The 144,179-nt window shown below is 40.0% G+C and overlaps 7 protein-coding genes and 6 long non-coding RNA genes across 28 annotated transcripts; 7 read left to right on the top strand and 6 right to left on the bottom strand.

Moving 5' to 3' along the window:
• Nucleotides 1-31,986: 31,986 nt before the first annotated feature.
• On the bottom strand, nt 31,987-43,577 carry LOC124215663 (Vacuolar protein sorting 35). Of its 8 annotated transcripts, none has more exons than XM_046619331.2 (12): nt 43,467-43,577; nt 41,247-41,445; nt 40,949-41,072; nt 40,611-40,848; nt 40,232-40,426; nt 40,045-40,128; nt 39,570-39,806; nt 35,790-35,938; nt 35,170-35,656; nt 34,645-35,064; nt 34,431-34,574; nt 31,987-34,353 (listed from the first exon to the last, which is right to left on the bottom strand). In XM_046619331.2, the coding sequence occupies exons 1-12, from the start codon at nt 43,473-43,475 to the stop codon at nt 34,174-34,176; spliced, it is 2,466 nt and encodes an 821-aa protein (XP_046475287.1). In that variant the 5' UTR covers nt 43,476-43,577; the 3' UTR covers nt 31,987-34,173. The 8 variants fall into 8 exon arrangements, with proteins under 8 accessions (XP_046475287.1, XP_046475283.1, XP_046475284.1 ...); XM_046619327.1 differs by having other exon boundaries at nt 41,247-41,466; nt 43,467-43,490; XM_046619328.2 differs by lacking the exon at nt 43,467-43,577 and adding an exon at nt 42,975-43,360 and having other exon boundaries at nt 41,247-41,466.
• On the top strand, nt 36,242-37,766 carry LOC138190691 (uncharacterized). The gene is made up of 2 exons (XR_011176738.1): nt 36,242-36,372; nt 37,163-37,766. It is a non-coding gene; the product is annotated as an uncharacterized lncRNA (long non-coding RNA).
• LOC124215669 (uncharacterized) lies at nt 41,382-43,113 on the top strand. The gene is made up of 2 exons (XR_006882420.2): nt 41,382-41,494; nt 41,620-43,113. It is a non-coding gene; the product is annotated as an uncharacterized lncRNA (long non-coding RNA).
• An 88-nt stretch (nt 43,578-43,665) lies between the features above and the next one.
• LOC124215665 (extracellular signal-regulated kinase 2) lies at nt 43,666-50,468 on the bottom strand. Of its 3 annotated transcripts, XM_046619335.2 has the most exons (12): nt 50,208-50,468; nt 49,854-50,073; nt 49,627-49,757; nt 49,372-49,547; nt 49,143-49,282; nt 48,831-49,023; nt 48,616-48,756; nt 48,355-48,524; nt 48,153-48,275; nt 47,873-48,024; nt 47,520-47,546; nt 46,744-46,921 (listed from the first exon to the last, which is right to left on the bottom strand). In XM_046619335.2, exons 1-11 carry the CDS (start codon nt 50,295-50,297, stop codon nt 47,520-47,522), a joined length of 1,563 nt encoding a protein of 520 aa, XP_046475291.1. In that variant the 5' UTR covers nt 50,298-50,468; the 3' UTR covers nt 46,744-46,921. The 3 variants fall into 3 exon arrangements, with proteins under 3 accessions (XP_046475289.1, XP_046475290.1, XP_046475291.1); XM_046619333.2 differs by lacking the exon at nt 47,520-47,546 and having other exon boundaries at nt 43,666-46,921; XM_046619334.2 differs by lacking the exons at nt 47,520-47,546; nt 49,854-50,073; nt 50,208-50,468 and having other exon boundaries at nt 43,666-46,921; nt 49,143-49,292; nt 49,627-49,708.
• LOC138190692 (uncharacterized) lies at nt 49,482-51,244 on the top strand. Its single transcript, XR_011176739.1, has 2 exons — nt 49,482-49,969; nt 50,060-51,244. It is a non-coding gene; the product is annotated as an uncharacterized lncRNA (long non-coding RNA).
• Nucleotides 50,610-52,914, bottom strand: LOC124215667 (death-associated protein 1). The gene is made up of 3 exons (XM_046619338.2): nt 52,780-52,914; nt 52,390-52,489; nt 50,610-51,888 (listed from the first exon to the last, which is right to left on the bottom strand). Exons 1-3 carry the CDS (start codon nt 52,829-52,831, stop codon nt 51,732-51,734), a joined length of 309 nt encoding a protein of 102 aa, XP_046475294.1. The 5' UTR covers nt 52,832-52,914; the 3' UTR covers nt 50,610-51,731.
• Nucleotides 52,915-53,118: 204 nt separating this feature from the next.
• On the top strand, nt 53,119-53,432 carry LOC124215668 (uncharacterized). Its single transcript, XR_006882419.2, has 2 exons — nt 53,119-53,216; nt 53,367-53,432. It is a non-coding gene; the product is annotated as an uncharacterized lncRNA (long non-coding RNA).
• A 597-nt stretch (nt 53,433-54,029) lies between these two features.
• On the bottom strand, nt 54,030-56,320 carry Prosbeta5 (Proteasome beta5 subunit). The gene is made up of 5 exons (XM_046619337.2): nt 56,116-56,320; nt 55,684-55,834; nt 55,217-55,429; nt 54,358-54,591; nt 54,030-54,233 (listed from the first exon to the last, which is right to left on the bottom strand). The coding sequence occupies exons 1-5, from the start codon at nt 56,257-56,259 to the stop codon at nt 54,124-54,126; spliced, it is 852 nt and encodes a 283-aa protein (XP_046475293.1). The 5' UTR covers nt 56,260-56,320; the 3' UTR covers nt 54,030-54,123.
• Nucleotides 56,321-57,315: 995 nt separating this feature from the next.
• On the bottom strand, nt 57,316-96,761 carry LOC124215686 (uncharacterized). Of its 4 annotated transcripts, none has more exons than XM_046619371.2 (9): nt 96,643-96,749; nt 91,540-94,097; nt 90,415-90,558; nt 85,887-86,064; nt 69,662-69,873; nt 66,549-66,640; nt 62,979-63,171; nt 62,367-62,665; nt 57,316-62,169 (listed from the first exon to the last, which is right to left on the bottom strand). In XM_046619371.2, exons 2-8 carry the CDS (start codon nt 92,579-92,581, stop codon nt 62,385-62,387), a joined length of 2,142 nt encoding a protein of 713 aa, XP_046475327.1. In that variant the 5' UTR covers nt 92,582-94,097; nt 96,643-96,749; the 3' UTR covers nt 57,316-62,169; nt 62,367-62,384. The 4 variants fall into 4 exon arrangements, with proteins under 4 accessions (XP_046475327.1, XP_068990188.1, XP_068990187.1 ...); XM_069134087.1 differs by having other exon boundaries at nt 57,316-61,983; XM_069134086.1 differs by having other exon boundaries at nt 57,316-62,665; nt 96,647-96,761.
• LOC138190534 (uncharacterized) lies at nt 77,124-79,843 on the top strand. Of its 4 annotated transcripts, none has more exons than XR_011176544.1 (3): nt 77,321-77,335; nt 77,438-78,066; nt 79,158-79,843. It is a non-coding gene; the product is annotated as an uncharacterized lncRNA (long non-coding RNA). The 4 variants fall into 4 exon arrangements; XR_011176543.1 differs by having other exon boundaries at nt 77,424-78,066; XR_011176542.1 differs by having other exon boundaries at nt 77,325-77,339; nt 77,424-78,066.
• Nucleotides 77,939-79,162, bottom strand: LOC124215689 (uncharacterized). Its single transcript, XR_006882427.2, has 2 exons — nt 78,881-79,162; nt 77,939-78,796 (listed from the first exon to the last, which is right to left on the bottom strand). It is a non-coding gene; the product is annotated as an uncharacterized lncRNA (long non-coding RNA).
• On the top strand, nt 96,188-101,918 carry LOC124215687 (arrestin domain-containing protein 17). The gene is made up of 8 exons (XM_046619373.2): nt 96,188-96,453; nt 96,656-97,027; nt 98,236-98,364; nt 98,436-98,647; nt 98,969-99,151; nt 99,287-99,501; nt 99,944-100,164; nt 100,272-101,918. The coding sequence occupies exons 2-8, from the start codon at nt 96,913-96,915 to the stop codon at nt 100,430-100,432; spliced, it is 1,236 nt and encodes a 411-aa protein (XP_046475329.1). The 5' UTR covers nt 96,188-96,453; nt 96,656-96,912; the 3' UTR covers nt 100,433-101,918.
• A 6,701-nt stretch (nt 101,919-108,619) lies between these two features.
• Nucleotides 108,620-113,303, top strand: LOC124215688 (CCAAT/enhancer-binding protein). Its single transcript, XM_046619374.2, has one exon. The coding sequence runs from the start codon at nt 109,542-109,544 to the stop codon at nt 110,673-110,675; it is 1,134 nt and encodes a 377-aa protein (XP_046475330.1). The 5' UTR covers nt 108,620-109,541; the 3' UTR covers nt 110,676-113,303.
• Nucleotides 113,304-144,179: the final 30,876 nt, after the last annotated feature.

Below are 144,179 nucleotides of genomic sequence, written 5' to 3'. Positions count from 1 at the left end.
GAATGTTTCCGGTGTCTAACATCTGGAGATTTCCACTAGGTACCGTTCCGACGTCACATATAAAAAATTTTCTGGTGCATCGGCCGGGAAACCAAACGTTATAATCGCGAAAAACTTTTTGTGACGCGAGTAGCGACCGACGGACGGCGGAGTTTTTGCGCGCTACCAACACGAACTGAAAATCACCCTAATCTCGCTCGATTTAATAAAATGACTAAACGAACTCGAATTTTAATACCCGTTAACTCGCCAAAATCCTAAAAATCAATGAGTCAATCAAGAATTTTTCCATCCGCTCTGGAAATTTCCCATTCAAATATTTCTTCAATATCGCAACTACTGGGATCTTGTATCGCCGAGATCCCTCGTTTTCATCGAAATACTCTGTCGAACCAGGATTTCAACCTTTAATCGAAACCTCTGACAAATACCCTTTGTTCTCATAACGAATGCTCCCAAAATCGAACGAAATAAACGGAGGAAAACGCGGAACCATAGCGAAGCTTTGGGAACAATATACTCAGCCGATTATATTAAGCGATCCGCACGAAATCCCGGACTCTGTAAAGGAGCCTTATCTCAATAAACCGCAGAATTCTAACCACACCATCAGAACTTCTGAAGATATTTGCTATTGCAAGGGAAATACAGAAGAACGAATAAAAGAAAGAAATAAGCTGTTCGAGCCCCCAACGCGACCCAGAACGATTAGCGAAGAAGACGCAAGGATTAGGAAAAAGGCGAAAATTATTTCTAAATACCTCCCGTTCAAACTTCCAACGATTCCTACCTCCTTTTCTCCGACACGGGATCTAAAATTCAAAATAAACCTTATTAACAAAAGATTGTGCAATCCCAACATTAAATGGGAAAGGAAGACCCTCCTGCCGATAAAAAACGCACAGCCGTAGTACATAGTCCGCCTTCAGACCGACGACTCAGATCACAAGTTAGTACGCAGGGCACCCAATTATTCGAAGGAGAATTAGAAAAATTAGAGGAGACGAACGCGTCGGGAACCTCAGGTCTAAATCCTGAACAGTCGCAAATCTCCAGCCAAAACTCTAATTCAACGAATAAAAATTCTCCGGAGAACTCGAGAAAAACAGAAAAACCCACTCAAATACTTATTCAAACGCCTGATTCGGAAAACCAATCCCAAACACATATTAAGATTCCTCAGGAATTTAAAATGGTGAGCGAACCCGTTGCAAGTACAGGCGCAACCGCCTTACCCGCACCGACTTATCATTATATCTCAATTAAGGATGCCTTAGAGGCAGTCCCGGTGTTTGACGGCAATCCGTCCCAGGTTAGAAGTTTTGTGCAGGGATGCAAGGATGCACGCGAAATGGTCCCGCCTCAAGTCGAATTAAGCCTCGCGCGAATAATACGTAATAAAATCAAGGGAGTAGCTCGACGTGTGATCGAGAACGAACGGTTCGATACCGTAGACGAATTAACCGCGCGAATAAATGAGCTTTATGGACCAGCGAAATCCGTTAATCTGTGTCAGGGTGAACTAGGGAAAATTTTCCAAAGACAGAATGAAGACGTCGTGACGTACGCCTCAAGGGTACGCGAAGCGATGGAAAATATAAGACAGGCATTCTTGCAAGAACAACGTAAAGATGATTTCGAAATTTTTACGCGAAATACCGAAGCGGACGGCAAAGCCGCTTTTCTGCGCGGATTAAGACCTGAAATCGACGGAAAAATCCCCACAATACCCGGTACTCTGAAAGAACTGGTCGACGCGGCGATGAAAATAGAAAAACAGGAGAAAATTAAAATCCAACTCAGACGAGGAGATCAACCTAACACAATTCAGGACGCTACGATAAATTACGCGATGTTTCAACCATATAATTGCGTTGTGTGTGGAGCAAACGACCACGATAAATACGATTGCCAATATAATTCAGATAAAAGCTATTACGACCACCGTAAACCTCGGAATCAGACTTATGTTATCCAAGGTAATCGAGCAGACTATCGGAATAATTATAACACAAGAGACACTTATTCGGATCCCCGACGTAACTCGAACACCTACCAACTTCAAAATAATACTAACTCGAGAAATCAATTTCCGAAGCATCAAATAAATTACCAACCGCAGCCCGGTTACGATCCAAGAGAAAATCGTCCCAATCGGCAACAGGGACTTCCGAATTTTAGTAACCAGGACAATTACAGTAATCGAAGGTCGAATTCCCCTAATCAACAAGGTTATCCTAGAAATAATCAATATCGCGAAAATCGCTATCAAGGGAACAATCAATACCGCGGAAACATTTATCCCAGCAATAACTCGTACCGTGAAAGAACTTATTCAAGGGACCCTAGCCCGCAGAGGTCACAACCAAATTTCAGACAGGGAAACCAGCGTCCAAATCAGTACGACGATAACCAAATAATTAGACAAACGCGTTATACTCCGCAAACGAATTATCAGCCCTACAATTCGAACCGACCTGACGAATACCAGACAGAACAACCACGCGAACACTGTCGATATTGCAGAAACTACGGTCACTTAATCAGCGAATGCCCAACTAAACAGCGAAATGATAGATCAAATCAAATACCGCGAGAAAATCGAGTCTCATTTTCGGGAAACGGGGAGAGCCTGCCGAACGACGGTGCGACCTCGGAGGCTCTCAAAATACCCAACCGCACCTTATCTATTATACAGGGCGTACCGATAGAAAACTAGTGACGTTGGCTAAAAGCGATATGGAACAAATAATTATAGATCCGCCTCAAAATTCCGATGACAAATCAATCAATACGATCATAAATCCAGAGAGTATAATCCCCACGATCAAATTAGAAGCGAGCGAATTACAAAATCCGAGTACTTTCATGTTGGATACAGGCTCCGACTTGAACATTATAAAAAATAACTGTGTAAGGTCAGAAATTGAAATAAACGAACAAAAGAAATTTAATCTTAGCGGAATAGTCCCCGCGTGCGTAGAAACTATGGGAGAAGTTCCCATAAACGTAATAGGAACCGAAGCTCAATTCCATATAGTTCCGGAAAATTTACCAGTCCCACAGGACGGAATAATAGGATCCCAGTTCTTCAACGAAAATCGAGCTCAGATAAATTTTGATAAAGGCACATTAGAATTCGGTAACGTACAAATCCCATTTCTAAACCGGCAGGAAAAAACGACTCCGTATAGAGCGCAGACTGGCAACTGCGACAAACTCGCGGAGACCGAACTAGGCACCGAGGTTTTACCGCTCCTGGATGTAGAATCTAACGGGTGTCTCGGTTATACAAAATCCGAATTAACGACGGAAATTTCCGAACCTCTTAAAGGAAAGGAAAAGGTCGAAAATCCGGAAGATGTTATCGTAATTCCATCCAGGACACGGCTTGGCATCCGTATCAATCTCGAAAAAACTGAGTTGACCGAAGGGTACGTACCTCTGATAGACGCAGGTGACAACGTCTACATAGGGAACGCGTTAGTGACAAACCGAGATGATAAAGCGTACCTTTATGCAATTAATACGTCAGACTCGGAAGTAAGACTGAGGATTCCACCGCAAATCCTGGAAGAAATAAGTGAAACAGAGAACTCCTTAGAATCAGATACCCAAAACTTTAAAATCAAAAGTGAGAATGCAAAAGAAACCGTTAATTATAAGAATATACCCACAAAATATCAAATATATCCCGACGAATGCATGAAATACGACAATGAATCCGATGAATCTACGAAATATTCCAATAAATCCATGAAAAATGATGACGAATCTGCGATAAACCAAGGTGAATCCAATGAATCTGTGAAAAACGATAATGAATCTACGAAATATTCCAATGAATCGATGAAAAATAATGACGAAAATGCGATAAATCCAAATGAATCCAATGAATCTGCGAAAAACGATAATGAATCCACGAAATATTCCTATAAATCTATGAAAATTAATGATGAATATACAATAAATCCAAGTGAATCCAATGAGTCTATGAAAGATAATGATAAATCCATGAAAAATAATAATGAAACTGCGATAATACCAAGTGAATCCAATGAATCCGCGAAGGACGAAAATAAAACTACGAACAATAAGTGTAAAAGTAACTCCGACGAGTCCGAGAAAAATAAGAATAAATATTCCGACGAATCCATAAGAAATGATAATTCTATAGTAAACCAGAGTGAATCCAATAAACCCACAACGAGTGAATTAAATAAAATCAAACTAATGGGACCGTATATTACTGACAACGCAAACAAGGCTGTAATAAATGAACACACCTCGGTATTTAAAGAAGAAATAGATCGATGCAATAAAAACCAAGAGACAAATAAATATAAAAGAAGACAAGAAATAAAGAAGTCTACGCGAATCCGAATTTAAATCCTATACGAAAACAGCCGAAGACGAGTATAAAAGGAAGATAACATGCGCAATCCCACGGAATATCTCTACGCAAAACACAAACCGATCTAATAAAATAAATATCCCGAAAATAAAACGATTATTTATGGTTCAAAATTCCCACAACCTAGTCAAAGCCAGGGTCGAGCCTTTAGAATCCTTATTGAGATTAGAACACTTAAATGCCGAGGAGAAAGAGAATGTCTATAACCTAATCCGAGCGAATGCAGATATATTTCGCCTACCAGGAGATAGTCTAGGATGCACTAAGCATGCATACCCTGTACTCAGCAGCAACGCACAAGTTGCGGCAGAACTTCGTAATGCGCAGGCACACAACACACGTACAAACATACGCACACATTCAACTCTCAGCCCAGAGGTAGTGAACTATGCAGTGAGACTACGAAGCACCGCACAAAGAGGAGACCCCGAGTATAGGATACGCTTTGTAATATATCCCATCTCATTCTTTTGCACGTTCAATCTTACAGATACATATATATTTGTCTCTTTCTACTTAACGCCTCAAGCTTCCGAAGGTTACGCTTGAAATTTCCGTACCAGGCCTTATAACTCAAATAGTTTCTTAAGGAATAAACTCCAAAAATTTTAAAACTCACGCTTCCCCTACTCCAAGAAGACATACCCAACCACACAAATCCCGTTAAAAACCAACCGCTCGCAATTAATAATCCTCATCAACACTATGATTTCAACTACTATATCAACATTTCGATTTTGCAGATGAAGCTCTTGGCAAACCAGGAAAATTTTGTCATAATATTCGCCGATAGATTTCAGCCAGATATGCGAACCTTAGAAATAAGGCGAGCTGGTAATATTATTGCCGTAATATGCAATAGAATCATGCCAAATTGGGTAAAGAGCTAACTCGCCAGTTGTTATGGAACGATGACCTGCCACCAAGAACCTATAACTATAGCATATATACCGACCACATCGTTAGCGATATATACACCACCGTCAATCTTTTCGATTACGGGAATTATCCGAATAGCATAGTAATGATCAAAGACGTAGATGGCGATATATTTTTAATAGTTTTTATGATCAAAATTACAAGGTCAAGCAACACTTTATGATCGACGATTCGGCAATCGAAATTCCTAACAACAGGCGACGATGAATTAACAAACTAAAACCATAACAAGACCCACTGTCGGGTACATCAACTAATTCCATTATCATAACTAATCATGCCGCGCATAGATACCTTTAGTTAAGTACATCGGATATATATATATATATATATATAAATATATCATACATCTAACAATAAGATAGGAATAAAGAAACACCCAACCCTTATGCGGAGTGACAGCCAATGTACGACGAGAAAGTACATCGAACAAGTCCCTTAAAAGAAATGATGCCATACGAGAACGACGCTTTAACCTGTGTGCGAACTGATGCGAAACCATGGTGATTGAAGTACATCATAGACCTTCAAGGATTTCACGGGGAAAATCATATCTTCATGATAAAGGAAATCGCAGTGATGAGTTGCTGCGAAAGCATACAATACTCCGACGAATACGGAACATGGAGCGACGTAATAGTCCAAGGATATGTAAAGATCAGTCTAGCCGAATATACTGCAAAAATAAATCTAAATTCAAATAAAATCATATTTCGATCCGGAACAACGTGTGAATTCAGCAACGGTAATTGCGTAGATAATGAAGGAGGAAACACGTTCTGGGAAACCTTGCCAAAGGATTCCTGTCAACTGGACCGATACGACGTCTTATACGACGGCAGAGCCACAAAAATCAAAAACAGCGACGAAACCTATGACGAAGTGTATACAGTTACCACCCAAGACATAACCTTCGCCTTTTCGAAAAGGGGACGTCAACAAGTATGCGGATACGAATTGATTCGGACCGAACACCCGAAGCTACTTATCATCGAAGAACCAACTAAAAACGCGTTCACTCACAAAAAACCCATAGCAACCAGCAACTTGGACATTTTTACCTATGTAAATTCAAAATTCGTATACGTGGAAAGACATATGAGAATGCAGATGTCAGCATTATACCGAGACGTACTCTTGCAGAAATGCAAATTGGAACAACAAGTTTTACGGAACTTATTGACATCCGCAGCCGTAACGCCCGACGACTTCGCGCACCAATTAATGAAAGGACCAGGCTACATGGCAACAATAGCAGGAGAAGTAATCCACATAATCAAATGCATACCAGTTGACGTAAAAATTAGAAAGACGAAGAACTGTTACCAAGAATTACCGGTATTCAGAGGAAACGCCAGCATGTTTGTATCACCGGAGAGCCGCATGTTGTTAAAAACCGGAGTCCAGATAGAATGTAACCCTTTCATCCCAGTAATGTTCAATCTCGATAAGAAATGGTATAAACTACTACCAGAATTGACCGAATCAGTGAAACCAGGCACAATAGAACCTTTAACCACACCAACATGGAAATACATTAACCCCAATAACCTAGCAACCAGTGGAATCTACTCCTCTGAAGATCTGGAACGACTGAGAGATCATATCATGTTCCCAGCAGAGAGATCTGGAATACTAAACGACATGGCAAGGGGAATGTCAGGACAAACCATAGCAAATCAACAATTATCTATCATGCAATTCCTAACCGAAGAGGCAATGCAAAAAATAGCCAAGAACACATGGACAAAGATGTGGGGTTGGTTCGTAAGCTTTGGCACCCTCACCGCAGGAGGAATCGGAATTTGGGTAACCATCCAAATAACCAAATTCATCCTCGACACAATAATCCACGGATATGCTCTAAGAAAGGCCTACGGGTGCAGCTTTCACATGCTCGGAGCCATATGGAATTCCCTGACTAACCTACTCTTACATCTAGCCAGGCAAAAACAAGAGGATGATACGGAATCCAAAGGACCATCTAACAATCAAAATAAACCGCCGCCACAACCAAAACCTTTAGACATATCCTGGAACCAAGAACAACCAAAACCAAAACACTGCTCCGGAATCCCCGAGATACACATGGACATGTCAATCAAACACGAATACGCAATACCCGGATCCTTCAAGCAAGAAGCACCAGCGCCAAAACCTACGGTCAGGCGATATTACGAATCAATGGGAAACAACACGAGAAACATTAACCAGACTGAACCAACAACAAAAGAGGACGGAGAATACAAAGCACCCCAAGGAATGCCGATACCCATATACCCCAATTTAAACATGAAGCCAGCAACCCAATCACCAATTGCAAAAAACGTCTCAACATCGACCATGGACCCCAAGGACAACCAAAGTACCGTATGGATTGAAAAACCTACAGCACCCAACGACCGTCAGGAAGAATGATCGAGCAGAGGCTCGCCATTCTTGCATAAGGGGGGAGGTGTAACGTCCGACCGGAACGTCCGTATGTTTTATCGATTATTATTACTGCATGTTACTTTTATCAACTAACCAAACTCGAAGTACGAGAATCTTGTAACCATAAGAAATTAAAACAACTGTCTAACTATTTGGAATATCCCTAGATGGAAATAACTATGAAATTCACTAGCCAAGGCTTAAAAACCATGTTACGAGATCTTCGTACCACAGAGAACTATGATACTATTATGCGTTATTATATATCACTATCACATTAACACTATAATTAACTAACACAATTATACCCAATTATTATATAGCACTCAGCAATGCCATTTGTGCATTCGGAGCTGAGAGCTATACTATAAGCAACATACGCTTTACTATATAGCCTGGAGTATAGAAGACTGTGAAACCATAGATAAATGCATAACCAATATAACGTAAAGATAGCACTGCTGCAACCCATAAAACCAGAGGCTGCAAAACCATCAAACCGTGAATGCTAATTACCCAGCATGAACTATACCTTCTTCCGCAACGCCGTATTGTAGGCAACACGCGCAACGTTTTGAAGGCAATGCAGATCTCCAATGTGGAGCCATACAGGGCCTTACCTAGAGAATACATTAGGAAACTTACCGACGAAACGAAAACGTTCTAGAAGCTTCCAAGCCGATTTATATCAATATAAGAATTAACAACTACAGAAGGGAATCATATACAAAAGCACACATGTAAACCTGCTCTAAAGCTATGAATCATCAAATTACTAAGTATTCTAAATCTGTTAAGATAGTTATAACACAAACAACTAAAGATATTCGCAGCAGCGTGATTCTAATAATGTTAAACAAATAACAAACTATGTTCATAAACAATTGCTATTGCACTCCAGGTTAACAACGACAGTAGTCGACTTTAATACATATGCAATTCTATATAGATACAACTATAAAACTAACAACGACAGTAGTCGACTATAATACATATACAATTCTATATAGATATAACTATAAAACTAACAAACGACAGGTAACCAAAATGAAATATGGGCTTTGTAACGAGCAAGATAGCAAAAACAGTAAGAGATAGACAGGTAGTTAAGTGGCTGAGGGGCGCCAGAAAGGGGGCTGGCGCCACAAAGGGGGCTGGCGCCACAAAGGGGGCTGGCGACACAACGAAAAGCTCACGCAGTTCGGAGAATTACGGAACCAAGTCCACGCACCTACACCACCGCACCAAGCAGCGATATACCATACGTAAAAACCTACAATATAGTAATAGCTAAAGAAATAAGATCACAGGCGTGCATGCGGCGAAGATGTCGTGCCCTAATTAGAATTCCTAGAAAAGAGGGGAGGTGCGCAAAGGCGACCAAAAAACTAGAGAGGGGGATCGTTCTGCGCAACGATCGACCCCTATAAAAACGGCGACCGATCACTCGATCGCTCTCTTGTGTTTCTACCTCCAGATTCGTCATCTAGTTCCGGTACAGTCTCGCGGTAAAATCCTTTAGCCTTTTGCATTAAAACTTTCATACAACGTTACTCTGCCCAAAAGTTCAGCGAGCTTCAACTCCATTTTTACTAAGTCTAAGATCTTACACTGTGTAACTCTGCGTTTGTGACTTTTAAATATCAAACTTATAAAATAAACCAAGTTAGTCAAAATATCCAAATATTAAAGTCAGTTATTCCACTAAAACCTCTCACCAATCTACAAGTCATCGCATCCAGAATACTCTCAAAAAGGTAAGCCAAATTAAATCTTTTATCCAACAATTTCTCCCTCTTCGGTTCGTTCGACTAGAGCGACAGAATGCCCGTTGTCCGGTGTATTTCAATACTTAATCGGTAATTGGTGACCCAAACTACTGATGTGAGTCTGGCTGTAGCTGCGTGTGAATGTTTCCGGTGTCTAACATCTGGAGATTTCCACTAGGTACCGTTCCGACGTCACACTTTTATCAACTAACCAAACTCGAAGTACGAGAATCTTGTAACCATAAGAAATTAAAACAACTGTCTAACTATTTGGAATATCCCTAGATGGAAATAACTATGAAATTCACTAGCCAAGGCTTAAAAACCATGTTACGAGATCTTCGTACCACAGAGAACTATGATACTATTATGCGTTATTATATATCACTATCACATTAACACTATAATTAACTAACACAATTATACCCAATTATTATATAGCACTCAGCAATGCCATTTGTGCATTCGGAGCTGAGAGCTATACTTAAGCAACATGCGCTTTACTATATAGCCTGGAGTATAGAAGACTGTAAAACCATAGATAAATGCATAACCAATATAATGTAAAATAGCACTGCTGCAACCCATAAAACCAGAGGCTGCAAAACCATCAAACCGTGAATGCTAATTACCCAGCATGAACTATACCTTCTTCCGCAACGCCGTATTGTAGGCAACACGCGCAACGTTTTGAAGGCAATGCAGATCTCCAATGTGGAGCCATACAGGGCCTTACCTAGAGAATACATTAGGAAACTTACCGACGAAACGAAAACGTTCTAGAAGCTTCCAAGCCGATTTATATCAATATAAGAATTAACAACTACAGAAGGGAATCATATACAAAAGCACACATGTAAACCTGCTCTAAAGCTATGAATCATCAAATTACTAAGTATTCTAAATCTGTTAAGATAGTTATAACACAAGCAACTAAAGATATTCGCAGCAGCGTGATTCTAATAATGTTAAACAAATAACAAACTATGTTCATAAACAATTGCTATTGCACTCCAGGTTAACAACGACAGTAGTCGACTTTAATACATATGCAATTCTATATAGATACAACTATAAAACTAACAACGACAGTAGTCGACTTTAATACATATGCAATTCTATATAGATACAACTATAAAACTAACAACGACAGTAGTCGACTATAATACATATACAATTCTATATAGATATAACTATAAAACTAACAAACGACAGGTAACCAAAATGAAATATGGGCTTTGTAACGAGCAAGATAGCAAAAACAGTAAGAGATAGACAGGTAGTTAAGTGGCTGAGGGGCGCCAGAAAGGGGGCTGGCGCCACAAAGGGGGCTGGCGCCACAAAGGGGGACTGGCGACACAACGAAAAGCTCACGCAGTTCGGAGAACTACGGAACCAAGTCCACGCACCTACACCACCGCACCAAGCAGCGATATACCATACGTAAAAACCTACAATATAGTAATAGCTAAAGAAATAAGATCACAGGCGTGCATGCGGCGAAGATGTCGTGCCCTAATTAGAATTCCTAGAAAAGAGGGGAGGTGCGCAGAGGCGACCAAAAAACTAGAGAGGGGGATCGTTCTGCGCAACGATCGACCCCTATAAAAACGGCGACCGATCACTCGATCGCTCTCTTGTGTTTCTACCTCCAGATTCGTCATCTAGTTCCGGTACAGTCTCGCGGTAAAATCCTTTAGCCTTTTGCATTAAAACTTTCATACAACGTTACTCTGCCCAAAAGTTCAGCGAGCTTCAACTCCATTTTTACTAAGTCTAAGATCTTACACTGTGTAACTCTGCGTTTGTGACTTTTAAATATCAAACTTATAAAATAAACCAAGTTAGTCAAAATATCCAAATATTAAAGTCAGTTATTCCACTAAAACCTCTCACCAATCTACAAGTCATCGCATCCAGAATACTCTCAAAAAGGTAAGCCAAATTAAATCTTTTATCCAACAATTTCTCCCTCTTCGGTTCGTTCGACTAGAGCGACAGAATGCCCGTTGTCCGGTGTATTTCAATACTTAATCGGTAATTGGTGACCCAAACTACTGATGTGAGTCTGGCTGTAGCTGCGTGTGAATGTTTCCGGTGTCTAACATCTGGAGATTTCCACTAGGTACCGTTCCGACGTCACATATAAAAAATTTTCTGGTGCATCGGCCGGGAAACCAAACGTTATAATCGCGAAAAACTTTTTGTGACGCGAGTAGCGACCGACGGACGGCGGAGTTTTTGCGCGCTACCAACACGAACTGAAAATCACCCTAATCTCGCTCGATTTAATAAAATGACTAAACGAACTCGAATTTTAATACCCGTTAACTCGCCAAAATCCTAAAAATCAATGAGTCAATCAAGAATTTTTCCATCCGCTCTGGAAATTTCCCATTCAAATATTTCTTCAATATCGCAACTACTGGGATCTTGTATCGCCGAGATCCCTCGTTTTCATCGAAATACTCTGTCGAACCAGGATTTCAACCTTTAATCGAAACCTCTGACAAATACCCTTTGTTCTCATAACGAATGCTCCCAAAATCGAACGAAATAAACGGAGGAAAACGCGGAACCATAGCGAAGCTTTGGGAACAATATACTCAGCCGATTATATTAAGCGATCCGCACGAAATCCCGGACTCTGTAAAGGAGCCTTATCTCAATAAACCGCAGAATTCTAACCACACCATCAGAACTTCTGAAGATATTTGCTATTGCAAGGGAAATACAGAAGAACGAATAAAAGAAAGAAATAAGCTGTTCGAGCCCCCAACGCGACCCAGAACGATTAGCGAAGAAGACGCAAGGATTAGGAAAAAGGCGAAAATTATTTCTAAATACCTCCCGTTCAAACTTCCAACGATTCCTACCTCCTTTTCTCCGACACGGGATCTAAAATTCAAAATAAACCTTATTAACAAAAGATTGTGCAATCCCAACATTAAATGGGAAAGGAAGACCCTCCTGCCGATAAAAAACGCACAGCCGTAGTACATAGTCCGCCTTCAGACCGACGACTCAGATCACAAGTTAGTACGCAGGGCACCCAATTATTCGAAGGAGAATTAGAAAAATTAGAGGAGACGAACGCGTCGGGAACCTCAGGTCTAAATCCTGAACAGTCGCAAATCTCCAGCCAAAACTCTAATTCAACGAATAAAAATTCTCCGGAGAACTCGAGAAAAACAGAAAAACCCACTCAAATACTTATTCAAACGCCTGATTCGGAAAACCAATCCCAAACACATATTAAGATTCCTCAGGAATTTAAAATGGTGAGCGAACCCGTTGCAAGTACAGGCGCAACCGCCTTACCCGCACCGACTTATCATTATATCTCAATTAAGGATGCCTTAGAGGCAGTCCCGGTGTTTGACGGCAATCCGTCCCAGGTTAGAAGTTTTGTGCAGGGATGCAAGGATGCACGCGAAATGGTCCCGCCTCAAGTCGAATTAAGCCTCGCGCGAATAATACGTAATAAAATCAAGGGAGTAGCTCGACGTGTGATCGAGAACGAACGGTTCGATACCGTAGACGAATTAACCGCGCGAATAAATGAGCTTTATGGACCAGCGAAATCCGTTAATCTGTGTCAGGGTGAACTAGGGAAAATTTTCCAAAGACAGAATGAAGACGTCGTGACGTACGCCTCAAGGGTACGCGAAGCGATGGAAAATATAAGACAGGCATTCTTGCAAGAACAACGTAAAGATGATTTCGAAATTTTTACGCGAAATACCGAAGCGGACGGCAAAGCCGCTTTTCTGCGCGGATTAAGACCTGAAATCGACGGAAAAATCCCCACAATACCCGGTACTCTGAAAGAACTGGTCGACGCGGCGATGAAAATAGAAAAACAGGAGAAAATTAAAATCCAACTCAGACGAGGAGATCAACCTAACACAATTCAGGACGCTACGATAAATTACGCGATGTTTCAACCATATAATTGCGTTGTGTGTGGAGCAAACGACCACGATAAATACGATTGCCAATATAATTCAGATAAAAGCTATTACGACCACCGTAAACCTCGGAATCAGACTTATGTTATCCAAGGTAATCGAGCAGACTATCGGAATAATTATAACACAAGAGACACTTATTCGGATCCCCGACGTAACTCGAACACCTACCAACTTCAAAATAATACTAACTCGAGAAATCAATTTCCGAAGCATCAAATAAATTACCAACCGCAGCCCGGTTACGATCCAAGAGAAAATCGTCCCAATCGGCAACAGGGACTTCCGAATTTTAGTAACCAGGACAATTACAGTAATCGAAGGTCGAATTCCCCTAATCAACAAGGTTATCCTAGAAATAATCAATATCGCGAAAATCGCTATCAAGGGAACAATCAATACCGCGGAAACATTTATCCCAGCAATAACTCGTACCGTGAAAGAACTTATTCAAGGGACCCTAGCCCGCAGAGGTCACAACCAAATTTCAGACAGGGAAACCAGCGTCCAAATCAGTACGACGATAACCAAATAATTAGACAAACGCGTTATACTCCGCAAACGAATTATCAGCCCTACAATTCGAACCGACCTGACGAATACCAGACAGAACAACCACGCGAACACTGTCGATATTGCAGAAACTACGGTCACTTAATCAGCGAATGCCCAACTAAACAGCGAAATGATAGATCAAATCAAATACCGCGAGAAAATCGAGTCTCATTTTCGGGAAACGGGGAGAGCCTGCCGAACGACGGTGCGACCTCGGAGGCTCTCAAAATACCCAACCGCACCTTATCTATTATACAGGGCGTACCGATAGAAAACTAGTGACGTTGGCTAAAAGCGATATGGAACAAATAATTATAGATCCGCCTCAAAATTCCGATGACAAATCAATCAATACGATCATAAATCCAGAGAGTATAATCCCCACGATCAAATTAGAAGCGAGCGAATTACAAAATCCGAGTACTTTCATGTTGGATACAGGCTCCGACTTGAACATTATAAAAAATAACTGTGTAAGGTCAGAAATTGAAATAAACGAACAAAAGAAATTTAATCTTAGCGGAATAGTCCCCGCGTGCGTAGAAACTATGGGAGAAGTTCCCATAAACGTAATAGGAACCGAAGCTCAATTCCATATAGTTCCGGAAAATTTACCAGTCCCACAGGACGGAATAATAGGATCCCAGTTCTTCAACGAAAATCGAGCTCAGATAAATTTTGATAAAGGCACATTAGAATTCGGTAACGTACAAATCCCATTTCTAAACCGGCAGGAAAAAACGACTCCGTATAGAGCGCAGACTGGCAACTGCGACAAACTCGCGGAGACCGAACTAGGCACCGAGGTTTTACCGCTCCTGGATGTAGAATCTAACGGGTGTCTCGGTTATACAAAATCCGAATTAACGACGGAAATTTCCGAACCTCTTAAAGGAAAGGAAAAGGTCGAAAATCCGGAAGATGTTATCGTAATTCCATCCAGGACACGGCTTGGCATCCGTATCAATCTCGAAAAAACTGAGTTGACCGAAGGGTACGTACCTCTGATAGACGCAGGTGACAACGTCTACATAGGGAACGCGTTAGTGACAAACCGAGATGATAAAGCGTACCTTTATGCAATTAATACGTCAGACTCGGAAGTAAGACTGAGGATTCCACCGCAAATCCTGGAAGAAATAAGTGAAACAGAGAACTCCTTAGAATCAGATACCCAAAACTTTAAAATCAAAAGTGAGAATGCAAAAGAAACCGTTAATTATAAGAATATACCCACAAAATATCAAATATATCCCGACGAATGCATGAAATACGACAATGAATCCGATGAATCTACGAAATATTCCAATAAATCCATGAAAAATGATGACGAATCTGCGATAAACCAAGGTGAATCCAATGAATCTGTGAAAAACGATAATGAATCTACGAAATATTCCAATGAATCGATGAAAAATAATGACGAAAATGCGATAAATCCAAATGAATCCAATGAATCTGCGAAAAACGATAATGAATCCACGAAATATTCCTATAAATCTATGAAAATTAATGATGAATATACAATAAATCCAAGTGAATCCAATGAGTCTATGAAAGATAATGATAAATCCATGAAAAATAATAATGAAACTGCGATAATACCAAGTGAATCCAATGAATCCGCGAAGGACGAAAATAAAACTACGAACAATAAGTGTAAAAGTAACTCCGACGAGTCCGAGAAAAATAAGAATAAATATTCCGACGAATCCATAAGAAATGATAATTCTATAGTAAACCAGAGTGAATCCAATAAACCCACAACGAGTGAATTAAATAAAATCAAACTAATGGGACCGTATATTACTGACAACGCAAACAAGGCTGTAATAAATGAACACACCTCGGTATTTAAAGAAGAAATAGATCGATGCAATAAAAACCAAGAGACAAATAAATATAAAAGAAGACAAGAAATAAAGAAGTCTACGCGAATCCGAATTTAAATCCTATACGAAAACAGCCGAAGACGAGTATAAAAGGAAGATAACATGCGCAATCCCACGGAATATCTCTACGCAAAACACAAACCGATCTAATAAAATAAATATCCCGAAAATAAAACGATTATTTATGGTTCAAAATTCCCACAACCTAGTCAAAGCCAGGGTCGAGCCTTTAGAATCCTTATTGAGATTAGAACACTTAAATGCCGAGGAGAAAGAGAATGTCTATAACCTAATCCGAGCGAATGCAGATATATTTCGCCTACCAGGAGATAGTCTAGGATGCACTAAGCATGCATACCCTGTACTCAGCAGCAACGCACAAGTTGCGGCAGAACTTCGTAATGCGCAGGCACACAACACACGTACAAACATACGCACACATTCAACTCTCAGCCCAGAGGTAGTGAACTATGCAGTGAGACTACGAAGCACCGCACAAAGAGGAGACCCCGAGTATAGGATACGCTTTGTAATATATCCCATCTCATTCTTTTGCACGTTCAATCTTACAGATACATATATATTTGTCTCTTTCTACTTAACGCCTCAAGCTTCCGAAGGTTACGCTTGAAATTTCCGTACCAGGCCTTATAACTCAAATAGTTTCTTAAGGAATAAACTCCAAAAATTTTAAAACTCACGCTTCCCCTACTCCAAGAAGACATACCCAACCACACAAATCCCGTTAAAAACCAACCGCTCGCAATTAATAATCCTCATCAACACTATGATTTCAACTACTATATCAACATTTCGATTTTGCAGATGAAGCTCTTGGCAAACCAGGAAAATTTTGTCATAATATTCGCCGATAGATTTCAGCCAGATATGCGAACCTTAGAAATAAGGCGAGCTGGTAATATTATTGCCGTAATATGCAATAGAATCATGCCAAATTGGGTAAAGAGCTAACTCGCCAGTTGTTATGGAACGATGACCTGCCACCAAGAACCTATAACTATAGCATATATACCGACCACATCGTTAGCGATATATACACCACCGTCAATCTTTTCGATTACGGGAATTATCCGAATAGCATAGTAATGATCAAAGACGTAGATGGCGATATATTTTTAATAGTTTTTATGATCAAAATTACAAGGTCAAGCAACACTTTATGATCGACGATTCGGCAATCGAAATTCCTAACAACAGGCGACGATGAATTAACAAACTAAAACCATAACAAGACCCACTGTCGGGTACATCAACTAATTCCATTATCATAACTAATCATGCCGCGCATAGATACCTTTAGTTAAGTACATCGGATATATATATATATATATATATAAATATATCATACATCTAACAATAAGATAGGAATAAAGAAACACCCAACCCTTATGCGGAGTGACAGCCAATGTACGACGAGAAAGTACATCGAACAAGTCCCTTAAAAGAAATGATGCCATACGAGAACGACGCTTTAACCTGTGTGCGAACTGATGCGAAACCATGGTGATTGAAGTACATCATAGACCTTCAAGGATTTCACGGGGAAAATCATATCTTCATGATAAAGGAAATCGCAGTGATGAGTTGCTGCGAAAGCATACAATACTCCGACGAATACGGAACATGGAGCGACGTAATAGTCCAAGGATATGTAAAGATCAGTCTAGCCGAATATACTGCAAAAATAAATCTAAATTCAAATAAAATCATATTTCGATCCGGAACAACGTGTGAATTCAGCAACGGTAATTGCGTAGATAATGAAGGAGGAAACACGTTCTGGGAAACCTTGCCAAAGGATTCCTGTCAACTGGACCGATACGACGTCTTATACGACGGCAGAGCCACAAAAATCAAAAACAGCGACGAAACCTATGACGAAGTGTATACAGTTACCACCCAAGACATAACCTTCGCCTTTTCGAAAAGGGGACGTCAACAAGTATGCGGATACGAATTGATTCGGACCGAACACCCGAAGCTACTTATCATCGAAGAACCAACTAAAAACGCGTTCACTCACAAAAAACCCATAGCAACCAGCAACTTGGACATTTTTACCTATGTAAATTCAAAATTCGTATACGTGGAAAGACATATGAGAATGCAGATGTCAGCATTATACCGAGACGTACTCTTGCAGAAATGCAAATTGGAACAACAAGTTTTACGGAACTTATTGACATCCGCAGCCGTAACGCCCGACGACTTCGCGCACCAATTAATGAAAGGACCAGGCTACATGGCAACAATAGCAGGAGAAGTAATCCACATAATCAAATGCATACCAGTTGACGTAAAAATTAGAAAGACGAAGAACTGTTACCAAGAATTACCGGTATTCAGAGGAAACGCCAGCATGTTTGTATCACCGGAGAGCCGCATGTTGTTAAAAACCGGAGTCCAGATAGAATGTAACCCTTTCATCCCAGTAATGTTCAATCTCGATAAGAAATGGTATAAACTACTACCAGAATTGACCGAATCAGTGAAACCAGGCACAATAGAACCTTTAACCACACCAACATGGAAATACATTAACCCCAATAACCTAGCAACCAGTGGAATCTACTCCTCTGAAGATCTGGAACGACTGAGAGATCATATCATGTTCCCAGCAGAGAGATCTGGAATACTAAACGACATGGCAAGGGGAATGTCAGGACAAACCATAGCAAATCAACAATTATCTATCATGCAATTCCTAACCGAAGAGGCAATGCAAAAAATAGCCAAGAACACATGGACAAAGATGTGGGGTTGGTTCGTAAGCTTTGGCACCCTCACCGCAGGAGGAATCGGAATTTGGGTAACCATCCAAATAACCAAATTCATCCTCGACACAATAATCCACGGATATGCTCTAAGAAAGGCCTACGGGTGCAGCTTTCACATGCTCGGAGCCATATGGAATTCCCTGACTAACCTACTCTTACATCTAGCCAGGCAAAAACAAGAGGATGATACGGAATCCAAAGGACCATCTAACAATCAAAATAAACCGCCGCCACAACCAAAACCTTTAGACATATCCTGGAACCAAGAACAACCAAAACCAAAACACTGCTCCGGAATCCCCGAGATACACATGGACATGTCAATCAAACACGAATACGCAATACCCGGATCCTTCAAGCAAGAAGCACCAGCGCCAAAACCTACGGTCAGGCGATATTACGAATCAATGGGAAACAACACGAGAAACATTAACCAGACTGAACCAACAACAAAAGAGGACGGAGAATACAAAGCACCCCAAGGAATGCCGATACCCATATACCCCAATTTAAACATGAAGCCAGCAACCCAATCACCAATTGCAAAAAACGTCTCAACATCGACCATGGACCCCAAGGACAACCAAAGTACCGTATGGATTGAAAAACCTACAGCACCCAACGACCGTCAGGAAGAATGATCGAGCAGAGGCACGCCATTCTTGCATAAGGGGGGAGGTGTAACGTCCGACCGGAACGTCCGTATGTTTTATCGATTATTATTACTGCATGTTACTTTTATCAACTAACCAAACTCGAAGTACGAGAATCTTGTAACCATAAGAAATTAAAACAACTGTCTAACTATTTGGAATATCCCTAGATGGAAATAACTATGAAATTCACTAGCCAAGGCTTAAAAACCATGTTACGAGATCTTCGTACCACAGAGAACTATGATACTATTATGCGTTATTATATATCACTATCACATTAACACTATAATTAACTAACACAATTATACCCAATTATTATATAGCACTCAGCAATGCCATTTGTGCATTCGGAGCTGAGAGCTATACTATAAGCAACATACGCTTTACTATATAGCCTGGAGTATAGAAGACTGTGAAACCATAGATAAATGCATAACCAATATAACGTAAAGATAGCACTGCTGCAACCCATAAAACCAGAGGCTGCAAAACCATCAAACCGTGAATGCTAATTACCCAGCATGAACTATACCTTCTTCCGCAACGCCGTATTGTAGGCAACACGCGCAACGTTTTGAAGGCAATGCAGATCTCCAATGTGGAGCCATACAGGGCCTTACCTAGAGAATACATTAGGAAACTTACCGACGAAACGAAAACGTTCTAGAAGCTTCCAAGCCGATTTATATCAATATAAGAATTAACAACTACAGAAGGGAATCATATACAAAAGCACACATGTAAACCTGCTCTAAAGCTATGAATCATCAAATTACTAAGTATTCTAAATCTGTTAAGATAGTTATAACACAAACAACTAAAGATATTCGCAGCAGCGTGATTCTAATAATGTTAAACAAATAACAAACTATGTTCATAAACAATTGCTATTGCACTCCAGGTTAACAACGACAGTAGTCGACTTTAATACATATGCAATTCTATATAGATACAACTATAAAACTAACAACGACAGTAGTCGACTATAATACATATACAATTCTATATAGATATAACTATAAAACTAACAAACGACAGGTAACCAAAATGAAATATGGGCTTTGTAACGAGCAAGATAGCAAAAACAGTAAGAGATAGACAGGTAGTTAAGTGGCTGAGGGGCGCCAGAAAGGGGGCTGGCGCCACAAAGGGGGCTGGCGCCACAAAGGGGGCTGGCGACACAACGAAAAGCTCACGCAGTTCGGAGAATTACGGAACCAAGTCCACGCACCTACACCACCGCACCAAGCAGCGATATACCATACGTAAAAACCTACAATATAGTAATAGCTAAAGAAATAAGATCACAGGCGTGCATGCGGCGAAGATGTCGTGCCCTAATTAGAATTCCTAGAAAAGAGGGGAGGTGCGCAAAGGCGACCAAAAAACTAGAGAGGGGGATCGTTCTGCGCAACGATCGACCCCTATAAAAACGGCGACCGATCACTCGATCGCTCTCTTGTGTTTCTACCTCCAGATTCGTCATCTAGTTCCGGTACAGTCTCGCGGTAAAATCCTTTAGCCTTTTGCATTAAAACTTTCATACAACGTTACTCTGCCCAAAAGTTCAGCGAGCTTCAACTCCATTTTTACTAAGTCTAAGATCTTACACTGTGTAACTCTGCGTTTGTGACTTTTAAATATCAAACTTATAAAATAAACCAAGTTAGTCAAAATATCCAAATATTAAAGTCAGTTATTCCACTAAAACCTCTCACCAATCTACAAGTCATCGCATCCAGAATACTCTCAAAAAGGTAAGCCAAATTAAATCTTTTATCCAACAATTTCTCCCTCTTCGGTTCGTTCGACTAGAGCGACAGAATGCCCGTTGTCCGGTGTATTTCAATACTTAATCGGTAATTGGTGACCCAAACTACTGATGTGAGTCTGGCTGTAGCTGCGTGTGAATGTTTCCGGTGTCTAACATCTGGAGATTTCCACTAGGTACCGTTCCGACGTCACACTTTTATCAACTAACCAAACTCGAAGTACGAGAATCTTGTAACCATAAGAAATTAAAACAACTGTCTAACTATTTGGAATATCCCTAGATGGAAATAACTATGAAATTCACTAGCCAAGGCTTAAAAACCATGTTACGAGATCTTCGTACCACAGAGAACTATGATACTATTATGCGTTATTATATATCACTATCACATTAACACTATAATTAACTAACACAATTATACCCAATTATTATATAGCACTCAGCAATGCCATTTGTGCATTCGGAGCTGAGAGCTATACTTAAGCAACATGCGCTTTACTATATAGCCTGGAGTATAGAAGACTGTAAAACCATAGATAAATGCATAACCAATATAATGTAAAATAGCACTGCTGCAACCCATAAAACCAGAGGCTGCAAAACCATCAAACCGTGAATGCTAATTACCCAGCATGAACTATACCTTCTTCCGCAACGCCGTATTGTAGGCAACACGCGCAACGTTTTGAAGGCAATGCAGATCTCCAATGTGGAGCCATACAGGGCCTTACCTAGAGAATACATTAGGAAACTTACCGACGAAACGAAAACGTTCTAGAAGCTTCCAAGCCGATTTACATCAATATAAGAATTAACAACTACAGAAGGGAATCATATACAAAAGCACACATGTAAACCTGCTCTAAAGCTATGAATCATCAAATTACTAAGTATTCTAAATCTGTTAAGATAGTTATAACACAAACAACTAAAGATATTCGCAGCAGCGTGATTCTAATAATGTTAAACAAATAACAAACTATGTTCATAAACAATTGCTATTGCACTCCAGGTTAACAACGACAGTAGTCGACTTTAATACATATGCAATTCTATATAGATACAACTATAAAACTAACAACGACAGTAGTCGACTTTAATACATATGCAATTCTATATAGATACAACTATAAAACTAACAACGACAGTAGTCGACTATAATACATATACAATTCTATATAGATATAACTATAAAACTAACAAACGACAGGTAACCAAAATGAAATATGGGCTTTGTAACGAGCAAGATAGCAAAAACAGTAAGAGATAGACAGGTAGTTAAGTGGCTGAGGGGCGCCAGAAAGGGGGCTGGCGCCACAAAGGGGGCTGGCGCCACAAAGGGGGACTGGCGACACAACGAAAAGCTCACGCAGTTCGGAGAACTACGGAACCAAGTCCACGCACCTACACCACCGCACCAAGCAGCGATATACCATACGTAAAAACCTACAATATAGTAATAGCTAAAGAAATAAGATCACAGGCGTGCATGCGGCGAAGATGTCGTGCCCTAATTAGAATTCCTAGAAAAGAGGGGAGGTGCGCAGAGGCGACCAAAAAACTAGAGAGGGGGATCGTTCTGCGCAACGATCGACCCCTATAAAAACGGCGACCGATCACTCGATCGCTCTCTTGTGTTTCTACCTCCAGATTCGTCATCTAGTTCCGGTACAGTCTCGCGGTAAAATCCTTTAGCCTTTTGCATTAAAACTTTCATACAACGTTACTCTGCCCAAAAGTTCAGCGAGCTTCAACTCCATTTTTACTAAGTCTAAGATCTTACACTGTGTAACTCTGCGTTTGTGACTTTTAAATATCAAACTTATAAAATAAACCAAGTTAGTCAAAATATCCAAATATTAAAGTCAGTTATTCCACTAAAACCTCTCACCAATCTACAAGTCATCGCATCCAGAATACTCTCAAAAAGGTAAGCCAAATTAAATCTTTTATCCAACAATTTCTCCCTCTTCGGTTCGTTCGACTAGAGCGACAGAATGCCCGTTGTCCGGTGTATTTCAATACTTAATCGGTAATTGGTGACCCAAACTACTGATGTGAGTCTGGCTGTAGCTGCGTGTGAATGTTTCCGGTGTCTAACATCTGGAGATTTCCACTAGGTACCGTTCCGACGTCACATATAAAAAATTTTCTGGTGCATCGGCCGGGAAACCAAACGTTATAATCGCGAAAAACTTTTTGTGACGCGAGTAGCGACCGACGGACGGCGGAGTTTTTGCGCGCTACCAACACGAACTGAAAATCACCCTAATCTCGCTCGATTTAATAAAATGACTAAACGAACTCGAATTTTAATACCCGTTAACTCGCCAAAATCCTAAAAATCAATGAGTCAATCAAGAATTTTTCCATCCGCTCTGGAAATTTCCCATTCAAATATTTCTTCAATATCGCAACTACTGGGATCTTGTATCGCCGAGATCCCTCGTTTTCATCGAAATACTCTGTCGAACCAGGATTTCAACCTTTAATCGAAACCTCTGACAAATACCCTTTGTTCTCATAACGAATGCTCCCAAAATCGAACGAAATAAACGGAGGAAAACGCGGAACCATAGCGAAGCTTTGGGAACAATATACTCAGCCGATTATATTAAGCGATCCGCACGAAATCCCGGACTCTGTAAAGGAGCCTTATCTCAATAAACCGCAGAATTCTAACCACACCATCAGAACTTCTGAAGATATTTGCTATTGCAAGGGAAATACAGAAGAACGAATAAAAGAAAGAAATAAGCTGTTCGAGCCCCCAACGCGACCCAGAACGATTAGCGAAGAAGACGCAAGGATTAGGAAAAAGGCGAAAATTATTTCTAAATACCTCCCGTTCAAACTTCCAACGATTCCTACCTCCTTTTCTCCGACACGGGATCTAAAATTCAAAATAAACCTTATTAACAAAAGATTGTGCAATCCCAACATTAAATGGGAAAGGAAGACCCTCCTGCCGATAAAAAACGCACAGCCGTAGTACATAGTCCGCCTTCAGACCGACGACTCAGATCACAAGTTAGTACGCAGGGCACCCAATTATTCGAAGGAGAATTAGAAAAATTAGAGGAGACGAACGCGTCGGGAACCTCAGGTCTAAATCCTGAACAGTCGCAAATCTCCAGCCAAAACTCTAATTCAACGAATAAAAATTCTCCGGAGAACTCGAGAAAAACAGAAAAACCCACTCAAATACTTATTCAAACGCCTGATTCGGAAAACCAATCCCAAACACATATTAAGATTCCTCAGGAATTTAAAATGGTGAGCGAACCCGTTGCAAGTACAGGCGCAACCGCCTTACCCGCACCGACTTATCATTATATCTCAATTAAGGATGCCTTAGAGGCAGTCCCGGTGTTTGACGGCAATCCGTCCCAGGTTAGAAGTTTTGTGCAGGGATGCAAGGATGCACGCGAAATGGTCCCGCCTCAAGTCGAATTAAGCCTCGCGCGAATAATACGTAATAAAATCAAGGGAGTAGCTCGACGTGTGATCGAGAACGAACGGTTCGATACCGTAGACGAATTAACCGCGCGAATAAATGAGCTTTATGGACCAGCGAAATCCGTTAATCTGTGTCAGGGTGAACTAGGGAAAATTTTCCAAAGACAGAATGAAGACGTCGTGACGTACGCCTCAAGGGTACGCGAAGCGATGGAAAATATAAGACAGGCATTCTTGCAAGAACAACGTAAAGATGATTTCGAAATTTTTACGCGAAATACCGAAGCGGACGGCAAAGCCGCTTTTCTGCGCGGATTAAGACCTGAAATCGACGGAAAAATCCCCACAATACCCGGTACTCTGAAAGAACTGGTCGACGCGGCGATGAAAATAGAAAAACAGGAGAAAATTAAAATCCAACTCAGACGAGGAGATCAACCTAACACAATTCAGGACGCTACGATAAATTACGCGATGTTTCAACCATATAATTGCGTTGTGTGTGGAGCAAACGACCACGATAAATACGATTGCCAATATAATTCAGATAAAAGCTATTACGACCACCGTAAACCTCGGAATCAGACTTATGTTATCCAAGGTAATCGAGCAGACTATCGGAATAATTATAACACAAGAGACACTTATTCGGATCCCCGACGTAACTCGAACACCTACCAACTTCAAAATAATACTAACTCGAGAAATCAATTTCCGAAGCATCAAATAAATTACCAACCGCAGCCCGGTTACGATCCAAGAGAAAATCGTCCCAATCGGCAACAGGGACTTCCGAATTTTAGTAACCAGGACAATTACAGTAATCGAAGGTCGAATTCCCCTAATCAACAAGGTTATCCTAGAAATAATCAATATCGCGAAAATCGCTATCAAGGGAACAATCAATACCGCGGAAACATTTATCCCAGCAATAACTCGTACCGTGAAAGAACTTATTCAAGGGACCCTAGCCCGCAGAGGTCACAACCAAATTTCAGACAGGGAAACCAGCGTCCAAATCAGTACGACGATAACCAAATAATTAGACAAACGCGTTATACTCCGCAAACGAATTATCAGCCCTACAATTCGAACCGACCTGACGAATACCAGACAGAACAACCACGCGAACACTGTCGATATTGCAGAAACTACGGTCACTTAATCAGCGAATGCCCAACTAAACAGCGAAATGATAGATCAAATCAAATACCGCGAGAAAATCGAGTCTCATTTTCGGGAAACGGGGAGAGCCTGCCGAACGACGGTGCGACCTCGGAGGCTCTCAAAATACCCAACCGCACCTTATCTATTATACAGGGCGTACCGATAGAAAACTAGTGACGTTGGCTAAAAGCGATATGGAACAAATAATTATAGATCCGCCTCAAAATTCCGATGACAAATCAATCAATACGATCATAAATCCAGAGAGTATAATCCCCACGATCAAATTAGAAGCGAGCGAATTACAAAATCCGAGTACTTTCATGTTGGATACAGGCTCCGACTTGAACATTATAAAAAATAACTGTGTAAGGTCAGAAATTGAAATAAACGAACAAAAGAAATTTAATCTTAGCGGAATAGTCCCCGCGTGCGTAGAAACTATGGGAGAAGTTCCCATAAACGTAATAGGAACCGAAGCTCAATTCCATATAGTTCCGGAAAATTTACCAGTCCCACAGGACGGAATAATAGGATCCCAGTTCTTCAACGAAAATCGAGCTCAGATAAATTTTGATAAAGGCACATTAGAATTCGGTAACGTACAAATCCCATTTCTAAACCGGCAGGAAAAAACGACTCCGTATAGAGCGCAGACTGGCAACTGCGACAAACTCGCGGAGACCGAACTAGGCACCGAGGTTTTACCGCTCCTGGATGTAGAATCTAACGGGTGTCTCGGTTATACAAAATCCGAATTAACGACGGAAATTTCCGAACCTCTTAAAGGAAAGGAAAAGGTCGAAAATCCGGAAGATGTTATCGTAATTCCATCCAGGACACGGCTTGGCATCCGTATCAATCTCGAAAAAACTGAGTTGACCGAAGGGTACGTACCTCTGATAGACGCAGGTGACAACGTCTACATAGGGAACGCGTTAGTGACAAACCGAGATGATAAAGCGTACCTTTATGCAATTAATACGTCAGACTCGGAAGTAAGACTGAGGATTCCACCGCAAATCCTGGAAGAAATAAGTGAAACAGAGAACTCCTTAGAATCAGATACCCAAAACTTTAAAATCAAAAGTGAGAATGCAAAAGAAACCGTTAATTATAAGAATATACCCACAAAATATCAAATATATCCCGACGAATGCATGAAATACGACAATGAATCCGATGAATCTACGAAATATTCCAATAAATCCATGAAAAATGATGACGAATCTGCGATAAACCAAGGTGAATCCAATGAATCTGTGAAAAACGATAATGAATCTACGAAATATTCCAATGAATCGATGAAAAATAATGACGAAAATGCGATAAATCCAAATGAATCCAATGAATCTGCGAAAAACGATAATGAATCCACGAAATATTCCTATAAATCTATGAAAATTAATGATGAATATACAATAAATCCAAGTGAATCCAATGAGTCTATGAAAGATAATGATAAATCCATGAAAAATAATAATGAAACTGCGATAATACCAAGTGAATCCAATGAATCCGCGAAGGACGAAAATAAAACTACGAACAATAAGTGTAAAAGTAACTCCGACGAGTCCGAGAAAAATAAGAATAAATATTCCGACGAATCCATAAGAAATGATAATTCTATAGTAAACCAGAGTGAATCCAATAAACCCACAACGAGTGAATTAAATAAAATCAAACTAATGGGACCGTATATTACTGACAACGCAAACAAGGCTGTAATAAATGAACACACCTCGGTATTTAAAGAAGAAATAGATCGATGCAATAAAAACCAAGAGACAAATAAATATAAAAGAAGACAAGAAATAAAGAAGTCTACGCGAATCCGAATTTAAATCCTATACGAAAACAGCCGAAGACGAGTATAAAAGGAAGATAACATGCGCAATCCCACGGAATATCTCTACGCAAAACACAAACCGATCTAATAAAATAAATATCCCGAAAATAAAACGATTATTTATGGTTCAAAATTCCCACAACCTAGTCAAAGCCAGGGTCGAGCCTTTGGAATCCTTATTGAGATTAGAACACTTAAATGCCGAGGAGAAAGAGAATGTCTATAACCTAATCCGAGCGAATGCAGATATATTTCGCCTACCAGGAGATAGTCTAGGATGCACTAAGCATGCATACCCTGTACTCAGCAGCAACGCACAAGTTGCGGCAGAACTTCGTAATGCGCAGGCACACAACACACGTACAAACATACGCACACATTCAACTCTCAGCCCAGAGGTAGTGAACTATGCAGTGAGACTACGAAGCACCGCACAAAGAGGAGACCCCGAGTATAGGATACGCTTTGTAATATATCCCATCTCATTCTTTTGCACGTTCAATCTTACAGATACATATATATTTGTCTCTTTCTACTTAACGCCTCAAGCTTCCGAAGGTTACGCTTGAAATTTCCGTACCAGGCCTTATAACTCAAATAGTTTCTTAAGGAATAAACTCCAAAAATTTTAAAACTCACGCTTCCCCTACTCCAAGAAGACATACCCAACCACACAAATCCCGTTAAAAACCAACCGCTCGCAATTAATAATCCTCATCAACACTATGATTTCAACTACTATATCAACATTTCGATTTTGCAGATGAAGCTCTTGGCAAACCAGGAAAATTTTGTCATAATATTCGCCGATAGATTTCAGCCAGATATGCGAACCTTAGAAATAAGGCGAGCTGGTAATATTATTGCCGTAATATGCAATAGAATCATGCCAAATTGGGTAAAGAGCGTGACCCGCCAGTTGTTATGGAACGATGACCTGCCACCAAGAATCTATAACTATAGCATATATACCGACTACATCGTTAGCGATATATACACCACCGTCAATCTTTTCGATTACGGGAATTATCCGAATAGCATAGTAATGATCAAAGACGTAGATGGCGATATATTTTCAATAGTTTTTGATGATCAAAATTACAAGGTCAAGCAACACTTTATGATCGACGATTCGGCAATCGAAATTCCTAACAACGGCGACGATGAATTAATAAACTAAAACCATAACAAGACCCACTGTCGGGTACACTATTAACTAATTCCATTATCATAATTAACCATGCCGCGCATAGATACCTTTAGTTAGGCACATCTGATACTTATATATACATATACATATATATATATAAATTAGTATACCTCTAACAATAAGATAAGAATAAAGAAACACCCAACCCTTATGCGGGAGTGACAGCTAACGTACGACGAGAAAGTACATCGAACAAGTCCCTTAAAAGAAATGATGCCATACGAGAACGACGCTTTAACCTGTGTGCAAGGGAACTACCACAATGCGAAATGAACGATAATCGAACTGATGCGAAACTATGGTGATTGAAGCACATCATAGACCTTCAAGGATTTCACGGGGAAAATCATATCTTCATGATAAAGGAAATCGCAGTGATGAGTGGCTGCGAAGGCATACAATACTCCGACGAATACGGAACATGGAGCGACGTAATAGTCCAAGGATACGTAAAGATCAGCCTAGCCGAATATACTGCAAAAATAAATCTAAATTCAAATAAAATCATATTTCGATCCGGAACAACGTGTGAATTCAGCAACGGTAATTGCGTAGATAATGAAGGAGGAAACACGTTCTGGGAAACCTTGCCAAAGGATTCCTGTCAACTGGACCGATACGACGTCTTATACGACGGCAGAGCCACCAAAATCAAAAACAGCGACGAAACTTATGACAAAGTGTATACAGTTACCACCCAAGACATAACCTTCGCCTTTTCGAAAAGGGGACGTCAACAAGTATGCGGGTACGAATTGATTCGGACCGAACACCCGAAGCTACTTATCATCGAAGAACCAACTAAAAACGCGTTCACTCACAAAAAACCCATAGCAACCAGCAACTTGGACATTTTTACCGATGTAAATTCAAAATTCGTATACGTGGAAAGACATATGAGAATGCAGATGTCAGCATTATACCGAGACGTACTCTTGCAGAAATGCAAATTGGAACAACAAGTTTTACGGAACTTATTGACATCCGCAGCCGTAACGCCCGACGACTTCGCGCACCAATTAATGAAAGGACCAGGCTACATGGCAACAATAGCAGGAGAAGTAATCCACATAATCAAATGCATACCAGTTGACGTAAAAATTAGAAAGACGAAGAACTGTTACCAAGAATTACCGGTATTCAGAGGAAACGCCAGCATGTTTGTATCACCGAAGAGCCGCATGTTGTTAAAAACCGGAGTCCAGATAGAATGTAACCCTTTCATCACAGTAATGTTCAATCTCGATAAGAAATGGTATAAATTACTACCAGAATTGACCGAATCAGTAAAACCAGGCACAATAGAACCTTTAACCACACCAACATGGAAATACATCAACCCCAATAACCTAGCAACCAGTGGAATCTACTCCTCTGAAGATCCGGAACGACTGAGAGATCATATCATGTTCCCAGCAGAGAGATCTGGAATACTAAACGACATGGCAAGGGGAATGTCAGGACAAACCATAGCAAATCAACAATTATCTATCATGCAATTCCTAACCGAAGAGGCAATGCAAAAAATAGCCAAGAACACATGGACAAAGATGTGGGGTTGGTTCGTAAGCTTTGGCACCCTCACCGCAGGAGGAATCGGAATTTGGGTAACCATCCAAATAACCAAATTCATCCTCGACACAATAATCCACGGATATGCTCTAAGAAAGGCCTACGGGTGCAGCTTTCACATGCTCGGAGCCATATGGAATTCCCTGACTAACCTACTCTTACATCTAGCCAGGCAAAAACAAGAAGATGATACGGAATCCAAAGGACCATCTAACAATCAAAATAAACCGCCGCCACAACCAAAACCTTTAGACATATCCTGGAACCAAGAACAACCAAAACCAAAACACTGCTCCGGAATCCCCGAGATACACATGGACATGTCAATCAAACACGAATACGCAATACCCGGATCCTTCAAGCAAGAAGCACCAGCGCCAAAACCTACGGTCAGGCGGTATTACGAATCAATGGGAAACAACACGAGAAACATTAACCAGACTGAACCAACAACAAAAGAGGACGGAGAATACAAAGCACCCCAAGGAATGCCGATACCCATATACCCCAATTTAAACATGAAGCCAGCAACCCAATCACCAATTGCAAAAAACGTCTCAACATCGACCATGGACCCCAAGGACAACCAAAGTACCGTATGGATTGAAAAACCTACAGCACCCAACGACCGTCAGGAAGAATGATCGAGCAGAGGCTCGCCATTCTTGCATAAGGGGGGAGGTGTAACGTCCGACCGGAACGTCCGTATGTTTTATCGATTATTATTACTGCATGTTACTTTTATCAACTAACCAAACTCGAAGTACGAGAATCTTGTAACCATAAGAAATTAAAACAACTGTCTAACTATTTGGAATATCCCTAGATGGAAATAACTATGAAATTCACTAGCCAAGGCTTAAAAACCATGTTACGAGATCTTCGTACCACAGAGAACTATGATACTATTATGCGTTATTATATATCACTATCACATTAACACTATAATTAACTAACACAATTATACCCAATTATTATATAGCACTCAGCAATGCCATTTGTGCATTCGGAGCTGAGAGCTATACTATAAGCAACATACGCTTTACTATATAGCCTGGAGTATAGAAGACTGTAAAACCATAGATAAATGCATAACCAATATAATGTAAAGATAGCACTGCTGCAACCCATAAAACCAGAGGCTGCAAAACCATCAAACCGTGAATGCTAATTACCCAGCATGAACTATACCTTCTTCCGCAACGCCGTATTGTAGGCAACACGCGCAACGTTTTGAAGGCAATGCAGATCTCCAATGTGGAGCCATACAGGGCCTTACCTAGAGAATACATTAGGAAACTTACCGACGAAACGAAAACGTTCTAGAAGCTTCCAAGCCGATTTATATCAATATAAGAATTAACAACTACAGAAGGGAATCATATACAAAAGCACACATGTAAACCTGCTCTAAAGCTATGAATCATCAAATTACTAAGTATTCTAAATCTGTTAAGATAGTTATAACACAAACAACTAAAGATATTCGCAGCAGCGTGATTCTAATAATGTTAAACAAATAACAAACTATGTTCATAAACAATTGCTATTGCACTCCAGGTTAACAACGACAGTAGTCGACTTCAATACATATGCAATTCTATATAGATACAACTATAAAACTAACAACGACAGTAGTCGACTATAATACATATACAATTCTATATAGATATAACTATAAAACTAACAAACGACAGGTAACCAAAATGAAATATGGGCTTTGTAACGAGCAAGATAGCAAAAACAGTAAGAGATAGACAGGTAGTTAAGTGGCTGAGGGGCGCCAGAAAGGGTGCTGGCGCCACAAAGGGGGCTGGCGCCACAAAGGGGGCTGGCGACACAACGAAAAGCTCACGCAGTTCGGAGAATTACGGAACCAAGTCCACGCACCTACACCACCGCACCAAGCAGCGATATACCATACGTAAAAACCTACAATATAGTAATAGCTAAAGAAATAAGATCACAGGCGTGCATGCGGCGAAGATGTCGTGCCCTAATTAGAATTCCTAGAAAAGAGGGGAGGTGCGCAAAGGCGACCAAAAAACTAGAGAGGGGGATCGTTCTGCGCAACGATCGACCCCTATAAAAACGGCGACCGATCACTCGATCGCTCTCTTGTGTTTCTACCTCCAGATTCGTCATCTAGTTCCGGTACAGTCTCGCGGTAAAATCCTTTAGCCTTTTGCATTAAAACTTTCATACAACGTTACTCTGCCCAAAAGTTCAGCGAGCTTCAACTCCATTTTTACTAAGTCTAAGATCTTACACTGTGTAACTCTGCGTTTGTGACTTTTAAATATCAAACTTATAAAATAAACCAAGTTAGTCAAAATATCCAAATATTAAAGTCAGTTATTCCACTAAAACCTCTCACCAATCTACAAGTCATCGCATCCAGAATACTCTCAAAAAGGTAAGCCAAATTAAATCTTTTATCCAACAATTTCTCCCTCTTCGGTTCGTTCGACTAGAGCGACAGAATGCCCGTTGTCCGGTGTATTTCAATACTTAATCGGTAATTGGTGACCCAAACTACTGATGTGAGTCTGGCTGTAGCTGCGTGTGAATGTTTCCGGTGTCTAACATCTGGAGATTTCCACTAGGTACCGTTCCGACGTCACAACAATTGTCGTTGTGATATGTAAAGACCACCAGTCTGGTTAAATTTTTCGCCACTGGTGCGTCCGAAAACGAAACAGCTATCTGCAGTTATTTTTCTTGTGAAACTGCATATCGCGGTCGATAAAGGATGAAACTGATATGCCCATGGACGCGCCATATACTGTGTTAAACTGGTGTACGGAACCCACAAGCTTCGTATATCTTTTGTCATCGGAGCCGTAGTGCATTCCGTACAATTCCGCAGAGAAAGCCACAGTGTGATGAAATGGAAAATGAAATAGTGAGCTACCTATGTTTAAGGGAAAAAAATGCACGTCAGCTTGCAGGCATTTTCTACCAAGGGCGGGCAACCTCCGGTCAATACTTCAGCCAACGTCCAGGTAAAGGATACGGTAGCTAACGGCCGATTAAATTTTTCTTGCCAGATGAATGCGTGCGCATTGATCCACAGATGACATCATTTTGGAAGTTGGAAAAACGATAGTTACGCGCTTACCCGCCGAGTATATTACCCGACACTTTACCTGGAAGTCGGAATATCTCGCCCTAAAAAGAACCAGCCTAATGGGAGTTGGCGTATAAAAGCAGAATTGAATGGTAAGCTATCGACAATTCAAGTAGCCAGAAAGTATGCATAGCACAATACCGACATGATTAAGTGATGTACCGACGTTATTGTCTTATTCGCTTGCACATCGCTCTTTAGACGGAGATAGAAAAGCCACCGCTACAGGCGTGTTACTTCATCCACCTATGCAATACTCTCGAATTGCAAATATTACCAACTTCGCCTACTCCGGCCCCCGAATCTAACAGAACATTATCTAGGGCTAGCTCGCGCTTGGTTAAGGTATGGTTAATCAATGGATACATTTTCCATTGCCGGCATGATCACAATATAAGATGATATATTATTGCAGCATTTTATACATAATTCGGAATGCTATAGCTGAGATAGGTTTAATTATCGGTTAGTTTATCATTTGATTATTTCAATTCATTTTATACAGACTCATTTCAGGATCATTATCACAATGAAAAACTATTTACAATGATTTCATCATAAACGGGAAAAAATCTTAAATTTCGATTACAGTACGAGACCTTGATACGATGGACCTTCCGATTCGGGAGACTCCATCCGGTTCCGAAGGTGCTCTAGAGTATTTGCTAAATGTTTTTGAATCTGTTCCGTTTCTTCGCTAACCTCGAGGTTTGGCAATTCCTCCCTTATCTTGGCAATCACTTGGTTCAAAATTTGTACGCTCAACTGAAATAATGTTGGTTTTCAAAATGATTCATTTGGCAAGTACCTAACTATTGTAAGTAATATTCGCATCATCTTACCGCTGCATTTCCTTTTTCGTAAAAGTAAATATAATGATTAAGCAATTCAACAAAAAGTTGAACTTGGACAGACGTATCCATGCACTGGCTCGCTATTCTAATTCCCTTTTTCAAGCAATCCAGTACTTTGTTCCCGTCTTGCATCTGGAAGAATGCGAAAGATCTATGATATATTTGTATCTAATTAAAAAACAGCGTAAATGGGAGAAAATACCTCTTTACCACCAGTGGCAATTGACTTTCCAGACCAGAATATGTGGGAACAAGTAGAAACCCCTCTGCATTGATCTGGCTTCTTCAGTAACTTGCTAGCGTAAAGTGCACACTGGTTTCTAACTGGTTCAGCATTCTCTTCGGAAAAGCAACTCATTTGTTCGAAAGTTGCGATTATAAGTGTAATGGCAGCTAACTGGGCTTTCGAATCGCTAATCTCATCTTCGTAAATGGAGAAAGCTTGACTCATAAATTCATAGGCGACTGTTTCGAAGTTATCAAAGCGAATTTCACCAATAGCAATGGCTCCTTGGAGAAAAAGCCGAAGTGGAAGTTCGGCAAGCTCGGCTTTCATCAATGCGGTGATTGTCACGTGACAGAATTGAAAGATTTTCTGACACTTTTTCTGCCACATGTCATCCTGGAATGAATAATAAAAAAACTAGAACTATTTTCTTTCAGTTAGTCGGACTAAAATATCAAGCCTTCAAGAACAATTAGATGGAACAAACGAATAACGGCTCACTTGATCTTTCAGGCTCTTGTAGGTAAAGGCCAACTGATAAGCTTGAAACACGATGGGTGGGAGAGTGTACTTGATTCTCTTATTTCCACCAGTGCTGAAATGTTTTCTTGCTGCACTCAAAATCATGTATTGCTGGTCAGCAGTTTCCGATTTAAAGTGATGAATCAGTCTACCAAGAAGGCCCTGTTCTTCGGCAAAATCTTCGGGATCTTCTTCAATAGTTGGTTGGTCTGGTTGGTCTTGAACCAGAGGAGAAACCATTGACAGGACAGCGTCGACTTGTTCTTGCGCAGGTATCAGGGTTTCATTATCCAAGATATTCGTGATTATGTAAACAGCCAATGATTTCCTTCCTTCATAATCGAAGTATTCCAAAAGTGGTGCGAAATGTTCGAGTTTCAAAACGGTCAGTATGTTCTTATAGTTATCGACAGGTATTTTCACCAGCCTGGATAATTCCCTCGAAACTGCACTGTTGTATTCTAATCTGTGGGAAACAAAACGTGAATCATTAAATCCGTCAACTTTGTAATCAGACATTCGAATCCATGTACGCGCACTGTTACAGTAAACTCGAAATAACGCTCGGAAAAACAAACGTGATAAGACTTCTTACTGACCTTTCAATATTGAGCTTCTGGAATATTTGCACCGTGGTTGACAAAACCTTGTCGATGTAATCAACTCTGTCTGGATAACACTTGTGCGCTAAATTGATGAGCGCTACTTGGAGCGACACAATGTCTTCGGGTGGCATGTCTTGCCTGGTCTGTGAGAATATGATAAATGAAGAGATGTGCATTGAAGTACACATGACCCGTGTCTGGTACAAGTATATATGTGTATGAAATTGACAATACTATCTGCTGTTTACTTAATTGTGAGATAATGGGACCTATTATTTTTCTTTCTCATATTAAGACAGAGAGACAAACGAAAAAAACATCCAATAATTTGTAGAATTTTTTTTTTGAAGGGTAAGAATTCTTGACCTCGTGTATAATCTATTATTGAATCTTGGTGAGCGGTCAATTATATATAAACGTATTTTTTGTTAACGTTTCGGCCCGGATATGGGCCCTCCTCAATACGATTTATTCATTTAACTGTCAAGAACAAAATAAATTTTTTATAAGAAAAGTACAATCAGACATTAAATACTGTAGATGTAATACTCTTAAGGCTATTGTATATTATGGGTTGGTGAGTACAATTTTGATTAATTGAAAATAAAGATAGGTTTAGAGAGTAATTTACCTTTTTATAGTTAGGGGACTAAGATACAGTCGAATTCATAAAATACATTTTGTCGAGACAACGTTCTTCGAGTAACGGTAGTCATTGTCGGCTCCTCCGGTTTTTTAAAGTGTAGGAGTTACAAATTGGAGGTAATTAATTAGAAAGATTAAAAAACTATGTATCATCACTGTCTATAGGTCAATGTAATAAAAAGGTTTTAAAGAAGGTTTTTATAGCAGTTAAATTAGTTTACGCAATGTCCAAGAAAGTGGTACTGGGATCTTTATGACTTTGTTCTCCATGTCTAACAATAATTTTGTTGAACCGGTTGGTTCAACTGGTGAATAACGACTGATGGGAGAAACAAACATGACACAGAGTGAAGGTGAACCAGATATAAACATATATACAAAAAAACAGAAAAAAATTATGTAAATAAAACTGTGCCATGGGGACAATAATTTTATGTGTATAGTTAAGGTTAAACAATATGTGAAATGTGGGCGGAGATTAGCGGTTTGTAAATATTACTAAGATGTTCAACATCTTGTCTAAGGTTAACGGAATTAGTGTGTCCTACAATATTGCACATTTCTAGTAATAACCTTTTATAATAATTAGGTTCTTCACAAAGGATGTTTGTATTGTCGTAGCTAAAAGTATGTTGTTTATTGGTCACATGTTTTGTTAGAGCAGTGTGACATTCTTCATTCTCATGTACATTGCGTTGATGTTCTTTGATTCTGGTGTTTAGGTGGCGGCCAGTTTGTCCGATTAAACTTGATTGCAATCATTGCAAGGTATTTTGTACACAACATTGGATCGTTTGCCCATGGGGATCCTATCTTTTCCCGAAAAAGACTATTTGTAAGTCTTTTGAATTTTTTCCCACGAACTTGACATTGTGTTTGGTAAATAGCCGGTTCAGTGACTCAAAGAAACCAGATACATATGGGATGGGAATAAATGTAGTGGCAGGTCTATTGTTGTCGCCTGCGGGAGCAGAGTCAATATTATTGTCAAGTAAGTTGTTGATATGGGAGCGGCTCTTACTTATATGTTTGTGTAATAGGCCGTGAGGATAATCATTCCATCTTAATATATTATATATGAGTGACAGATTTTTTTCATGGAATTGTGTACTTGAAAGTTTGATGGCTCGGTCAACAAGATTAAAGATGGTGCCTATTTTGTAGGACATCGGGTGGTGGGAATTAAAATTCAAATATCTTTGAGACCAGGTTTTTTTGTGGAACCAATCTGTTTTGATTTTAGTGTTGTTGTGTATCAGCAATAAATCTAGGAAATTGATGGCGTTATTATCTTCTATTTCAATGGTGAATTGTAGTCGTGGATGATATTGGTTGAAAATATTCAGTGTGTAATCTATTTTTTTTTTAGGGACTGCAGTTAGAATATCATCGACATATCGGAAGTAGAAAGGTAAATCAAAATCTAGATTGCTGATGCATGACCTTTCTAGGTCTTCCATTACAAGATCTGACAGAATTGGAGAGAGAGGGGATCCCATGGCAACCCGGATTGTTGTGCATATGTGTCATTGTCAAATTTAAAGATTGCCGAATCGAAACAAATGTTTAACGCTTTAACTAGTTCACTAAGTGGAATTGGGATCTTTTTATCTAGAGAGGCCCAACGGTTTTTTACTGCGTGGATAGCAAGGTCTGTCGGAACATTGGTGAAAAGAAATATTACATCTAGCGATATTAGAATGTAGTTGTCTGGAATAATCAATTTTTTTATTGTTTCAACTAAAGTAAAGCTATCTTTGACTCTGAAGGTGGGGGGGGTGATATTTGTGGTGAGCCATGAATTGATTAACTTGGATAAGGCGTAAGTCGAGCTATTGACAAAAGAGACTATAATTCGTAATGGGACTTCTTCTTTATGGATTTTAGGTAGCCCATATGCGCGTGGGGGGACACTATTGTAGGTAGAGATGCTTCTGTGTATGTTTTTGTTTATTAATCTGGAATTGAACCAATTGAAAGTGAGTTTGTTCACCCTAGTTTGTAGGGAGTTGCAAAGGTCGTATCTAGCAATTCTGTAGGTGTTAGTGTCCGAAAGCTGTTGTCGCATTTTGTTATTGTAAGAGTTCTATGCATGGCTACTGACGTATTGCCTTTATCCGCTTTTAAAAACATGATGTTCGGGTTGTTTTTTTTAAATAACATGGTATCACGAATTTTTTTGTCTGTGACTAAATTATTGTTGTTATTTCTGGGGTACTTTGGGAAATTAAGAACTCTGTTAATGAAATCTAATCTTACTTGGTTTCTTGAGTCGGTTGGAAAACTCGTTATTTTTGCTTCAAAGTTGGAGATGAGATTGAAACCCATAATATACAATAGCCTTAAGAGTATTACATCTACAGTATTTAATGTCTGATTGTACTTTTCTTATAAAAAATTTATTTTGTTCTTGACAGTTAAATAAATAAATCGTTCTGAGGAGGGCCCATATCCGGGCCGAAACGTTAACAAAAAATACGTTTATATATAATTGACCGCTCACCAAGATTCAATAATAGAATTTTTTTTTTTTTGCTTTCCACCGTTTACCCACTCAATCAAACTATAATTGAACCAATACACATTTAGACTATGTGCGCAAGCCTCGGTTAACTGGCAATGATCGCTAGTGAGAACCTCACACATGCGGTGGTCTCACTATGATTTCTTTGAGCTTTCAGTGCTGTATCTCCACAATTTCTGAAGGTATGAGTAAACAGAGTTCAATGCACAAATTTTTCATCGTTCTCAGACTTAAACTAGATGAGTAAGTATTGTTTAGGATATAAAATCATGGTACTTTTCAGTAACGAGTACATGTAGTATCTGGTCATCACAGAACGACTTGAGAATTTTATAGGTTCAAAAAATCGGGGAATCATTTCAATCTTACCAATTCCATAAATTGCATTTACCAATTAGAATTATATCACAAATTAAAATATAACAGTTCTCTTCTTCATCAAGTATATATGTTACAAAGTTCCACTTTCTTTCACATCTCAAATAAAACCTACATTTATTTCATATATGCCATTGATGATGTTTATGTTGGCAAGTAGTAAAAAATTTCAAGACTTTTGGTTCAGTTTGACATTGTAAGAAGTTACGATTTATTTTGGTTATTACCTGAATGATCGTCGCCACTTGGTCACTAAATACATCGAACAATTTCACATCTGTTGGAATTCCTTGAAGTTGACTTGGGCTTCCTGGTCCACCGACTCCATCTGATCGCTGACTGAAAGCGGCCAGTCTGTCAATCAATGAAATAATGATGTTCTTTACATTTACACCATTTTGCAGCTCGGCACATGATTTCAGAAACGCATTCAGCGTTTGTAAGTGAAATTCATCAGGAAACACCTGGAATAAAAGGAGAATCAATTCCATTATTTTGTAGAAAAAGAGATTCTCGATGGGAAATATAAAAAAACTGGACTCATTTGCGCACACTTTTTTTTTTTAACTCACAATCAATTCAATTCTGATCATTTCCAAGTAATTCAAAGATTGGACGAATTAATTTTTATGTTTACAAGGATCACAGCATATTCAAACGGCCACTTTTGAGAATTCGGAATTAATTTTCTATCTCATTCACCTGGATTATGCATTCCATGAGGTATTCCTGCGCGATTGCATCCCTGCAGCTAACAACCTGTTCTAATATTCCTGGTAAAACCAACTGTAAGAAAATTAATGATGAGTTTAAGAAAAGAGTGTAAGAAAAATTCTGTTATGAAATACAACACAGATTGAGAATGGATAGATGCAAAATATATGAAAACCTTCTTGTATTTGTCAAGGGTAACCGTCTCTAACTGGCTGAGTCTGACTAAATTTGTTCCGACCAGGATCCGTAGCTCTTCGCGTTCCCTTTCTCTTCTTTCCCTGTCTCTGCTGTGACCCTGATGCTGCATTCTGACCCACAGCTTATTCATTTCAGCAAAGTTCATCAACACAAAGTCAATACTGTCTCGTACCTGATGCAACATGAATAATGATATGAACATGTGAGAAATTCATAGTACAAGGAGCGAAAAACGGGTTAGATATGACAAAGCAGCTGAAGCAGGTTTTAGCGATTATAGCTCAGTTTAAAAGCTTCAAAAGTATGAATAGAATGGTAGCTTTGAAGATAATGACTCTTAACAAACAACACACTACCTGCAACAGCAACATTCCTGGGAAACGCTCTCGCGTACTCACCGTGCCCTCTTGTTCAACTCCCTCAGCTACGTCAGGCAACACGTTTCGTGTGCATTGTAGTAAATAATTTCTTAAAAACAACCCTCTCAATGGATGCTGAACTCCACGGCACATTTCTACTAAATCACGCAGTAGATCTCTCTTCAAGCAGGGATTTGTCTTAATATAAACTAGACCGACCGTTATGAGTAGATACCTGTAAGAGCAAACTATCAGTTACCAAACTAAGCCAAATATTCTATTGCATGCTTAACTTTCAAATTTTCAATTTGACCTCAAAATTTCTCTCCACTCACAATCTAGGTACAATATTTCCAGCATATTGAACAAGCTCATAGAGATCTGCAACTTTTCTCCCTTTCTGAAACTCATCTAGTAAGTAAAGTTCCAGATGTCGAAGCTCGTCAGTTATCGCCATGTCTGTTGACGTGCGGCATCAGGAAAAACACAAGGAACTTTGGACAGTTAATATTTGTTCCAAATGAACAAAAGTAGATGTAACGCATAGTTGAAATTTATTTAGAATATTTCAAGGCATCTTTAGGAAATAGAAGTTAATGTGAAAATGTATGCGGCATGGTATAAAAAGGATACACAGTTCATAGTAACTCTTGGGACTCAGCAGCGAGGTGCGGAGCTCTCCCAGCATGGTCGAAGCATGTTTTAGTGCATCCATGAGCCTGGATTTATCTAGGCAGTGCTTCATCTGAAAGGCCTGAACCTTAACAACACCGACGGCATCCTCCAATAGTTTTTCTTGCTCCTCAACGCCAGTCATGGTTGGTGTCATTGGCTGCGAAAAAAACAGAGATACCTACCGATGCCAAGTAGCACCATGCAAGGTCAGCCAGTCAAATCAAACGTGCTGTTATTCTACATGGAATCTACTCTATTTATGTCTCTATTTAAGCATTACTCATGGACTCTACTGCAACCAAAACAAAAATTCTATATAATATGTTCACAGAATCATCTACCTGGATAATACACATGCTTATCAAGTTTACGATGAATACATCCCAGCACTCTAAAATGGATGAAAAGTTAGTGACAGTTGGAGATTCATAGAAAGGTGGTTGATGCCTGTTAATTTGTGTCTACAATATGATGACTTCATAATCAAAAATAGTAATATATCCAATTCCTTCTGGACATTGGATGAGATTTAAAAAAAAGTTATTAGAAATTCTTAGTTTTCCAGTACTCCAACTCCGACAGGGTTCTTCATAGTTTTTCTAAACTAATTCTAAGATCACATATTATCGGTTATATGAACAGAAAAAATTTGATGTTCCAAGACAAGATATTTTTAAATGATGAGGAAAACTTGCACCAAACTCTTACATGAGCATTTCACCACTCAACTACTTGGGCACTGTAGCATGAATGCATCGAAAGGAAATGCCAGATTGCAAGGGGTTCTTACTAATTTCTAAAAAAGTTATTAACAGCAAGTGACTATTAAATTTTCGATTGCAGACTTGAAATCAAAATCGAATCATAAGAAAATAATACTTGTCTTTGTATACTACCAAATTTGGTAAAACATACAGCTATCTCGAAAACAAACTGTATAGTTTTGCATACAACATTTCGGCTGTCATAACAATACGCCGTTGTTTACAACCCACTGAGGTTTGAACATGAATTAGCAGCCTTGAAAACAATCGCCTAGCTTAATAACTCTTGTAGTTATTATCCTACTACAATAATGTTCTGTGAAATAGTACGAAGAAACAGACTACTACTGGTTGCAGACTCGCAAGCTCAGTTTGCTCGAATGACAATTCGTGAAGGCAATTGATCATTGTTGCGTGACAGGGAAAAGGTAAAAAAAAAAAGTATATTTACCGACTTAAACTTAGTGTAAGCTGAATCAGAGTGCAAAGAACCAAGTTTCTATGTCATAATAGGTGTCCATAGATTAGTAACGGATTGTAGGTTAGGGCGAGGTGAACATAAAATATAAAAATATTACGTTAGAATCAGATCTGAACTGCCATCCCCAGTCCATCATTTATTTATCAACAGCCAGATTTAGTTTTGAGCCAATCAATAAAAATTCGTAAAATGGAATTAAAAAATAATATGTTGTTCGTATAAGAAGATGGATGATTGGTACTGACGGATAATGAAGGTTATTGGAATTTAACCTATGACGATGATATAAGTCAATAGCGTAAAGCACCATTCGAAGAACATAAAAAATGAATCATCGATACATTATGGGTATCATATTACTTTGCCGCGTACTTCTACCAGAGTTGGGAAATACGGGCTGCATTCCAAGGAGCATTACACCAGTAAAACACTTGAGCTCACCATTTTCTATATCTTTTCTTTTTCGTTTGTGCCGTCGATATCTTTGTTTCTCAGTTAATTCAAGTCATTCAAGTATTGTTTTCTTCAATAAACATTGAGAAGCATCGATCGTGTTTTATTTTAAGACAACAAAATGGCACCCTCACATTATTTTACCCAGCCAAAAGTTTATCCCTATAGATTAGGTATACGGGAGTAAAACGGATTTACAATCTTCAAATGATTCAAATGTTGGATTCTGTTTTTTTTTTTTTTCAAACCCGATATTTACACGAAACTCCGTTATTTTAGAGCTGCGGGTCAATACGAAACGACGGCCGACGAGTGACAGATCGACACGTGAAACGCCGCCAAACGTCTGTCACTTCCTATATCAGCTATAGGATATGTAGGTTGCCTGGCGGTTGGTTGGTATGTGTGATATGTGCGATGTGATTATCAAATTAGGATGGTGAACTTGTTACGAGTACATACAATGCATCCATAGCTTACATTATGCATGTTTAGTACGCGTTCTACGATACTCGATGCTCGCTGCTAGTTGGCTCTTCTACCATACATATTTGTATGTATGTACGTACCTAGCTGATATGCAATACACTGACCAACACTGACCAAGGCTAGGTGAGAGTCGCCTCATCGTTGGGGGTTGCGTTTACTGGAACTGTCCCATAGATTAGAGTTTTATGAAAAGTCCCGTATTTTTGTATATTTATGGTAAATGCGCGCAAAAAAAAAAAAAACATTTATTGCTGTCGTTTTAACGGTGATTGAAGGTGTATTTCATTTATTCAATACATTCGTAAATGTTCAAAAAATTGTACATTTGCTAAATTTGGGGTACCGCAAGGCATCATCCTTGGCTCCCTGATGTTCAATATCCTTCACCTGCAAGCCCTGACACTTGTTAACTCCAACGGGAGAACCACCTCCTACGCGGCTACACGACCATTGTATACACTAGCTAATCATGGGAGGGCGTAAAGCAACACGTAGAAAATGGCAAACCCTTGTATAGTTATCAAGTAACTCCGTGACGGCGAACGCAGGGAAAACAAGCTTCACTCCCTTTGGCCCCTACAGGGACAGCCTTCCTGTGTTCCACAGGCTAACTATGGTGGGTCGTATCGAGATAGGAAGAAAAGACTGCGTTGAATTCAAAAATATTTTAACATTTTATAGATAAAATGTTTTCACATAAGTATAAATGCATGTATGTACCTTTGCTGCATTCTGTTTTACAATCTAAAAATTAACATCAGTCCTACACCCAGAGTAGAAAATTTCTGCAATTTAAAATAAGAGATATTTGCCTATGTATATTGATGCAAGTATCATATTTGTGAAATGTATAACATGTGTAAATAACGTAAGTGAACAACTACCCAAATAAATATAGAGATGTAATGTGATGCTTACTTTGGTTCATTATATTAAAATCCTCCTGCATTATCATACAATACCTACATGAATTACACCTTATATCACACAGATGCAGAGGCATTATTCAAATATTATGGCATATACATAATATTAAATATGCATTTGTAATTTGTACAATAGTTTTATAATTCTGCTATACAAGGGATACAGAAACAACACTATGCAGTCCAAAGTATATAATCGTATTCCTCGTGAAATAAACTGACGTAAAGGTCTGATTTACAAAAAGTGCTACAATAATGTTGCAGGCTTGAACTATGATTCTGAGATCTGATATTAAAACTGTAGCGCTTTTTGCAAAAAACATTTACAATTCAATTTCCTCTCTCCAGTGTTGGATATGATTTAAGCCTTTTCTACAAAATGCTGCTTACAAAAACCAGATCATTTCTGTCACGATTCGGTCGTGATTTACTATGGAATCTGAACTCAACATTTTTTTAACAAGCCATCGTTTTAAAGAGCAGGATGATACAAAAATTGAGGCTGAATTCATAACAAACTTTAGAAACAGTGGTCATACTAGACTCATCTGGAAAGTGGGACTCAATTTTAGCAAGACGGTGTAAGAATTTTGAAAATGATTAAGAATTTTTATTTCCTGTTCTTGTTAGTCACACTTTGCGCGTATTCCATTAACCGTATTTTACATTTGTTAGTTTGTGCACAATGGCACGATCAGCTTGTGCGTTACTTGTATCACTTGCTGAAGAAGTGAATCATGACACACATATGAAATGTAAATGGCACATGAGAAGGATTGGTGAACTTGGAGTGAAAGAATTGAGGACTCTGAGCTTGATTTTAAATAATGCTCTGCATACAAGGTACCCTATTTTTAATAATGTATTAGCTAATTGTGTCAAGTATCAAATAATAAGAGGGTTGCGAGACTAATGACATAATGTAATCAGTTATATTGTTATGAAGGGTGATTCGTTATTTAAAAACGTCGGTAGTGAGAAAAATCTGTACAAAATCAAATCTCTGACGTGGACCAGAACCGAAATTGTTTATGAAATTATGATATCGGTAGAAATTCTAATTAAAACTCTGCATAAGAAGTGGAGAAAAATTCTATTCGTGTAAAGTTTTTGCATACCATGTTAACACTCTTAAGAGTTTAGTCCAGGTTACTCAAGTATTTGTGTGAGCCGAAATTTAATTGAAATGGGACTCGGAAAGATATAATTTGATTGGAAAATCTTTTCAGTATCACTAACTGTATATGAGCATCTATTCTTCTATCAAAATTTTAAGTTTCTATAAAAAATTTAGTAACAATGGCACCTCGAGCTATCTCGAGGCACAGTTAATTTCTGTAATTGAATGCTGCCAAGATTGATTCAAAAATGTACCAAATGTATGTATGCATAAGCGACAGCTTTGTTAGAATAACACGTAGTACAAATTATAAAATACCTAAACTGTATTACATAATTTTAGAAAACTATACATGGTTCATTTTATAGGTAAACTAATTCTGTACATGGGTCTTGCCTTACAATAGGGTTACTGGTATAACAGTTATGTATTTCATTACGTACTTTTTTTTCCAGCCGAGAACTGAAGAGAAAATTCAACTCAAGCGACTCGTTCGGGATTATTCCAGGAACAAAATGAGATACAATTCATTAGAATTATGTCACTCCAGTAGTTCGACAATACTTTGACTTTTCAAGATTTAGTTGTACTTGAGTTTTTTTCACTCGAAAATCGCTACTTTTCAAGTTTTTTGCGGTTATACTGATTACTGTTGTATTTTCAAAACCCATGTTTCACGTTTTTTACCAGTTTCAATGTTTGGTACATTTTTGAAGAGAAAAAAAAGGTATCACGAAAACGTGATATGAAAGATAATTTAGTATAAATGTTAAAAACCTTCTTTCCAAAATCCTCCTGATTGTGAATTACCACCGGATATTACCATTCCTCAAATCTTTATATGCAGAGGCTGTGATAGTCCCATGACTTTGATTGTAGGTATTTAGAGATCTGAAATTTCTAATTGTTGCTATTGGTTTCTGAGTAGCACTATGCCTCAAATTATTCTTGGCCGTTTGAGCACGCAACACTGCGCTTCTTACTCTATTATGATTATCTAACGACCCAGAGACTGAATTTGTATTATGGATGTAGTTGCTGATATTACTTATGCATTCTGCAGTTGGACGATTGGTATAAGTAGTGTTTTTAATTTGGCCAGTGGGAATTCGCTCCCTCTGCAAATGCACAGGCATAGTTTGATTAAAATAATTTTGAATTGTTTGATTCTGGGATGTAGAATGGTGCGAAGTTGCAAAGTGTTTTGTGAGATTATTTGGCATTTTTGTGAGGTATTTGGCATTCATTGGACTATCTTGATTCATGCGCTTCGGTAGATTCACTTTTGTTTGCAGATTATTATTGTTTGCTGGTGGTATTCTGTGTACTAGCTGTGGTCTTGTACTACGTCGTAGCTTTTGTTGATTCGATTGCAGACCAAGCCGACCGCTCGGGCCATACTGAAAAATACCACACAATCTCTTTCAGAAACAATAAGTGATTCAGCGTTATCAATAAATGTAATGCATTGTCAACATTTAAGAAGCATTCTTATTTTCGCTAAAAACTATAATATTTTTGATCAGATGTGCCTATTTTTACTCCAAATAAATGAATTATAATGTATTAAAATAAGAAAATTCAAAATGCATTGAATGAATTCATGGAGAGTTATTTACAGAGGTTCACAGTTGTGACTTGCAATGATTTCTTTTTCTATTAAATAAGATAGTAATTAAAACTATGAAAATATAAGAAAAATTTCATCAACTATTAGCATAGCTTCAGGATATGAAAATGCGATTGTTATTATGACATTTTTATTGTACCTAGTTATAACAATTATCACGCCATCTATCCGAACAATATAATTCTCGTATAAGAATATCGTAACCATGTTTGACTTTAGGTTTCATTACTTGATGACTTGCTTATCTACTAATAAGCTATTTGTAATGCATAATGATATGATATTGTTGCAAAAATGTATTTGGTGCAAGCTTTATTGTACAGCGTGCATGCAGGCACGGTAATCTGTATAAAAAAAAATTACAATACCTAAATGAATCCCATACGACAAGTCACCTGTAATAATAGTATTATAACTTCACTATTCAAACAAGAGTTGAAAAAATGAAAAGAAGTGTCTATCTCCAATGTACAATGTTTTTTAAAGCTTAAGTTGCCTTTTTCAGTATCGTAATTAATTGAGTAAGCAGATAGAATACTGAAGGGTTAAATTAATAATTAATTGTTTTCATCACAATAGGTACATCTTTATAAGACGACATTTTCGTACTATACCTTAGATTCAGTACTCTATCTGCAAGTGGTGAAATTAGGATATAATCTACCTATAAGAATGAAGATAAAAAACAGTAAGAAATGGAAAGATTAAGATGGTGACTTACGAGAGTTACTTGGTCTGATTGTATTGAACGTTGAGATTTAGACAAATTATGTTGTTGACTCAGGTATAAGCAGCTCTTTGCTTGGCCTGGAGGAAGGTTTTTGAATGGACCATTCATTAGATTGTACGCATATTGTGCCGTTGTATTTCTTCCTGAAATTATGTGCAATACAGCTTGTGCTACGTGGGATTTTTGTCATTTACATTTGTATATAAACGATAAAACTTGAAGTTTTCTATTGCAACTGAGCGATCTCCTATCACTCTCAAGTATTACATACCATTTTGCTGCGAAGCTCTGTCACCCGCCATTACATCCACATTAACTAATTGTGGTTTTCCATTCCGACCATTTCCATTTATATACGTTGGACCATTTAGCTTTTTAGTTGCAGCAGGTTGGACTTGTGAATGGTAAAAGTATTTTTCAGTTACTCGCAGTAATTTAAATGATAAATCAAATGTCACCAGTTTCATTCATACCACAGTTTTCGCTTTGTAGCTGTTTGTAGGCCTCGGCTCGAGTTTTGTCCTTGCGTAGATCCTCATACGATAAATGAAGACCTTTTTTCGCGGTTCCATCTCCTTGACCAACACCGCTGCTAGTCTCCTTCCGAATGTGTTCTGACAGCCTCCTGATCCTAGATTTCGACCTGAAAGAAAGTTGAATGGTACATATGTACATTTCAACTGATCAGGCATTGCCAGTTGCCGTTAAGACAGAATAACAAACGTCAGACTTACATGTTGTTGTGTTTTTTGTGCTTTTCGTCCATCATAGCATAAAGTTTGTTTCTATAATCATCTACCGACAACTGTACATCATCTCTGAGCAAAGGTACAACGTTCGATCCCCTTTCTGGCTCATTGCCTTTAGTATGGAAACTGCAAATATTTGAAATAAGATCTTGAAAACTAATCTTGACACTTTGTTCTTAACAAATTACGCACAAACTTACTCAGCAACATACGGATGTTCTAAAGCCTCAATTGCTGTTAATCTGCGATTGGGATTGAAGACAATCAATTTATTTATTAAATTTATTGCACTCTCAGAAACATTTGGCAGAAGTTCTCTAATGGAGCGACGTGGACCCGGGGGCGTCTTCTCTAATAAATTTGTACCATATCCTGCGCTAACGGAGTTTAAATCTGAATAAAAAACAAAAGAAATATTCATCAGGAGTTACTTTTTTTTTCTATAAATATAATTTCATCCACCGTTTAACCACGGAAACATTGAATAACGACGACATCCGAATGTCTATTACCTTCTTCTGTAGGATGTGGCAAAGTCCCCATTATCCTTTCTACCTGATTTATCGTAGAGGAACCAGGAAAAAGAGGTTTTTCTAGTAGCATTTCACCTAAAATGCATCCCAAAGACCACATGTCTATGCCTTTTGTGTACCTGAAGCGTACTAGCGATATAGAATCAGTTTAAACACATACACATCTGCCAAAGACAATCTCATAGCTATAACTGATTCAAATTCTTACCGCTTCGATGCAATAAGGATCTCTGGCGCTCTGTACCAGCGAGTGGCGACATAATCCGTGAGTGTCGGATCGCTTCCCGATTCCCTATCACCTTCGCATATCTGAGTAACAGATCGAGCCAGTCCAAAGTCAGCAATTTTGCAGTGACATTGCGCATTAAGGAGAATGTTAGATGGCTGGAAAATAAGAGTGATAGATTGTTGACAAGACAATTAAGGATTGCCTGGCGTACTATAAACTGCAGGCACAAATTACCTTCAGATCTCTGTGTATCACGTTTCCCGAGTGGATATATTTAATTGCCTTGAAAAGCTGGTACATTATGAACACCTTGTGAATGTCTTGCAAAATATTGCCCCGTTTTATCACATTGTGTAAATCAGTTTCTGTGAATAATAAAGCGATACACGTGATACAACAATTTCTTTGATTAACTTGATAATTGAATCGAATACGAGTTGACGATGATAAACAAATCTCACCCATGTATTCGAAGACAAGGTAAATGTCCTTGTTGTTGTTTGCCTTGTGCAGTCCTATGAGTTGGATAATATTTTCATGGTTAGCAAATGACAACAAGAACATAATTTCACGAAAGGTACGTTGAGCATCTGTTTGATTCCGGAATGCATCAAAAATCTTTTTCACTGCTACAGTCTCTTTGGACCGTTTATCTACTGCTTTCCAGACGATTCCGTAAGCCTGAAATTTCAAGCGTTACATTACCATGGAACGAACCAGACGAATCACAGAAAATTGAATCGCTATAATCGAATGGAATTTGTGGAAATGGGCAATTATAAAGATGATGAAACAATATAAAGTTTGGAACTCACCCCTTTGCCGAGCCTTCGAATAATGTCATACTGCTTAGTGACATGTGTGTCGATTTCAGATACCTTTTCCATACTGCTTTTACCAGACATGTTTGACAATAGTTGAGTCGTATGGTGGGCAGATTGAATAAGAAAGATCACCAAATATCTTGACAAAAAATTTTCAAATATAAACGATAAAAGCTAAAGTTTCAATTACATTTTTATACATGAGCAAGGGGATTTGAGTGGAAGGTATTTTTCATTCAACCGTTGACACATCAATGTGGACTGTATTTATGAGATACATAACGGTTGCTATGACGACGATGCTCAGTGCCACTCAGTAATACCAACTGAGACCGTAACAGAAGAATTTTATATTATCTAAAATGATGATTAACATGTCCATTTGAAAAATAGTTAATTGTATGGAAAATTATTTTATTCATCTTTTAAGACAGAATCATTACAAATAAATTACAAGATATTTTGTATGATTTGTCATTTTTCACACAATCAATACACATTAGTATTCCTCATCTGTTTATCATTAACATAGTATTTAACATCACCTCTAATTATTTTTATATAATTAGATACCAGTGTATTTAAAATGAAAATAAAAACAGGTGTTTCGATAAAACCGAACGTGCATATAATTAGCCCAAGTAAATCCATAACCAGAAATGAGAACCATGAAAGGAAATACATATACCTATATATTCGAAAATTAAAAAACAATAGTAATAATAAACGCATCAAACGCATAGTAGATAAAACAACGAAAGGCTGGAATAAACTCGTAATAATGACTTTCTGTTCGGTATTGGTCCCAAAATAAGAAAAGAAATAATCCACACTTGTAAAACCAAACTTGCATTATTGAAGCACATGAGTGAATCGTAAGTATGGTTATATATTAAGAGGTAAATCAAGTATATGTTACACCTGATAGAAACACAATAGCGTGTAATTAAAGAACATGAATGCTCCAAGGTTCTGATACAACATACATACATACATATAATCTAAGCACGTAGGCCAGACATGCATGTCCTTTTCGTAAAAAATAAATGTCTTGTCCAATTTTTAGCCAACACCATTATAAACTCTCAAAGCCTTCAGTAGTAAACTGAACACAAACACCACTAAAAATTATCATCTGTCTGGAAGAAGGTCTCACATCATTTTACGTATTTTCGAAAGCCTTATATATATATATTTTCTTTTAATAGTACGGATTTGAAATATGACAGCAGAATATTGAGTTGTTTCAACGAAGAATATCTTATGTATTCAGGAGTTTTGTCACTCAAAAAAATATATCTCTCAAAAATTATGACTTGTTTTATATCTTTCGTTTCGTCTTCACATCATTAAAAATTATTAAGATATTTCAATTGTTTCTGCCGTTTTCTCATTCAACTTTAAAATAGCGATATTACAATAATTTCACACATTTTTCTCCCTCTAGTTCTTTCGCTTTTCATTAGTCCAGCTACGTCAGTTATCAGTATGAAGATGCTATACTCAGTAATATTTTTACTTTCTTGGCTGCTGAATTATGTTAGGACGAGCGTGAGCTGCACGAGCATCATGAGTTGGAGCTGGCTTCCCGTGGAAATTTTGCACTGCTTCAGGTGGAAAATCAGCATTTCCTCTTGCAGGAGCTCCACTAATCATCATTGTTTTTGGCGGACTGAAAAACGAAAAGGAAAGGTTGCTAACAGTGTAATAAAATCTTGGAATAAAAAATTTGAGATTTACAATAAATGGATACGGAGTAAAGGAAGAAGAAAATATCATATACCACTTCACTGACGGATCAAATTTTGAGTCAGGTGCTACGAACGGTAGGTCTAAAGTAGGAAACAAAAATGGACCAATCTTTCGGAAGGTTGTTTATACCTCATAATGTTCAAAACACAAGAAAAAATATTTAAAAAAATATGAAGTGTAAAACCCTAACGTGCGACCTTCTTGTAGCAATACTCCACGGTTCTGAGAAAAAAACTCACTATAACTAGTGCTAAAGATGCCTAGTAAATCGGCCACTTATTTTCTTCATATACTTGAAACACTCCTATAAGTACACAGATAATTGACAATTTGTGCAGAGGACGCAAACATTTGCATCATCGCCAGTGAAAGGGTTTGAATGAATTTCCACAGATTTGGAGTAGTTCCGTATGATAATTACCTAGTAGAGAGTTTGGCCTCCTCAGATTCTTTGCTTGGCTTAGCTTCTCGGTCCTCCCTGGGAGTTTTATGTTGGGTTATTCTCATACCACCAGCTTTGACTGTAAATAAATGAAAGACGTCTATTAGAAGATATTTTCGATGGTATAGAAACGAATTGGAAAATAGAGCTACGTTAGTTCACACTGGCATGCACGGAGTAACAAAAGGCACGCGGGCATACATACATACAAGTATAGATTTCTGAAAGTACGCTACGAAAGTGTTAACGTCAACATAGAGCGCCCTGTCACATATGTATGACAAGGATGAATAAGCGATTCGATTATCCGTAAACAGGGCTTGGCGGATTTTCGTGAAGTTATTGTGTGAAAATGCGTTTGATAATTACCTGCCGGGGGATGTCCACCTTTCAGTTCGCAGCATTCTTCGGCGGCAGACATAATTGACGGCACGGTGCTACAAAGCAGTACAAAGTAGAGTAACGCAAGTATGTAGGCGATCGTTAATGTCGCATATGTTGATACAGATTTTTATGTAGTATTCAAACGCTGCAATATGTTCGCGACGGCGCTTGGTATGCAGTATACTTATGTATGTCCAGCCGTCGCAGTTGATTGCAGTCTATGCAGCACTACGCAGCAATTGAAATTGGTGTGCAGCAGAAGGCGCTGCTGGGTTTATGACAAAGAAGCGTGTTGCGTTGGCATCCAATCGCGTCAGCCGTCGGTTATCCCGTAAATGTGGTTGTGGGTGTCACGCATTTACGCCACGTGGACCTTTCGAAACACGTCTGTGTCCCTTCATGCATCAAGATTTCAACCCTGTGTAGTTATCAGATTGTAGGAGGAATGAGAGCTCCGCGGGAAATTTTTTACTTTATTACAAAATAAAAAAAAATAAAAATTTCACGTCATTGATATTTACGATGTCGTCCCACTGCGACAAAACCAATGAATTGTAATAATTATATTTCAGTGGACCCGAACGACCGCACGAGAGACGCGAAAGCGACTCTTGGCTAGACGGCGAAAAAGCTATAGATACATATTTCTGGAAAAAGCGCGGTTAGACGATCTCTGTTCTTATGCAAAGTCGCGTATTCGATGGAAAAGGACGAGTCGTGATCGGCCGGACGCAAGGGCACTCACAATATCAACGCGATTCGCGGTACTATGTGCGAATCAGCCAATCTGCGTTTTTTAATTTTTTTTTTTCAGTGGAAAGAAAGACGAGTAAATTTTTTTTTCCAAACTTAACAGTCAACACAGCAATAACACAGATACATTGTATCGTGTCGATAATATGTTAAATTTATAATCACATGTACTTTGACTGTTGTTGATCAATCAAATTGCGATAACGACTCAACTAATCTATTTCGTTTGTCCGTATCATTTGTTCATGAAATATGCACTTTGATTATCGGAATGAGGAGTACTGCAATATGAATCACAGTGCAAGCATAACATAAATATTCATACAGCGTCATTCATTTGTTGCCGAACGAGAAAGCGACTCCCGTAGCTGTTTTATCAGCGACTCTCTCTGATCGGGGTCTCACGTTCAGCAACAAATCAATGAACCTGTATATTTACAATGGAATATACTTTATGTTAGAGATCTGAGATATAGGTATAATTTATGCAATACGAAAAAACTTTTAATTAATTACAAAATGACGATTGTTTGCAATACAATATATTCTTGAGGATACACTTGAATGAAAATTTTATTACTGTCGTACATTTCTCAGCTTCTCTTTGTCTTCCTGATACTTGTAATGAAGATCCTTGCAGTCCTCGTCGGAAATGTGAACCCATCCAGTAGATTTCATGTGATAAACTGAAATTAACATATATTTACAATCGAGTGATAAATAAAATCATGGTTAATCCAAAAGTTGTATTGTAATTATTATCGGAATTCACAACAAATTGGGGAATTCGATTACAACTGCCACTCTTACCTCGTATTATACCCCCAGAGTACGCATCCCTGTGAGTGGCATGGTAAATGGACCTTCTCCCTAATTCATAGGCTTCTTCATCTGTCAAGTCCCAGTGGTAACCGGAATCCAAAACGCCAAAGGCGTATACAGAGCCAGAACCAACACTAAACACTTGACCGGCTGTTCGAGTTCCTTCTGAATCAACATAGTATAAGCCAGGCCCTCTTTTATCCCAGCCGGCGATCATCATTCCTGTTAGTGACAATAATATTGGCAATTTTATTAATAAAAACTTATTTTCTCTATCATAACACACTAGAACCTCGCTTAGCTGATTTTCGATTAACCGAGATTCCGATTATCTGAGACACCCATTTCACCCCAGCACACCACATTAACCGAGGTGTATCCTCGGATAATACGAAGAACCTCGGATGAAACGGAATAATGTCGTGTGCCTATGTATGAAATAATCATGCATCGCTTTGTTTTGAATATGCTGTAACATGGTATTTCTTGAGCTGGTCGGGTAATCGTCCGGGATCCCGATCCAGTCCAAGCCGTGAGACATTTATTTGGGACCCGTTGGAAATGCCCGTCACAATACATAAACTTAAAAACATAAAAGTTTGTTGCAATTTTATGCATTCTGAATTATAAATTCGACAGTTACTTTTCTGGATTCAAGCAGAGGGAATATAACGATGGCTTGAATTGTGAATGTTTTTCGTATTATCCGAGATTGAAATTACATTATTTATATTCAAATTGTACATTGTGCAATGTTCTAACTAATTCAAGTACCTAAATCTCATCTTAAACTATGATGTTCGTAGGACAATTCATCTTAATGAATTCATGAACCAACGCAACATACCCATAGAAAGGCCCATTCCTTTATAATTGTAAACCATGTTGGACATCAGTTTGCTTGCAGCAGCAACAGAGATTCGTTCTCTGTTTCTAAGCTCATACATTCGGCATTGCTTTGCCAAGACACGATCCCAGTAGACGCAGTCAGCAGCACCACCAGCTAGTGTTCCCAAAAGATAGTCATTGATCTCAACGATCTTCTTCATGCTCTGAGACCCTGCAATGAATATAAAATGATTGAAATTTCCTCCTGTGCTGTAATAAGGATGTCAAGGTATAAAATTATTTCAATTTAGGATCGCAATGACAAAATGGTGTATCGTCATAGTCTTTATTATCTCGTACTCATGCACTAGTGGTTGCGCCCCTTATTTAAGTTTACATCAGAATGTAATTGTCCAATTCATAAAAATGTTGTTTGAGTATCTGGTACAAGACGTGGCTACAAAATAAAATTACGGCTGAACTTACCAATAAATTGGCCACCAGTAGCACGCGAATCCACAGCAAGAACGACGCCACCTTTGTAACGAAATCCAAGGGTCGTTGTGCCATGATCGAAATTTATTTTCAATTTTCTTCCATTTTCATCGGTCGAGAATCGAGACAAATTTTCAGCCGGCTATTGGGTGATTAGTTTAATGTTTAAATGGGTTAAATAGAGGTTAGGGTTAGCCAATCATCGATGGATGGTACGAATTATGTGCCGAATAAGTAGTTATGAAGTGTGTAAGTTTTGGGAATTAAAGGAACGCAACAGCAAATGTCACAAATTTTTGGCAGCTCAATATGCTGTACTCAGTATTTGTAACTGAACAGCCGATTCATGAACAGGGTAACGGTGATGATGATGCACTTTACAAGGAACTGTCAAACTCGACAAATATTAAAGATAATACGTACGTTTGCGAACGGAGGCATAGCCAAATTCAAGTTGTTGCTGAAATTCTTGCTGTAGGCTTCAATTTCCCCTTGAAAATTGTCATTATTTCTGGGTAAATTAAAATCCAAGTAAGAATTTACTCCGCAAACTTCAGCGAGCGCCATGTCTGATACTGTAACAATCACGAACTACTTTGTCAACTCTGGGAAGAACCACGAGTTGCCACCACTTGCCACCACAGACGCCACAGAGCTCTACAGAGCACTAGTGCTCTCACTATGCCGCGTCATTGAGTAACAATCATTGTATAACTGCATTTTTCGTGCCAGTTCGGTTGGTAAGGTAGGCAAAATGCTCATCCGTAATTGTAGCAATTTGGCAGTGTTCGATGGTAAGTGATCACGTCAATAGGTTCAGTCGGTCACGTTTGGGTATTTTATTCTTGTTTGAATACGATTATTCAATGCCTGCACTTTTCGACTCGTCTTGTGCGATTTCAGTGTGAAATCCAGTTGGTATAGCAAAATGCAGCAACTTCTCAACGATCCTTCAGCTTCCCTTACCCAAAAACAAACCCAAAAACAAACCTAAGTTTCAGCCTAATGTATGTTAGGTATGTAACTTGGTGAGGCCAGATTTTCACGGACAGCAAAATGCTGCCGCAGTATTTTGCTGCCGTGAAATGCCAAGAAAATAGGTAATTCGCAACCACTGCGCGCCAGGTAGCGCTAGAGTCCGTTTTGCAGGGACTCTTAGTAACGCTTCTCTAATTTATTGTCATTCCTTTTGGTGAAACGCTCGGCACCAAAATACTACGGCAGCATTTTTAGTCTAGGCTTTGATTCTTATTCGATTTCAAAGAGATTGCAAAAAGTTACATGGAAATCCATGCAGCATCCGCGTAGTCTGAGGTGAATATCTAGCGCGCCTCGACTGTTTGCTGCCCGTGAAAATTCAGTCTGAGTGGCGCCTTCAAGTTGAAGAGTCTGGGGGTGCAACAGTTTTCTGTAATTCTCTACCAGCGCCATGAGGTTTGAAAGAAATTTCCGAAAATCTTTGCAACTTTATCGAGCTGTTTAAAAGTTTAAATGTATACTTTAGGGAGATGAATGCAAAGGGCGAATATAGGGCACATGACCCGATAGTAATCGCTATTGAAGTAGGGAATCGCACAGTGTGTATATTATATGACACAGAATATCGCTTTTATTTTGACGTTAACAACCAGAGTTTGTTACAGACTTCTTTTATACGTATTCTATGCATAGTGTGTATAGACTTCAATTAAGAAATTATTTTGATTGTCAATTGTAGATATGCAGGTGCTGTTCAATATAAGATGATATACCTATACATTATTGTATGAGATTCTAAATAATTCTCTAACCGCCGTATTGAAGGATTGAGGAAAGTTTGATCGAACGACAGATGTGTGAATTTTCTGAATTAGGTGTAATATACAGTGTTACATCGCAGTCAATATTTATCCCTGTATAATGGATGTGAGGCGTCTCATAATCAGATGGTGCCGAATTACAATCAGTCGACTCACAATCAGAACCACATCAGTTAGGTACATTTTTGAACATAGAACTCTAAAATACGCATGCTTGACAGGTAGTACGCAAGATTTTGAACGGAATATTGTTGGAATGTAAATTGAGATTGGAATTTTTATAATAACATACATGCATCTTGAAGGAAATCACCTTATATATATAAAAAAAACCTCACATTGTCTGCCCAGAAAACTTTCTACGATTATGGCTTAATTAAGAATCTCGGGAAACCTGAAGTTTCAATTGCGAATGTTCAATAGTTTACGTATATAAATGTAGGTGTAATATGATATATATATATATATATATATATATATATCAATTTCTTGTAGTGGGTACTCAACTTAATTAACAATAAGAGACCCGTCGCACTTTTTACCTCAGTTTGGGAGAAAATTTGTGCTTACAACAATTACCATGCTTGCAGGTGTAGTAAATAAGTAAAACTTGTAACGCGTGTATAAAAATAGATTAAACTTTTAGCGTAATAGATGTGATGAATGACGTTGGATACTTGATATAATGTAAATTTACTAGAGGCGAGATCATTACACGCGCAGTGTAATATAGATGGGCATCTGGATAACCATATTATCCTGCATTACGCATTTAATATCGAACTGTATTATTTGAGGGAGAGGAGAATGAATATTTGAGATATATCTATATACAGGCAGTGAAGACGTAGAGCACCTTGCACAGATAATAATAATAATAATATTTGGATTTATACGTACACTTAGGTACCATTTAAATACCCTTCTCCAACATATACATATATTGTACACGTATAATTATTTCTTACGTCTTACGTTCTGCATACATGTATGTATTCGACTATGCTAGGAATTATATAACTTTCGGTTCTTTGAAAAGTCGATATTTCGGCCATTCTACTTTGTATCCCAGATTCCATTTTTTTTTTTTTTCATAGTTATGTATCACATTACGTCGTCAAATTTCATAATACTTCCTTGTATTCATAATTAGAAAATTTTCGAGAGTTACGAATCTGCAAGTGGCGGAGGGGGGGGGGGGGGGGATATAGAATTATAATATTGCGCATGAGTAGAGAAAACCTGAATTTTATGTGAACATTCCGCAGGAATGTGTAATATAGCTGCAGATTCTGATATAGATGAACTTACGCTGAAGATTACAAATTATAGAACTGTCGATTAGCCATGCGGTCTAGCTCGAAATATGTTTCGTTCGTTTCGTTCGAGCTGATTCAAATCGACTTCAAATCGTGTTTAATCTATAGTCTATAGCTAGATTGACTATGCAGACAATATTACACTTATGCAGTTCAGGACCTGAATGCAACATAAAACTACGTTGAAAGTATTTTCAGAGGCCTGCTTAACCTTTATTCAAGTACTTATTAACGTATTGCAAACGTTAATACTGTGTATAATAATTCGTATTAGTATAATTGCTGCTTGGATTATGATTTATAAATCATTCTATGCGTATATGTATATGGCACGTATTATAATTTAGGCCGTGTCTACTTGTAGGCATTGTTTTAACAACAATGATCAAGTTTTGTATTCGATTTATGTCCATTATACAAAATCAATATTAAACTAACATTACGCTTGGAAAATCGGGTTTAACGTATGAAAAATCTGATCGATAGACCTTGCTTCCTAAAAAAGAAGCAGAAGCTGTAAACACAATGTAATTAATATATACATGACAATGTATAATAATGCATGATAAATAATATAATGTCTTAATATGAATACAATTAAATGAAATCACAGGTAACAGTGTTAAACCGTTTAACAGAGTGATGAAAATAAACCTGCGTACGCCCGTGTTATTACCTACGCAGCGAAAGGTAGATAGAATGCCTTACGATTTGTCCCTGCCCACATGGAATCGTGAATGTTTTGTCGTCTCGTTTTCACAAAGTGAAATAATTAAATGACAAACCGCGTAACGGACGTTGCTCTTCGGCTTTGCGCTTTGGAAAATAACAAAGAGCTGACAGACGAGATCATTGTACGAGCATTGCAGATCGATTCAATTTTCGGAATTTTCTACGCAGTTTCAATCGTTACTACATACATTCTTACCTAATCAAATCCCTACATTGGCGTAACGCTGCAGCCTGTAAGGGAGGTAAGCAGCTTTCTTTCCTTGCATAGATAAAAACCTCCAGTGAAATGTTGTTCTGTAGTTTCGCCAGTATTACCATTTAAAACATTGACGTATAGTATTATTGGTGGAATAGAAACTTATTGGCGAATTGTAATCAAGTTATGATAAACAAGGATTTTGCAGGTAATGGAAAAATTCAGCGGTTTGAAGAGAAAAAAGCAATTTGACGTTTGGAAAGAAAATCGCACGAAACGTTGCGGAAATGTTTTGAAACGAGATTTTTTTCGTTCAGAAATACACGCAGAATAAAATTCCGGATTTATAAGATATTTTCAAGCAGTAAATTTACCGAAGTTGTGTGATAAAAAGTTCTGAAAAGTAATTGGTTTCAAGAAAAACAATTTTCACCAGGGAATGAAGCGAACCACTTACTAAAATTTAATCTCACCCGTTACATTTACGATTGCATTTAATATTCAATCTTAAAGGCGTACCTTACACATTATTTGAGTAATAGGTTACAAGTGTATAAGGTGTGCGGTGCGTTATTAGACGTCTACTTTACACGAATTATTGTATCTATACACGCAGCGAGACTTATTTTTCAATACCGTTGATGATTCAAGAAACTCATTATAAACTCGACGGAGTATTACACCAGCCATGTAGGTATGCATGGATATAGGTATTATATATGTATGAGGTATGTTTCGTCGGTACATGGCATGGGCATCAATGTATCAGAAACGAGTAACCGATGACACTGGTCGATAAACGAAACGTCGAACATTGAGACAGACTTACGATTAGGTGGCAAATTGCCGTTCGTTTCAATACGCATACAATCTACGATTTCGTCATGCGAATTCATCGTTGGTTCCTTAAATGAAATATCATTAATTATTGGTATATAAAATAGTTGTGATTAATAAACTGTAATGATTGTAATGAACTCTCGACGCAAGGTATGATACCCGGACTCATTTGTCTTAGGATGATGCACTACAAATACCTGCGTAATGTTGATGAATATTATGAATAATTATTTATACACTTAGAGGATTGACCGTTAGCGATTAAATATATCTTGTCATCCAACGTCCAACGCAAGAGGTCACGAGACTTAATTTTTATATTTCGAGAGAAGGCAGTATTGTGATGTTTAAATCGAGGAAAGTTTGTTAGTTCCTAATTAAAAATACACAGATTATTAAGCAAATAGAAAAACTAAATGACGATACGCAAAGCTGCGTTGCAAGACAGTACAAGAGCTTAGACAAAAGATTTGCATGTCGTAAATTTGATACCGGTATAATGACAATTATTCCCGTTACTGATCGTTATATCATACAAGCCATATCACGGACTAATTTTTGCTTACAATCAGTGAAATTACACGTAATCTCGAACAGGGCCTTTAGTCCCTGAACCTCGGTTCAGCCGCGTTGAATTGACGAGAATTTGAAGATTGTCTGCAGGTACAAGTGTAAGTGTCGAAAAGATGCCTGGCAAGAGTGGGGGTGGAACGGCGTCGAGTAACGAGCAAGAATTAATTAAATAGCAATCAGCGAATGTGCGATGGAGTGGATATCGCTTTAATGTACAAGGGTATAAGACGGATACAATATACTTACTTCAAATTAAAGAAGACTTGGTAGGGGTAGGGGGAGAGGAAAGGCGGCACGGAGGGCTTATACGTATATACAGCGTGCGTACACACACTTGCGTCACTCGCCGCTACAGTTGTGTGGAAGTTACGATTTATTACATTTTATTGCATCAAGCATTGTCGCGGGGAAAAGTTCCCCTCACTGCTCAGAGTACGTAATACCTGCTTACCGTCTCGCGAGGGTGTATTTGTAGGCATGAGAGCTGCGTAGTACAGCTTCGGTGATATTGAAACCACCGCAAAAAGTTCGGATATAAAACATTGGGAAAATCGGGGTGAGAGAGTGAGAGGGAAGAGCCTGGGATGAGGATATGCGAAATGTATGGCTCATGTATGTACATGCCAAAATTTCACGTGTAATGAAAAAGAACTACAGTCTTTGGACCTGAATGTTTTCGATAGTCGACGTTTCTTCGGAAGGAAGCGTACAATGGCATCCGGGTAAAATATATGTTTGGGTAGTCGAAAAGTGCTTTTTAATTTGATTTACCAAAATATCAATATGAATCCTGTGTTTGTTTTTTTGGAGATATTCGCTGCGCACGATTCGTCTGAAATTGTTTGGAAATACGGTTAACAACGTGGTGATTTGGTAGGTGCGATCAAATTATAAATCGCAAAAAGCTTTGGAGAAGAATATTTAGCTGCCCGTTTTCCGATCCATCCAAAGCTTTTGCACAAACTATTTACTTGCTTAGGAATTCTTAAATCTCCGTCGTACGCATGGTGGACACTTTCTGCAACGATAACAATTCTCCAAGGTAAATAAAACCATGCAGCTTCGCCCAAGAATACTGATGCTCGAAATAACAGTTTTCAATCATCGCGATAATCGAAGTCGAAAATTAAGAAACAATGTTAAATCCTGCCTTTTAACGGCTGTTCAAACTTGAACGATTTCAACGAATCGGTAGGTGTACTTAATTGGGCTTACGTTGAGCTAGGCGATACTTCACAAGACGTGGAGGTTCTCGCAGCTCTTGCTCTTCGTGTCATTAATACACATCTTGCTTAATATTTCACGGGCAAGATTCAGGCTGAGGGCTGTTTTGCTCGCGTGCAGCTTAACCAGCATTTTTCCCTTGCTGCCCTGACGACGCAGTTTCTTGTCCCGGGACTCCCGCAGTCGGATCTGCTTAAGGACCCCGACGAGGAGCTCGTCGACGTTGTGCTGAATGCCACTCGACGTTTCTATGAATTTACACTCCCTCGAAGTAGCAAGCTGCTTACCCTCTGTGAAAAACGCATCGGAATTCGATCCGGATTATACAGGCAACCACTGCAGCGTATAAGAACGCGAGCAACGCACGGACAACGTTCGTCGTTATTAAGAACGCAAAAAAAAGAAACAAAAAAAAAAAATTGTCAATACTACAGAGTCGAGTTAAGGCGGTTGTTAAGTTGGCTACGAATAAATCAACTGCTTTCCAGTGTATAAAAGTTATACCGATTTATCACGCTATTGACAAAAATCTCAGATTACTCACCTATAAATCAGTCGGCAAGGACGGGTGGAGGCACGACTAGTACTGAATAAGCAACTCACCGTTGGCTGTGATTGTCCGGCTTCGGGCCAGGTCAGCCTTGTTTCCAACAACGATGACAGCGCGTTCCTGGGTGAAATGCTCTCGCCATAGATAGTTAAGGATCTCTTCGGCCACTTCGAAACTAGCACGTGATACTATCGAGTAAATAACTATGCAGGCGTGTGGCTCGTACGTCGATAAAGAGTTTTCCACCTGAAAATTGAAAATATTGATATTTCAATACTGTTCACGTGCGCCTTTAATATTCCATCGCTCTAAATTCAGCCCGTCTCTTCGCAAAACCCATCTTACATTACAATGCACGTGAAAACGAAACTCAATATTTGAAACTGATGTTTGAATTTCGTTACATACATTATTCTATCAACTTGCCTATTCTCGTATCTTTCGGGCTCTCGGACGAAAAATTGAATGGTCTGATCGGAGAACCAGACGCAGGCACGAGATATAAATATTAGGGAAACTGAGATATTTTCAGTAATGATTAGACGAGAAATTTCTGCAAACTTTGTCATGAAAACATTTTTTCACGACAGGGACACTGATTATCTCCACATTAAGTCGAATTGTGTAATTCTGAAATTTCTGGATATTCGGTAAGTCGACTTTATAAATAATTTAATAAGTAAGTATAATTGCATCAAGTCACGAGCGTGAATAACGTATCAATGTTAGTTTTCCTATTTCTCTTCCATGGAATATCGAAGGTGTGAATTGAGTTGAACGAAATTCCGGCGAGTGTGGTAACATTACAAGTCAACGCTCTCATCGAGTGATCGATTAATGCTACGCGCTGAATCGAGGTACAAAAGAATCGCTCTACTCTCTAACACCCATGATTCCTGGTGAATAGCTAGCCTACTACGTCCCCTTGTCCGTAAATTCCTGTAGAGGATTTAAGGAGAACAGGTGGCGAAAATAGGCCTAACATTGGATAAAATTCAAATGGCATTTGCGAAGAACAGAAACAACATACGTATATTTAGTTTTTTGCGACATTTTTATTGGAGTTTTGGCTATAAAATTCAGTGGTCAAAGTTTGAAGAATTTGAATATTTAAGGGAGATACGGGCGGATAAATAAGACCACGCGTCTCGTGCGCTGCTCCCTTATTGCCACGATTCCGAGTGAACGGTTACAGTTTACGGCAATTTTTAAGCGCCATTCTCTTCGTGGGATGTTTCTCAACAGAGTGTACCAAAGTTTTTTGAAAAAATAGAAATTAAAAAAAAGGCGATCAAAATTTGAGAAACATCGAAAAGTGAATGACATTTGCTGTAATAACAACAATACTGAATTGTTTTTTTTACGCAGACGTTGATTCGGTTTGTGGAGAAAGTTATTAGCTGTATTTCAAAAAAAAGAACACGGCGATATCTCACTGCGTTCTGGAGTTGTCGTGGAAAATTAATGAGAAACGTTGATTTGAGAAAAACGAGTGCGTTTTTTTACAAATACCATTGATATTCACTATAAAAAATGTGACAAATGACTTCAAAATAAGAAAAATTAGATAACTTTTTTCAATTGTTCATAAACGTCAATTGAATGTTTACCCCATTTTCAACCGTCAAAGCCTTCCTAGTCCCCGGGAAATCAATTTTGCGAATTCTTCAGTTTTCCTTACGCCAACGTGTTGAGAAGACATTGTAATATCAGAGTAGAAAAAAAAAAGAAATGAAAAATTTCGAATTTTTTTGATGCCTACTCTCCTGAAACGGTGCAGGTGATGACGAGGTATTTCTTTTTCTTTGTCTTTTACCGTTTCTTCTTTTTCTCATACATTTCTTTCTATTTTTCCAGATTTCGACTCAATTACATATCCCAGGCTGGCGTTCAATTTAATATTCAAATATATGTAATATCTCACTATATTACACGCGGAGAAAGAAAAGCGACATCAAGTGTAATGTGCTGGCGTCTGGATTTTGTGTGTGAATTAGGTTTGAAGCTTAGGTGAGACGAAAAGGATTTTTTGTTCACTTTGAGGAACCTTTTTCCGCACATAAGCATCCCTGCATATTTCATAGCTGTAATGTACGTAAGATTGTCCTATTCCACATTCTCGCTGGTTTATTGCGGGCTCTGCGCACCTTTGCGTACGGATATATATATATTGTTGTACTCCGCGGACTGCCAGCCTAATTTACAAGACATACTTTCAACCTCAAAACTCTATTTGTATCCAAAAGCGTGGGCGTTGCGTGCTCAGACTGTAAGAAATTACTAGGACGCACGTTCGCTTCAATTTTCATTATACCTGTGCGTACTTTGGTCAATACCCGAATCCCGTTCGACTCTCAAGAGAACAAGAAATGAGATATCCTGCAAATGTGGGCTTAATTGTGGCCCCACTAACGAAGGTAATTAATCCCTCATGAAAAGCAGATAATAATCAACGATTTACCGCATGTAAGAGAATTTTTCTGAAGTAAGGTAAAACTTTCGGTACAAAGTGTAATAAATTATGATTGTAACGGCCTTTGCTGCGGAGCTACAGAATTATAAATCTACGCACCTCTTTTACCAAGAAATGCGCATTATCCGGTAGTACAGAGCCAAATAACACAGGTCAGCCGATTTTTTTTTTTTTTTTTTGCATTTCTATTGTCATGGATAAATTTCGATTTTATACGTCAAATAATACCCAAAACCTTTATTTATTACTTGTAATTTATTATTTATTTATTTATTTTTTTTTATTGTAGTTTATTTTTGTCTTATTTACGTTGATAAATAAGTCTTGAAGTTTTTGATTGATAGCTAATATTGGTGCCTGTGTGGAAAAGAAAGGAAAATGTTTTCACCAAGGTGTGATGGACTTTACCGTTATTACGTTATCAGGCAGAGAGATTAGGTTCAGGTTTGATACGAGAACGTTCATGCGAAAATAGAAGTTTAAAAGTTCATTTTTAAACTTTGTTTGTCAATTCTTCTACATTCTTAGAATGTTATTAATTATTATTTTTTAATGAAAGTGATTTAAATGCAAAAGTGAAGTTTATTCAATTGTTATTTACAACAAATGGTTGAGAAAGTAGGTAATTTTTCTTTGAATCCGAAATACCCTTCTGGTTTCTACGAAAAACAAACTTTATCTAATTGAACTATTTCTTCGTTTATAAATTACGTAGAAGAAAGCAAAATTTGACATCTAGAACCTAGACTCAAAATTCGCGTTGACCGATCTAATCCCTACCGTGGAACAACTAACATAAAGCGAGGCTAAGACTGCATTTCATCAATACTTGAATGTTATCTCACGTTGGTTCCGTTAACGAACACCTTATCCTCTGCTCCTAAATCAGAAACGCTATTTTGTGCATGGATCAGGTCTGGAATGAATTTTCGGTCGAATTGTAATCCGAAGGTTAATAAATCCGACGCTGTGCTAGGTAGGCACGTATTCTAACGTATTCCATAATAGGCCTTATATACATAGGCATATGGGTGTCTATTGTAGGTGTACACCTCCATATCGGCGTAAGGCCTTGTACATCCATACATGTAATGACATAGCCCATTCGAATGGGATTCGCGACTATTCATGCCGTATCTAGATAACTCACGCTCATCTCCACGTTCGGATGATCGATGAATATCATTTCGGATTCCTCTTCGTCGAGTAGAATGGAGACCGTCTTCTCCCCAAATTCGTCATCTGAAAGCAATTCATGAATCGTATCACCACGATGGGCGTCACACCGTAAATTTACCCAGAACGGAAGATATATTGTCACCGTTGACGGGTTCTTCTCCTCCGCGATTATATATCGCGCTTTATTAACCTTCTGATTTATAGTTAGTATCCCTGAGCTATCCGTCTGTCGTCTGGGACTCGTTTTACGGAAACAAGAAATTTCAGAGAATCGTCGTAGATGATATTTTTTTCTTCGAAAAAGTCTGAAATATTCTGGTGACAATTTTTGAATGGTAAGTTTTATTGGAATGATCATATAAAGTAATTATAGTTATCGATTCTATAAAATGAACTTATACGTATAAGTACTAAATGAAACGAACGAATGAAACACCAACGACCACCGCAGATCAACTCTTCCCAGCATTGACCGAGATCCGGGAAATAATTCCTTAAGGGGAGGTTCCAGTCAAAATCGATCAAAAAAACTTATTTTTTTGTATTGCTTTATTTTCATCCTTAAGGTCTTAAAAATGTGTAGGCAAAAGGATATTTCCCTATCTAATTGATTTTACGAGTTATAGCGTATAGACGAGAGAGCGCGTCGACCGAAAAACAGGTAGAAACGCGAATTTATTTATTTATTACGCGGAGGCGAATTTATCAGTGTTGGCGAAAAAGGCCAGAGTTGACAAAACCAGCACCAAAGTTCAGCAAAACATGCTTTTTGAAGATGAGGAAGGAGTCCTGTATGGTGCGGGAATCGCTGATTAGATGAAAGTGTAAAAAAAAAACATTATATACGATTCTTTCTTCGTTAAACTTTAAACGCGGTTTTCTCGAAACACCTTTTTTTTGCGCGCGGGGCGCGATTCCGCTTCAACGACTACACCGATTTCGACGTTTGGCGGCTCAAATTAAAGCTTATTCAATTTAAGGGGCCTTCAGGAAGTGTTTTTTGTCAAAAAAAAATGTTTAGTATTGTTTTTTTCAACGTTAAAACAAATAAAAAGAGGCAAAAAAGGTGTTTTTTTTTCAAAGGGTCCCCATTTTTTCTAAAAAGGGTTTTTTGAAAATCGGAAATTCACAAGGCCCCCCAAATTTCATCTACTTTATGATTTTTTTTGGTTTTTTCGTTTCGGATCACTTGGCAGGGCTGTAGAGTGCCCCGCGCACACTGTCCACCGCCGCGCACGACCGTCGTCAGTGAGGGCTGGAGCTGTCATTATGTATTATTTTTACTCGAAAAAATTTTGTAAACTTTTTAAAATATAGACAAATAAATGCCACAAAAGTTTTTTAAAAAAAATACGTACGTACTCTCAAAAAAAAATCATGAAATTACGCACATTTTCGGGCCTCTGGACTAGAACCTCCCCTTAATGGTGATATAGTTAGAATTTCGCAGCATGCGATAATGGGGGTTTGGTGTTAAACTTTGAAAAGGTCAGCGGGAGTTCAGCTTGGTGGTTCTTAAGAAATATGAGCGGGATTATCGACACTTTTGTCTTTAATTCGCGCCCACCGATGCGTAATGCGTTGTAATCACTTTGCAAGATTTAGCCCTGCATCTTTAATGCTTCATTCGCAAATGTTTGTTTCACGGCCTGCGACTCGAGTCTCGCTCCTTCGACATAACAGAAGCGAGTAAAGCACAAAGGCTGTAGCAAATTGGTCTTCTTCGTGTGTAATCAGAAACACCGACAGCACTATACTGCGGCCTCTTAAATCCTGGCACCATTGCTACCTCAAAGCCCCCGCTGTTTAATTAATAGAGCAACTAGATAAATCGGAGCAATCAGAAACGTCGGGCTTACGTTAGGTCGAATACTTGCCTACAATAACTGATGTCTATCATATATATCAAGGTACTAAGTAGACAGGTACGTACAGGCTACAAGTGTATTCCAAGTAGGCATTTTAACACGCGGCCGGAATGCGCGAAGCAATGAAAATTGAATGTATAATGCTTGTACGAGTATACACGTGCTTGTATAGGTATACGTCGAGAGTTGGTCCCACGTCAGAGAACTTGCAGTAATTCACGAGTGTGATTCACCTCAGACTGTTAATGCAATTTATCAACCGCTTATAGTGGTATAATACCTACGTTGCCGAGTTTATTAAGCGGTCGGGCACAATACGCGTGTCCAGAGAACGGTCAAAATAATACACAGGTTTGCAAAAAAAATATTTTTTTCAGTTGCATGGGATGTTTTTGGTAAATATTATGTTTTCGAGTGTACTGAATCATAAAATGACTTTCATTTTCCTCCATCACGTACAGTATTCTTGAAAAAATACAAAGGGTTTGGATAAAAAAAGTATAACAGTAATGAAAAAACCACTATTTTATTACAACGAACTAAACAATATTTCTTATAAAATTAAACAAACAATCTCTTCATCAGATGTATTCAATATTTTGTGTTCATTCTTTTCGCCTATGAAACCTTTTCTTCTACTCCGTGATACACCTCCGAACGAGCTTGCGCTTTCCATTTTCTGCTTCCCTGTTCGTATTTATACTCGAGTCTCGCTCTAATCGATATTAAATGTAAGTAAGAAATCAATTTTGTATAGGTTTTTTAGAATCAAGAATAGGATACCAGATTTCGAATTAAACGGGAGTTTCGCTCTAAATAAAACTACAAAAAACAAATTTAACATAAAACCTGAGGCGATGGAACTTTTCGAGTATTTTTCCTCGTCTCAGTGAGTTAAAATCTATAAAAAAAAAACAGCATAAAAAACCTGTGCAGTATTTTGGTTGCAGACCATTGTTATTACTCACGAGTCTTATCATTTCTACTTTTTTTTACATTGTATTTAAATTTAGAATTTTGTAAACGGCATTCAGAGGTCCACACTGCTCACAACCGAATAATATATTCACGATCAGTTATCATGCAGAAAATGACGCTGTCGATTATTCGTGTAATTTTGAACTCTCACACGAGAAAATTATTTCTCCAGTATCTGACCGACATTTTATTTTATGTTTTTATTTTTTTATGTTACTTGAATTCAGAGTCAACGTACCCAGACTGGCATCATAGGTGTTCATGTACTCGCTGGTCATAAACTGAGAGACGAGGGCAGTTTTCCCGACCCCCGAATCACCGAGAAGTACGACGCGGTATTTGGGCACTTCCTCCACGTCGCTGTTATCCGTGCTCTCCGCTCCGCCTTGGGCGCTACAGCAGGATCCGTCGAAGGGCGATCTTTCCCCCGAAACGGACACGTTGCTGTTTCTGAAGGGATGGCAGAATCAGAGAAATTATTTGCCTTATCGTTCAATGCTTGCGCTAGCCTATGACCATGCAATTAAGTGGAGAGTAAATCAAAGATTACAAGACTTTTCTGACGCATGGTGTACAGTTTTTACCGCACTTCAAAATAAATTACCACCGGCGTATACTTATATAACGTATCATGTACGAGTATGTTTTGCTGGTTATTGTTGGAATATCGCATAGTCGAAGGGGTATTCAGATCTGATAAACAGCAGCCAAGAGCAGCCGCGTCAGCAACGCAATTCACTTTTGCGCACTTGAACATGTACGAGAAGAGAAAGTATACTTTCCCGCAGTGATTCTGACAAGGATGGTAACCCAGGACGCGTGTTTTTTTTTTACGTGCCATTAAACACTTTAACAGGGTGGAACCACCCTCCGAAGTAAAGCCTGCTAAGGGGTGATTTTGCAGTTTCACCCAAGAGAACATAACATTTTCCAACCAATGCAACTGTAAAAGTTTTCTCACAACGAGAAATGAAAAATGTAATTTTCTCAGTGGGAAAAAAAGAAACTTTCAAATCATCCTTTGAGATGCCTTACTTTGGAGGACGGTTTCACCCCCTTAAGGTGTTTGGCAGATAAAAAAATACGCGTCGCATAGTTCTTAGTCTACTGTAACATATTACAAAAGAAATGAAATCGGAGAGACCGACCTGGGTTACCGTCCTCGCAGCCGATCAGCGGTGGCGCTGCGGTCTGATTCTCCATTGCCAACGTAACCGACTCGTCGAATAAATTACTCGTCGAGGATCACTGCGGCCAAGTGTACACAGGTATGTCAGTGCGTACGAGGTATTCGTTTTCATCCGCCGCTTCGCCCTTCGATTCACCCGCTCGCAGGTTCAATTCCTCGATATATAAATATCGTTTTTCCTCCCTTCGCGTCGACCCGCCCGCCCTTCGTCGGCTTCCGCCCCCATCGGGGGTTAAATCTTACGCATGACTAAATGCGCCACTCGTTGCTTCTCGATTTCCAACCAATTAGGTTCCAATTTCACTTTCAGAATGAAAATATGCAGCGACTTATCCATGCCGCGTGAGCTCTGTACATACCTAAGTAACCTAACTCTGATACGCATAGATGTGCGCATTTTTCGATCGCAGCTTCTTTTGCAATATCGGTGCTCTATAATATTAGAAATTGTGTCTTGAGTCAAAAGTGTCTTCAATTTTCTCGTCCCCCTTGTTTCTAATCATAACGCAGCGTCGGATGTAAGATGTTTTCAAGGGGGAAAGATCCAAGGCTGCAACCCTCTAGCACTAACTTAATCAATTTGTCAACTCAATTTTCTTTTTTAAGAACTGGAAATTGATTCAGGTATTTCAGAAAAGTAATGACAGTGCGGAGTTGAAGAACGAATCGAATTATTTATTGCGCAACCAAGTCACGTAATAATACGTTTGGGAAAACAAAAAGGTCGATGACTTGTAGTAGAACTAAGATAAAATATTAGAACTTGATTGATTGTTTTACGAACGGCAAACACTTAAAACCTCATGTGGTATTTATTTTTACTACATGGTATATGGAACGAGATATCGTTGATTGAATATTCTGCGATATTCCATGCACGGTAGATGCCGCGGTAAAGACTCAGGTGGTAAGCGTTCAAATGGAAAAAAAACGTGAAAAATGGCAAGAATATCTGTTGAAAAATGATTTGTAATATTGTGAATGAATAGAATCAGAGTGCTCGCTGAAAATCAATTTCTGTAATTTTTTATTTGTAAATTATATCTTTAACGGATATAAGTGATTCATTCGGAAATGAACATTTACCGCATGACGATTCAGAAATGAACTGGCAGATATTAATTGTATGTTCAGAATTTTCCATCTTTTTCTTAAATATGATGGTAAAAGCAGCATGAATCCTAACAAAAAATTTCTTTTCAATGAGATTTGTTTGAATAATAAATCAACCTACACGAAAATTCTGGAGATATATGTTGTGGGTTGATATGTAAACAACACATTCATCCTAAGAGAACCCGTTTTCTCACCTCTATTCGTTCATGAATGATGGAAGCCGAACAATTTCATGAAAGAACCTCCAGGTATACATGTGAAGTAAGTATGTGCAAATTTTTTCCTATATTCTATTACCAGGCAAATCATTCTCTTGGGCAAATGTGTTCGCGATCCGCTAACTCGCTTTCTTCTTTTTTGCCGCCCCATGAAATTGCCGCCTGGGGCAAGGGCCCCCCCCCCTCCCCCCCCCCCCCCCCCCCTAGATCCGGTGCTGTCATAACGCATTCATAAGATCTGAGTCACTGAACACTTTATGAATCAGTCTTTGTGTGCTATTATCTCCACTTTTCTTAATAACGTCATGAATCCTTTATCAAGCGGTGGACGAGCACCGTTTTACACAGTTTTTGGCTAGCTGACCGCCTTGAATACATAAAGGAGAATGACAAAAAACGACGCTTTTGTCCTAGACTTGGCAATTTATCGTTGCATTCATTGTCTTTTAGTTTCAACAGTCGCACGGATCTTTCCACTGTAATGGTTATGCGTACTATTGTCATACGCACCGGATTTGCAATACCCTCGGAATGAATATATATTTACTTTGACATTATTCTTTATGTGCTCGGAACCAAAATAAAAAATTCACGATGATTCAGTATACGTCCCAAATGTTATACAGGCGTTCGGAAATAATGTGAATAAGAAAAAGCTCGACGCGCAATCTCGAGCTATTTATATACAGCCACGCCGGATCCTGGATTCCTGGCTCTCCTGCAGTCCCTTGTCAATTCGATTCCATTCGAAGATCACCTTTTCACCACTCAATCATTATGGTATCCGGTTAGGAGCCGGGGCATCGACGGTAGACAATCGAACGGCAGATTTCACAATTCGTCGTACTTTTTTTTCCCCCAATACCTCCTCAATTGTACGCGTCACAAGGATGCAGACTTTGCACAAAGGTTACATAAGTGAGGAGATATCGGTGAATGACGTAAAATCTCAAATCAAGGCAAACTATAAATAATACGATTTAATTTAAGGGTAGAATTTGCTTGGAGTTTGTTATCCAGTTGAACTAATAAGGTACAGCGAAAACCTTTCAATACATGTATGGGCTTGAATGGAGAGTTTACAAAGGGCCATATATTCGAAGCTCCTTAATAGCCTGTAGTAGAGGTAATGGTCTCTAACTTCCAAGTTCAAAGCGGACAAAATCAAGTCTATGTGCGCGAAACTATACGGTTTCTGTCGATAACGGTGAACTTTGATGTTCGAAGCAAACGGGGAAGCAAACTATCGAGATCACTTTACCCATCTCGTCATGAGAATTGCATGGATGTGCGGTTACTTGTTCGTATATTGCTGAAATTGACGATAACTCGCCGATACTATAAGAGATAAGATTAGCTTATGGTATGGTATCTTTTGAAATCACTCACCACGAAATTGTTCTTGAATCTAGGAAAATTTCAGTGATCAAACACCGCGTAATTCAAACCTCAGCTATTTTAATTCCTCTCTTTCTCTTTTTTTATCTACCTAATTCTATGAATTTATAGATATAATAATTGGATAATCGATCAACTTTGCTGTAAAGATGATCGAGTCATTTTATCGTCCGATCGTTATTTCATTGTTCCGTGAAAATATTTTTCCTCTATCGCGCAGAAGGGATGGAAGGTGATGTGAACAATATGGGGAGAAAGTGTTTGAATATTTGACGCGGAGCTGCTGGCCCCCGGTAAAATAGATTCTAGCAGGTAAACTGCAGGATTCGCAGGTGCGATAGCTTAGGGGTTTAAAAGCTCAAAGATTTAAAGGTTTAAAGTTTCAAAGCTTCAAAGGGATCAGCGGCTTGACGTTAGGCGAGCTAGTGGAATTCCCCTTTCTCAAATCATCTGTGAGGATCACGATATTATATTTTTTTTTTGATGATGAACTTTTTCAAGTTTCACCAACTACAACAGCTACTTCTTACGGACAACAAATACGGCGTCCACATGCTGCACCGAAATAACGGATCGCTAGTTGAGCTTGATTCGGAAAGATGGGCGTACAATATATTCTTATAAGAAGCAGTTTCGATTCTCTCATCTCTCGATAGAATGAACTCCTTCGAAGTGATACTTGGGAGAGTCGAAACGTACTACTTACAGTCGAGAATTCCGTCGATAGATAGAGACGCATTATTCAAAGAATTTTTTTACCATAATTTTTTTCAACCGCACCAAGCCCACCTTAAGTCCTACCCCGGCTGGATACCGTAAACATTGTTGGTCGACGAGTGACGACTCGAGAGCGACTTGATACACACAACTGATGGATTCGAAGCGATATGAAAGTGCATGTAGGGGGCAAATTAGGGTGCAAGCCTGATTCAAGGCGCGATTAGGAACACGGAGAGAACACATTCACGATTGTTTGACGAGACTCGGTATCTGGATACCATCCAAGTTTAAATATATCTCGAATAACACAAAGCGAATACCTCGGGGACCGTGAAAGCAAGAGTTTGTCTTAGGTATAGACCTGACAAGAGGTTCTTAAGCAAGCATCTGCGCAGTTTTCGCAAACATGCTTACGTACGTATCTACAGTTGTATCTATGAGATGACGGTGTGTCTGACAGGGTATGCATGTTAGAAGTGAGTATACCCTTACCGAAAATTACCCTCGTCTGAGGGATATCGTTTTACAATTAGAATCCATTCTCACATTGCAGCAGGTGGCCTGCTTTTTCCAAGGTACACTTGAGCGTAGGTCGTACAATAATCCTGAAATCTTTATCGAGGGAGCAATATTCGAGCTCTGTCGTTACTTCAATGTTGACGTCCAGAATTACCAGAGCTGTCGAATAATTTATTGAAAGCTCTGCGGAGGCCAAGTGGCACAGTAGAGCTGCTTCGAATTGAGAAAAATATGAGATGTTTTGCAAAGCCACCGAATAAATTGTAAATTTTCGCCACGTGTTTCTACGACACCTCCCAATATTGAGAATTTTGTGTATTTTTACTTCTTCTAACTTCACAACATACGGTGTATGCGTATCGATTACAGAGAATATTAGCGATACCAATATCTTACACACCAGGCAAAGGAAGCTTTGCAGCCGCAGATTTCTCTGCTAAATATAGATTTTTCACGTTACATACCAAAGGCACTCACCGGGTCGCTCCCGGATCACTTTAATTATAAACTTAGGAAAGAGAAGAGATCCTAACGCCACTATTTCAACAAATTGGTAAACTCATGGATCATTTACTAGATTCAGATGCAACGATACAAAGCATGTAGATTATTTATCAGCTTATGAATTGTTTGCCTACGTGACAAAGGAGAGTGTAAAAAAAGTATGCATTTTGGCGCCGAAGTGTAAAGTGGTTGCAACTTGAAATATCATTTTTTTTTTCGTCCTCAGATGACAGGAAATGACAATTATTTTTTGAAGGAATAATGGGATCACTTTTAGAATATTTCAACGATAGGACATCATACCTGCACCAGCCGAAAACTTTCAAGTACTGAATATTATTCGCTGTTTCTATGAAGGCGTACATACAAGGCGCGAATAACGACGTTACATGATAAAAATAAAGTTATCGTACCATTAGGTAGTAATGGTTATTCGCTTTTTTTGGTGTTACCATTTTTTAGTACTTATCCAGTAATTTAAAATTTTTTCAATAATCTTTAACACAACATTCGAAGCGGAATTGTAACGAAAAAAAGTTGTAGCTCTCTGAAAAAAAAATAATAGTGCTAATTAAACTGCAAATTTATATGCTTGGGTCATTAAGACGGAGAATCATATGTGGGTAATTTTTTTTCCAATTTCATTAATCCCATATCCGACAAGTGCTGCTATTTCTGCGGAGTCCTAACGCGTAGTAATAAATTAATTAAAATTGAGGTATGCCTTGGATATCCTGACACCGTTGTAAATCTACCTCTGACTGATCGCAAGCATTAGGACAACTGATCTGCACCAAGCCCGTGACCCAAGGCTTAAGCCAGTCTGCTGGAACCGTAGAATTCTCTACTAATTAAATATAATACTGTATACATATCTATGCCTGACTGCCGAGGGAGATTTTGGACGGTTAATTGATTGTTTGACATGAATTCCAAAGAACTGTAATGATCTCGTGATACTGACAAGGTTGAAATTTGGTTGAGCATCCAGAGCCGGTTCACTTTTCGCCGTCGCAGGCTTACACATTACATACTTCATTTTTAATCTGATTGATCTTTTACCCCGGCAGTTGGATATAGTAGAAAAAGTCTCAATTACGCTTGAGCGCCAGGACAATACTACCTGGGATTATATTACCTTGCATTTTCGCAAAACGATCGCCGGTAATTTACTATTCTCTCAATCCATTTAAAAGTATTCCAAAGTGCAAAAGGTGACTCACGTGGCAGCTTAATTCCGTAGCAAGGTTTTGGTTCACGGCCATCCGCATGGCATCGGCACTGAGCTGCAAGTTCTCTCCTACGTTTCTAATTACATGCTCAGAATTTCACAGTCAAGTTAACTAATTTACGAGTTCACCTGAACTAGAATTTACTAAGCTTGTCCTTGCGACGCTTTTAAGCACGGGAAGTGTAATTTTAGCAGACAATGAAGAGATTGAAATTGGAGCATACGAAGTGGGCAAATCATGCCGAGTCTCTCCTTTGAAGAAACAGTCATATGATAGCTTCTATGTGACTATAGTGAGTTAGTGATAACTAATAAACTGAATAGAATGATTTTAAAGGCGCCTGAAAATTCCTTCACATTGCTAATTATATGTTTATTTACTTTGAATGCTTCATTTTCCATATGATATAATTCATCCAGGTCAAGTTATGCCGGTCCTTGCTATGCTTAATTGAAATCTGAATAAACATTGGTGATATTTTGAACTGTCTTTTACTCCACGCTTCAAGATGACTAACAGAAAACACACATTCTTCTCCCATTAATTTTCAGCTATTTCTGCTCGCTTCGTCATGCGATTCTACTTACGAGTAACAAATATGCAATATAACTTATTGAGACTCCGCAATTGCTCGTATAGATGCCATTCGCGGAGCATCATCAGCCAGAGAAAATGAAGCTTTCTTGGGAGACGTGAGCGTCATATTCCTCGAGTACTAGTATTTATGAGCGTTAGTTATAGGTATAGCAGGACGTTGGTGTTGTCGTCTGTTGCCAGTCGTTTGGCTCGCCATTCGCCGGAATCGCGTCTTTCTCACCTCATGATTTTCTGCACTGTCTGGACGGTTTATGGACACTCGCCAAGTCCGGCGATCGTAAAATATAAAAAGCTGAGGTGAACCGTTTAGAAAATGGTTCAACCAGTTAACACCATCAGCTACGCCATCTCATAACTTTTCCTAAGCTGTTTCATATACCTGACTCTAAAACCTTCACTCACTCTGCAGACTTGGGGTTGTAGGTGACTTGGCCATAGCGTAGAAAATTTCCGAGGAACAGGGTTTCATTGGACTTGGGGAAAACGTGAAATAATTTATTTTTCTAGATTTTATGTTCTAGGTTAACGAATTCTGACCTAATTGTAAGAGAGTTAAGCAATGTTGATTAAACATCGTATACAGGCGATTTCTGATAAACCTAATGCAATCACAGTTGATGTTGATATGTAATCACAAAGCCGAGGCTAACAATTTGTCCGGCTGAATTGAACGTAGATGTTAAAAGCTTTTGATCTGCTGGTCACCTGACGCAATATCCAATGCAATTGGACCAGTAATCGGACTGGTAACAGCAATACAAGGAAAACACTCTGACTCACCAATCAGTTACGATTGAGTACAGTCAGAGGCTTCCAGCAACGATAGCCGCGTCATTTCGAAATCTATTATAGGTAGGTAGGTAGATTCCATCTGCTCTTGGCGCACGGTCAAGCTAAACGGAGTTCCCCCTCTCCTTCGTATCCCCCCCCCCCCCCCACATGGAGCTCCGTTTTAGAATAACTCGGAGTCTGATTGTTCTCTGCATTCTCATTTACAGCATCCCTGTAGACCAGTCAGTCCGAGTTATACTTTCATCCGCACGTATTAGCTTGCCGAGAGAAGAACCGTGCGCGCTAAATCATTCGCGTCGAGTAATTAGAGCCAGTCAGCTTGATACGTAAAGAAAAATCATCATGGAAGTCGCCAAAGGTAAGTACCATGGTACAGAAAAATCATGACACTATATTTAAGTATCATTCGAGATTTACTGAAAACGATTTATAACTCTCGTGATGTCGTTTTGGAGAGTAATACTTCGTTTCAAAATGTTTTAGTGCTAATCAGTGATCTATAAACTCTTTATAGAGTCTTTACTATCTACTTGTGCTGTGATTTATTCAGCTTCTTCACTTTTTGAACATTTTTAATTCCGATGGCGTGCCTAGGAGCCGTTTAATGAGATCACGCGAAGTTTTCGGTTGTCTGTGGAGATGGACAAAAGCTTGTGGATTCTTAGCGGTTTTTTTTTGCGATGAGCACGTCGCTAGGTATCATTTATTAAAGCCTCGCGGGGTTTCTTCGCTTGTATTGTATTTTTAACAAGTTTCTATCATCTAGCCGCTCACAGCTAAACACTATAAATTTATTACTGTATAAAAGTGATTCTTACGGAGTATGTCCTGTTATGTGTATCCGGTTTTTGTTCACCTACCGGATATCAGGAACCCGTTATCGAAATCCCGACTACCGCGGAAGCGATTTTGTGCCAACAGTAGCAGTGAATTGATAAAAGCATCGCATAAGGGTCGAGAAAGATGTTATCACCGTCATTTGCTGGTCATAATTGTTGCTGTCAGTGTTGCTATAGCGCGCCTCAAAGTGTCATGTTATATTATGACATGAGGGATTGGTGATCGATAGAGGACTCGCGTGTAGACGCCTGTAAATACATACATAATTGTCGGTTAAAGTCAATCCAAGGCTCACTTTGCTTCTCCTAAGTAAATGAAGACTTAGGGGCTACCTGCAATACTAGTTGATGAAGTATATTTACACCCCTTGCGGATCCCCGTAATTCGTATACACTCCTTTTCTCTCCCTGTCTCTCTACGTGCGAATCTGGGTTAACCATGGCGCTATAATTTGACCAGTGCTAGTATAATCTTAATCCCATTGTTTCGGTTCACGGTCCTCTTTCTTTATTTTACATATGTCCGCGATCGAATAAATATCCTTCTATCTACTTGTCTATCTGTCTATAACTATTATTGTATTCTATTCTATTCTATTCTATATACCAGTCGACGACAACGCATCCAGCCTTGTCCAGCAATCATCGAAAGTGTCAACCGCAACGGTACAGTCCCAGTCGGTGAAGACCTCGAAGTCAGTGCAGAGCATTCAATCATCATCGGTGGTCCAGTCCTCGTCAACGGTGAAATCGGTGACCTCGTCGAACGTGAGGTCTCAGAGATCCGTGGAAGTCGAGGAGTCAATCGAGATTGAAGAGTCTTAAGTCGTGATCGCCGCGTCGAGGATGTAGCCGCGCCGTCGCCATCTACTCACTATTACACTGCGATGCTGGTCAACGCTTGAGTCCCGAAATAACAGCCCGCAAAGCTACGTGCCAGGCTCTGACCTTCCAAAAGTATTGGGATTCCGAGTCATTTCACTTTTGGCTGAGCTGACAATATGTGCTCGGCTATAGAAGCCTGGCTGATCATTGTAAGCCGAGCCGAAGCCAGCTTCCTTCCTTCCTTCCTTTCTTTCTTCCTCCCTCCATTTTTTTTTTTTTTTACACTTCCGTTTCCAATCCTCCTCCCTGTGACAGTACTCTTCTCTTGATGCGCAACGAAAGAAAAAAAACTTTCTATTACCGGGAAAATCTGTGGTCTCTGACTACTATGTCAAGGTATTATTCACCCTGAGGTTCAATTGTATTACATAATTTGTTATTGTGATTGATTTAATAAATCTCCTTCAAGTATCCTGCGCGGGTTCCCTGCAGAATTAACGTACTATCAAAAATTCACTCTACGCTCTGACACATTTGCTGAATACAATAGAACAGGACGACATGTGATTACAGCTGAGTCTATAGTCTTTGACGACAGACTTCTGAGGGTATAGGATTTCGAGACTGACACAATAACTCACAGGTAACTAGGGCGAGAAACGTGCACTACGTTTGTGACTGTTTATTTCGGGACAATACATAACGGTCACTGTAGGAAGACTGGGACAGCTGAACTGTCGGAGGCTTCAGTTGATTACTGTGGGACTCTGGGCTACCCAAAACATACCGAATATATTCTTACTGCTACGACAAAATGCAGATAATTTCGTACGTGAAAACTACACATGTAATCTTTAAGTCAGTGTCTTGGCAAGTGATGAACACCAATTTTCAAACTGTCAAGGAACAATATGATTAAAACTGTTAATGCTATGCTGACGTGATGCGAGAGAATATGTCACGTTACTATGAATAATCGATACGACATATCGTTACGGCTTAAATTTGTTTTTCATTCTGCATCTGTTGGTTTTCGTACGAGGGGACTCATCCGACTTACGATTAGTCAAGCCTTCGTGACTTGAAAAAGTTCGAATACAATCGATGAATACAAGCGTTCATAATTCTAAACAGTTCTCTTCGATATTTACGACTAATTCTTCTTAGCGTGAAAAAAAGAAACTGAGGAAAATAGTTTCTGATGAAGATAACTCCATTCTCTCCCTAACGTTGGCGATCTTGTTGAAATCTAACACGCGAAAAGCCTGTCGTATATTAGAAGTGCGGGGTGGGGAGAGTTGTTGGCAACAGGATTCTATTGGAAAAGCACTTGATAAGGTCGAGGCTCAGGGCTTTAGGCGAAGGTCTGAGATAGTGACTTCTTCAATTGGATGGAAATCGATTAGACAATCAAGCAAAGAATTACCGAACCGAGCAATTCCCTATACACTCACTCTGTTTGATACATTTTTCTTGAGAAAAATAGTTTCTTGACAAAGTTTGCGTGTTACAAATTGCCCAAAAATGTCTACTACAGAGTACTCAACGTTAATAGAATTATGATTCTGCAAGAAGAAAAACGTGGCCATAAAATATCTTGGAACTAATTTCGGTAACAGATTGTGATATTAGAATATACGGTGAGCAATGATACACATGACAGACTATCCAAGCTATGAAGGCACGTTTCGTTGCGATACTGCAGCTGTTCGTTAAATAATGTCAAGAGCTTGGGGGTTCTTAAAACTGAGCGAATTTTTCACCCATTCTGCGATTGGTTTTCGATAAAACGTATACCACAGCAAAATTTCGTTAGTCCATTTTCACGGGTGCACGAGACGCTTGATGAAACGTTATACAATAAAGCATCCGGATTTGCCCATAAGCCCTGAGTGAAACCTGTTGTTTGTTAAAATTTAGTACGTTGCTAGTGGATATGGATGAAAAATTTAGCATTCCAACCAGCGGAGATCGAGAAGGCACGTATGACCGGAGCACAATGCTGCATTTCATCTGGTAATTAACTAATTTACATACAGAATACCAGCCAGCGAAGAGGGCCGAAGCTTTGCGATGCCCGGTGGACCACCCACTCACCACCTGTTTGAACTTTATGTCTTTTTCAGAGACACTCGCGACGCCGAGTAAGTAGGTAGGAGCTTTTTGCGTAGAATCCCAGGTTTCGGCGCTCGGGCCAGACAGGCTTGAAGGGTGATACGGAGAGAGAGGAGGGGGGCGACAGGACCTCGATTTTCTCGAGGGATTCGTCCTCTAGATGCGTGCCGAAAGTAGAGCCGATATATGAATGGATGTGCCTTCGAGGTAGTTTTCTACATTACTCAATAACGGAACATTCTGCTGCAAAACGAGTTTAATATATTCATCGAACTTCGGACGATGTAACCACCGAGTAACTGGCACAGTATATAGATAGTTGGAGACGAAAATCTGTAGTTTTACTGCTTAGTTGTCAGTTTAGGTACACCAGATGTTCAGAGTCTGTCAAATTTCATGATACCGTGCAACGATTGTATTTAAATTGCTGTCAGATTTGTTTCAACTTTTCTGAATTAAACATGAGAAAAAGGTTTATTTCCAGAATATTTCAAGAAACCAACGGTGTAAATCAGCTATTCACTTGATCCCGACTCCTAATTAGATGTATTCAATGTCGATGAATCAAATTACAACGTTATAATTTCCAGTAATTTCCATAGTGGATGAGGGCTAATTATCGCAGTATTTTAGAAAGTTTCACTCTCTTATTTGTTTGTTATTTTTTTCTATCCGCGCGTGGCATGGCTGCTTTGCCAAACCCACGCTTTCTTGTGAGTGAATATCGACTGGCGTATTATTATATTCCGACAACGAGTATCAGTCGACAAACGTCTGCGCCTTGAGGCTGAGACAAATATAGACGGTTGCTAACAGGCTTACAAAGTATAACACAATTAGGAGATGGTTTGTTTGAACGCAAGAGTAAGCAAACTTGGATGAATCTTAGTGGCTGAGTCTTTCGAATCTCCAGGGAGCAGTGAGCTGGGCATGTTTCATGAACGTATTATTTCTCCTACTTTCGATTATTTCATTCTTTCATTATTCTCGCAGCTTTTACAAATTCACCTGTTCTGCTTTTAACAACGAAATGCACATCTTCACCTACGTACGGATATCGAAAATTCTCCCTTTCCCGGGGAAATCGCTTTCTCCCAAATTATTTCTACGTCAGCATTAGAGCGCGCTGTAGAAGTCTTCCAAAAGTGACTTATGGGTGTCGTTAGGTGAACGGAGGGAGAAAATCGTTTTTGGTTTTAATAGCTGAACATCTTTTTAATGCAAATGCAATTTGCAATCTAAAGACTCCGGTGTGGAGTGGTAACACCTGTTTAACCTGCGTAGCAGACGACGCGGCTGTCCTTGAATCGATCAGAATCCACCACTTACAGGTGTACATACATGTAACGAAACGAGGAGAATTGCTTATTGGATTGAGTTATCAATGAGGTGAAAATACAGTTGAAAGTCATGGTCCAGCAGGAAATAGCATATCATTGTAATTAATTTATTTTAACGAACTGCAGGATTTGAGCGAGGAATGAAGTGCAGGTCGGTTTGGATGAAAATCAAAATTCAAACCAAATTTGGTTGACAACACGAAATTGATTTGTGAAATATTTTATCCAGGATTTAAAACGTGATCACTCGATTGATACGAATATGACGTAACGCTTCAATTCAAGCGAGCGAGAGAAAAATTAATCAAAAATCAAATCAAAAAGTTCGTAGCTTAAGAATGGGGGTACTTGCTTAACGAGCCTTCAACCAAAGATTATACAATCCACATCCCAGCTTATAAACTCCTCAAATCCCAGCGCTTAAGAACTCAGTAATTGCGGGCTTATAGAAATTACAATTCACCGTCATTGTGAATGACACCCTCGTTAAGCGACCCAAATGTCTAGCATGCTTAATAAAAATTGTACAAAAACAGCTTGAATCCATCATATACTCATTGTCAGATAGAAAAACTGTATCAGTTGAAATTTTATTTTTGGCGTTCTGAAGGGTTAACTAAGGCATTTGACACTCACGCGTATTGGTGTTGATCTCCATGAGACAATAAACCTCAAAAAATTGGAGTAAGTTTGAAATTTTAATTTTTTATCCACGACGTACACTTCGCAATCTTTCGAAATTATATCGTCACATTGGAATGAATAGATCTGGAGCTTCAAATAAAAATTTCACATTGATATGTATACAACACGTGACTTACGTTACCAAGTTATTTCCTTGAATAGTGTATTTTAGTATTACGTTGATCGCAATTTTGAATTACCGGATGATGATGTAGATCCGGACGTAGATGCTGAGGAGCTTTACACCAGGATCTATACTAGTTGGAATGTTTCACCCTAATGTTATTGTTAACGCGCCTCTAAACGACCGGCCGATCCGCGGGGGCCAAATAGACAGAATAGCCGACTGCTTGCACGCAACTAAACAGCCCCAACCACCCCACGCCAACCCGGCCGGATGGGCTAGAGACGACCAGCATTGTTAGGTAACTGTCAGATACACGTTTCTTCACTCACAGCTAGGTCAAAATTGAACCGAATATTTTGACTCACGGACCTCCTTCATTCCCAGGAAAACCAACCCTTAACTCACTTTATTTTGTATCGCGTACATGTGAGAAGGTAGTGCAGGTGTCGTAATCGCCTGCTTTGCATTAAAATTAAGGAAAGCGTTGACAATCCATGTTTTTTGAGCCCCGTATTAAGTTCTACAATTGTACTATCAAGTACGAGCATGTTGAAGGGCAAAAAGGTTATTTTTCTACAAGTCGACTTTCTTTCATTTTTTGACGTTCTGCATGTGTTGCGATTTACAAAAAAACACGTGTTTACCAACCCACAAATTGCGCTGCCGTTGTCTCTTTCGAATAGACGAGTCCAGGAGCAATTGTATACGGGTATACGTATAATATAAACATGTTAACCGTCCGCCGACCACGTGGTTTTTTACTGACGTTGCCAGCCAGCGTGGACTATTTCGTCCTGGGCTCCTTTTCCCCCATTTAAGGCTTTTCAATAACTTCCAAAAAATTCAGGCTATCAGTTTCAGGTGCCTACTTAATATTCCAACAGTTTGTATTCCGAAATTTCCGGTTAGATGATTTGTAAAAGCGGTTAAACAATGAAAAATTCCCGAGACACGGGATAAGTGAGAAAACGAGGGTGGACGATATCGGACATGTTGGCCGGCGGGGGGTTCACGACATTAGACACAACCCTCCTACGCATGTACCCGACCACGAAGAAACTTTTTACGCTACGGCACTTGTTTACAAAAGTCTGCCATATATTAAGTGCTCGGGTCAAACTCGACCCAAAATCTTCGTAGTTTGCAAAACCCGCAGGTTTCAACATCCATTTGGAGGTCGCTGAGCCAACTCTTCCAACACAAATCGCGAAGCTTTACTTTCTGAATATACAATACGTACGCATGAATATCTGGATTACTCTCTTCGAACGGATATGCGCAAGATATAGGTATACATGGTTTCACTGTTACGGATGGCAAAAGAAATTTGGAAGATGTTTTTTAATCAGAGTATTAACTGGGAAAACTCATTTCTCTCAACTAATACTAAAACTAATCAGCACGAATACAGTTCGAATCTACGAATGATCGAAATTATTGAATAAGGATTTTGACGTTTTGAAATGGAAATAATTGGCCTATCACGCATGTTCCTCAGAGTGTTCAAGCTGCTTAAGAGCTGACTAATAAGAACGCACAGTAACTGTTACCATCCCAACAGACGCAAATAAATTCGATGTAACTTCAGCTGCTTATCTGCAGGTGCAGCACACATGCCTGTACTGGTAATAGCGCGGTAGCAACACAGAACATACATTCGACGTAATAAAATCACCAAGTGCCAACAAGACAAGAATAAAATTTGAAGAGCGGGGTCGAAATCTATTTCCCAATGCGGTCCGTGTAATTCGGCATGATTTTACTGGAAAACTTCTATACCTTCACCTCTTCCACACGTTGAACTCAAGTAAAAGAGTTACTAAACTAAATTTCCAGCGCGTATTTGCCCCAGGAACGAGAAACTGAATAGAGTGAGGTACACGAGCACTATGTTCTATTACCGGTGCCAACTATTTGCCGACATTTTTGCGATCTCTCAAATGCACAGCGCTCCAATCAGCGCTATAAGAATTTTTGAATATGTTCAGTACGATTGTAAATTGCTGCAGGTATAACGAAGAAACATATACGTAACTCTATTATACACGTTGCTCTTCCTGAATGACGATCGTTTTAAATTTTTAATGTTACGGTGTACAAAGTGTTCGATTGTACGGCTACCGGGGCCTGATGGTGGTTCACATTGCATGCAAGCATCAATTGGCTTGTGTGTTCCAAGGGTATGAAAGAAAAGCATTTTTTGGGCAGAAACGGATATTAGATAAGACGTATAGTGATAGTGACTAACCGGCCGCTGTTTACCGAGGTGTTGCTCCGGCTACGCCTCGAGATAATGGAGTCCCCGCGATTTACCACGCCCTTGTGGGTGATGCTGAAGGCTCGCAGTCTGTAGAGATCGTCGCATGCACGAGGGTTGTACGCCTTCTCAGGGAGGCTGTGAACTCTCGGCCGAACGTGGTCAGGTACTGGAAAATACACGGAGAATACAAGTTACTCCAATCAGATATCGGCACAGATCGACCGTTGACCGTCATGGCAATTAATGGGGGAATAGCTTGGACGTTCTAAGGTTGTACCTATTTTTAGAAGTTTTTTTTAAGTAAATGAAAACAGTTGGAGCAGTTTGAATTTAAGGACTTTATTATTTATAATTTCAAGAAAATCTTAGAATTTTGTCATTGAAATCCACAGCAAAATTGTGACATGGCGATTGTTGCGAACGATCATTTTTTCAATCCGGTGGCGCAGATTCCACAGTTAATTTTTTTACGAACAACTAGAAATTTTCACGCAATCTTTAAAACTTGATTATCGATTCGAGCTCGTGGCTAGACTTTTGAATTTCATTCCAAAAATTTTTTTAACAATTGTTTGGTCGAAAAATAAAATTCATTGTTAATAATCGTATGTATTTGAAAAAAATTTTCTTTCAACATTTGGGTCAGGAGCTTAAAACCGAAAAGGTGTTTTTAACTCGACAAAACTTTCCTATTTGTTGCAAGATGGACAGTGATGTCGAGAGGTGCACCACATCAAAAGCATTCGAGTTCGAAGACGTTTGCTACTTACATATATGCATCATGTAGCCGTTTTGTTATTAGTCTTAATGAAAAAATTCCAATATATTCTTGAAACCATAAATAGTGAAGCCCTCAAACTCATATTGCCCTAAATGTTTTAGTTTTCTTAAAAAAAAAAAAAAAACTCTTAAAACTAGGTATGATTAGACCATCTAAGCTGTACCCCCCTTAATGGACACTTAATGGTACCAGTTGCGTCTCACATTTCCTGAAAATTCAAGAAAGCGATACACTTACCTCGTAGTCTATAATAGACATTACGTTTAACCGATGAAAATTATTGATTACCACCGAATTGGGTTAGTCCTCTGAAAGAATAAGAATGTATAACGGAACCTGAATGGTTGTGCGTTTTTTATCACTGTCTATTTCCAGTTACGATGCAATATGGCTGTCAATAGACTTATGAACTGTTAGAAAATAGTCTCCTGGTTGATCACGAGCTAAGTTTTCAAACGGATGTCTTTACCCGCCCTTTGTGCCATAACCAAGTTTGCATAATTATCGTGTGGCAATTGAAGAGATACCGAAATAAAACTTTTATTTTCTTCACGTGGTTAATTATCTTCCCCTTAGTCGGAGGGACAGGGACAAAGGGTATTTTCGTTAGGTTTATATCGAGCCTGTTTTTTTTTTTTTTTCAACATTCTTTATTTTGATGTACTTCGTCATGTCTTATATTAATTTCTCGTCTTACTCAGCTGTGACGCAGCCGGTATATTGCCTATTAAAAATATAAGTGAGATTGCAGGAGACGAATCTTCCGAAGGATCAATCCAATTTTCTTCACTCAGAAAATTCTTCTTATATAAGTATAATGCCGACGGAAGCCTGTGATACATTTTCGTTCACCTCTCTTTCGTCGGCGCGGCAGGGGCTGAGGAGGGGGGAGGGACGGCAGATGCCGTCCGCCCGCCGCGCCGAGACTACTTTGAAAAAGCTCAGATCCTTCAACTTTCCCCCGTTCTCAGTTCTTCGCAGTTATATTCAATACTCTTCTCTTTTCCTCCTCCACAGGCAAAATGAAAATGTATACAGGTATATTATATATATATATATATATATATATAGACGTAGAAATAATTTTTTCCTAACGAGAAATTTCTCGCCGCAGCTCGGCCGCCTCATCGCCGCCCGTGGCCGCAAAAATTGGACCGCGACGTGATTACGCGAACTCTCGAGTACATTAATAAAATAACGGGGAACAGATCGTGGGTTATGAGTATATATATGCGCATGTACGTACAACTGTACACATATATTCGTACATACTGTGATGCGCTTTGTCCTCGACACAGCTGAATCCGATTCTACGTCTTTCTTTGTTGTTTTTATTTTTTCGTTTTCCTATTTGCGCTACTCGTTTGCAAACTTTGTCCAAATTTGTTTATCCGTGAAAGTATTTTTCAGGTATACTCACTGTCATCGTTTTCACTCTTGACAAGAGATGTGGTCACCGTTCGAAATTATTTCGAGGGTTCAAGCGAAAGGAATAAGCTGCGCTGTAGCGATTTTGAGAATGTTACAATCTCCCGAAGTGAACCTTTTCGGATTTCACAATCAGATATGGTTAGTTTCGGGCTAACGGTAGCAATTCTTTTCTACCGTAATGATGTTAAATGAGTTAATTTAATTGTGGTTTTCGATCATTGCGTCAAGGATTGGGAGGATGTTCGAGATCAAAAACACGTAGAAGAAAAAAAGACAGCGTTGTATGGGTACAGCAAGCACTTTCAGCCAATCTTTTCATCTTGCCTTACTAATACCGAATGCTTACTTTTTGTGTACTAATACCATACTTTCAACCAGAACGCTGGAGCGGAAAGAATTGGAATGGAAATTGAAACGGAATATCAACGATGGTATCGATATTCCTTTTGAACTTCCGAAAGAGTTATTCGGTTTTGTCCTGTTCGTCTCCCCTGAAACAAGCACGCAATTAATGCCGCTTGCTGTTTTTCAGCATTCTTTTTGCTCTCCTTGTACGTGAAACGATTATACGAAACGATTATAATCAAAAAATGTTATTCGGTCAAATATTTGAATGCTTTTATGTTTATTAAATGTATATCGATGTACGTGAAAATCAGATGCGATTGGATAAAGGTTAGGCGAATCTTTTTTAACTTCTGAATTCGCTAACAGCAGGTTCGCGGAGTAAAAGACCCGCAACGAATTTATAAAGTAGATTTAAGATTATGCAAATAACTTTCTACGAGAATCCGCACACAGCTGTTGGAGTTTAGTTTATATATAATATAATAATCCCCCCCCTCTGTCCCCAGTGAACAAAACAGTCAAGCGTAATAAAAAGATACGGAATTAATCCCCTTTTTATCAAATCTCTACAGAATTTCTTGAAAATTGTATCCAGGCAAATAAATACGAGGTAGAAATGTAAAAACGAGAATATCGACACAACTCAGGGTAAGAAACTCAAGAATACCATATAGTTCGAAAATCCGTTATTCCTGTCAAAGGTCATCCTTATTCCAAATATGTAAGGTCAGCGGCAGAGTAGGAAAGATCCAAATCTAAAGAATTTGAGTTTTCATTTTTCTCTTCGTGTCGCAACATGGGTATAAATAATTATGTAAAGGAAATACCGGCAAGATAGAAAGAGTATAAAGCTCGCAACGTTGAAGGCGATATAATCGTACGGTGTTCACAGCCGCATGGCAGATTTTCTGTTGATTCAGATTACATAAATAGCGTTTCGAACGAACCCATTTTCCGCGAGGCTCTGGAAAATAATTAAGCTGTCATGCCGCCCGGGCTTACAGGTCTTGATGTGCATGAAGGGTAGGATTTTCTCTGATCGAGCCTTTTACCTGTGTATAATGTGTAAGGTTCGGCCCAATATTATACTGTATAGAAATACTTTTAGCAGACCTCTTATATTTTTATATTTTCGCTGAATTTTTGTGCCGGAGCAGGTTCAAAGAGCCGGTATATTGTTGATTTGATAAGAGTCTACAGCGCGTCATTGCGGCGAGAGGAAATCTCCCTTACGGGTGAAGCGAAAAACCAAGGGAAAGGCAAATAATGGAAGGAAAAATAAGGTGGAAAACGGATCGAAGTATGCTTGGAATTTTTATCCAAGAATAATACGCGTTCTGGATCACTATGCCTATCATAGCACGCACTCTGTGCAATCATATTATATATTTTACCGACCTGTTAAATTTTCGGTGAAAGCTTGTGACAATCTATGTAGTAGGGGTTGAAAAGCTCCGGATGGGTGTTATAATTTATGTTTCAAATCAGAAGCTACTAGGCAGGTATATAATACTCACATATCGAGTCGCCTATAGTGAGTCTTGACTCTAGGAAACTTTATGTTATACCCTCAACCGAGAATTGATCTGTTTGAATTTGACCCGAAATTACGGAGTAAAATAATACCTTTTTATTTCTTGGTATTCCGTCGAGTACTTAGAATATTTTCCGAAACTTTGGATTTCCTGTCAACGTCAAGCTCTCTAGAGGATTGGGGTGTGAATACATGTTATATCTCGTAAGGATCTTCTCCAGCCCGATGAAGCATTGTCAAAGTTGAACGTTGTATAGCAAAAAAAAAAAATTCTGAAAAATGTTACTTCCAGTGGTTGATTGATTCACCGAGTACAAACGCACCCTCAATTTATCGTTTTTCTGTCAATCATGCGCGGCGCAGGTGTCATTAGGTATCGAAATTCAAAAAATACGACACAAACTGTTTGTCAAGCTGCTCACCGGGTAATTCGAGGAAATTTGATGTCCTCCGCTGTCGCCCTCGAGGGTGAGCGGTGAAATTGAGGGGGCCCACGTCCTCGTTGCTCACGTTCGACAAATTCGACGCCTGACTGTCCCTTGAACCGCGTCGTGAGGCCAGATAAGCTGCATGAAAAAATTGAAATTTCTGTTAAACGACTATTCGGATTCCACTTCGTGCTGCTGCTGATATGAATCAAACGAAACTATCTTCTGAAGGATTGAAATTCATTGATTGTTACTTTATTTTTGAAACTCGAATCTCGGTCACTCTTATTTGTACTCTGAATTGCCAAGTACATATATTTCCCGCTCCGTTTGATCAGACAGACAGATGTGAAACTATTTTCTTTCTAGCAATGTTCAAAAAAGGGAACGTGTCATGGAACATTACAAAAAATGTACCGTTACGTGTGTTTAATACGTAGGCGCTTTGAATTTCGTGAAAAGATAATATCACTTTAGGACAAATTCACGTCATTCGGATTAATGCACGGTCTATACATAGGTATACATGGCTCTCCTTGATCCTATTTCATACGGGCACCTATACCGTGTTACTTGACTGACGTGCCAGTGAATGTGTTAAGTTGTGAAGAAGGTGTGGGTAAAATGCGCGTAATGTGCAAAGGGTATACATATTTAAGCATAATTTAGGAAAGTGGGACCTTGAACCTCATTGAACTCCCACAACGATCAGGGCGACCGCAGGCTGACAGGTCTTATGGACATTCTGAGTTTTTTACACAGTTTGAGGAAACTGACCTTTCGGCATTCACAGACAAGATACAAAACTACTGTCAGGCGAGTTTCTACACGTGACAATTCAGTTAATACAGATCATTGTAGAGGAAGTGTTTTCATATTGCAGCTCGGTAAATTTTGGGATTTGACAACTCTCTTAGATTCGTGCCAATTTCCCAAAAAATCTTCCAATCACTGATCAAACATTGTGATCACTTCTCGGAAGGTTTTTCGATGCCTGACCAACTCCTGGTGATCTTTATCTCATATAATAGCGTCCAGTTCCAACAAAGTTCATACGACACGGACAGGCAGCATGGATACAAGAAGTACAAGGATTTACTGAATCAAAGAGACTATTACCCAAGCCTGCCTTCATCGAGCCCCTTCGTCGAACGGCGGGACTTGAAAGCATGGTAACCTGGGTCTCAGCTTCGGTCAGGTCAGTCAGGTCACTCGTGGACCTCCGGGCCATGGTCTTCCCGGGTTTGGCGTCGACGAGAGTTTCCTTTCCAACGAGGCATCCCTGGCTGCGATTGAACTCTCCGGAGGGAAGGTTTCCACGGCGAGGACTGTCGTAGTCGAACCTGGTCGTTTGCCCATGACCCGGTGACCTGGGACTCTTCGCGCCAAATTCTACCTGCAGCTTCGGTTCCACTGGACTCTCACCTCGACTCAGTCCAGTCGGGGCAATGATCGTTGGGGACATCGGGCTCCTCGGACTTCTTGGACTCCTCGGACTCTTGGGGCCAAGATTGAAGCAGGAACTACGCCGGCGGTCGAAAAACTCGGACTGCTTTTTGGCATTCGTGGCGGTCTGACTTTTTGCGTGGCTGAAATTGAAATACTGATTGTGCCCGGGCTGTGGGGATCCCGATACCGTTGGAGTGATGGGGCTCTTTGGTGGGTAAGACATGGTCTTGTTTAAGTTCCTCCTGACGTTACAGAACTGGAATACGTTCGAGGGGGAGGGAAACCCTGGAGAGCTAAACACACTTCCATCGCAGCTGGGACTCTTGGGGGTCCTGGGGGTCCTTGGAGTCCTGGGACCGGCGTTCGGGCTTTCCGGGCTGTTGGGACTTTTCGGGGCGGAGAAAGTGAAGTAGTTTCCGGTGTTATCGCCGTTGCGATTTTTTCCCGGGTTTGCCGGCGAGCCGGCAGCTCCTAACTCCTCGCAGTCGAACTTGGCGCTTCCGACCTGTGGGTAATATTCCGTGGATAGATCAAAAGTGCGGGGTATTCGGGTCGTCTTTGTCTTTGCCGAGTTCGAGTCCCCCGATTCTGAGTTGGTCGACTCCGAGTACCTTTGTGTCGGACTCTTTTGACCCGAGGCTTGCGGTGGCTGTGGTAAATGGCGGATGCTCTTTGGCGATTTGCCGTAAGAGTCAGGGCTATTGACCGCCATCCTGTTTCGGATCTTTCTCTAAAATACCAACCCCGCACCCTTTTACTACCTAGCGCCCTTAAGCTCAGGGGCTAAGCCTTTCTTTTCCTTTCCTCGTGGATCCCCGACCTTTTGGATCCCGCCTCGATGCCTCGTTATTCGCTTTTGTGCTTCAATTAAAACCGAATCGCGGCCCTTCATAGCCTACACGATACAGGCCAGGTTGCCGATGTGGATGCTTAGCACAGACCATGATTGCGATGGTAGTTAACTTCGTCTAAAGTGCTCGGCAAAGGTCTTTATTGATCGGCATTGTTTCATTATTACTTATCAAATTACATAGGATTAATATCATCATCAAACGCTATTTTCACAACAGTATGCGTATTCATACCCATGTGCGTACATCGTCGCCTACGTATACTCACTATAATGATATGCCACGATTAATCACGTCCGGGGACATATTATATACAGCTCTTCAATCTATGCCCCAATACGGACCACAATGAATATAGTACCTTATCATCATAGATGGATGGAAACACACTCGCCCCCTTTTAACCCTTCACTCTCGCACACCCGCGGGGCTCGGACGTTGATTTATCGACTACAGTCTTCATTATCGCAACACAGATTATACATAGTATACACCACATTGTTCCTTATCCCTCATTGTTAATGATATTATTACACTCTGAATACCGATATCAATTATACTAGCAATACTCGTCGTTTTCACACTCGGTATATAACATCAAATTAACGCAAATGAGAAAATAACATGAAAAAATTTAACTGTCCGACGTTTTCGGAAAAGGGGCCGAACGACCCCCGCGCGTTCAAAAACCAGTGGTAACTGTAGGTTCTACAGAATCTATCTCGTATCGCGAGGTAAAATTAAGTTCTGTTTATTTACGACACATTCAAAGTTATGTATCGTTATGACTTATGACCATTGAGTCGCGATGCACAAAAATCTACCTATATATCTACGTAACACCCGCAGTATGATAGTTGAAATAGAAATTGAATCGACAAGTGTGTGGATTTAGACGCGCAGATTCGGCAATCTCGCAGCACTCTTCCATAACCTGTTGACGGTGTGCGGTGACCTCACCCCTCCCCGCCGGCACACGGCGATTCTTCAAATTGCCGCTTTTGTACGGTAACGTTTCCCACCGATGAGCCGGCAATACTGTTTAATATTTTGCTCCGTGCTCCCTTGGTCCTTCTTTTCGTTTTTGTTTGAGCAAAAGTGTATGGAGATGGTTAAAACACGTGCGTTGCGAAAAGCGTCAAACCACTTTTATACGCAGCGATAAGGGAATCGGGTTACCCTGGTCACCCTAACGGCGGATCGTGCGCTACTGGATGCTTACGTTGATGGTGATGGTGGTCGTGTCACGGCTGCTGCTCCTCGGTCAGGCCCGGGACTACCACCCCCTATCCACCCCTACGCAGTCGCTCTGCCCGTTGAGGAAAGTTGCGCGGCATCCTCGGTGCAGAGGGTGTAAGGTAGGTACGCGGTATATACCTGCGTATAAATGTAACATAACTTGATACATAACGCCTTCGACCAGTTTACGCCGCGTTTTGCAAATGAACGAGTAAACAGAAATTTGTTTTTGAAGGGGAAGGAGACAAATAAAAATTACCACCGTTGAGCCTGCGGGTAATTAGGGTCCAGATTTTATCACAGGTTTGCGGCGAAGAACTGTGCTAAAGCGGGAAGGAGGGAGGGAGGGGGGTTTATTTTTCTTACCAAATCTCGTGGCGTCTTCTACTAGTGGGTATCATGTTGGAATTATATGAAATATCACTTTGCTGCTGAGTTTTGTGCTGAGTTCTGTTGATGCGACACGTGATCTTTCGTTTCGATGTCACCGAATAACGCGATGGTTAACAATTTGAAAGCAACCCCGTTTACGCTCAAGTAATTCACTTGCATGAACTTGTCAGTCTCATCTTAATCACCTAACCTGAGTATTTATCGGGAATATGTTATAATTTGGAAATTCAGTATTTATGTTCAATATTCAATTGAACAATCTGCACTACTCAAATATTTCTGATTCCCTTTGAGAGTTTTTTCTTTCTCTCGAAACTGTACTTGTTAATATGGACGGCTAGACGTACTGATGCTGGAAACGTTTACAATGAAGGATCATGATACAATTCCATGGATAAAATATATGAGGTTTCGAAGAAAATTGGTAGGGGAATAAATGAAAGAATTTACCGTAATAAATATCAAGAAAATGTACAATAGATTTTTAAAAATATTTCTGACTGTTCAAATTAAGAAAAAGCACTTAATCTAACAAAAACTTTTTTGGATTTCTTGGCACTCATCGATTGCCATATCATGTGCCCAGTTCCGAACCATTTGTAAGCGCTATTATTTAGTACATCAAAAAACATTGGAGGCGTCATTTTTTAAAAACTACCCTTATAGTTTACCCCCAAAATTCGATTTCTCAGCATGCCTCGGTAATGATATCATGATATCAAATTTTTTGACAAGTCCAGGAAATTATTTACCATCAACTGATGATAAATTGGGCAGTGTTTTTAGCCTCAACGGATGCCTGCCTTATTTACGGGGGGGGGGGGGGGGGTCTTTACTACTTGAGCGGCCGATCAGCAGGTAAAATACGTGACTGATGTATTTCGGTAGATTACAACATGTCACTGAATGAAGAAAATTAATGATTTAGACCTAGGGCACTTTCCTTGTGAGAGAATTTGGGTATCATATGAAATTCAAGAATAGACTAGGTAAGCCAGGCATCTACTATATCATCTGACGATATTTGGTTTTTCTTATCCTCGCGTCTTATTCAACCTTGTTCGAGCTTGTGGCTCACGAGTTGATCATCCGTTTGGCCCGTCTCCCACTTATCAGCCGTGTTCGGTAAGTAACAAGTTACCATGCGCTTGAACTACAGTCCTTGAATTTTCGAAAAAGACTATCAATTTTGACAATACGGATAGCAATCGCACAAATTTGGATGTCTCATATCGATTCAGATATTGACGACATCGCACCGACAGGTTGATACTAGGCTTTTTAAAATTTAGAGTGACAAAAGTAAGTAAAATTTGTTTCAATGCGATTTCATGTTTAGAGGACTTTTTATCTTAAGCTCACGATTAAGCAATGCAGATCGTTTCCTTTAGTTGCGTGAAAGCTTCGTTACTCAGAAGGCTAAACGATTTCATTTCTATATGTATACCGTATAATAGGCTTGTTAATGGAATCTATCATATTTCTCCACGTCTCGAATACCACTTTGAAAAAATGCTTTGAAAATGATTATTTCACGCCCAAGTAGATAATTCAACCAACAACAAACTGTTTTATACTTGTCAAAAATATTAATGTGTCGTATAATCTTATGTTGTAATGTTCTTTCATGTTCAAATGTATGTTTCAAATTACGCGCCTCAAGGCGCTAAGTATACTGTCTCAAAACATGGCGGCCATTTGTTCAAGGTCTCACAAACTGGCAGCAGAATGATCAAAGAAACCTATGCGGTGGTCGCTTCTGGTCCTTCTGGTTTACGTAGTATCTACGTCATAGAGATATAAAAAATCTCTATGATCTACGTACCGTGAATAGTTTTCGAAAGAACCCCTACAAGCTACACGGTCACCGTCTGCGCCGTGGTATGCGTAACTTTCGGATGGCAGCATTTGCCAGGTATGTAAGGCGAAGGTAAAATCTGCGCAACCCTGCCTCGGCGGAGGTAGTGACCGTGTGGCTTATTGTTAGAGAAAGAAGAACGCGAAGGGTACAGGATCTCTGGTACAGACCGTACTTATACATCGTGGAGTTGATGCATTTCGTAGCGAACAGACTTTCTCTAATGTGAAATAAAGCGCGCAGGTAGTTTGATGCATCTTCAAATTTTCAACACATATTTTAAACAATGTCCATGTGACTCAATTGAACATGCATATCTAGATGATTCTTTTATAAGCAGTAAAAAAATTATATCGAGTGAGTAGCGGGGTCAAACAGTGTACCATCACCCATGTAATTTTTTTAACGAATGAATTTTTAGTTCCTAAATACCTACGCTTTCCAGAAACTGGCCAAGCCACGTTCCCCACGTTTGTTCGTCCCTGGATTATTGTTAGCCCAAAACCCCGCCGAATTGGACGGCCCTGAGGAAAGAGGCGCGTCGCTTGATGACGATAGCCGAGTGCCGGCTGGTGTTTGTCAGCGCCTGTGGCATAGATCACTTCGTGCTTCTCGACGATCAAAGAACTTCAGAGTATGGAACGTATTTGAAGCAATTTTGCATAAGTATACGCACGAAACAATAACGGTTCGCAAGTCCCGATGGGAGGCACGCAATTAGCGATTGAATATGACCGTGAAAATGGTATATATCTACCGGGTGAACTTGTGTCAGGGAGAATTGTGGCAGATTTTTCGTCACCGAAAGAGATCAGAGGTGAGCGTGGAATTATTCATTTATTTGTCTATTGCGTAACGGTGGCAAAACAATGTGTACTGTTTAAATTGACAGTAGTGCATTAAACGTGGATTTTTCCATTCCTTTTTCTAGGTTTCTCTTTTTTAGCGGAATTTGATATTCAATTCTATTTTTATCCACTGTGAAAGTGTACTTTCATTATTTGATTCTACTAAATTGGAAAGCACCCGGCGTTTCGTGTATGCGAACAGGCCTTATCCAAGCTGATAAAGGTCATTATCTCACACACACGCATTTGGGACGTGCAGACGCGTTTGTTTTTCTAGCTGTGTGTATCAATGATGCAATCTCATCCATAATTCATTCTCAATATTTACTTAATATCACAGACGTGCAATTATGTGTGCAGTCCATATAACCAGTTATAACGGCATACACGCTTACACATGCATTAAAAATCTGCCCATCAATTGGAACAAAAAATTGTGCATACAAAAACTCTTACGCGGCAATCTGTCGGGAATTTTTTACAGAAGAATCGTGTAGAGAGTTTGCGCAGATCAGTCTATCAAAGGTTATCGAGTTTGCCTGCAATGTTGGGCAGACCGCAAGCCGCAAAGATTTCACTTAATCCGGGTACACATTAATAACTCGCATGTTTTCGAACAAACTGGTTCTGTTCGTTTTACGAGTAGATTTCGGCACCAAGCGCACGGCTGCTTGACACTAGCACCAAACGTTTACACTCAAAGTAGGTACACAAAACGTACAGTGCGGACGGAAGAGTTAAAAACTTCATTTCTCAACGTCTTACCGTTAATAAGTTCGCATTTTTTTTCTTCACTAATCTTTGTCCAATAATCTCAAATGTCTAACAGTATTAGTAAATCAGAATTTGTATCCACTCAAAAAATGTTTGATACTGTATCAAGCCGAACACGCAGTTCGATGATCTATTCACTCCTGTTAGGCTCATGTTTGATGTTTTCTGACGTTCAAAATGAACGATTCGCATTAATTAAATCATGTGAAATCGTTAAATTTTTTGAACTACCATCACTTTTATTATCGTTATAAAAACGCAGGTAAAACAATTCGTCACGAGTTAAATTTCTCCTGCAATAGACGAGTTTCGTGGGTTTATGAGGCCTGTCCGAAAATTTTACGGAAACACTAAGGTCGTACGAATGACAACCTTTCCTTTATCCTAGTTTTTTTGCCCCTAGGACTCCGAGTGAAGGTCGTTGGGGAGGCGAAAGTGAGATGGACTGTAAAGCGAGGGAAGTCGCGGACAGTGTACCGCGGTGAGGAGAATTACTTCTCCTCGCTGTTCCACTTGATAGGAAGTGATTCCGGTATGTCTGTAGAATTATTTCTTTAGGAATTCCTTACTGCAGGGTGCGTAATACTGCCCACCAAACCGCAGGTCCAACCATCGAGCTTCCAGCCGGTCACCTGGTTTATCCGTTTAGTATTCAACTACCGATGGGGCTACCTAACAGCTTTGAGCATAAGATTGGTCACATACGGTATACGATCAAGGCCACTTTTGACAGGCCATGGAAGTTCGATCATGAGGTCAAGGCTGCATTCACAATTGTTTCTGCCTATAACTTAAACGAGAGACCGCAAGCTGCTGTAAGTGAACATTGTGGCTCTGAATGTATTAGACTAAATCCACAGTTCCTCACGAATGCCTCTTTATCAATCGACACCTGTTAAAATTAAAAACGTTTCCAAAATCTGCGTGAATCGAAGATGGCTCGGTTTCATAAATGGAAAACTAGTTATACCGTTTGCATCTTCAACTGTATTCTATGTAAATGTGAACGACCCTCTTTACGTCGATATCGCAACCTTTTTGTCCCGAGATCTCAGAGTAAAACTCATCAAAACTTGAGCGATTTCGAAGTACATACTTATGATTAGAACCATCATGATAATAATTTAAATGTGTAGCTGTCGATCCACGGAAACATGCAGAAGAGCTTTTGCTGCTTTTGTATGGGCAAGGGAAATTTATCGGCAATAATATCTATTCCCTCGAGTGGATTTGTGCCTGGTCAAATCATACCTGTTACTGTAGAATGTGAAAATAATTCCACAGTCGAAGTGGAGCAGATACAGGTTTCTTTGAGACAGGTACGTCAAAGTGAGCAACATAAATGTCATTTAAATACTGCAGAACATGCTGGCATGTTGCGGTTTGGATCAAGCATTAGCAATTCCTTAACATTCCTGTTCACTTTATCATTAACCGGAACGATACGACTGTAGAAGTTGAGATTTGAAGCGAGCTCTCCGTATCATCGCTCCAAGAAAGTAGGATCGAGTGTGATAAAATCGCAGTTCAATGAACCGTTTGCTAACAAATCCGAGGAGCCTGTTATACTACCATTGAAAGTTCCGGCGCTTCCTCCGTCCAATCTTGAGTTCTGCGGGATAATCGACCTTGATTACGTCTTGAGAGTAACGATGTCATTCTCCGGGGTGTAAGTAATTAACTTTTGCTGTTGATTATTTTGCCAAGTGCTGAAAATTTAAATGCTAAAACATAGGTGCCAAACACGCCCAATATTGTATCATGAATTTCGGAATCTGAAATTGAAACGATTAGGTTTTATTCGATCAAGAAAGTACCAGGCAGTGCTATTTAGTATTTGCCCAGATGTATGATGGTTTTACTTTAATACTGATTGACAGATTCACTTGATGTTGTTTTACAATCACTCACGTTTCAAATGGCTTTTACCAAGAGAACCAACTCTGTCTTGTTTGGCCCATGTTTCACGCCGCATCACTACAGACGTTGGCCGAAATTTTATACAACCTCCACGACACAATTCCCAAGTTCATGGTATCTAAGAAAATTCTTTGATTCGAACTATATTACGGTGTAATAATTAATAAACTGGAGAAGAAATTCTTTTACAGGCACTGCGACATCCACGAAGACTTCCCCATCCTTATTGGAACAGTTCCACTGTACGGGTCCTTCGACATGTACAGCCCAAACGTCCGGGTGACCCCATCACCTAGTGCACCACCCCTACAAAACCCTGCAGATTTTACAAGTACGTCTTTCCCTGGTCACTCACAACCTAGTGACACACCGTCGCCTCCGTATCCAAGTCAGGGTGATCCACGCGATCTACGTGAGTCAGAATAACATTGAAAATAATGTTTATTCAACTTTTGATAATATGTAATTTGTACAAAATGAACGGCCGAATCTAATGTTCTTTCAACATGTCAATTTCAGCTCCACCTTCTTATGAACAGTGCATGTATGGTGTCCAATCTATCAAGGACGCGGAGGAGTCCGATTATGTTCAGGCCGTTCCATATGCTCCGCGATATCCTGTGTACAACTACGACGCCGCTAACACAGCTCCTAGTGCTCCCATGCGCGAAAAGCAGTGAATGCAGATGAATGCCCTTAAAGACAAAGTACCAATCACTGCACTAAGATACTCTTGGAAACTACTCAGAACCATTGCATTTTGATTAAATTGTCATCAGTTTCCAACAAAATTTTCGTGCTTTCATTAGTTTTTTTCTTTAAGGGTCACGTTATTCGCCGTTGACAATTTCTCAAGTGCCTTGTGACGCACTTACAGAAAGTCTACATATTATGTATTTTTAAGACTCGTGTACGTAGCTTCAAAACTCTATGTGAGTTACTTGTTGCAATGTGTCGACGTATAACTAATTCACACTGCCTGTAACGAGTGCGAAGTTACTGAGCGCACATTTGTTTCGAACGTTACAATCAAGAGACTTGACTGAAAATATAGATATCAACTGCACTGGCCCGAGAGCGCAGTCGCTTCAGTTTGGCAGGTTGCGTCAAAACGACCAACACTCGGTGTCGTTGCAACGACATATTATTATTTACACGGTGAGAATTTTATAGTAACGGCAACTAAAGTTACAGTTACGGTTACCAAAGAAACATAGTAAATAAGTGACAATTATGCCATTTTGGTGCTCTAGAATATGTAAGCATAGTAACGGTTACTATGATCACTCAGTAGCCACTTCAGTGGCACATTGTAGCTAATAACATATTCACGTAGTAGCGGCTACCATATTGACATAATTTCCAAAACTTTGCACATATTCTTGACAACAATAATACCGTTTACCATGCTGTGAATGAATAATCGCTGAGATAACGACGAAAGCATTAGAAAAGTGAGCCAGTGGTCGTTTTTGTCGACCTACTTCTTCGTACCACGTACGACCACGTACGAGTTCGGCAACTGTTAACAATCGTCTCGAAATTTTGTAAAGTATCGGTCGAATGAGATGATACTGAAGGATGCAGAAAAATTGAAGTGTTTCTTACTTAATTTTTTCTTTAAGAAGGTAGTAAAGTTTCGTGGCGGATGCACTGTAGTATGTAGTTTGACAAGATTCCAGACGACATCAAGCCCAGAGCCCTGCCCGGAGCACACGAAATCATGCAGTAAGTCGCGTGCCGTCGCGTCGCACACACGAGCCGGAGACTCGCCCTACGCGACTGCATCGCCGTGATCCGTTGCCGCTGTGCGTTGGTGCACGGATCACTCGTTTTCCGCTGTGTTCGCGACGGCCACGGCTTACTGCATTTCGAGTGCTCACTGCTCCGGGCTTCGTACTTCGGTCCGTCTCGTCACGGACGACGCTGGAATCCGCGTGCACGAATCTCAAGTTCCGCAATACATGAGGGGTGAAGTTTGAAATTCCGATTCAGTGGCTTTGTGTTTATTCACGAAAATGACTGGAACAAAAATTTTATATAATAAAATACAAAGAATGTGTTTATTGTTAATTGATGTTCATCGATCAATGAAAATGTAATTTAGGAAAAATAAAAAAACTGGCGAGCCTCGAACCCGGGCCGCCAGCGTGCCAAGTCCCACTTCACCACGCTCGTTTCCTCAACCGGTAAAAAATGTTAGAGGTATAGCTAGTAGGAAAGGGAGTCACACGAAAATTTACTTTAGGCTTATTGAACAAAATGACGTTAACCTAGTACTCGGGCAGGGCCCCCCTTCAATATACCTGAGACCCATCGATCCTCCTTGTTAGTCAGGTTCGTAAGTATTGGACTTACAATTTGGAAATCGTCAGTGGATAAAATCAGTGATATTCCGGTGATGCAAAAGTGGATTTGCTGAGTGTAATTTTGGCAAAATTTCACAACCACACCGAAGAATTGAGTGGAATTTCAGTGAATCACAAAGTCAAAGGAAAATCGTATTTCAGCCATTGCAGCATCGAGCAACGCTTCCTGGACCAATCACAATGCCACTACAAACGCAGTGTCATTAACGCCCCTATTGCAGCGATCGCTTCCCCAAAATTTGCCGTGCCCTGGTGTATTTCAATCCGTCGTCACACGGCTGCCAATATTTCACGTCTATGTTACGGCGAATCCGCCCTACAACCCCAATCTGTGGCATTCAAACACTATACGTTAGTATCAGGTTTTCTTAATCAGGAATAATTTTTCTCCCGGTGTCCGCATATCAACTTCCACTTTCGATTTCAGCTCCGCCTACATACGAAAGAAACCTATGCGGCTGAAATATCAGGTCCGAGGAAGAGTCCGTCCACAGTTACGATGCACAATTAACGGACATGTGAGCTAGACGTTGGAACTATTGCCCTAATGCGATTCTTCATCAGCGTATATGTAACAAAATACAATATATCAGATAATATTATACATATATACAGCTTGCGAAGTATGTGAATGTCATTATTTTTCTAGTATTTTAATTATCTCAGTTATGGTCATCGCCATTCGCAGCGGTGTAGTGCGCGTTGATCCGATGCTACACACGATCATTTTACACATAATTATCCATATATATAGAAAATTACGAGAATGAAATAATAACCATACCTCAAAGCTTCTTCGCAACACATGGAAAAGACCTTACCTTCCGGCGGTTATAGAACGAAGCGAGATGAGCACACTAGATAACGTGACGTATAAAACATAAGCTTTTCGATACCTTCTACATACAGCCACTCTATAATTGAGGTTCGATGATAGAAAAAAATAAACAAAATGCCGGAAATGAGCCACCATGTATACAAATCAAACTTCAGCAATCTTCAGTCAAAGGTTGTCAGCTACTACGCAACGCTTGACCGGTTATCTTACGGAACAAAACTTTTTTTTCGACTATCCTAACAAACAAAAATAGTTTTGTGAGCCCAAAGTGTGTATATCGTTTCTCTCAATCGAATAATCCACTCGGTTAATGACGGATGGATAATTTTCGCCTGCAGGTATTCATCGCCACGGTTACTTCACTGTACTCTAATAATATTAGAACTTGCCCTCTCGTCCAACCGCCGAACCTAGAAAAATAGCTTACAGTGGTAAGTCGTTCTCTGTTCTGTACACGGAGAGAAAAATCTGAGAAAAATTACCCTGCTGTTACTAATGGTGATGTAAAAGACACCTAATGCAGTTTTTATTGATGCATGTTACAAAAATTGTGGGTTTTCATGAAAAAAATTACTACCTTGCTTAGAAACTATGTATTTCGACAGCACAAAATTTAAAATGTGACGACGCATTTTTCTGATGCAGCACGGTAAAAACTGCATTAGGTGTCTTTTACATCACGATTGTAGTAACAGCAGGGTAATTTTTCTCAGATTTTTCTCTCCGTGTACCATGTCTGGTATACGTGTTCGAACACCATTGATGTTTAATTGAATAATTTCAGCTGTCCAACGCCATCACTTTGTTTGGTGCCGAATTCGAATTTAGGGTAGAATTTGAAATGTGGCCAATCAGCTTCGAATTCTATCCGCAACGGGGATGTTTCAATTTTTGCCACCATGTGGGCGCCACCATAGGGTTCAAATGTTTACGCATATTTCGTATGGGTTGAGCGACTTTTTATGTCATTTTTATACGTATACAAATTGGTCATTCCACGGGTCAAATAGAGCGAGATGGACAATCGCGTTTATCACAGAATCTATATCTATATACACTTCAAAACATTTGTCATGTAATCTAGTCGTAAAGTCGTTGGAAAAGCCTTTAAAATCTACATATAAATATGTAAAACTTGTCAAAAGTCGAATTTCATCACGAGAGGCGAGAAATAAGTGATAACGTTTCCGCAAGGTAGGCCAAAGGCTTCTCTTCGCGCTAAATAAAAGATAGTGCGTCGGCTCGCACGCGTTTATTTTTATTTTTTCAATGAACTTGGTGCGATCGGCGCACACATATCTTGGCATCGCCCATACGGAACATTGTGCGTCTACGAGGTGGAATCTGACCGATCCAAGACCACCCGTGTTATCTGCTACGCAAATTAAATATTTGACAGTAAACGACACTGGCCGCCTTAAATTAATCAAAATCTACCTCCGTACGCATACCTACGTACAGTAGAAATTTTAGCCGGTAATATATCTACATATGATACACCTCAGTCGGTAAGAGAATCCATCGCCGTGTGCCTACCTAGGTACAGTGAAATGTTGGCCGGTAATACACCTACATACGATCCACTTCATTCGGTACGATGAAGTTTTTATACCTGCGACTGTTGGTCGGCTCCAACGATATAGCAGTAAGACGACGTCAGTCACGAAGGCAAAATTTGCTTTTTTATCAACGAGTATGTTGGCACAGAAGTGATGAGACCCGTCTGACGTGCACCGAGTTCCGTGCATTCGTGTATCCACGAATGGTACGTGCAACGATGAATGCTTGATATGAGGTAAAATTTTTGAGCAGCCTAATTGTTCTAGAGAAATGTTCAGATAACAGAATAAATTATAGACACACGAGCTAGATAAGCTGAAGCAGCGTATATTTTATGCGACACGCTAATCTAGTCGTTCGTCATTTCATTGACACAAATCATATGAAACAAAAAACGACATTCTGCAAGCATGCGCGTTTGTTATTTGTTTACGTGTTTAATTGTTTTCCCTAAAAATGAAATGCGTATTAAGTCAATTTGTTTTTCGAATATTTATCCTTGCGATCCCCTATCAATGCTATCCTATAATGTATGTAATTATTGTCATACTGTATACGATAATTGTGTGCTTTACATATATTGGATTAACAGCCAGTGCAGATGTTTGTGCAGATATCTCGAACCCGATCAAAACCGCACGTTAGATTTGAATACTTAGTTTTATCAGTTGAGCCGCGCTTCAATTATAACATTTAATTTACTTATACTCGTTATCTCCGTACGTTACTTGTACGATGCCTATAATATAGCTGCGTGTGGCACGGACGACAGTGTTTTTGGCTTACTCTTTTTCTCAAACGAGCGTTTGCCTCGTCTCATTAATTTTTTCGGAATAAATCTTGATAATGATTGAACTTCACAAGTTTAATGAGTACCTATATTGTATGTACCTACTTCCTCTCTCGTCCCGTACAGCAATATAATTTGCAAGAGCTCGTATGTTCGTCAGACGTAAATTCGCAGATCTTCCGCATGTGGTTCCTACGCGGACTATCCAAAATTGCTCACGAGCACTCAACCTTTTCATGCGTTCCAATAAATTTATTTCCTTTTTTTGATTATCTCAGAGCAATACACTCTACAGACAGGGCCAAATTACCCAGTACGCCAACCACGCCATGGGGGCGCAAGGTGTCTGAGGGTTTTTTTTTTTTTTTAAGTTTATGTGAGTGAAAAATTTTCTCAGATTATAAATTTTTTGACGATATTCATCAACAACTCACGCATCGAGTTCAATACGAAAATTTGATTTGTGGTTTTCGAAAGTTAACTTGTTTTCTTTTAACTATTTTCTTTTTCTGTAACCAATAAAAAGCCTCGAATGTACAACAGTTGACTTTTTTGGCTTCGTGCTTAATTTTATATACCATTAATGCGCTATCGACAATATTGGGATGTAAATTTCAGGTTTTATAGTTCAAAATGTGCTTTTTCACGTGGCATCATTGATTAGTAATTATTTTAAGATCTTCAATTTTTCCTCGTAAGATGAATTTGGATAGTACGTCTTTTCCTACGATAGGCAAAATATGAATCGCTAAGTGGTTTTACATACGGTAAACAAAAAAATAAAAAATAAAAAAAAGCATAAAAAAATGCTTTTTGTTGTATAACTGTTTTACACTGTTTTTGCTGTTTAGGTGGTCTTACATATGGTATAAAAAATGGAAAAAGACCAAGGGGGAATCATGTAGCACTTTCATACCGCTTTTTAAGTCGAAAACGTGAACATTTCACTTGAGTCCGGAATGAATAAATTTTTCATAACTTTATGTTTAAACATATATTTTTATGACTATTTTTGAATACAAATAACCTAACGTATTCCATATTTACATTATATGATAGTCGCATAATTCTAAAAGTTGATAAGAAAACAAAATATTTGGTCTTGCGAAAATAAAAAAACTTGACGGTTCCGGTATACTGTCCCGAATTGGGCTAACGAAGAATACCTACATACGTGTTCACTGTACGGCGATTACACCGAACTAACGAAAGTGTCTACGCAGCTGACTTCACTAACTGTCTCACAGATTTTTCAAGGAACAATAGAAGCCCCAAGGTCGCGGTTGTTTTGTGCAATTCTTACGTGAAGCAATGAAGGATTTTGGTCGATCCGTTTTGGGTCAGTGTACCTCAGGGGTTGAGTCACTGGCGCCGCGTTCGGTTTGGCGAACATTTTATCAACAATAATTATACGCGGTGAATTCGACGCATGTACTACGGGGCTGTGCATTATGTAACCTGCTCTTAATCCAGAAACGTGTTGACGTGGAGCAATGCTATATTCCAGGTAGAAAAATGTTATGTTATGTGATTGTAAAGCATCCTACAACTCAGCAATATGTAGTTCAATCATGAGGCCGATGATTCTTTTTTAGGCAGGTGATCCTTGTTTCAATAAGTCGTACACATATTCAAGTTTCTCAGCCCTTTCAGTCGTTGTTCGAAACTTGCCAACCGGTATCTTTTTATTTTTCATATTTGCGTCAGACGACTTTTTTTTTTTTTCTTTTTTCTCCTCCTACAAATTCATTCTCGCGAATAATCAATACGTCGTATTTATAAATCATTTCATGGAGGCCCGAGCACGTTCTTAGGTCCAGTAAGTGTACCGTGTAACTGCACTCTACCAACAAATGGGTATACAACGTCTCTGTGCGCAATAGCTGAACTCCGTTTGCCTACAATCAGCATTATCTTCATCGTACTGTAGCGACTGAAATATCCGTCATTTGAAGACAATGCAAGTAGCTACAGGGTGCCGACGTGCCACCCCGTGGGTGTGGCTTCCTTGGAATGGGCTGGATCGTGTCCCTCGACTCGCCGATGCGACGGCTGATCGCGTGTTATCGGAGGGTGCAGAGTCCCGCCCACGTGAGGGTGGAGTCCGACGAAAGAGGAAGATCTCTAGCCGGCGCTGTCAAAGGGCTGCGCTGCACGAGCCGGATGACGAGGAGGAATCTCCCTGCACGCTACTGATCTCTGCAAGTCGCAGGGATATATATGTAGGGATTTATATACACCTAGGTATATCTATGATATCTATGTAAAACGCGATCGAATCCGAGGGTCTTTCCTCACTCGTGCGCGGTATTGATACTGCAGTCCATAACCGAACTTATCACAGAATTGCGCAATGGAACGCAAGCGGGTACGTATACGAATTAACTGTATAATAAGGTTAGTACGACATATACGTCGTATTAGGGTGTAATATAGGTATATTACACCGAATTCGATTAGGTCTACCCGTATAGTAGGTACTAACATGCTGTGCCTCGTGGAGTAGCAAATGCTTTGAATAAACACTGCCTGTAACCTTAGTGTACCTATTACATATCTACTTATACATTTGAATATATGTCACTCTAGAGTATAGAGTAGGTACAACAGACTTGCGCAATGACGCTACATATTAGTATAATCTTAGTGCATAATCAGCGTCAACCCTTTTGCAATGAAAATTCGTCAACAACGATCTTCCCGTCTATCGTTCTACTCTGCGTCGTTACACCCGTAGTTGAAAACTTCCCTGAGCGGCACAAAAAGTTCGGCCGTGGCGTTTGCAGCTTCTATAATCGTAAGAACAGGCCGAATTTAAAACCTCGAGTACTCTCAGCGTAATCGATGCAACATTTTTACGCGACGGTATACCGGGCACGCGATCTCGAATGCAACCCATCTAATACCAAGCATACCACGTTCACGACAGGGTCGAGTTCGACAGTCGTGATAATTATTGCTGATCGCAACAGCGGCTAGTCCGATCGATTGTCGTCAAATTGTGGAACGCAGCAGTATCGGTGCAGTGTCGCAGGGCGATTTCGTTGACATCTGGCTGACTCGGCTGATTTGGCAGGCAGGCAGTCAGGCAGGCAAGCAGGCATCAAGTGGATTTTGTCGAGTATTATAAATAGCGTACAATAAAGGCGACTGCAAACTTTTCCCGCTCGGCGCGGATCGCGGGAGAGAGGGCTGCCCGCATGGGCGAAGAGGCGAAGGGGGCGGGCAGGGGAACGGGGTGGGGGGCTGGGACTCGACGCGGAGAGAGGCGAGAACTCGGGGAGCCAAAGGCTGCGCCGAGAAGTTGCGCGCTGTTTGAGCGCATTGAAACCTTGCGCCATGTTACCACGGTATTCAGTCGCGCGCCAACTCTCGAATCGTGCGTGAGTTTTATCTCGTGGTTCTACACGTTGCGGACTCCGTTGGCGCTGTTGATAAAAAAAAAAAAAATAAGAATAAAGAAGTCAGGTTTCGTGCAACGCTTCTCCCTGTTATGTATATTATATACGCGAACGAGGAGAGGAGTTAAAAATAAAGGAACATTAAAAGAGCGCGAGAGTAGAGTTATAAAAATACATACGCACGGACACTTATCCGATGAAATTGAAAGCAACCGAAGAGCGAAATGTACCCGTACCGTTGGCTCTAGATAACAGACTCATCGCCGGGGGCAATAACTCACACGTGTTCCTCAACTCCGGGCAATTTAATAACAAACACGTAATACGCGGGCTAATTCTTGTGAGACGCGCGTGAATGAGCCTGGCCTACGCCTCCCTCCTACGACTGACATTATCGCGGAGGCGGGTCGTCGTCGAACACGACCGAGATACTCGCGTGTAAGATATTCGGTGGATGAACAGTGTGCAGCGAGGAGCGGATACGTCAGGTATACATGGTGAATCTTTGCCGTGGGGTGAGGAGGGTTTTTTTCGTCAGTACAACAAGAAAGTATACGTGCGAACTATTGTATACCGATATTGCGCGCACATACGCAAGTGAACATCCTACCGCATACTCGAGGTTTTCAAGAATTTTGATAAAGTGACAGTTTGTTTATTTTGAAAGTTACCGGGCTTTTATGTGTTATACATTTATACGTATATATAACAAGGAGGGAGAAAAGTAGCAGGCCGTGCGTTCCGCATCGGCGTACGAGAAGAGACTTGGAAGAGTTTGAGTCCGCGGTATTATGCGGGAGTGAAGATCGGTGAAGTTCGAATAGTCTGTCAATGATGGAATCACCGGTGATGTACGAATCAGCTGCGCATCAGGCGCAGTCCCAAGGTGTTCCGGCGGACCTCAAGAAATCCTCCCAAGTGTTGAACAACAACTCGGCCCTTCAAGTGAACCACAACCAGCAGTCCGGCGGCACGGGCGGAACGGGGGTTAACAAGGTGTCGGCGAGCAAGGCGACCCTCAACCAGCAGTACGCCGAGCACTGCGCGGCAGCGGGCGAACTGACGGACCTCAACACACCCGAGATATCGCTCGATCTTCAGCATCTGATCGACGATTCACACTTCAACGATGGACTCCTCGACATGTTGGGGGGCGGTAACGGGAACGGGAACAACGCCAGCGGCGGCGGCGGCGGCGGAGGCGGAGGCCCAGGTTCCAACGGAATGAAGCACTCGCGAAACGCCGGGTTCCCAGGGCGAACGACGCTCGCCTACATGCCGCAGCCCGTACACAGCGGCGCGAGCTATCACCAAGGGAGCAACAGCTGCAGCGACAGCAACAGCTCGAGTTCCGAGTCCCCCAGCATAAAGGAAGAGCCCCTCGACCCCGCCGACTATCGGCGTCACTGCCCTCAGTACCCCGCAGGTGCCGGCGCCTACAGCCCGGCGAACGGCGCCGGTCCCTTCGCGAACGGGGGGCCGACCTTCACGACCTTGACGCCCAGCACGGTCCCCGGGGGTCACCAGCAGCCGCGGGTCCCCATGAAACCCGTCATGTCGCACCAGCACCAGCACCAGCACCCCCACCCCCATCAGCACCAGCACCAACACCAGCACCAGCACCCTCAGCATGCTGCGGCCGCCGCGGCCGCGGCAGCGGCGAGGAAACAGTCAAAGAGCATCGACAAAGCGAGCGACGAGTACCGGCGTCGCAGGGAGCGGAACAACATTGCGGTGAGGAAGAGCCGCGAGAAGGCTAAGGTCCGTTCGAGGGAGACCGAGGAGAAGGTGAAACTACTCGTCAAAGACAACGACCTCCTCAAAAAGAGGATCGAACTCCTTACCGAAGAGCTGAGCGTCCTCAGGTCGCTCTTCAGCAGCGTCGGCGTGGTACCTGAGCAGCTACAGCGCGAGATCTCGAGGCATCTCGATCAGTTCCAACAGCACGCTGTCGGGCCCATGTAGCAGCGGCTCCCGCGATCCTCCCGTCAAATCCCATGCAAAGCTCGTTGCTTCGGCCCTCGAGCTCCGGCTTCTTCGCTCCGCCGTCCCCAGGGAACGAGTAGCTATTCGAGGAGACTCCGAGGAATAGAGCTGCAGGAAATTGGGCCCGATTCGTCGCGCGACACCCACGTTTACCGTTACGCACGGTCGTCGGTCAATAACTGCGGCATATTCATGTAATAATAAGCGAAAATTGCTAAACGAACAATCGTATAGTCGTATATGTATATGTACAGTGATTTAACGAAGAACAGTTACATTATTGATACACCTACTACGACGGCCATGACTGTATGTACTACAGGTATACGAGCTTCCTCGTCCATGTATTGCGTGTTCATTACGACCCGGCGAACAGTTCGCGTGAACCGAAAGGATTCGCAGGTGAGGCAGGCAAAGTTGAATCTGTTTAGGTGATACCATGTTTCGCGTTAACCACTCTCGATTGACCGAACGCTTCACAGAATCCTCGTGGTACGCGCGTATACGTTGAATGTACAATATGAATGCTGTGGGGTATAATTGTGCAGTATAATTGTGGTATTGCAATTGTACATACATTTCATTATTATGCATATCTACCCACATAATTACGTGTATATGCGTGAATGGGGCATCGTCACCTACACAGTTCCCGTGAGCCTGTACCTATCTACCTACTTACCTACCTACCTACCTACCTACCTGGTATATCAATCTAGTTGCGTGGGCATTGAGAACTGGCGACGACGGCCTTCTCCGCTTTCATTTGATTATTACAGAACCGCCATTCTATCATAGGTACATACTGCAGTCTTCTATACTCAAGATGAAATTGCCTGTGTGTGTACCCATTACTTATACGCGTATCAACGGTGGGGTTGTCAAACGGTCGTGCGGAATATCGATGCAACGTGACCGCTGCCAGCAGCCCGTAATATTCATTTCTTACCTAGGTTTTATAACCTATATCCACCTTAACCTTACGTTAGAAAAAAAAAAGAAAGTAAACGTCCCGTAAGATCGGGTCGTCTCTGCGCGAAGATACTTGGTTCAACGGTTCAATTTTTATACATACATATATATATATATATATATATATATATATTCATGTATTGTAACAAATTTACATCGTTGTATATTCCGTTCATGGCGTTGTGATTACGTACGATTATTACGTTATTATGATTATTGATAGATATAATATTGTTATATCAATTATTATTGTTGTTATTATTATTATTATTATTATTATTATCATTACACACTTTTTCGTAAATGCCCCGTCGACATGATCATTTGTTTGACATTTATATATGCAGTCACATCATCCTATACTGTATATCATAAATTCACACCGATACGCCGGAAAACACCAAGCAATTCATGTACACATAGGTCCGTCGTTACGTATGAGATTCTGCTAAATTGCGATTATCGTCATTATTATAAGTTGTATAAGAATCGTAATCATTATGTTTGATGTGTAACTGTTAATTATGATCGTAGATATTATCATACGCTAATAACAATAACGACATATATATTTGTTGTTGTTGTTGTTGTTATTGTTACTACTACTGATACATATTATCATCATCATCATCATCGTTATTATTATTATTATTATTATTATTATTATTATTATTATTATTATTATTGTTAATATTATTGTTAATATTAATATTATTACCATCACTGTCGTAAATAATAGTTACCGAATATGCTGTACTAGCTCTATCGATAGAAATTTAATGTATTTATAATTAAGCAGTTTTATCTCAAGCCCCCGATCCGACACTGTACTATATGTCTGTTATCCGCATCCCATAATAACCTGTTGTATTATAATCATAAAAATATGCATATGAAATACAAAAATATATATTAAATATGTATATGTATATTTAATATATACGTATGTTAAGCGTAAAATAATTTTAACTATGTAATGTATAGAAAGTTTAATACGTATTTTCATTAGAGAATTTAATATTATTATTGAAAATATATACTTATCGTAACAACGTATTTTATTTAGACATGTGTTTGAGCCATCGTCTGCAGTATCGTGTATATAGTATACTCACATGTACAACAATAAACGTTGGCTCAAACGCGGTCTAGTTATTGAGTTACCGTAACGTGTGAAGCAGGCTTCATTTGTTCATTTGTTCATTCGGTTGATTGTGCGAGAGATAGGAAGAGAGCGATTGAGATATTTTATTTTATGTAACAATAATGTAAAGAGACATATTCGTTGTGAATGCGTGCGTATAATAAATAGTATACATACATATATATATATATATATATATATATTTATATTTATATATATACATACATATATATACATAGATGTATATGTATACAAATTCTACACCGTACGTTTTAAGCATGCATTGTGTATTTACGTATATTCACAACGTATATGATATTTATGCGCCGAGATTAACCGGATTACGGTGTACGGTTGTCTATTATACACATACATATATATGTAATACTTATATATAAATATGTATATTTACATATATATGTATATCATATATAGATATTTATCTGATAATTGTCTATATGCACAAATATATTTTGATATAAAATTTATAACGCCTTTTTTTACTCATACAATATTCCGCATATAATTCTTTGCCATACCCAATCAACGCATTCCGTATTATCCTTCGTCAAAATTAACCACGTCGAGTGATTTTCTAATTTCAAACACAGCACGTACAACGTACGTTCGAAACACCACGGTATGCCTGCGCATCCCTGTGTTATGTATACCTATGTATGCAGTGACTTACTGCATAAGTGTAGGTGTATGTATGTACATGTGTATAATATGTACCGATGTGCGCGAGGTTGAAATATAAGTATTTAAAAAATGATCTGAAAATATTCTCTCTCTCCATCTTTTATTTACTCAAGTCTGATCCCGTCTTATACTCACCATCGCGATATGCCGTCTAATTGTAATCGACATACACATATAATATATGTATAATATATATTCTCTCGCTCATCGTCGGATGGTGTTAAAGGTTTCGTCATCTTACGATAAAAAATCTACGCATATTATACGAAAGAGTACGAGGCATGTGTGATGGACGATGATTTTGATAACTTGAACGTCGCCGATGGTATTCATATCGGAGGTCCAGTCAGTTATGTAACTTTTGCATGTGAGACACGCGTTTGTCATCGAGCTCGACCTATATGTGCGAAACCTCTTACATTGGTGTAGTTAAAGATTTACATTGCTGCAGACTTCCCCGCCAATCCGAGCAGATAATACTGACACTTATAATTACACACGATTAAATACCGATACGAATATCTTTTCTAAATACGTCTCTAAGCTATAGCATGGATCGAAGACCTCTTGATAGGTTCTGAAGATCATCTATTGGACAAAATCTGTTGGGCCACCGTTTTTCCAGGATTTATGGCGTAGCAGCGTTCCAGCTGCAAAAGTGACGATTGCCATGATATCTAAACACACGTATCGAGCTGAAGATTATCTGATAGTTTGGTATTCGATTTATCCACTTAAGGTTCCAGATCCGATTGGATCGGTCTGCCCGACGATTGCGTCCGGGCTAGAACCGTTATCGGAACCAGCCGAGTAACTATTTACTGTATCTACGTATTAATTGTCCATAGCGATACGTATTTACATTATATTCGCGAGGTAGCATTCACTTTCTAATTGAGGTTAGAAAAACTTTTAAACGCCTTGGGCATAACTTTTCCCAAACTTTCGTTCCTTGAAAATTGCTCTGAGGAAGAAATATTGGGTTAATACGACGCGACGTGTGCAGGCACTGCTTGATGACTGTGGTTTTCAAAGTTAATCATGTCAACACCTTGTATCCGGATTACCCGTCGAAGTCCATTGTTCAAAGAATTGCGATGTTTATTACGGAAATACAGAGAGTCTGATTTAGTGCAAACGCTTACCATTTTCGATCTGTATTTCAGAGGATTTATCCGAACTCAGCAATCCGTGGTACTTTGGAATTGAAAGAAATGTCGCTGTTATAAACAAAGTGATTCAAGCGAATACTTGAAGTATCCAAACTTTCATACTTCGTCATACGCACGATCGGACACAACTGCAGTCAATCGGTAACGATTATTAAAAGTATAAGAATCAACCGTACTATGCAGCAATGTACTGTTGAAGTTACAAGCCGCAATGTCTTTTATAATTAGTTTATAACGTTTCGGAAAAACCAACTCTTCTTGTTATTATTAATGCATCGAAATGACAGGAAAGGCTGATTTCGGGGAGAAGGTTTATTACCGCGAATCTGCGGGTCGAGCCAAAATAAACAATTGAACGCGAGCGACAGAGACAGCTCGATTTTCAATTAAGAGTCGTATGTACCTAATGCTCGCTTGGGGAAGCCGTAGGCATGGAGCGAAGTCGAAGCTCGATCATCTACGCGATACGTAGTGTGAAGCGGGGCTTCACTGTTGTTTTTACGCTATCTTTACCCGCGGTTGTCGATCAGACACAATTAGTCGACTCTGCTGTGCTACCTGCACCGTGGTGGATAATGAAGAGAAGTAAGCTCCCTGTTTTTGCAAATTGTTCACGTAATAATGTGCATCAGAAGGCTTGAGCTTCGTTGACGCATTCGCTTGTAAATACCTGTGCCACGCTTTTCAGCATCGAGGCTGATCGCGAGTCCAACTCCTACGGCGTCCGAGACTATCCGGAGCTCGTTTTAGCTCGAGCGTTTTTCCGGCTACTTTCCCGAGTCTTTTCGTCGACGTATCTCTGCGTTTCCTTGCACATCTGGCTACTGCAGGCGGGAGTGCGAGAGCACTACATTCTCGCCAACACGACGCACGTATGAATGTATAAATTTGGTGTATCACGTAGGGTGGTTCATTTTTTGACTCTTTTTTAACTTACGGCTCGAAAGATTTGTGACGAATGCTGAAAAAAAATTTTCGGCAAACCTGGAGGAGGTAGGGAAATATTCAGAAGTCGCTAGCAACTATAATTATACAAATATTGCAATAATATAATTGGTAGCGACCTCTAAATATTTTCCTACCCCCTCCAATTTTTGCGATAGTTTTTTTTCTCAGTGTTTGTCACAAATCTTTCGAACGGTACCTTAAAAAAGAATCAAAAAAATGAACCACCTTAATACATATGAGTACTCAAGGTGCGACCGCCTTGCTCTTAGCAATGTGCAAGTGGGAAATTGTCGGTGATCAAATAAACACGTTTTCAGGCAGATTGAAAATGGTGCTTTTATGTCATTGCAATTCCCTGGAAAATTTTCGATAATGAACATGACAAATAGCAGTAAATCTTAATACAATCGAAGTATTAATAGTTTTTGGACATAGGTAAATGTCAAATTTCTGTTTTCGCCTCGAAACAGCGAAAAACACTGTTTCTTATTATTGTCGAACAGATGGTCACCAAGTGTCGGGAAGTGGAATACAAAAAAAGTTTAGAAGGCTGTAAATAACCTCCACCAGTGTTGTTCCTCAAAACTACGCCAAATTTCATCTGGCACCTGTTGGACGTTGAATAAGTTGTTACATTCAACTATAATGATTATCAGTATCGTGTACATGATTTTTGTCTTAAGAAAAAGAGAATTCATTCAATTGTCGGATCAAACGATATTTATATCGAGTACAAATCCACAAATTGGAACCAACGCGTACCAAGATATGGAATTTTAAAACAAAACTCAAAGTTGCAACCCTACGACGATAGGAATAATACTGATTAGAACTATATATTGTAGTTGACTGTACAACATGCACAGGCAGCACGAAAATACAAACTTGACTTTGGCCTGCGGTCAAACGTCCCTGTAATTTATGTATCTATGTCTTGAGCTCGGTAGTATTACGGACACTATGAAACAATTTTTTTAGGCGAATAACTGATGCTAAAAACTAGGTGTCACCATCAGAATGATCGCTGGTTAGTAATTTGATTTTAATTTCTTAATACGTGACTGTTGACCTTTTCGCGACATTTACTTGAACAGCTGTCCGTGTTGTTTACGTTACAGGTTTCCAGATTACACGATATGCAAACATGCGAATGAATTGTGACAAAATTTTTCACGAAACGTTCAAACGACGCCGCTTTACTCGCGAATCCCCATTTCCTTCCATCCATTTGATGAACTTTAGAAGAAGCAGGAACGGTTATAATCAAAGCTGTGCAGGGGTTTCGGTCGACGGGGCTGAAAAAATAGAACCAGCGGTTTGCTACGGCTGGCAGAACAATACGTGACGTAATTCCGGGGTCGAATCCTCGTTGCCTCCTTTACGCGGTACAACTTACTCACAACCGCGGCCACAGGAAAGTGAAACTCTAGGAAACCGGGTCACACCTACATCGCGGCATCGGCGGGAGTTCGCGCTCTGGTGGGATCTCCGCGTCGCCACCGCGTCGCCGCTGCAGGCGTGTAAAACTCCGGCCTGTGGAAGTCACCGCACCATACTATAGAGTCCAAGGTTCTTCCGTCAGCGAAGAAGCTCAAGCCAGTTAGCCAAATTCAGCAAGATTCAAGGGTGAGTCGGACGGTGAAGAACAACACTATGGCCATTTGATGCAGTATATATACATATATATGTATGTGCCGGAATCGAAAGGTGCCTAGATCGCACGGAATTGGTAATAAGATCTTATCTCTTTCCTCGCTAACACGGAGAAAATTCACCTCTATTTCTTGAATCACGTGTGGCGTTGCTTTGGCGATTTCTTGTTTTTACCTGTGCGTCCGTTTTGGTACCGTGCGTTGGGCAGGTGTATTATAGAGACGCGAAGTTGACGATTACCTACAGGAAACTAGGGTGAAGGGCGTTTGCAAATTGGTATCGGTGATAATTTATCACCATAGCAGTGCGTTAACGTGATATAGGTGAGTATAAAATCCATATAGCTCTCGGTGAATGATATTCGTCGCGTGCGTATGAAAGGAACGAACGTGGAACCAACCGAGCCGCGTATTCATAATATCTACCGACTCGGGCCGTCGTACGATACGCAGACGAACGCACGCACTCACGCACTCACGCACTCACGCATTCACGAGCACATCAAGACCCGCAGATCTCCACGCCTAGGGCTGGTCTAGTATGCGACCCATATTCCACGCCTGCATCTCTATATTAGACACATGTCCAGGGACGCGTCTAACTTCGTACAACCCCGGCTCTCCGATCCGCTGACGTAACGATACCGGTTCCTTTTGCTCTCCGCGATCACTCTCGTAGACCAAACTGAATTCCAGCCGTTAACTAGCTCTAGGTATGCACGTATATACTTATGTATACTTACGCACAAGTCGCGACGGGCACCGTTCTCACAATCGGTGTCGGTATGTAGGTACGCAGGGCTGCGAGTATTAGTTCGACTCTGGAGAACGAGATACGACTCGGCGATCCAAGTGCATTTTTTGAGTGACCGCAGGAAACTGGTAGGGATAGAATATCAGTATTCACTTCGAATCCGGAACTTGTGCGAGATACAAACGACTGTCCGCGTTTCAAAAATGGATGCGGTATCAAGCCTGCGTACAGTGCAGTTATTTGGCAGTATTAGCCTCACGAGCTATGCAGGATATCTCCGATTTCTGAATATCTCTGGAATCGTTGGCGTTGAGCTGATACGATTTTAAGTTATCTTCAACAATGTAAGAGGCTTTAGTTTATACACGTTGATGCGTTCTGAATAATTAATTATACGTTTAATCCGGGAAAGCAACTTTATCAGTTGGGTAGGAAATGTCTACAGCGCTGTTTGAAGGCGAACGACAACGTTTTAAAAAGTTGTATCCATTATCACAATACCTGAAGCGTCGAGAACACTTTGCCGCAAAATTAAACGCGCCTGTACTACACGCACCTATATCGGTCGAATATCTGTACTGCGTACCGTATCTACCTACGCAGACGTATCTCATGCGTGCGTAAATGTATCTAGTTTCGCGTGGGTCAAGTTGTCTGTATACAATCTACGCACGTATACAGATACGTCGGCACGTGTTAATGCAAAAAGCAAAGCTCGGCGGTATAAAGAGCGTGGATTGTACATACACGTAGACAAGCTGCGCGTGGTTATAAGCGTTTGACGCTATTTTTAAAATTAGACTAAACTCTCACCTTTGACTGTTATAGCCTTACAGACAACTTGCCACGACAGACGACGCGTACATTATTACGGATCATTTTATCAAGGGAAAGTTGGTTCGACGAGATGCTTCGTAAATCAGAAAACAATGATTAGCAATGAGCTATAATAAACGTTTCACCGTAATTTCTTATTTGTTCCTTTTTTCCATATCCTGTAACGAATCTTTCACTTTTTCGCCCTTGAATTAGGGAGGGTTCGACACGCTGGCCACCTGCTAGCTACGTTGTTAGATACACATATATTATATACCAGCAATCCGTCGCGGCTCCGCCCGCGAATATTTTCAAATACCTCTTGTGGCAAAACTCTTAGATACAGTCTAAGAATTTTTTGTGGATCTCATTGAGACCTTGGAAACTCAGCTTGAACATTAGAACCTTCCTCTATCTGTCAGAGTTTAGTCGGAGTTCGCTTTGGTGTGCGATCCAGTTCCAGCTTGGCTCACCAACATCGTTATATGTCCCAAACTATTCGTCTCTTTGTAACGAAATGTAGACTAAAACCTATTAAAACGTTGTAGTTATCCAAAGATCGAAAATCCAAAATCGGTTCAGTAGTTCTAGAGTTATATGCGAACATATACGGACAGACAGATAGAGAACCGTCGAGTTTTATGCATGCATGTGGAAGAGAAGATTACAGCGCTACAAGCATTAGGGTGTTTCGGAAAAAGATAAATGGCGATGTTCCACCGTGGCACTCCCTAAAAAATTTGTCTAGGTCAAAAGAAATATTCTGTAAAAAGTGATTGTCTTACGTTACGTGGAAAATTGCGCTCATTTTATTGTTTACTTTTTTTTCACATTTTTTTGTATATGTGAAACAACACTTTGTAGCTCTTCAATTATTATTTCTTTCCTGACATTTATATTCAATCCAAAGATTACGGTCCATAACACAGTCGCATTTTAACCGGGAATCTTACTCTCGAAAATTAAAAGTTTCTATTGAATTATAACTAATTCATGAGATTAAGTTAATAATGAAAAGATCGTCGGATAAACTTCTGAAACATCAACTTCAGACTTTAAAGTTACAAGTGTGGGTCTTCTTAGTGACGTAAATTGTTATTATGATCGATGTAAGCAGTAAGAAAAAAATTTTACTCACGATTCGTCATTAATTAAAAAAGATGTGTGTGAAGGTGAAAAATCAACTGACAATGAGCGTGATCTTCCACACAACATAGAACGCTCATCTATTGTCAGAACCTTTCTTTTAACCTAAACAAAATTTTTGGAGGGTGCCGTGGTGGAAAATCACAAATAATTTTTTTCTCAAACATCCTTACAAGCATATTGGCAAATATACTGCGTCCGCAGTTTGTCAGCATCCGGGTCATCAAAGAAAGCCACGATCAGTGATAGCAAGCGAGCTTTTGAAGCTCGACGAATGGTATCTCTGATAGGTACAAACTTACATAGGCAGCCATATAATCCACGTTGTATCGGGGCGCGAGGATACAAATGTGTGTAGAAATCACTATCGAAGATCTGCCTGGAAGTCAATATGATTTGGCTTACTAAAAGTTACAGTTCTCATCTCCAACTGGGTTACAGGCGGGTTGCCCACCCTCAACTAATATTTAGGTTGACCTGACTTCGTTATACGCGCTCTCTCGCCTTCCGCCTGCACATTCAGCTGCTGCTGGGATGCTGCAGCCGAATCACGAATGTATTTCTTGTCTTTCCTCAGGCCGCTTCAGAGTTGCTCGTCTGTGAGTCCATGCACGACAGATTAAACATGCACCCAGTAACCATGCCCAAGTGCAATTCGTACGTACGTGCGTGCGTGAAGATACCCTAACTTTAGACTGACCCCAGTTTATTTATATTCAATGTTACCCTCCGTTTTATATAATATGCAACTGACTTAAAGCTGGCTGGTTGCCTACAATGATGGATTACACCTTATTCAAGCGATGGAAGTCAGTGATGTTTGCGCGTTCTTCAATCTTTTATACACTCGCTTCGAGTTACCACCGTTTTTCGTTGAAATTTTCCGAGAATACAGAATGCGTCAAATTGTACTCCAAGTACCAATAGGGGATGAGGTTTTTATTCGATTTCCAGGCCAACTGAAAGTAGGTAGTGATTGGCGGATGTTGTGACACTTACCACGTTATTCCTGTGCGTAGATAATCGGGGACCACAGTTGACAGTCTGATCGCAGGTGGCGCACAATCGTTGGTCTACTTTGCCGCGAAATTCCGGTGTTCCGAAATGAAAAAGTATTTCGTTTGGACGATTGAAGAATTTAAACAGGTTAGTTTGCCATTGTGCTTTTCTCCAAATGAAAAGAAAAAGATCTTCTGTAAGGGAAATGAATTTTATCGTAATATTGTACGCTTGAATTGGAATTATAACCAACGATGGTGCTGCCACCAAGCTTCAAGAGTTGGCAGTGTGGTTCCCATTAACCTCAATTATCATAGATTCACGTTTATGATGGTTGTTTTTGTTTCTATGACGATGACTGCGTGCAGTGCTTGTTTAGAATACCATTTAAACGATAAAGGTGATTAAGGTGGAAAGCGGAACTTGGTTTTCATGTATTTGGAAATTTGATTGATTGAAAGGTCCTTTGATGATGTTTGTCATACACGGAATATTTGTCGTTTGCCATATTTTGAACAATTTCTATCCTTTATTTATAAATTAATATTGACGATTTGAGATCAATGGTAACGTGAGAAACATAATAATTAAGCGATAAATCGTTAGTCCCTGACTACATAAATAGGTATACCGACCGTGCAACGTACGCTAAAAGGTGTACGAGGCGACTCACCGGATAGAGCCTAATTCAAAAAGAAAATGATGTAGGTATACCGGGTGAGGAGAAGGGAGAGGTTGATGCGCGCGGGTTGATACGAGCAATAACGGAATAACACCGGGACTTTGTTATTTTGTTATTCGTTTGAAAATTCTTCAATCGTCACCGCCTGTCGTGGATCGCGCGGCTGTTAATTTTACTGGATAATAATACATGTGTATACTCGTTATAAATATATTACAAACTGTACTTGTGTAACCTCGCATTTCACCGATCATTATTAATTCTGATTATACACGTGATGCTCTTATATACCTTGCGCTATATTATTCATTGTGTCGTCTCTACATCAAGGATTTACACCCATACGCTTTTTGCAATTTCTAGTTTTTTATTGTTTGTTACAATTTTTTACCGGATCTTTCAACATCAGGAATTATCGATTGCAACAATTTACATCCTATCGTACACACAGTCAACCCAAAGACACATTTGGTTACCGCATTGGTGTGGATCTAAAGTCTCACAAGGAAGGTATCCCAGGTCGATCTCTCCGATTTGATTTCTTTTGTAGTATGATATAGTAGACTAAAATCTAAGCGACGCGTGATGTTTTTTTCATCCGACATTAAACACTTCAAGGGAGTGAAACCACCCTCCAAAGTGAGGCATGCCAAGGTGTGATCTGGCAATTTTGTTTTTTCAATTATACGACAAATTGCCCCTTGACGTGGCTTACTTTGGAGGGTGGTTTCACCCCTTCAAAGTGTTTAATGGCAGATAATAAAAAAACGCGTATCGCTTAGTTTTTAATCTACAATAACATAGTACAAAAGTAATGAAATCGGAGCGATCGAACCGGGATACCTTCGTTGTCAAAGGATCGAGGCATTGGTTGGTATCCAGTACGGTAGCACGTACATAGAACCATCCGCATACTTACCATAAGATAAGCAATCTGTAGGCTAAACCTGAGTATGAGACAGTCAAGAGCCCCAGGGCTGTGGATTCGGTGGTGCGACCGCGTCTGTCACTCTCACAATCAGTGCAGCTACCTCGTCTGCATGCCCGCTGACGGGTGTAATTGCTTGCCTGAGGCGTCGGTTGTCCAGCTGCGATATACTTAGGTACTTACCGGCACTTCGGGACGCGAATGGCAATTACTTACGCACCTACCTATAACGTGGGCCGATGGATCTATCATATCTCTGTTTTTCTACAAGTCTCTCGTACTCACTACCTCAAGGCGACCCCGCGCGCTCGTTTGCTCTTGCCATTCGCCGCGCTAAACGCGTTTACAGAACCACTCTTACTCTCTTAGAAGTTGTAAAAAGTCTTACACTGCACCTATTACCTCTCAAGCAGTTCTTACGCTCGATCTTGCGGCACTCGGTGTGTCTATGCTGCCGATGCTGCGGTCTTATTGCGTGCTGTGGGCGGAGAAAAAGTTTATGAAAAAACTTTCGCAAAGAAACGAAAGTATAAACATGATATTGCGACACGTACATTTTTTGTCCTTCACATTTTCCTCGTTTTAGAGTTTTGCAATCAACTATATGTTGACGGATATTTGAAAAGAAAACGGTCGATCGGACCGGTGTGAGCAATTAACTCACAATCAGAGGAATAAAATGAAACTAGGTGTTTCTGTTACAGTCATCCACCATACGAAAGAACTTGATCACTAGTTCGTTCGTATCATCGGTTTTTCATCTGGTTGAAGGACTTTTCCCAATTTATCGGAACGTTCTTACTAATCGATCTTCCTATTTATTTTTCTACATTCTTCATTGGGGAAACAAAAATGAGTGCACAAGAAGTCTAAACTAAAATGAATAATACGCTTTTAGAGTGTTTCAATAATAATCGAAACACCGAATTGAAGCGGTGTGCAAAGAATGCTGTCGAGGTTCGAATTATAGGAACAGCACAGGACCCGCGGCCTTGCCGGAGGAATCTAGGAAGAAACCTTCGACAGTCTCGTTTATCGAATTCTCGGATCAGTAATCGGTGTACTTGTATCCGTATATATACCTCCATAACGGACATTTATCGCAAGCGAAGATGGGAATTGTAACGACGCGGCGGAAGACTCGATCCGTGAAGTGAATGGAAAAAACAAGGTCTCGTCTCGTGTGTCCCGGAGTTATTTCCTGTACGTTTAGCTCGTGATTAGTTTTCCTCACTTCTTCTCCCAGCCGCCTATCATGTCTACAGTGTTAACCGACTCGCCTCCGTCATCCTTTGTCATTCTATACCCGCAGTGTTAGCACTCGCATTGTTATACTGTCGTATAAACGCGATAGGAACCAGTACAACTTACTGTTAATACGCTGCAATTAGGGGGTATGTTTCATTCCGTACCTAATCTACTCCGTTATGACGTATCTGCACATCAAAACTACTCAGCGATGCCGTAACCTTTCTAACCTACTGAAAAATGTTTACATTTTGTTGTTCGAGATGCGTTAGAGGCATGGACAAAAACTAAACATTCTGAACTATGCTTTGGCCGGAGTAAAAACGGATTCGTACGGGAATCGGTAGGCTCGAGTGTATAGGCCGCATTTACGGTTTATGTACCAGCGTCAAGCGTGACTGACGTAAAGAGTATGGAATGAAGACGTCTTTGTTGTTTTATTCGCTCTTAGCTTCCGCGGTCCCATAGAATCATTGAATTTTGTAACAAACCTTTCGCGCCGATGTCTCGGTTTGATTCTCACCTAAAAACGAACAAGTTCCCAGCTACGCGTATAACGTAGCTGCGTAATTCAATGTGCTTTCAAAAGTCCAAAGAATAAAATGTTAGGCTTATTCTTTCGGTCACTGTGTCTGCAGTTTTTCGCAAAAAAAAAAAAAAAAAAAAGTAGCGAAACACATAGAACGATTCTTGAGAAAGCCGTTCAAACGAACGAAACTTGAGCTGATTATCCGATTATTATTTCTTCGTGCTGATACAACGAGCGGATAGAGAGCGTCAGCGATTCTTGTGCACAAGAAAAGTGCAGGAAATTTATCGAACATGCGCGAGGACGACGAGGAATCGTTTTTTCCTCAACTATGACTCCTGCGGTTATAATTACACCTTGGTGTGTGGAACTTCTTGAATCTTCATCGGTTTGCAGATTTATAAGTTTTACCCCGCGGGGATATCTTATGGTATGATATTTAAGATAATATCGTATAAACGTAAAGTTCACAAAAACTATGAGATTACCGCGGTTCTTCAAGCAGCAGCACATGTTTATTAACGTGCATATATTTTGTACCCACACACGCGTACCGCATTCCTAAATGATGTAGCGAGTGCTGAATTGAGCGGAAAAAATGCAGATACGACAGATGACTCGACACATATGCATCGTTATTTATGGGGTAGGAGTCTCGGGGGGGCGTTGACTTTTCAATAATGATCGTTCGTTGTGCCGCGGTGAAGTCGCTGATAGAATGAATTGGTCAAGCAGAGAACCGTGGTGCTGTGATGCAAACGCTTTCTTGCGCCTTCGCGACGGATGAGAAAAAAGTGATACGCTCAAGTACACGAGATAAAACCGCTTACCGCGCCCTCCTCGCTTCGCCTACTTTCGTTGCTGTTCTACAGGCGATTATACAGGCTGCTCTATCCCTTTGAGTCACAGTGGTCAGTATTCTTACCACCTGTTTTATACCAATTTTTTTAATACTCGGAGAACTTTGAAAACATATTTCTTTGCGGTTTTTTTACTATTTTTAAGAGTATCTTAATACGTTTTCAATACCCGAGAGAAATTGTTCCGATATAATGTAAATTATTATTGTTAGAAACAAATTTATTGGAAAAAATCTTGAAAATTGAAGACATAATTCATTTTCGAGAAAGTAACTACTGTACACATATTAATAGCTTACATAAATTATTCGTTTTCGGGGTCGCTGATTACAAATCGGAAGTCGTATTTTGAAAATTCAGTATGGCGAATGCAATCAGCGACCACTAAAGCCACTGCATAGAGTTTTTTAACGATAATATGCAAAATACTAGCAGATTTCGAGTATCGAACTTGGCATCTTGTAGCTGATTTGTGAATTTAAAGCAGTAAATCGATTCACATACGATTTCGAAAAGATCACGCAGCTCAAATATCATGTAATCTTACGATTCAAGTGGTGACAAATTTTTGCGAGCTCAAGAAATTGTGTAATCTGTGTAATTTTTCGGTATACTTTGCACTTCTTTGCTCTCTTTCGTGTTTCAAGTGTAAAGACCTGTAATATAATTCAGCGTTAAATTGCCGGAACTTGTTAAATCATCGTCTGCGCTTGACGGACGCGACATTTTCCAATTATTATACAATTAATTGCTTTCCATTTAATGAATGTGACCGTTAAATATGTAAGGTTCGCTCTTTTTGAACAACAGTTCAATAACACTATAGGTATGTAATTAGTGACGGAAGTCGAGGTGATGAAGACTGCAGAAAATCGAGCATTCTAAAATTGTAAATTTTGATGCGCTTACTGAAAACAGAGACGGGAGTGAAGTAGAAAAGGAGAGAGGGGTTTTCATTTTCTTCAATCTAACTAGTGAAAATTTACGTTTATTATTGTACCTACAGAATAAGCATTTCTCAGAGATGACAGTTTTGCAGTTTTTACGATTGTCAAATGCCCAAGATATATTTACGAGATGATTAAAGACGTATATCTTATCGTAAACTGGCATGATATTAAGAGGAAAACTAACTAACTAAATTCTGTGTACAAAGAGGTGGTGGTCAAAGACAAGATCACTCGTGCTTGCAACAAGCTAACTGGGAGAAGACGTGGTTTTCCTTTATCAGAATTAGATTTAAAATGTCATTCCATATTCGTGTAAACACAGTTTTTCTTGTCCTCGAAAAGAACGTTTCGCAATTATTTATACGCTGTATATAAGAGGAAAAATGTTCGCATATAAATGTATACAACTTATTGCTGGGTCAGCGATCTCGGAATCAGTATACGAAAAAGAATGGAATAAAAAGGGAGACGGAAATACGATTGTAACGAATAAGGTAAACAAATAAATATACCAGCTGAAATTTGTTAAACCACCGTCTCGCATTACTCATTTACACCTACGTGCGTACTTAATTTCCCAGAATTCGATGCGATGCGAAGATAACCAATGCAGCTGACGCGCCGTCGCCGCATAATGGAAATCCTCAAAAGTATTTCTAAACATGGGAATCCAAGTCGGGGAATTGAGGAAATACGATTAAATCAGAGCACGCTCTGTCACTTCTCTGCAATACCTACACCCTCGGGTTTTTCCGTTAAGATTATACTTTTACATCTACTTTCCTTCAACGTCGGTATCGACGGGTATTATAAGCTTCGTCCGTGACAACGAAGTACCGGACGTACAAGGAAATCCGAAAAATCTGGTACTTGAAAAAATATTTTATAATACGGTGACAAGTCGAATGGTTTTCAGAATAATCCCAGGTTACCCAAACCTGGGTAAATGTTGACGGCTCTGATACTATTATGTCAAAGGAATTTCAGCACCTCGTTTATTGCTTCGTTAATGCGTTCTAAAAGTGTAATTAGCAAAATTCGTCCAGCCTTATAAAGGTGTCCGATTACTGCGGTCATTCGAAGCAGGCGACCGATGACGTGACTCGTGACGTTTCGACTCGTTAGAGCATCGAATCAGTCGAGCAGGGCGACGTTTTTTCGATTCGCTTTTTGTTTCTTCACCCGGTTTTCCAAATTTGTTTTCACTAATTTAAATCGCATTGAATAATGGTGATAATCAATCGAACGCCAATTGACTCGCGACTGATTTGAATTTTTCACGGGTTTAGATATTACTTAATGATTATCTATTACTCAATCGTTGCATAATGATAACGAATCGCCAAAATGCGGAACGGTGAAACTCACGGTGAAACTCTCCGTGGCGAGGCGAGGCCTTCCTCGGGTCACTCGGACTCTACGTCTCGACGAATCCGACTTGATTTATCGTCGTTTTGGCTCTTGTCGCAACAGCCAGCGTGCAGGCCGTTCGCTCGATCTCTTGCCGATGTGCACTTTATACTTTACTAGCTTATTTCAATCAATTTCGACTCGTCTCCGTTTTCTACAAGTCACCAGACTTGTCTTGCATTTATTGAACGGAGACGAAATAAGAAAAGTTTTCAATTACGTATTAACTTCGCGAGCGATAAAAAAATTTTGTATGGCTAAAAAGAAGAAAGGAAATTGAAAGGTTGAAAAAATTTCACAAACTCGGATGAGAAAAAAATATCTCCAAGGCCGAAACGCGGTAATAAAACTTTGATACATGGGTATATAAATTATTTTAAACCGTTTCGTACTTTTTCGAAATAAATCGTTCAGGTGGATGAACTCGGACCCTTATACAGAACGACCTGTGTACAGTGCAAGGGAGTATCGAGTATGTAAAAATTCACCAACGCCCCCCGAGCGTGGAAATTTATTTTTGTCGAATGCGAGAAGGGGCAAGGCTTTTAGTGCAGCTCTAGGGTAGCGTGCATGATCGGAAATATTTCACAACACAATTTCCCAATTTTACAATTTCACTCTTCGTCTTACCCATTATAATATGCACCGATATGCGTACATACCGTTCCTACGATTTGTCGGTATATGTATACGTTTCTGTAACTGCAAGTGAAAGCGAATCCGCTGCAGGCGCGGTAAATGCGTTTAAGCGCATTTATCGCAGCGAACTTTACTTCACACACGTGCTTCGATAGCTATTATACAAGAATTTCATTCAAACAAATGAAAGTTTGGCATATAATAGTTACCGCGATTGAGATCATCCTCACATGTATACCATGTCGTAACGAAAAGATTTGGATTTTTGCTGGTTGTACCGTGATATTATCGGTTCCTTCCATGAACCATTTACAGGCTACAAGATGTTTCTAAGACCGAACTCGTCTACGTATAAACAAATCAAAACCCAAAAAATTTTTCGAACAAAGGTACATCCTTGGAAGTGAGGAGGAATCTCAGTAGACGAAAGCTCGAGGCAGGACGAAAAAACGAGATTGACGTTGCGCGTTGAACTTCGAAGGAACGTCGGAAGGGTGAAATAAGGAAGAATAAGGTGCGGAGGCAAACGGCGCATATTATAACCTTGGACGAAATGCCTCCGGGCGGCACCCACCCAATACACGTACCCAAGCGAATCTCTGCAACGGGAGTCACGACGCTGTCGGACTGCGACGCAGTTCGTGTTATATAACCGACCTCTCGGTCCCCGCCGATCGAGGAACGGAGACGGAGACGGAGACGGCGTGGGGTTGCCCGTCGTCGGTGCCGACGCTGCGGTAAGTGTGCCAAGGTGCTCTCCTCTCGAGAAAGCTGGCCCCACCGCCACAACGACGCCGACGCCGACGCCGACGTCGGCGAAGAACGCGGGAGAAACGACGCTGCCGAACCGCGGCCAAGGAACTCGATTCGCTCTCAAGGGATGTCGGACTTTCGAATTTTAAAACTATTACTCACGAATTCAGGGAATCCAATTTTACATTCTCTTTTATATCCTCTTATTTTGAGAAGCAAACTTCTTCAAAATTATTCTACGATTTTGCAATAACGATTTTCACCCTAACTTTACCAACTTCAGCCTCATCTTGATTCATCGATTCTCCTCCGAGGTAAAATCGATTCAAACTTTTTGATTATTATTACGAATGAGTATGGGATTCGCGCTCAGCTGCGATTGCCAGGAAAAGTTTTGGACCGTTGAAGAAACAGTATGAAACTCATGGTACGGAATTTAGTTAAACGGCAGCGTGACTTTAAACCGAGTGAGAATGTGCTGCACGTATTGTAGTCACGATTCGGTCAATTTATCAACTTTTCTCAATCGCGACTCGAGCACACAATTGCAAGCCTACAATTACCCGAAGTTTGAAACAATTTTGTACAATTTGCCAATTGCGAAGGGTTAAACTCTTGAATGTCGAGCTATTTTACCTACCATGACAACTAAGTAGCGCTGAGCAAAACAAAACACGGTATTATCGCGGCGATAACATGGTGAAAGAGAACGCGGAAATTCAGTATCAACGCGATCCGTTGTTGAATTCTGAAGAATTTTCGTAAGAGTCTTGATAAGGCATTTATTAGGCCTGCAAGATGGTGTAATCCTACGATTTGACAGAACTCAAGTTAGTAAAGAATGAGGAAAAAGCTCCGTTTTAAATCTGAATTTGTGCCGCAGGCAGCCACTAATTCCGCGTAATGCAAGCACGATAATATATATACATATATGAGAAAACATGAAGAGGGATCGTTTTTGGATTGATGATGTTGTTTTCACAGAAACTAGGACCCAAAACATAATTTTTCGTCCTAGTCCGAAAGTGGACCGAGAACTAGCAGTGTTGATTTTTTTTTTTCAAGAATATTTTATTTTATTTTGCGGACGAAAAACAAAAAAACATAGTTTTTTCTTGTGAAACTTGTTTTTGTTTCTTACATTAAAAGTAGATATGAAATAGTAACTTAGTAAAAAGTAGAGCTTCTTCGACAATTTTCGGGCCTCTTTCCTTATTTTCTAAACTATTTTTTTTTGTTTTTCGTCCGCAAAGTAAAATAAAATATTCTTGAAAAAAAAAAATCAACAATGCTAGTTCTCGGTCCACTTTCGGACTAGGACGAAAAATTATGTTTTGGGTCCTAGTTTCTGTGAAAAAAAAATCGTCAATTTACAAACGATCCCTCTTCGTGTTTTCTCACAATTTTATGATTTTTGAGCTCGTGCAACCCCTTAAAAATGAAATAAAAATTTCCAAAAATTTGAGGTCGTATTTTGGACGAAACAAAGCCCAAAATAAATTGGACATCAAAATCGGAAGGGGTCAGGCCAATGGCCCGGCGAATTGACATGGAATGCCCCATATACATGGATAATATGTTTATTATTTTAAATCGTGACGTAAAAGTGGCGCATACTTCATAATTTAGAGAAATGAAAACTTAATATAGGTCAAAATTAAACCGTCGTTCCCGCCGCAGGCGATCAAAACGGCTTCGCCACGACTCTGTACAGTTAATTAACCACGATTGTGGATGAATATCAATGGGAAAAACCAAAGATAGGACTTTCATTACGCACATGTGTGGGATTTGTGGCTTCCGCGTAAATTAATTACGGTCATGTTTAGATGTCCTGGTTGAAATCTCAACGATACGTTAACGGGAAAAATATAATTGCATTGCCAGTTGCACGGACACAATTAGTATCGGATTTTGTCTATTGATACCATGTGACTAATCCAATTCAAACATATATATATGTAGAAAAATGCCACGTATCTTTAGATGTATAAATAAAAAAACAAAAAACAAAAGTCAAACACGGTAAGATTGGTACTGTGGTTACAGAATTCAGTAACGTTAGACCAAATTATTTGATGCCAAACATAGTAGGATCCTTATGGGGGCGTCCTGGTCGATTTCGACGTGACGTATGTCCAAATATCAAAGTCTACGTATCTCAAAAGCGAAAATGGGCTCAACAGCCCCATTCTATACGCAATTCTGAACGAAAATATTCAAATCCATTTTCATTTGATACAGAAATAAAGAAATGTGCGAAAGTGTTTTTGTTCAGAATTGCGTATAGAATGGGGGTTTAAAAGGCCCATTTTCGATATTTGAAGATATACTCGGCAACTCTGAAATCGACCGGGGGACCCCGTAAATTATTTTTATAAAAATTTCTAACGATTCGAGAATACTTTCGTTAAAAACACAATGCTGAAAAATTCATCAGTGGAGACGCCGAGAGTCGCATGTTAGACCGCTTCAGCCCCGGGAAGTCGATGCTGTAACGAGGTTGCCCAATCACTCGAATAACACGTTCGCCCGATTCGAACGGCCAGAAAAGAAAGAGGTAATCGTGTATATCAGCCGACTCTTCTGTCCCCTACAACGATGCTCGCCGCGGTTGAAAAACAGCCGTACTTACCATTTTTTTCCCCCACTTTTTTGTGCGTGCAGTTTTTCACTTTCCTGCAGACAATTCCACGACGGAGTCGCTGCTCCGGGCCACTCGGACCTTCAAGGTCGCCGCTGAGCGAACGCTCGTTACCGAGGCGGATGCGTTGGGAAGGGAAGGAAGCCGCGTAATTTCGCCGCTCGGGATCCCGTGCCGACTCACACGTACTTACGGACTATTCTTTCCTCCTTCGTTCTGTCCGATTTTCCGGTTTCTCCGTTACTCTGCGAGTCATTTCCTTTCTCGGTTGCTTCTGACCACGTGCCTGTAAAGTTTAGTCTAATCACGCACGCATGAGGACAGTGATTCTGAGACGAATCATTTTTTGGACAGGTGGATTACGTTGATAATAGAGATCAGCGTTGCCAACCTATTAGATAAATATTTTTTTAAATGGTGCCAGAACAATTCTTCATATTTCAGATTCTCACAAGTGATATCCGACGGTATTGAAACCTCGATTGAAACTCAATAAATACAGGAATACATGATATATTTTATTTTTTCGCTTTATAACATGGGCAATTTTCCGAGAAATAGATAATGATAATTACCGAACGAGGTAACACAGATACATTTGTATCCTACAATCTGAGTTGTGAGTATAAAGGTATTAGGAACTTTTACTTATATACAATGTTTTTATTTTTAATCTTTGGGGCCAACAACTTGTAAAGTAAGTGCGTTTGAAAATTCCAGACGATATCTAATCGGCGCATATTTTTTCAGGAATCTTCTTCAGATTTCTGCCTAAACGGCAATGTTTCTTGATAAGAAAACAACTGTTCTTTTTTCTTTGAACGGACTCTAATGTCTTTAGACTTGAAGAAATTTCTTTAGGTGTGGCAACGCTGACAGAGATTCAGCGCGCGCAATACCACCGCCGGCCGGCCGCTAAGGGCGGCATCTGCATTGCCAATGTAACCGACTTGTCCAAAAAGTGACCGCATGCCTATGTGCCTGCATACTTTGGACCGAGGGCCTGACACTCGGCCGGCATGCGTGTCCGTAGGTACATCGATATACGTACAGACAGTGATATAATCTGGCATTGAAGAAATAACTACCAGCTATAGAAATGCTATTAAGGAGCTTCCGAGCCCTCCGCTTCCGGCTGCTAGTGACGCACGACCGCAAGATTCCGGCTGAACTTCTTCACCTTTGTTCTTTCTCCTTCTGTTTCTCTTTGTCATCACTTGCACACTTCTTACAATCCTTGATCATTGCACTGCGGGCTTCTTAAAACGGCATATGTTTTACGGTAGTTACACGTATCTTGTGTATCGCATTGTGTGCACTCTTACACGCATGTAAATTACGTACTTCAAGTTTCGCAAGAAAATTTCGTAAAAAAGGATAGATTCGTCTTGTGTTAACGCGTACGCGCCCGCATTAGCCAGACATTTTTGCGCAAATTTTATCCGAGTCTTGATTACTCAGCTGAGCTGCTCAATGAAATTTTTTATTTATCTCCCAGGTGTCCATTTTCTATATTTATTTCAGATCGAGGTACGCACCGGTCGCACGATTCGCAAGGTAAATGCCGATAAATGCAAACCTTTGCGTTTGCTGAAGTAGTGCTGCGAAAGTCAGCTCCACGGATTCAACTTCCGGTTTCAAAATAGCTCTCGCTTGATCTTTCGGAAAATCGATTAATGAGATACGATGCTGCCGGTAGAATTTGTCTGTGAATTCTTATTTATATGTTGTACGTTGTTTGCAACATTTTTATCTCCTTATTAGAGTTCTCGAAGACGTTGATTCAGTCAAATGTTGAACTTTTTCGAGATACGGAAGCTCATGGATTAATAAATTGAAAATTTTGTTGGTAATCGTGAAAATTACTATAAAAGTACCATAAAAAGAGGGTGGCTCTTTCCTCCTACCCTAAATTACCGTCAACAGTTTACTCGGCAATTAACAAACACGCAGTGAATTTTAACTAATCGTTTTCTCGCGACTTTCACACTCGCCATATTTCAGAAGCCCTTCAAGGAAATGTAAGACACCGATTCAAATTCAGAATTTTTACGAAGTTCAAAATTGATAATGCTCGAAGGCAAAACAATTGTTGTACACATGCCTATAAAGTACACAAATGGTAAACAGAGTATAAGTAACGGGCAATGACACGACAAACAAACGGTACAGAACTATCAAGGCGAAGGCTGTTATGCTGTATATAGGTACTCGGATCTCTGCTACTTACCGATTACCGCACACCGCGATCAGCTCATGTAATAAGTACAATTTTATTCTTCTACGTGGAATCTGTGTTTGCATACGTACGCATAGGTCTGTATCTGCGCACAAACTCATATCACGCAGTGTTAACGCTGTGTAAACGTTATCGATAAAAAATGGAAAATGTACAATTTTGAAGAATTTGCTGTACGTTACAGAATACATCTTTTCTCGTAGAATGAGAAGAAATCCCAACGACACTTCTCGGAATCTTCATTCATACAAATCACAATAAAACCGACAAGATTGTCTTTCTTCGGTATACTAATCCAGCAAAATATGACGTTGAAAAGTGACCGTGCCCCGTGAATCTGGGTTAAGAAATGTGAAAAATCTAGGATCGACGGAGTCCGCGGCATCGTTTTCGGTTGCTCGACCCCGTTGCCCTGCGAGTCATCGAAAGGTCACCCGACACGACTCTGAGACCACGTCTCAGAGACTGCATTATCAACGAAACTCCATGAAATAGAAGTAGAATCTGTGTAATGCACCACGCGTATTTGTGCCGCAGTAGATAAAATTATGGTGGTTACGGCGGTAATGGAGAAAAAGTGTGGAAAAACAGATTCTCAAAGATTAATCAATCTAGACTAATCAAATTATTAGGTATTTGTCTGTAATGCGAGCGAGTTAATGGAAAGTCGTTTCAACCATTCAACATAATATAATTCACAGGTGTACATATTGAGTACCTACGTATTGGATCACTGTATAAATAAAGGAAAAAAGTAAAGCTGTAATAGTTTGAAAAACTGTACGCTCCCATAATCGTACCGCCTATGTTAGGCTGAGAAAAGAACGTGAATGCACGAGCGAAGAGGCCGAGTCTTCCTCCGCCGGTACGCTAGGTCGTTATATTATTTCCCGGTAAAACGTCGAAGTTCTTGGATCCCGAGTGAAAACCGCGTTAACTTCCGACGGAACTCGGAGCGGTGAGTCGGAAACCCGAGGATCGTTATAATAATCGTAACATCAAATTACACGCAGATACGAAGATATGGCGGGAGCTGCGGGAAACTCCTCGGAGCACGTATGCAACGTGGGTTCCACGCTGAAATTGGAAAAAGCAACCTTACGCATCCGCTTAGCCGCAGCCGATCTCGCCCAGCGTCTGCAGCCTCTCTTTGCCCGTCCCGCCACCCATCCTCGTATTGAGGGCATCACGCTAATAATAGACGGGCGAGAAAATTTTTAGCCCTTGATGCGTCCCGCGTGAAGATCCGATCGGCGCGTATCTGGGTCTTCTGCACGCGTCGCTCCTCCGTTCGTTCCCTGCATCCTCCTCCTCCCCCTTACATTCGATTCACGGGTCCGATGCATCGCTCAAGTCTGCCCCACTCAAGCTCTTCGAATCGTCGTTCCGCACATTGAAATTCCCTCCAAAAAACTGGGCACGAACCTCATGCGCGGTCTTAGTTAGAAAATATGGCGATGAATTGTGCCGAGTGGATTCGCGGTCTGCTTTGGGAAGCCTGATCAGTTCTTTTGACAATGTACCGGCATACCTGATTCACCGATCGTGAGAATGAAATCGGTGAACCTCGATGTTCGTCGGGAGCTTGTAAGCGAGGCAGATTGTGGCAAGTCGGTGTAAGAGAGGGCGCGAGGCGTGAACCGAAGCTTGGGCCAAGGAGCCTCACCTATTCTTAGGTGCACCAGAACTCATCTGCACATCTGCCCCCTGCGGTGGCGTGTATTCTACTCTGCTATGTTTGTATAGCAGATCTTACAACGGGGTTGTGCCAGAAATTGAGGATCTTTCGATTTTTTATTAGCATTTTTTTATATTCGTTAGGTATTAATCGTCGTATTCTGGTTAATCGATTAAGGACTTGAGGAAAGGAGTTGCGTACCTACGTTATTATCGTTCGCTCGAATATGAACGATTGCGGGATATCTCAGGGATAGATACCCCTTGTGCCTAGGCGGCATCGCAAATACGCTATTGAACAGGGTAATTCAGGTATCAAGAACCCGCGAGGAAACTTTCACAGGGTATAATTATATATCTCGTTAGTAATTCCAAAGTTAAACCAACGGATTTATGGGAGAGGTACCTGTAAGTGCATCACTTGTTTCACAACGAATGTTGTACTATTTTTAAATATCGATAATTCGGCATACACAGCTGTACATATCGAATTATTTCGGTTACTGTAATTAATTTTTATGTCAACCTTCACCGTTGAGTAGGTGCGTAAATAACCTAAAAATAGTATTGTATAGACATGACCGATGTTAGAGTCTTCCTCATTCTATAATGTGGTAATTCTTGAATTTTGTTACTCTCATAGGCCAAAATATCGCGAAATGATAATTTTTTTTTAGCGCAGCCAAAATCCCAGGCTCTCGTTTCAATTCAGGTTCTACCTCGAAGCCGTCGAATTTTTCCACTTGAATAACACGAGTGTTTTTTAACATCTGGCGGTGTTTATTTCTTCCTCTAATGTTTAAAATTTGTATCGAATGCCCATGGTTGTAGGTAAGAAATTCATCTAGTCTCAAATCCTTTGACACAACACATCGACGAGGGAAAAAAATAAATTGCGGACGAGAAATGTTTGTGGGAAAATTCGTTGGCTTTGCTGCAGAACTATTAGAATTCGGATAGAAGCTTGGGGTTTTGGCTGCATTTCTTTGGAACTTATTTCGAAATATGTTAACCAATGGGAGTGCCACAATTCGATAATGACTACATTGAGAATCACTTCAATCAGCATACCCATAGTTCTTCACGTCATTGCACATAAAATTTGTAATAAAATGAATGCCAAAAAGTTAGTTAAAATTCACGATCAAACGTGATAGAATATACCGTATACCATGCGCATGCATATTCACGTACAATGCAGACGTAGCAATTCACACAACTAATTCGTACCGATATTCGTACGGGTATCTGCTACGAATACGCTTGTTGTTGAGGATAAGTGGAAAGGATGAGAAGGGAGTTAGTAAAAAACGAACGAGCACGTTATAGGTGCAAAAAATAGTTACGGCATCAACGATCGCGAGATCTAGCTAAACTCAGAATCCTCCAACTAAGACAACAATCTCAACGAGGAGTGTGGGTATGGTATACCAGTGTTAACGTGGCTGCAGTAATACGTGTCCGTGTTGTTTGTTTCCTTCTCTGACCGGGCGGGAGAGCCGAGAGAATCGTACACACGAGAGACGCGCGTGTGGGTGATTCGTGTTGCTGGCTGGCTCGCCGTGCCACTTTCACTGATTGATATTTGGGTCAGCCGCTCCGCGAGGGGTTCCTCTCTAAAATGCACCTCGCACGTCCCGGTCACGTGGTGCAGCCGATGCTGACGGTATCGGACATTTTCGCTCGAAACTACGACGTTTCCGTCGAGCTGCGCGAGCGTCGGGAAATTATCTCGAAACGGCACCGTCACGTGCGTCGTCGACCGCGCTCGCTGGGCTATGCGATTATTTGATTATGTACCCACGTTTTACGCTTACTCGAGAAGAGAAAAAAATTGAAAATTTTTGATTGATTGGCGTTGATTCGGGTGATTTCGATGGTACAGAGGAGCCTACGCAAACGATATAATGCAGTTTATTAGAAGATCTAGAAGTGCGTTACTTTGGGGGATGAACTGGGTGAATTAACAGTCGAAGATGGGTATAAGTTGGAGAGGGGCGGGGTTCAAGTTCCGAATTTGAAAAGTTTCAAGAGCGCCAAATTTCGAATTATTTGATGGCAATACTTGAACTAAGGAAATCAAACTTTGAAGAAACAACAAAGTTTAGAATCGTCGGAAGGCCGACGGCTCAAAGTTCCGAAATGCAAGGTTCCGGAAATTAAAGTTACGATAGAGCAAAGTTCCGAAAGGTAGAGTTTTGATGGAACAAAATTTTGAAAATTAGAAGATTCTCACACAGCGTAGTTTACTCGACAAGCGGGTGTGAAAAATCGGAAGAATCAAAAATCAGAATGACCAGGATGCTGAACGCAAAGACATCGAAAATCCAAAACAGAGAACAATCAACGTGGCGAAATTTCACCAAGCTGAAAATTACTGAACCACAGTACTGAAAATCTTTGATCACTCTGAATTTCGATGTTTCAGATTTTTTAATTTTCTCATTTTCGGAACTTTGACCCGTCGGTGTTGCACCCTTTGGGCAGTTTTTTCTTTCGGAATTTTTCTAGTTCGAAATTTCAACTCCGCCCCGTTGGATCGATTGAGACAATCGATCGATTTTTGTTAGCTTTGAAATCTCCTCTCTTCTCGTTGTACGAATCGAGGGGATTAGTAAAAAATAGTTTGATCGAGAGCCACACCGATTGGCTGATGGAACTGAAACATTCGTATCGGTATCATGGTTTTCGGTGCGATAACATTCTGAAAATCCAACACCCCATGTTCCCGCGATACCATCAACGTGATTGATTTTGAATTTCTTGAGTCAAATGGCTTATCATGTTTTACCGCGTCTTTAATCCGCGAACAGCGTTACACCTACGCAGATAACATCGATATACAAATGTGCGAATTCTGGTGATTGACGCGAGACGCCGGAGCGTCGTAATTGGTCGGAATTCGATGTGCTGCGATATATTCTGTCTCTGATTAAATTTCATTTTTGTTTATATTCATACTCCGCGCAATAGGTATAAGGTAATAGGTACGAGATAGGTAGGTATATGAGAGTGGAATAAACGCGAGGTGCTGCCGTCGATGGATCGCGGCCGCTGCCGACGACGATTACCACTGCTGTGCCACTTTCACTTGGTTACATAACAGCGAGGGGAACTGGGTAAATGGGAGAACCACAATCTACGCCACCAGCGATGCTTAGCTGGCGCGACGCGGCTCGGTGCTGTTCTCCGCGGTGCGGTAAGGTACGGTATGTACCCAGGTAGGTACGCCATCCACCGCGGACCTACCGTAACGACGGCTCTTCGTGCTGTATACGTGCCGAGTTGTACCCCAGGTGTGTCCACCTACTATTTGTCTAGGTACCTACGAACGTTCGTACGTGCGGGACGTCGGAACGTTTCCAAGAGGCGGAAAACACTTTTTCAAAACGACGATGGAATAAGGATCGAAGACATCCGTTGGAAAATGTCCTCATGACCTCAGAGCTTGGTTGTCAGCGCCATTTGATCACCGCCCGACCTCGGTCTTTCATTTCAAAGGAGGCAAAATGTAATCATTGGTGTTGCAAGTTACTCAAGCCACATATATTAATTAATCATAATCGATAACATATTTGATCTACCATCCAGACGCGAAAAAACATGGTCAATGGTTTGATTTTTTCTATCGGATAACGCATTGCAAAGTGACCGTCATCCCTGTAATAACCAATCGCTATGTTCCATCGTTTTATGGACAGTTTCGATACAACGGCATAGGAACAGTTGATGGAGATGGTAGAAGTTTTTGATTAATTTTGAATTCTGAAGATCTTCAAGATGAATCTAAAGCGACTCTCAAGTTCGTTTTACATAAAAAAATTCCTTGTACCGATAGAAGCTAAGGTTTCAACAAAATCCAAGAGGTGGACGAATAGTTATTCTTCACATTCGAAATCATTCGTTCTTTGATATTTCAATCTCCTTCTTCGTCGCCTTCTTCTTTCTTCTTTTTGTCACATATTTATACCAAATTTGTGAAAATTCAATTCGCATGCTATCGTGAATGAAATTTACAATGTTATGAACTTCAAATTAATTGAATTCGAGAAACAACACGTGGAGGAATTTAAATCCATGTTTACCGGGGGACCAGGAGATTACACATCAGCGGTTATTTCAACTTTCACTAAATTTTTCATTCAAATTCTAATTTGATGTTATGAACTGAATTGGAGACTTTGGTTAGTCAATTATAACGATTTACCAATACTTCGGGGCCTCGCCCTGTGCTGTAGGCCAAAGATCGCACGAATCATATAACGATGTATCCGGCACTTCGGGACGTCCATTTCACGCTCATGTTATAAAAAAAATATGAGTTATTATCGGGTGTCACGCGGTGCCTCGTTCTCTCGCAGCGAGAGTAATTTAGGAATTACGACAATGGCTTCTGTTAGGTACGCTTATCTAAAATCCTGCTTCTCAACTCCCTCGCATTGTCATTTAGAGGATATTCAGCATTTTTATATACATGTATAATACATCGGGACTTGAACTCATGCATTTTATAACCGCACAGGTACACAAGACAATGGCTTCCTGTAGTCTCAGGTCGAGAAAATGCATGGGTGACCAACTAATGGTGAGCGTGTATGAGCAGCCAGTCCTAGGTTTACCACAAATATATCTACAGCGCTGTGTTCTTTGGTGGAAAGTGAAACCGCAGTTCTCAAAGTCCAAAGTGCGTGGATAGTGTGACGCGACGGCAGAAGTGTTAGGACAAATACATTTGCGATTGTGCGCTTCGTAATTCAGTCACGATCAGTAGCGATGTCGAGTAAGTTTCGGGAGATATTTAGGCTGGTTATTCAGTTGTTGTCAACCCAGTATCGTTAAAATTGACTGTTTTGCAGCTGCTGCTCGAGTGAGTACACTGGCGTAAGAGATGGAATTAATTTAGGACGAAGTACAAACTCCCGAGTAGGTACCTACAAATTAAATACGACTGAACTGTGTTTACCGTAGATAAACAGTCTCAAGCGTGGTAGGAATTACTTATTTTACTTTCTTTTTACTTTGTTTTTTTTCACCATCTCCACCGGGGCGACGAAAATGAGTATAAAATTTCTACAGCTCGCACAACGATAACTACGCGCATCTGTGTGGATATACATACTGCACTCGTTGCGGTGTAGGCAGATATGCTACCCGATAGACATTTCAGGCTTCGCTTCGACACTCCGCGCTGGCATGGCGCTTGCCACCATCTGGTTATATAACCGCTTAATTACTATGCCCTATATTTACCAAAGGCATTGTCTCCTCGCGGCACTAGCTTTCGCGTCTCGGTTTGACAGCGAGCCTTGCGTACCTACTTACCACGCCGAAGCTAGCCTTACAGATGTCCCGCGTAGGTATAAGGTATGAAAAATACTATAAGCACAGGCAATGGTCGCGGATTCGTTAATTCGCAAAAACTAATAAAATATTTATATGCGTCACTTGTTCCGATACATCGGAATGATTTCTGTATTTAGAAGCTTTCCAACTTGAATTCTTCCAGGTACCGCGTCTGCGGGCCATGGATACCCTTGTGGTAAGTATGGTCAGATTATAGCTCATATAATATCTCGTACGTTCAACCCTCGAATCAGTATCGAACACTAGCATTGCCAAGCAGCACCATACCGAGCGTTCTTTTTTGTCACAAAATTGCGAGTTCGGTGAAAAATGTATCCGAAAATTAAAGCATTAAATATTATTTCCGAACATTTTTCAGTCAGCGAGTAACCTGGGCGAATTATTTCATTATTTCATTCAAGATCTACGATAGCGTTGAGAGTTGTCTTTTCTTTTTTTTTTTTTTTCTTTTTTACGAATTACGAGCATGTAGTTCGAGCCTGATTCGAGGTGTCACTTTCTACGCGACCTGGTGTGAGCTGATTGTGAGGCGCCGCATAAAACGGAGAGTGAGTAAAAGAGCGCGAGAACGAGAGAAAGAGGGGGAAGCAACGATGTTGGTGATGGTAGTGGTCTTCCTGCAATTGTGTCGCGCGCGTTAAACTCCCATATTATACCTACCCATCTGACGTCACCGCAACTAACCACTGCGGCTTATTGTCTTCTCGGTCCTCAGCATATATTTGAATGCCGGGTTGTTTGTTTTTGGCAAGACAACACCGTTTCGATGATCAAGTACCGTGTAATTTATCCTTTCCTTCTTCTTTTTCTAGTCCCTTTAACCATGCACCCCGACATCTCGAACGAGAGTAAAAGTTTTCCTTGTGTTGATGTCAAACTTGTTAAAAGTTCATGTTGTTTGAAATATTTGAAAATGTTTAGTAGCGTCGCATTTTTTTTTTTATAAGAAGTCTGCTGAAAAATATTTATCAAAATTTTCCTCGGTCATCGTGGTAAACTTTTCCTTTCCACAGAGTCCGCGATAGCACATTGCAGGTATTTGGGGTCGAATTTCAAGTCGGAAAGCTATGGTTCCTTGTAGAAATACGGCTGTTGACCGTGGTCCGTAACTTGAGAAATATGTGAAAAGCATCCTGCTCGTACGAACTTTAAACCATTAACTCATATGCTAGATTCTCGCAGGACATTTTAACAATGACAAGGTATGAACAGCGCATGAAAAAGTTTTCCCCGATTTCCCTGCGGCCAGAAAATGTTCACCTATTTTATTATATGTATTGAAATAGAATTGTTGTAACAATTGCGAGTAACGGATATTTTGCGGTGATGGATTGTGTTCCAAGAAAATGCACATCGGCTGTTGCAGAGCTATTCTGGAATTACCCGGTCTGTATTTTCTCGTTCCGAAATTCGATGAATGAAAAAAAAGATACTCTTATTAGGAATTTGAATTCATCCTATGTATATTGTGTAATCGGATGGAGTAATCAAGCGTTTAAAAATAGCCACTGCATTTAGCTACCACATATTTCTCGTCCAGATTTCTTCAACTAGTTCCCGACAATCAAGAGGAATTCATGGAACGCATGCGGTATAAAGGCATTCTTAGTGAACTAATTGACGCGTCAATGATCTCGGATTATGCAAAATTGCTACTTGATGTGCCGGATTTAAAATCCTGCAATTACTTACGCAGAGCTTCCCAAATCTGACTACGGTTAACATGCAGAAGTGAAAAATCGTGATAAGTCGCCTGACTTAAACTTTGACCATCCCTACGGACATTTATTCCTCCTACGGAAGAAGGGTTAGATTTCTATATTGCTTCACGCTATAATTCGACGTAAAATTCACCTATATACTTCCACTTCCGTTATCCATACAAGCTTGTTGTTTGCCCTTTAATTTTGTTGAAACAGCTACATATTAATGACAAAACCTTTTTCATCACTTACCGCTTCGCCAAATGTGTTCTATTTTCTAGTAGAGTAAACGACGAGAAGTGCACGGATCTCTACGTGAAATATGAAGTGCGGTTAGTGAATTCATCCCAAGCTTGTAATGACAACGTCTCACATTCAGCGGAATATCGTATTCAGATTCCAACATTCTACCGAAAGTTCGTCAAGCGTATATTTCAGGCGCGGAAGCAATCAGAAGGTGCGATATCAAATGAAGCCGAAAATTTGCCGGGAAGCTGGTACAGTTCATTAACTTTTCACCAGCGTATTGTCTCGCGTACCGTGCCCTCAGAATGTCACGAATCTTACGTTTGCACAATTGGTATTCAAAATGAAATGTTTGACTTTAACAAAACCGTTCGTACCTTGAACTCGTAGCGATTAAATTTTTTCCATATTTCTTCGCCACTTAAAAATGATATCATTCGCGAAAAATAAGCGAGATAGGATAAACAGCTGAATAGACCATTTTTTGAAATTAAAAAGGATATTTATAATACAAGGTTTTCAAAGGTGTAATATTTTTATGCTAGTATTTTCCGCACTTGGACAGTTCAAGGAAAATTCTTTTTCCAACATTCGTGATCTAATGAAGCTTTTTCCCTTATTAAGAAACAACGTAATGTGTGCTACAATTTTCATGGCCCCCATAGGTGTTATTGGAATTTTTATTCGTTACCGGAGAAATCGCTAGCGTCGGGCACGTGAAATGTAAGGGCCGATTTCGCATAAGGATTACCGCATATAGTCTAATAGAAGAAGCGTATCACATGTATACACAAAAGAATGATTAAACAGATTTAAATTACAAGCTCTATGGAATTGATTTGCGAATGCAATGATGTTTTAAAAGTTCGATGTCGCGATTTTCGATGAATGGTCCAGATATGATAAATCTGAATAGGTTTTACGGCGATTTTTCGACCTTGGATACGTTATTGAAGTTTCCTTACTCTCTTCTTCACGATTAGACTGCCCGGTAGTTATTATATTACCATCGGTTCTTAAGCCTCGTCGATGTAAAGTCGGAATCCAGCATTCGTGGGAGCAATCGCTCCAAAAAATGTCCTCTTCCCGAAAAGCATGTCAAAACCTCGTACGTGCGACAGACATTCGTCGTTTACATCGACGTAGAGAATAAAATAACTATTAGTGACCACGTCGCGATCTTGAGAAGCCGCATCGCGAGGGTGGCGCCCAAGTCCCGGAAACTTTATCACGGGCCGTTCCCCGTCATTTCCAGGATGATTCGGTCTCGCGGTTTGATTTCCGCAATCGCCTTCTTTGAATACGG

This window comes from Neodiprion pinetum, chromosome 3, assembly GCF_021155775.2.
Source record: "Neodiprion pinetum isolate iyNeoPine1 chromosome 3, iyNeoPine1.2, whole genome shotgun sequence".
NCBI classification, from domain to species: Eukaryota; Metazoa; Arthropoda; class Insecta; order Hymenoptera; family Diprionidae; genus Neodiprion; species Neodiprion pinetum.
The sequence above is the reverse complement of the archived record's forward strand: the minus strand, read 5'-3'. Positions and strand labels throughout refer to the sequence as shown.

What these genes read in the sequence shown, in the direction of transcription:
- Prosbeta5 (XM_046619337.2), bottom strand. Translation starts at nt 56,259, where the DNA reads ATGGCGCTCGCTGAAGTTTGCGGAGTAAATTCTTACTTGGATTTTAAT. An exon ending in TACTGGTGGCCAATTTATTG is followed by an intron (nt 55,430 to 55,683) that starts GTAAGTTCAGCC and finishes TATTCATTGCAG; the next exon opens with GGTCTCAGAGCATGAAGAAG. An exon ending in AGGAATGGGCCTTTCTATGG is followed by an intron (nt 54,592 to 55,216) that starts GTATGTTGCGTT and finishes TGTCACTAACAG; the next exon opens with GAATGATGATCGCCGGCTGG.
- LOC124215686 (XM_069134086.1), bottom strand. Translation starts at nt 92,581, where the DNA reads ATGGCGGTCAATAGCCCTGACTCTTACGGCAAATCGCCAAAGAGCATC. An exon ending in ACCTCGGTAAACAGCGGCCG is followed by an intron (nt 69,874 to 85,886) that starts GTTAGTCACTAT and finishes CCATCCCTTCAG; the next exon opens with AAACAGCAACGTGTCCGTTT. An exon ending in CACCTATGATGCCAGTCTGG is followed by an intron (nt 66,641 to 69,661) that starts GTACGTTGACTC and finishes AATTGCTTTCAG; the next exon opens with ATGACGAATTTGGGGAGAAG.
- LOC124215688 (XM_046619374.2), top strand. Translation starts at nt 109,542, where the DNA reads ATGATGGAATCACCGGTGATGTACGAATCAGCTGCGCATCAGGCGCAG.
- LOC124215687 (XM_046619373.2), top strand. Translation starts at nt 96,913, where the DNA reads ATGGGAGGCACGCAATTAGCGATTGAATATGACCGTGAAAATGGTATA. An exon ending in TACAGGTTTCTTTGAGACAG is followed by an intron (nt 99,152 to 99,286) that starts GTACGTCAAAGT and finishes ATACGACTGTAG; the next exon opens with AAGTTGAGATTTGAAGCGAG. An exon ending in ACGATGTCATTCTCCGGGGT is followed by an intron (nt 99,502 to 99,943) that starts GTAAGTAATTAA and finishes ATTCTTTTACAG; the next exon opens with GCACTGCGACATCCACGAAG.
- LOC124215665 (XM_046619333.2), bottom strand. Translation starts at nt 50,297, where the DNA reads ATGTCTGGTAAAAGCAGTATGGAAAAGGTATCTGAAATCGACACACAT. An exon ending in GAACATCCGTATGTTGCTGA is followed by an intron (nt 48,757 to 48,830) that starts GTAAGTTTGTGC and finishes AAATATTTGCAG; the next exon opens with TTTCCATACTAAAGGCAATG. An exon ending in CAGAGCTTCGCAGCAAAATG is followed by an intron (nt 48,025 to 48,152) that starts GTATGTAATACT and finishes ACATAATTTCAG; the next exon opens with GAAGAAATACAACGGCACAA.
- LOC124215663 (XM_046619325.2), bottom strand. Translation starts at nt 42,669, where the DNA reads ATGATGGACTGGGGATGGCAGTTCAGATCTGATTCTAAC. An exon ending in TCATGGAATGCATAATCCAG is followed by an intron (nt 39,807 to 40,044) that starts GTGAATGAGATA and finishes CTTTTATTCCAG; the next exon opens with GTGTTTCCTGATGAATTTCA. An exon ending in CAGAAGCTCAATATTGAAAG is followed by an intron (nt 35,657 to 35,789) that starts GTCAGTAAGAAG and finishes TGTTTCCCACAG; the next exon opens with ATTAGAATACAACAGTGCAG.
- LOC124215667 (XM_046619338.2), bottom strand. Translation starts at nt 52,831, where the DNA reads ATGTCTGCCGCCGAAGAATGCTGCGAACTGAAAGGTGGACATCCCCCG. An exon ending in AGGTGGACATCCCCCGGCAG is followed by an intron (nt 52,490 to 52,779) that starts GTAATTATCAAA and finishes ATTTATTTACAG; the next exon opens with TCAAAGCTGGTGGTATGAGA. An exon ending in GAGGCCAAACTCTCTACTAG is followed by an intron (nt 51,889 to 52,389) that starts GTAATTATCATA and finishes TTCGTTTTTCAG; the next exon opens with TCCGCCAAAAACAATGATGA.